General features: G+C 40.6%; 1 long non-coding RNA gene across 1 annotated transcript; it reads left to right on the forward strand.

Annotated features, from left to right (window-relative positions):
- The first annotated feature begins 6,223 nt into the window (after window positions 1-6,223).
- On the forward strand, window positions 6,224-121,679 carry LOC125451127 (uncharacterized). The gene is made up of 6 exons (XR_009445638.1): window positions 6,224-6,314; window positions 43,721-43,791; window positions 44,072-44,148; window positions 63,498-63,579; window positions 93,118-93,260; window positions 121,245-121,679. It is a non-coding gene; the product is annotated as an uncharacterized LOC125451127 (long non-coding RNA).
- The last annotated feature ends 15,433 nt before the right edge of the window (window positions 121,680-137,112 follow it).

Raw genomic sequence — 137,112 nt, forward strand, 5'->3', positions numbered from 1 at the left:
TATTAGGTCCATCTTGCGTGACTGATCTGTAAGCAGAGTAGTTGTTTCAAGAGTCTAAAACTGAATATTTCTTTCTACATACTAGATCCCTTTAGATGGATGACTGATGTAGGTGCCAAGATGATGTCTTCAATGTGAAAACGCCATTTCCTTTTTGACTGAAAGCATTCCTTCCTCCCCCACCTCTAATTCATCAACTGGATGGCCTCTTTACCACTTTCCCTTCTGACTTCAAGAAAATTCATTCTGGACTCAAAAAATTAATCCCATTTCTGTCTCTACCTGCAGAATTTCTCTGACATGTTCTCTGTCTGTTCCTGCCTCTCCCTTCTATATTCAAATCCTTGACATTACACCTGAAAACTAGATGTCTCCAGCCCTCTTCTTGCCAACCTTCCCATTTCTACATTCCATGAAGTCATCCAGGCTGCCAGGGAACAAAACGGCATCCTCGATCATATTAGCATTCTTATCTGTCCTTACTTTTGCCAGTCTCCATTCACTCCCTGTGTATCATAAAATTGTCATTAAGGCACCAATCCTCAACTCAAAACACCCTTGAAGATCTTGTCACCTGCCCTGCCCCACTCGACTGACAAAATATCCTCCAACAGAGTTCCTCTAACACGTACAACTGGTTTACTAGTTCATTTCAAAACACCATTGGCAGCTATTCCCTTGGCTACTGCAGGTTTTATTACTTCCCTCTCTTTCCTCAAAATCTTCCTGAAGTACCTTCGTTTCCTCTGTACTCTTGCTTCTCCTAATCGCTTTCTTTTACCCTCCCTCTCTTTCTGTTATTGTCTTCAGTTGTCTACTCCCTGCAAAATGCAGGAAGATGATTCTAAGTGGATGAAAGAGCTATAAATGTACTTTTAGAAATTCAAATATGTTGTTTTGTCATGCAGAACCTGAGTATTGTGAAAAGTAAAAATACATTTTGCCAAAATTTTTCATCAGGTCAATTGGTAAGATACCCAGTTTATGTTCCGCCAGAGCCACTCAGCACCTGACCTCAAAATAGCCTCAATTCAAATATGGACATAAAAGGTGAATTCCAGCAATGAGGTGACTGTGGGTGCCTCATACAATGAGGCAACATTTGACTGATTGTGGTATCAAGGAAACTTAAAACCGGACTCAGTGGGAATCAGGCAGAAAAACTCTTCACTGTTTGGAGTCACAACTGGCACATAAGAAGATGGATGTGGTTGTTGGAGATCAGTCGTCTCAGCTCCAGGACATCACTGTAGGAGTTCCATAGGATAGTGTCCTAGGTCCAACCATCTTCAGCTGCTTCATCTGACCCTATGTGTGAGGCAAGGTCATTGAAGTAGGGATGTTTGTCAATGACTGCACAATGTTCAGCACCATTTGTTACTCCTCAGATGCTGAAATAGATAATGTCCAAATGCAGCAACACTTAGACAATATCCTGGTTTGGGCCAAAAATTGGCAAAAATAATCACACAATGTAAATAACAGACATTTACCATCTCCAAGAAGAGACAATTTAACCATTTACCTTTGACATTCATTGGCATTCGCAACACTGGATCCCCCACTATCAACATCCTGGGGATTACTATTGACCAGAAACTCAACTGGACTTGCCACATAAACACAATGGCTAGAAGAGCAGATCAGAGGCCAGGAATGCCAAACTGAGTAACTCACCTCCTGACTCCCTAAAGCCTGTTGAACATCGACAAGGCACAAGTCAGGATCTCTTTGAATTCTCCCCACCTCCTTCAATGAGTGCAACTCCAGCAACACTTAAGAACTAGACACCATCCAAGATTAAGCAGCCTTCTTAATTGGCACCATATCCACAAACATCCACTCCCTCCACCACAGATGCTTAGTCACAGTAGTGTGTACCATTTGCAAGACACACTGCAGAAATTCACCAAACTTCCTTAGACAGCATGTTCCAAACTCACGACCACTTCCATTGGGAGGGCAAAGGCAGCAGATTCAAGGGAACACCATTATCTTCATAGATAGTAGGAACTGCAGATGCTGGAGAATCTGAGATAACAAGGTGTAGAGCTGGATGAACACAGCAGGCCAAGCGGCATCGGAGGAGCAGGAAAGCTGACGTTTCAGGAAGGGTCTAGACCTGAAACATCAGCTTTCCTGCTCCTCCGATGCCGCTTGGCCTGCTGTGTTCATCCAGCTCTACACCTTGTTATCACCATTATCTTCATGTTCCCCTCCAAGGCACCGCCACTTTGACTTGGAAATATATTACCTTTCTTTCAGTGTTGTTGGAACAAAATCCTGCAATTCCTGCCCTAATGCTATTGTGAGTTCACCTACTTCACATTGACTGCAGTGGCTCAAAAAGACAATTCCCAGTGACAACTAGGGAGGCCAATAAATGCTAGTCCAAACAATGATACAGATATCCCATTTCTGATTTAAAAAATATAAATCCATGAAGGAAAAAGAACATTTCATACTGTATAAGAAGACAGTGCTGATTGTCTGACAAGTGGAGGGATCACATCAAACTTGAAACATTAATTCTGTTTCTCTCACCACAGAAACTCTTAGACCTGCTGAGTTTATGCAGCATTTTCTGTTTTTAATTCAGATTTCCAGCACCTGCAACATTTTGCTTTTAATTACTGCAGTCATCTGCTTTGTCCAGATCTTGGTTGCAACGTGTATACATTTTCTTTCTTTCTGCAAAGAACAAGGTCCTGTATATTAAATATGTAACTTCTAGAGAGCGCAAGTTTGCCACACTCTAAGATTTACGATATTAAATTGTTTGTCAGAGCACACTGGCGAAGTACCAGTGTTTGTTTTATAATTTATAATTGTATAATATATTGTTTTTCCTTTACAATGGTATTTCTTGCAAAATGTCCTGACAAGAAAAGACAAATAGTTTTAACAAAATGTGTCATGTAAAAATTCGTTACAAAAGGTGGAGGGGAAAACTCTTTATACCACCTTTTATTTGGAAGAGAATTTATTTTAAGCAGAATTTGATGTGATCAGATCATACATAAAATGAATAAATCATCCATTCTGAACATCTTGCCATTTGGAGTTGTTGGCACACATCACAAGTAGTGTTGGAATATGAAAACAGTTTACAGGTGCATAGAATACAGATTAAATTTTGGAATGTTCCACTCATGAAACAGGGCCTCATTCAATCAAACGATCAGACAGTAAATAAATATTCTGAATCCCTATTACCCACCAATTTCCTGCCACTAAAATGAATCAATGTATAATAGGGATAACTGAGTCCAAGGCAAGATAATACTTAGTGCTAGATTTTTCCACTATTGTATTGAGTACTGGGAATGTAATTTTACATTCAACGAGACACCCATGGGGTCACCTAGCTCCAGACTAATGGCAGAAGCTGTGATGTGGAGACTTGAAAGCATGGTCTCCCTGCAAATCCAGCCCAAACTATGGATCCGATACATGGACGACACTTTTAGAATTAGAATTAGAATTAGAATTCCTACAGTGCGGAAACAGGCCCTTCAGCCCAACAAGTCACACCGAATCTCAGAACATCCCACCCAGGCCCACTCCCCTATAACCCACCTAATCTACACCTCCCTGTATAGAATCTATCGGCAATTTAGCATGGCCCGTCCACCTACCCTGCACATCTTTGGACTGTGGGAGGAAACCAGAGTACCCGGAGAAAACCCACGCAGACACAGGGAGAATGTGCAAACTCCACACAGACAGTTGCCCAAGGCTGGAATCGATCCTGGGTCCCTGGTGCCGTGAGGCTGCAGTGCTATCCACTGAGCCACCGTGCCGCCCAAATGGATCAAACTAGAGGAGACACACCAACTAATAAACAACACTCTCACCAGCATCAAATTCGCCAGGGATAAAGAAAAGAACGAGCAGCTCCCATTCTTGGACGTCTTGGTAAAATGCAGGGCCAATGGGAAATTTCAGACAAAGGTTCACAGAAAAGCCACACACAGGGATCAAGTCCTGAATTTCAACCGCAACTACCCTAACCCCCACAAATGGAGTTGCATGAAAACACTATTTAAACAAACAACAACACACTACAGCAACCCAGAACTACACCAAAAAAGAAGACGAGTACCTCCACCAAATATTTAAGGACAATGGCTACCTGAACAACTGCATCCAACAATGTCTATCACATGAAAAACAACAGGAAGGTACTGCACTCCCTAGCACACTCATCATGCTACCATACGTCAAGAACATATCCGAACTGACCACAAGACTCCTATGACCATTGGGCATCAGAGTGGCACACAAACCCATGTCAACCTTACACCAACTGCTAATTCTAACCAAAGACCCCTTATCCACTATGAACAGAACCAACGTGATATACAAGATTCCATGCAAGGAATGTGACAAACATTATATTGGATGGACCACAAGGGTACATGAACACCAACTAGCAACAAAAAGACATGACTAATACTCACATCTCCATTCACACAGATAAGCAGAACCACCAGTTCGACTGGATCCTAGGACAGGCCAAATAGAGACAAGCATGGGAATTCCTAGAGCCCTGGTTCTCCACCAAGAAGGCCATCAACAAAAACATAGAAGTAGACCCTATATGTACACCACGGCAAAGGAAAACTGGAAATGATGTAATCAAATCCAATGGAAACCAGAGTTTAAATACCAGGCTGGAAAACACAACAGCACTCATTGGAGGCTGTGCTGATGATGTTATCCAGCACGGTAATGAAACGTCTATCAACTAACGAACAAGCTCAAAGAGCAAACCAACCACAACAATTTTACAAAATTAACTCAAACTCAATACATTATATTAAATAAATAATATGCAGATACTGCCCTTACTGAATAGTTTGTATCCCTTTAAATTTCCTCAAACTGAAATCCTGGCTCGACTTCTTAATGTACTGCCTGGCGTGTAATTGAGTACAGTAAGGGCTGCAGATGCTGGAAGCTAGAGTTAATAAATGTGGGGCTGGAAAAGCACAGCAGGTGAGAGAGCATCCAAGGAATAGGGTTTTGGCCTGAAACATTGACTTTTCTGCTCCTTGGACCTTGGTGTGCAATTGAATCTGCTGGTCAAGAAAGCTTTCATTTTAATTTCAGCTGTTTTTGCTCATTTAACTGATCTTAACTAGTTCTTCTGCATTGGGAAAGAGAAACCTCAGTTACGATTCTGGCCTTGATTGTTTTCATTTAATGAACAGACGGGCATGTGAACAGCTCTCATTTCTCAACAACTGGACGTGTACCTCAAGATTTTCTTCTCTCTCATGGTTAATTAAATACTGTATAATTTATAATGAAATTTTCCCCAAGTTGATGTAATTTCCACTGTGTGTATACTGTACACAGTAAACATGTTCATCAGTATACTATCGTAAATTCACCATATTTTTGTTGTGAGCTAAAAAGTGATTTCTGTTTCTAAGTTTATGTAGCAATGAAAGCAGCCGTCAGAAGTGGGCCAGCGAGAGCTCCAAGGATATATTTATGTGTGAAGAATATATAATACCTTGAGAACACCAAAGTATTTGCATGCATTATAGATAATGCAGCAAAAGTCCATTATTAGCTGAGCATTACAAACATTTGTTGAAAAATTTTATGTTTTCTTGGAATTTTCATACAATTATAGAATGTCAATATGAGGAAATAAGCTTGCATTCTCATTATATAGAAAATCCAACAACAGATCCTGCACCAGGTCTACGCTAGAAAGGCAGTATTGTCAAGTACTTTTGTCTACGCTCCTGAAAGAATTCAGCATGGTTGAACTAAAGCCATGTTATTTTTAATGAAACCATGACAACGATGTAAAGCAAATCTTGTTAAGAATTAAGCAGCTCTGGAGAATTCTATAGATAGTAGTCTTGGCTGTTTCTCTTAGAAGTAAAGCAAATTAAGAATAAATATATTATTTTACTAATATCAGTCCCAGAAATGTTCTGTTCTGTTAATATTGACATATTGTGAGACTCAGTGTACAAATCCTCCATAGTTTCTGCCAACTATTTGATTAAACTATCACATTAATATTGAAAAACCTGATTACTGTAGTGTCCTTAGTTACAGGGCCTCTCTTCTTTTACACAACCCATCTGTTGTTTATTAAAAATCTCTCTCTCTTGGGAACAGGGCGGGGTACAGAAGGACTTTACCACCTGCCACTTATTTATCAAATTTTCACCTTGTATGGTTAATAAAGACTACTGGGAAATGAACTGAAATGCTGAGGAAAATTGCAGAACTTGGGCTTTATGAGATTGAGTTGAACACAACAAATCCTTAATTCTTATTTGGAGGTATTGTACATCAAATTATACTTGGTATTCCAGAAATAACCATGATGAATGACTTTTACTTTTATACTGTATTCAAAATATCAATTGAAAATGTAATTTTGTGTTGTTGATAAATGATGATTGGTAATTAATTCATAATCAATTAATTAGAATTAAAATTGAAACCTGCAATTAATTTAATCAGAAAATTGTATTGATGCTCATTTTAAAATATAATATTTTGACCACTACAAATAGATTTCCAATATGGAATACAGTAGAAGTAGTTAAAATAGGAACCATATTTGTGTTTACTGCATGTCAGTGGGCAGAACTCTGGTGTGGGCCTTCTTTTCATACAATGTTTGCAGTTTATGACCTGTATTAAATGCAGTGTAGAAATCCTATACAATACTTAAATGTAAACCCACAGGAATAACATTAACAGCTATTGCACTAAAAAGGGTGAATAAAGGTTCCAATTTTGTTCCAAGTAATTGTACAGTTAATTATTTGCTCAGTTACAGAAATGTTTAAAATGATTGCATGAATCAGAATTTTGTCAGCAGAAGGTGTCAGACGTCTAATCTATCTTGATTAATGGTGGTCCTTGATTAACTTGTAGGTGTTTGTGTGTGATTTTTACCTTCCAGATTTCAGTTTGATTTTAAAGCAGTTCAGTGATCCAGTGATACTCTTCTTTCTTTAAGTACAATAGGGCTACTAGTGCTCTTTGGAAAGCTTTCCTGCCTGGGGTAACATATTCTTCAGCTTGACCTCTTTTGTCAAGCCAAATCATATTGTGAATATATTCTAAAATCTTCTTTTCTAACAAATGCTTCAATCAAGTGTAATGTCGGCGCAGGTTTAATTAAGCTTTAGATAGCGAGTTTTGAGAAGATTTGTAGCTCAGGTTGAGGTTCTGGATGTGAGTTTGCTCGCTGAGCTGGAAGGTTCATTTTCAGACGTTTCGTCACCATTCTAGGTAACATAATCAGTGAGCCTCCGACGAAGCACTGGTGTTATGTGCCGCTTTCTATTTATCTGGTTAGGTTTTCTTGGGTTGGTGATGTCATTTCCTGTGTTGGTGATGTCATTTCTTGTTCTTTTTCCTCAGGGGATGGTAGATTGGCTCCAAATCAATGTGTTTGTTGATGGAGTTCCGGTTGGAATGCCATGCTTCTAGGAATTCTCGTGCATGTCTCTGTTCGGCATGTCCTAGGATGGATGTGTTGTCCCAATCAAAGTGGTGTCCTTCCTCATCTGTATGTAAGGATACTAGTGATAGTGGGTCATGTCGTTTTGTGGCTAGTTGATATTCATGTATCCTGGCTAGGTTTCTGCCAGTTTGTCCGGAACTCCATCAACAAACACATTGGCTCCAAATCAATCTACCATCCCCTGAGAAAAAGAACAGGAAATTACATCACCAATCCAAGGAAACCTAACCAGATAAATAGAAAGCGGGACATAACATCAGTGCTTCGTCAGAGGCTCACTGATGATGTTACCTAGAATGGTGACGAAACATCTGAAAATGAACCTTCCAGCTCAGCGAGCAAACTCACATCCAGAAGCTTTAGATAATTTGATCATCTCACTCATAGTTTATGATGTTGTACAAACTCCTGAATGAGTTGTAAGACAAAAAGTACCAGCAGTACCTCTTTTGAGACCTGCTGATAGCACTTCCACACTCCCTTGAGTGCAGGAGATACTTTGAAGACTTCTGAGGGCCACATCCAAGTTACCCATGACTTCCTAGAATATTTTGAATGGGAAAATTGAGATCCAATTCAATTGGACCTCAGTAGGCAGACCCTTTCTCAGTGAAGAATTGGGTCAATTCTCTCAGCAGTACTTTGGCAAGATAAGGTTCTCAAGGGAACAGCCTCTCGGAAATAGATAGTCTTGTCCACGATGCTACAGATATATGGGTAAGGGTCCCACATAGCCCACTCACATATTGCAGAATGGTTCCCCAAAAGTCAACACAGGTATCACAGCTGCAGGTATTATCATAGGTCACCGTTTTCCCACAACTTGGCAGCCTTGGCTGTTCTGCAAAAACTCTCTACATTCTGAAAATGCTGACAGGTGCAGGTTTGGGATTTATGTATACCAACATGCCCTGACATCAGTATTTCATGATTTAACCTCAATATTTCCCTAGACTACCTCAGGGCATCAGTAACTGGTAGATCACAGTCTAGTGTTCATTGGCAGGTCTAGGAAGGAGTCTCCATTTTCTCATCAACACCTGATTATTTTAAATAGTAGTATTGGGATCGCTTCTGCCTCAGCTTCGGTGTGAGCCATCTGAGCTAGTCTTTTTAATGGTTGGTAAGCTTGTTAGGTCACTATCAAGGGAATGCTACTTAGTTCCTCCTTAGCGTCTTCGAGACTATCAAAAAGAAGGTTTTAGATGGCCAGACCGGAGAATCTGCTGTTATCGTGCCACCTAAATCTCCGTTTACTGAGTCTGTCTGGCCATAAACCATATGATTACAGTCAGGGAAAATGCCAGATACTTTCTCCTGTAGCAGTTCAGACTCCCTGAGATGACAGGCTCCTCATGCACCCCTGTGATGTTATTACTTTAGATCTGTCTAGGTCATTGCTGAGGATGGGGTTTATATCACAAACAAGCCAGATGAAGACAACTCCCACGGTCTCTAGTCCCAACACAGTGTTGTGTTCCAGATGCAGTAGGTACGCAGGAATGGGTCTGTAACCTCGTTCAGTCCCAGGCTTGCTCACTTCACCTTGGGTATTGTGGCTACCCTTCCCTAAATACAAAATTCCATTGTTTTCTTTGACATCATCCACACTGTCAGAAGTGGCTTTCCAGTGATTCCGAGTTGTGGTCAGAGACACAGTTTGCTGTACTATGCTTTCTGATGGACTCCACTGAGATAGTGTGCCCTGATAAATGGCAATGGCTTTTCTAGCAGTTGGTAGTTAAACTCAAATGACTTAGTCTAACCTCTCATCTCATCACCATTCTTTATGACCTGAGGATGCTCAGCTTCCTATCACTGTACGCTTCTCTATTCTCTACAATTGGCTGGGGTGACTAGGAAAGAGCTTCTTTCAGCTTTTAGCTTCTATCTTAAGGCCAATACCCACTGATCAAAGGCAAGCTACTGAGGCCTTTCAAATTCTAATCTTAGAATCCATACAGCGTGGAAGCAGGCCATTTGGTCCATTGAGTCCACATGGACCTTCCAATGAGCTTCCCATCCAAATCCATACCCCCATCCTATCCCTGTAACCCCTTATTTCCCATGGCTAATCCATCTAGCCTGCACGTCCCTCGACACTACGGGCCATTTAGCACAGAAAATCCATCCAACCTGCATACCTTTGGACTGTGGTTGGAAACAGGAGCATCTGATGGATATCCATGCAGATATGGGGAGAATGTGCAAGCTCTACAGACAGTTGCCGGAGGGAGGAAACAAACCGTGTCCCTAGTGCTGTGAGACAGCAGTTAACCACTGTGCTGCCCTGCCTAAAGATGAACGGTTTCATGAGCATGGATTAATTGACAATATGTCTCCATCACTAACTGCTCCTCACTTATGATAACCTTTTTTAAATTAGCTTAGAGTCAAAGAGTTATACGGCATGGAAGCAGAACCTTTGGTCCAGCTCGTCCATGCCAACCAGACGTCCCAATCTGACCTAGTACAATTTTCCAACATTTGGCCTGTCTCCCTCTAAACCCTTCCTATTCATGCAGCCATTCAGATGCCTTTTAAATGTTGTAATTGTATCCAGCTTCACCACTTCCTCTGGCAGCTTGTTCCATATACACACCACCCTTTGCGTGAAAATGTTGTCCGTCAGGTTCCTTTTAAATCTTTCCCCTCTCACCTGAATCCTATGTCCTGTAGTTTTGGACTCCCCTTCCCTGGGAAAAAGACTTTGGCTCTTCACCCTATAAACCTCCACAAGGTCACCCCTCAGCCTCCTATGGTCCTGGGAAAAGAGCCTCAGCCCCTATTCAGTCTCTCGCTCTAGCTCAAACCCTTCAATTGTGACACCATCCTTATATAACTTTTCTGAACCCTTTCAAGTTTAGCAACATCCTTACTACAGCAGGGAGACCAGAACTGAACACAGTATTCTAAAAGTGGCCTAAACAACGTCCTATATAACTGCAACTTGACCTCCCAACTCTTATACTCAATGCACTGACTAATAAAGGCAACCGTACCAAATGCCTTCTTCACCTTGTAAATGGCATCTTCTTCAGTCAAGAGGGAAGAAACTTTGTATGTTTTCCCCAAAAGCTTATTCTGCAATTATAAGGACCAGTTCTATTGGACTGGTCACTAAGTGCAATGCTACCCACTCCAAAGAGATGAAGAAAATTTCTACCTCTGCACCCTTAAAAATAGGAAGTAAATTATTAAACTGAGTTGTCTCAAGCCTTAAGCCTGAATGACTTATATCTTCATGAGACACAGGAGGGTTCCTGTTCTCTGCTGGAGCTGTCTTATTTTTATATCCTGCCAATTTTCCCTCTTCTCTCCTTGCACTTTGTTCCCTTTGCCATTTCTGTTTCTCTTTTTCTCTAGGTTAGTCTGTCAATCAGACTTATAGCCTGGCAGTAATCTAAGGAAGGATTTAAAAACAGAATAGGATATTCAGTATCCATATTACCGCCCTGGATCTTCCAACATCACCAGTCCCAAACATGCCCCCAGAAAATATCAGGACCTTGAATTCCACAATAATGAACTGAAATGTTATCAACTACTGGCTCAGTAGGTCATTCCTCACAAAGGTTTATCCATCTGGAGCACAATTTGCCTTAAAATAATACTGGCATTGTGGAGCGGGATAGAATAAATTCTCCCTGGCAGCTGCCACGATAACTGGCATCCACCCATACTATATCATTCTCATGGCAACTATAACATGAGCATTTACAAAGGAGTTAATGTTGGGTTATATTGTTGAGGTCCTGTATGTTTGGGAAAAAAGCTTGAAAAATGTGATGAGCCTCCTCTTTTTAATGGTCGTTATGCTTACGGAAAGTGATGCAATTCTTCATAATGACAAAGAGTATATTACTTTATTACGATCTAGTGTCATTTAGAATTGGCTGGCAGATGCTACTTTGGAATCCTAAAAAGGGACCGGTTTCATAGATGTTCGAGTTGATAGTGACTTTTACCATCACACTGAGAGTTCTCAGAGTTATATCACATAAAACAAATAGTACCTTGGCCTAACCCACAAACTGTCCTCTGCTATGAAAGTAGATCATAGAACACGAACAATGCACTGCATAATTTATCTAACCAAAATGCTGGACAAAGCCTTCATGTAAGAAACAAAGCACAAATGTTTTTCCAAGTACCTTTAGTGAACAACGATGCATATTCATGAACAATTCCACTTTTTACCACCTGCTAATCAATTTGTATAAATTTTTTACAGTTCTCTTATACCTCTTCAGGTCTGCACTACAAACTATTAAAAGTTAAAGGATGGCAGCTTCTGCATAAATCCCTAAAATTAATTTCAAGCTTGTGTAGTAAAGTCACTAATAAGGCAAATAAAATAATTCTGCTTGAGCACAGAACTACTTTCCAGTTGGGTTATTTTCAATTTATACAACTGACCCTGAGCAGACAGACAATAATGGAAAAGCAAGCATTGTCCCTTAAATTGAAAAAAAAAAATTGGATCTCTCTGGTGCAGAGATTCAAAATAGTGTTAAACTAAGATAAAATATAGATGCAGTCCAGAGCAGAGGCTCATCCTAAGTGTACTCAGAGTACAAAGTCTTGCTAAAGTTCATGTAAAGGTTAAACTCAGGAGAAACATCAATCTGAACAACCTCTATCTGACCTGTCTCTCCTTCCAGACACTATCTGCATTTCTTTGTGTTCGTATTAGAGCATGCAATAATTAATTTGTGTTAAATAGCAAATTAAAAAGTCATAAAAAGAACTGGGTTTGAGGTCAGATTGTAAATCTAGGGAATAGCATTTTCAGCAGGCTCTCCATGACACCACCAAGTTTGCAATGATAGGCTGTCACTGAAAAGAACAGACAGGAAATACAAATATAGCCAAAAATGGAGTCAGTAAAGGATTGAGGCTGGGTAATAAGGAGAAATCAAGAGAGAAACAGAAGCAAAGTGATAGAGAAACAAGAGAAAGAAAGCTACATAAGAATAATATCAGTACCCACCAAAGATGGTAGATTAAAGGTTGTCTATGCTTCCCCACATATGCAGGAGATTCGGAAACACTCAAAGAATTGTAATTAATGTTGCTAAGATTTTGACCACTTACGGTACTAGAAAACAAAAAGCATATATTGTTTTTTAAGCATTTGGAAGCATTGTATTCTGTGATAAAATTTCAGCTCCATTCCAATTCCACCTGCTCTAATACTCATGTTCTAGCTTGCCACACACACACACACAAGAATAACATTCCAAACTATTACATACTTCAAAATAGAACCATAACATTGTTAAACAATGTAGATCCTGTTAAATTTTTAGGATGTGTTGCTTTGAACTGTGATAAATTAAAACTGATTTTAAGTGTTTTTCAGGTCAGATCAAGCATGTGAAATAATCTAGAGATATTGTACCCCAGAACTACCTGGAACAACGATCCAGTAGCCAGTGAGTAAACTGTCACCACACTGGAAGCAGTGGTGGACAGCTAATGAGTATAGTCAAGGAAATGGCTCAGGATGGCATCCGCACAAAAAAAATGATAAACAGGAATCCCTGTCAAAGGACAGGTGATATAATGTTCGAAAAATGATGGCGCAAGGCTTCCTAATTCACCATCCAGCAAAAACAAGTCAGGTAGTACCCGAAGTATACAAAAGTGAAATATGCAAACATGGAACAGGAATTAAAAATAAAGACAGCCTAAAGCAAGAAATGAAACATCCTCATGTTATGTGAAGTGTGATGTTCAGTGAAAGTGGTTGTATGAGTGATTAAATGAGAATGATGCATTCAGGAGGAAAAAGAGGAATGAGGATCAGCAGGTTAGAAGGTTCCTTTTCACATTGCAAATGTTTTTAGAAGGTATTTATTTAACATTGCAAATGTTTGCCTTTGAAAAACAAAACAGGTTTTTTTTTTTAAACAAGGAGTTGATTATCCATCCACTCAGTCCAAGAATTCCTCAACTCCATCAAAGACTTATGGATAGAGGATGAAGAGACCATGATATTGTTTGATGTCACCGCCCTATTCACATCAATAGACATAACCACTAGCAAGGGAAACAATGACAACACTACTTGAACAAGAACACAACCCCATTGAAACCATCTCCAAAGACAACATGCTTAAGCTACTGACCAATGCCTGACCATCCACTTCACCTTCAACAGCCAAACATACAAGCAAATCAATGGGACACCCATGGGATCGCCTGTCTCCAGATTCATAGCAGAAGCAGTGAAGCAAAGACTGGAATAGGCTGCCCCGCCGCAAATCCAACCTAAACTATGGATAAGCTGCATAAAGGACACCCTTGTCATCATTAAACAGACCAAATTAGAAGAGAAACAAACTCATAAACAACACTCTCGCTGGAATAGTAGAGTACAAGACAAATGGGGAACTACAAACAAAAGCACACTGAAAAGCCACACACACAGACCAGGTATTAAACTTCAATAGTAACCACCCAAGCACACACAAATGAAGCTGCATGCGAACACTATTTAAAAGGGCAACAACACACTACAACAACATGGAACTACGCCAAGAGAGGAGTAATACCTCTTCCAAGTGTTCAAGGATAATGGATATCCAAAGAACTGGGTCAGGAGATGCCTACAGGAACAGCATCAGAAAGATTCGACACACCCATCACACTGCCCTACATCAGGAACACGTCAGAACTCACCACAAGACTTTTAAGACCGCTGGGCATCAGAGTTGCACACAAACCCACATCAACCCTACAACAAGTGATCACCCGAATTAAAGACCCACTCCCCACCACGGACAGGACCAATGTTATCTACGTGAGCCCCCACAGATACTGCGAGAAACACTACATCCGTCAAACAGGAAGAAAACTAACAACAAGAGTACATGAACACCAGCTGGCTACAAAAAGACACGACCAATACTCACTCATCTCAATCCATATGGACAAGGAGAACCACGACTTTGACTGGGACAAAACCAAGATCCTGGGACAGCTTGGCAGAGACAGGCACGAGAATTCTTGGAAGCATGGAAGCCCATGAAGCAGGCTATTAATAAACACACTGAACTCGACCCCATATACATTCCACTACGGAGGAAACCTTGAAGTGAGGCAATCCATCGCAATGGATCCCAGAGTTTAAAAACCAGGTGGGAAAACACACCGACGTTTCTTCAGAGGCTGTACTGAGGAGATTACCAAGCACAGTAGCGAAACATCTGCGGAACAACAAACCAGCTCAGCGAGCCAACCAACATTAACACCCACAAATTGAGCTACAGATCTACTCCAAAACCTTAGAGTTGATTATCGTTTCAGGGTGCCCTACACATGGTTGGCACTGGGGAAAATTTTTTTCCTTCAAAAGGAATTTATTGAAGAGGAGTAATTTTTTTATTCAGTTAATCAGCTAAGCAGTTGATTTTATTTAAGTTTTGTATGTCTTTAATTTTTTCTGTTTTAACATTATCTTCTGTAGGTAATGAAAAGTAGTTAATTTTATATATAAGCTGTTATTGAAACTTTTTTCAGGCTTAATGTTATTAAGGGCATTTATGAGGTACAGAGTGAGATGGCTAGTAGATTTAGAAAAGTTATTACGCAGCAGGATCAGTCAGATAGTTGGGTGACTTTTGGGAACGGTAAGCAGGTCGTTCAAAAGTCTCTGTGGCTATTCCTATATCAAATAGATATTCAGGTTGTGGAACTATAGAAGGGGATAGTCTCTCTGAAGAAAGTAAAGAGGCAGTCCGTTATTGGACACTTGGAATGATTCTTAAGTTAGGCAGCGTTTGACAAGATTTAATAGAATTATTGTCACAGGATCTCTCCTGTGTGGGGTTTAGACATGAGATTCTGTGGCAGTGAGTGTAAATTTACATCGTTTGTTGCTTTTCTGGTGCTGGGATTAAGGACATCTCTAAATGTTTCAACCATTTTGTTAAAAGGTGATTTTAAGAAGCCAGAAATTATTGTACACATCGGCAGGAATGACATTTTCAGGAAAAGATTAAAAACAGTACAGAGTGAATTTAAGAGGTTAAGTAGATTAAAAAAGAAAGAACCTTGAAAGTAGTAATTTTTGGTTACTCCCAATACAAAAGGTTAAAGGAGATATATCAATGGCTGAAGAGCTCAAGTATTGTCCAGGGATTCAGGTTTTTGGACAATTGGAATATTTTTTGGGATAGAAAAGTCCAGTTCAAAAAGGATGGGTCTCACCTAAACTGGAAAGGGACCAATAACTTAGCAGGGAGATTTGCTCATTCCATTAAGGGAGACGTTATTCTGATAGAGAGGGGGAGTGAAGGAATTCTAAGTAGCAGTGTAAACAGAAGGATTGATGGGGAACGTTCTGAAAGTGAGAAGAACACATCAATTAGAAAAGAAAGACAAGAGACAATCAAACATTTATTTCAACACAAGGGATCTTACAGGTAAGACTGACGAACCATAAAATCCCTACAGTGTAAAAACAGGCCATTTGGCTCAACAGGTCCACACTGACCCTCTGAAGAGCATCCCGCCCAGACCTTTCCCTTACTCTGTCCTTGTAATCCTGCATTTCCCATGGCTAACTCACCTCGCCTGCACATCCCAAATACCATGGGCAATTTAGCATGGCCAATACACCTAACTTGCATATCTTTGGACTGTGGGAGGAATTTGAAGCATCAGGCAGACACAGGGAGATTGTGCAAAGTCCACACACAGTTACCCGAGAATTTGAACCCAGGTGCTTGGCACTTTGAGACAGCAGTGCTAACCACTGAACCACCAATGAACTCAAAGCATGTTTAAGAACATGGGATTGGAATGTCGTTGCTATTACAGAAACTTGGCTGAGGGACGGACAAGACTGGCAGCTCAACATTCTGTGTTTTAGATGCTATAGGAAGGATAGAAAAGGAGGCAAGAAAGGAGGTGGGGTTGCATTTTTGATTAAGGAATATATAACTGCTGTAACTAGGGAAGATATTTTTGAAAAATCAACCAATGAAAATATGTGGCTATAAATTAAGAAAAGAAAGACCACTTTGTTGGGATTGTACTATGGGCTCCCTAATAGAAATGGGGAAATTGAGAAACAAATATCTAGGGAGATCTCAGATATATGTAAGCATAATAAGGTTATAATAATGGGGGATTGATTTTCCAAACATTGACTGGGGCTACCACAGTGCGAAGGGTTTGGATAGTGAAGAATTTATCAAATTTTCTTTATCAATATGTGGATGCTCCTATTAGAGAAGGAGCAAAACAAGACCTTTTGGACAATAAGGTAGGACAGGCGAAGTAAAAGTGGAGTACACTTTGGGTCTGGCGATTATAACTCTGTTAGTTTCAAATTGATTATGGAAAAGGACTTCCACGAAAGTTAAAGTTTTTAATAGTAAGGCAAATTTTAGTGGTATGAGACAAGAATTTTCAAAAGTTGATTGGAATAGTTTGCAGATAAAAGGATGCCTGACAAGTGGGAGGCATTCAAGAGTGACGTGACGAGAGTTCAGAGGTATTATGTTCCCGTTAGAGTGAAGGTAAGGCAGGTAACATTAAGGAACAATAGATGAATAAAGACATTGAGGTTCTTGCAAAGAATAAAAGAGAATCTTATTTTAGACACAGACAACTTGGTTCAATTGAATCTCTTAACCCACAAAGAATGTTGGGCATTCTTAAGAGAGAAATCAGGAAGGCAAAGAGGGGATATGAGATTGAATTATCCTTAACCTTGTCTGCAAATCCTAAGAGATTCTACAAATACATTAAGAGCAAAAGGGTAACTAGGGTAGGTCCTCTTAAAGATCATAGAGATGGGAGAGATGCTAAATGAATATTCCTTGGCAGTTTTTACTAGTTCAGAGAAATAAACTTTTATGTTTTAAAAACAGTTCACATTACAGAAGAGGAAGTTCGGGAGCTCTTAGAAAATATAAAAGGTGGCTAAATCTCCAGGACCTGATCTGACAGTCAAATACATTGTTGTGGATCTGGAGTCAGTTGCTTGCTAGATCTAGTAAGGATGGCAGATTTCCTTTCCTAAAGGACATTAGTGAACCAGATAAATTGTTACAATACTCAGTGTGAGTTATGCTAGTTATAACTGAGACTAATTTTCTTATTATAGATTTAATTAATTGGATTTAGGTGGAAAACTTAGAAGGATCAGCCTTTCATCAAACACCAGCAAGCCGTCTACAATTGTGAAGTGCTGTCAATCCTCAAAATAAGTCTTCATGGCCAACCCACAGGGTCTATGGTTTGACCAACCTTTGGTACAATACTGATGAATGACAACACATTGTTGGTCCTTCACTTGTTCCTGTCAAATTTGATCAAGTCTATTTTAGGTTGCTGGCCATTACAATTGGTCTGCATGGCCTGCATATACAATTCGATCTGAGCAAATTCCTTGCCATTCTTTGTAAGCCAGTCAGCTGCTGCTCTGAAAAGCACATTTGCCATTGTTTGTAGCTACTCCTGCACATATTTATTCTCACAAGTAAACCTCATATTGAAGAATCAAAATATCTTTATCCAGGGAGGCATTCTAGCCATTCTTAAATGTTGATTAGATCACCCTTTAACCTTTTAAATTCTAGAGAAAACTGGCCTCATTTGTATAATCTTTCCTCATACCTTAAACCCTGAAGTCTAGGTATCATTCTTGTAAACCTATATTGTACTCCCTCCGAGGCCAATATATCCTTACTAAACTGTGGTGTCCAGTTCAGCTCACAGTACTCCAAGTGGGATCTAACCAGGGTTTTGTATAGCATCCTTGTACTCTACTCTTATAGACATGAATGTCAGCATTTCATTAGCCTTCCTGATTATTTTCTGCACCTGTTGTGATATTTTAAAAACCTATACATACAGACCCCAAATCACTTAGGAAATCGACAGTATTTAGCTTCATACTCTCTAAAAAGGACATGGATCCATCGTTTCTCAGTCCAAAATGGATAACTTCAGATTTACATAATATTGAAATCCAGCTAATTCTTTCTCATCTAATAAGGTGACCATAGATGTAGTCTGAAAAATTATAATCTGAAATTTCTTACACACCCATTGGACTGGGAAAGCTTTCTCTTTAACTGAGAAGACCTGTAAATACTCTGACTTCCAACCCTCTCTGGTTGTTCCTTCAAGTGTAACGTTCCTGCACCTGTTGCTACAATATCCACAAATATGATAGTTATAAATAATGGATTGTAAAGGGCCAGGATATCAATTGATATCAGATCCTTTGGCAATCATCCTACTGATGTGTGTTGCAGGCCATCCTTGTGTCAGTCATAGTTGCCAAGACGTCAGTTTTAGTTGCCAAGAGAGGCATAAGTTTTATACATGTTTTGACTTATGTACTTGTTTGAACTGATTTCAGAATGGAGAACTCATTAACAACCTTCATTTTCCCATGGGTCTGGCATGATTCCATGCTCATCAATAATATGTCTTAAGAAGTGTAGAAATTTCTTGGAATATTTACAGTTATTGAGGTTAAAGACTCTGGTCTGTCAGCATTTTAAAACTGCATGGATGCTCTTGGCATGCTCCTTGATAATTACCATGTATCAATATGTCATCATGCGGCATATGGCACATTCTAAATATTGTAATGTTTAGAGTCCATAATAAAAGGTCTTGTGCTGAGCAATCCCAAATGAAGTCTGTTGAAGCAAAGTGGAGTAATAAATGCTGCGAGCAGTCCTGATTACTCATTTAATAACATCCACCAGAGCCCACCATTGGTACCAAGTTTAGAGAGAAATTGACATATTCCTGCAAAGCTGCTCCTGTACAGCTATGAGAATTGGATCTACCCAACAAGTGGAAAATTGCCCAGATATGTCTTGTACACACAGGACAGCTTCAACCTCACCAGTTACGACCTCAGCAATCTACTCTTAACCATCAGTAAAGTGATAGAAGCCTTCACTAATAGTGTGATCAAGCAACACTTTCTTAGCAATAACCTGCTCACTGATGGTCAATTCAGGATCCTCTAAACCACCTAGTTCCTGATGTCATTACAGCTTTAGTTCAACGATGGATTAAAGAGCAGAATTCCAGAGGTGAGGTGAGAGTGATTGCCCTTAACAACAAGATCATACTTAGCAGAGTGTGATATCAAGGAGCCTGATCAAAATTGAAGACAATGAGAACTGGGGGAGAACCCTCTGCAGGTTGGTGATACCTGGCACAAAAATTATTTGTGGTTATTTCCCTTTGATTTTTAACCTGAGGCCCACCATACCCCAGGCAACATTGAGAAAGAGAATTCTTCATGGTAACGTCAGCTGGTACGGGAACTGAACCCACACTGTTCTCATCATTCTGCATCATAAACCAGCTGTCCAGCCAACCTAGCTAACCAACCTCCCATTCAAGTATATATGCCCCCAAATAAATATCAAGGAGCAGACATCACTCTTGAGTTCAGGATGCTTCTGATCGTGCATGGAGTGTGGTAGATAGTAAGGGTTAATAATGCCCTTCTGTCAACAGAACAGAACAAGAGACCAGTGCCTAATTAACCAGTGACATGAAGTGGCAAATTAGCTGTCAAGCCTTTGCCTCAGTGTCAGTTCTTTTCTACCTGCTTTGTTAAAATTAATAATTTGTGGAAAACATGTGAAAAACATATTTGTAACTGAAATGAGACTTGTAACTATATTATATTAGATTCCCTACAGTGTGGAAACAGGCCTGTCGATCCAACGAGTCCACACCGCCCCTTGAAACATCCCACCCAGACCCATTCCCCTATAACCCACACACCCCTGAACACTATGGACAACCTAGAATGGCCGATCCACCTAGCCTGCACATCTTTGGACTGTGGGAGGAAATCGGAGCACCTGGAAGAAACCCACGCAGACACAGAGAATGTGCAAACTCCAGACAGACAGTTGCCTGAGGCTGAAATCGAACCTGAATCCCTGGCGCTGTGAGGCTGCAGTGCTAACCACTGAGCCACCGTGCTGCCCCTAACTAATCAGGACAAGTAAGCTCCAGAATCCTAGAGCTGTGCAGCACAGAAACAGAGCCTTCAATGAACTCATCCACGCCGACCAACTGTATATATAAACCTCTATAAGATCACTCGTCAGCCTCCGATGCTGCTGGGAAAATAGCGCCAGTATATTCAGCCTCTCCCTATAGCTCAAAGCCTCCAACCCTGACAACGTCTCTGTAAATCTTTGCTGAACCCTTTCAAGTTCAGCAACATCCTCCCTATAGCAGGAAGACCAGAATTGTATGCAAAATTCCAAGTGGCCGAACCAATGTTCTGTACAGCTGCAACATGACCTCCCAACTCCTATATTCAATGCACTGACCAATAAAGGCAAGCACACCAAATGCCTTCTTCACTATCCTGTCTACTTTGGACTCCATTTTCAAGGAACAACAAACTTGCACTCCAAGATCCCCTTGTTCATCAACACTGCCCAGGACATTACCATGAAGTGTATAATAGTTCGGCTCTCTTTTAGAACTATGACTATAATTATAATTTATATATGTCCTGCAATCAAAGTTAATGTGCATCTTAAAACGTTTTACACAAGGGACAGTGAAAGGTCAGAAAAATAGTCTGTACTAAGGCTACAGTATTGAGGATGTCTCAGAATTTACTGAAAATGGAAAAGAACAAATGTTGTCCTGGGGAACATGCATTGTGTTTTGGGTCATTGAAAGCAGGAAATTCTGAATTTTTCCTCAGGGACAAAGTGGAAAAACTCCATTTTGGTGGCAGAAGGCAGTGAACAAGACAAGAGGTCATCATTTTAATTATTAGAAGAAGTGGGAGTAAAACACAGCAAGCTGTACAGAGATACAACAATATTGCAAAGAAATAGAAATTAAAATTTTGGAAGCTGTTCTTCATTCCAAAATAGTATTTAATGTAATTTAAAATGTATTGAGGAATTAAGTAGAGCTTTGCCATAATACAGCATTTTAAAAGTGTGCATAAGCTTTAAGCAACATATTTAAAATTGCGTTGATGAACACAAGAATACAGGTTTAAAGGACAACAGATTTAAAGCTCATATTCAGCAAAAATTACTAACCATGTTATGCAGCAGTGAAAATATAAATAATACGTCTAAGCAAATTCAAAGCAAGTCAATTCATTGGCTAGCTTGGAGAAGACAGTTATTTAGATACAGATTGCCTTAGAACTAAACATAAAATCAAAAGTTGGACAAGAGTCATGAACACAGCCCAGTCCATCAGGGAAACCAGCCTTCCACCCATTGACTCTATCTATACCTCCTGCTGCCTCAGGAAAGCAACCAACATAATCAAAGATCCATCCCGCCCTGGCTATACTGCCTTCCATCAGGAAGAAGACACATTACATGTACAAACAGATTCAAAAACAGCTTCTTTCCCATTGTTATCAGATTTTTGAATGGACTTCTGAAACATTAATGTTGATCTCTCACTCTGCACCTTCTCTGCAGCTATAACACTGTATTTTGTACTCTGTTCTGCTACCTGATGCACTTTATGTGATACAATCTACCTGTAGAACGCACAAAACAGCACTTTTCACTTTATCTCAGTACATATGACAATAATAAATCAAAGCAAATTAAATCAAAGTTATGATCTCATTGATGGTACTACTGGACAAGTCAGATCCTAGAATCAAACCTGGATTGATAGAACTTAAGTTTTACTTTTCCTTTTGTTTTGGAGGTGAGTTGCTGAACATGTTCACAAGGGTTTTCTAATGTATATTTAACAAAAGAACTTATATATTTTTTATACAAAAAAACTTCCTGAACTATTAGAGTGCTCTTATTACAAACATCAGAAATAACTATTTATCTCCTTTTAGAACAGTTAACTGTTTACTGCAGCATCAGTTAGACTTGCACTTGTCAAAGCACTTGTAGTAAGCATAGGAGAAGAAAGATAAGATAGGTTAGTAACTGCAGGTATGAACTTTGGAATAAAAGTAAGGTTTTGGCAAAACCATCAAGAAATATTTCTATTTTAATTAAAGGAAGAGAACTAGAACAAGTTTAAGTATTCAAATATTTAGTAAGCATAAGATGGAAGGTGCAAAGAAACAAGGACAAAGATAACAATGGGAAATTCATATTTTGTGAAAAGAAACAGTTGCTAGCTGAATAAATAACTCAAGATTGACTTGTAAAGGGTTTAGTATTGAATGTTATTTTGAGAGACATAGATATTACAGAAAGCGGAGACCAACTTGGTTTGAAATGTGGGTTTCAAGGAAAGCAAAGGATCCAATGGATAGAAAAGAAATGGTGTCAAATGTTGAAATGCCGTAGAGAGTGAACAAGCAAAGAAATTTGCTGAAGTTTATGACTTACACACAAACATACAAAATTGGAGGAGCAGTAGACCATTCGGCCCCTTGAGCCTGCTCTGCTGTTCATTTAGTTCACGGCTGATTAATTTACCATTCAAATTCTACATTCTCATCTATTCCTGTACCTAGGTGATAGTGAGGATGGAATTTTATGGAATTCTAAAGAGCATGAATGTGATATGCAGAGAGAATTTTAAAATTATATAAAATTTCAATATCCTGATGGTGGTTTGAGTGGAAAGGTGAAGTCAACAGCTGTGGAACTGTGAATAGATTTGCATCCATGAATAATTATTAACATAAATTAGGTTAAAATCACATCTTACCTTCAAGACAAAATTTTCTGGCACACAGTTCACAATCATTTAAAGGTAGCATGTACCCGTCAGCTTTGTGTAGTCGGTAAGATCAAAAGCTTACTTTGTTTAGCTCTATGGCACAAGGATGGGAATGGACTCTTGCGTGAAGGTTTGGGTAAGTAAATGGTGAAAAGGGGTGTGAAGTGGGATTGGTATCATAGAGAATTGAGGAAATGATCCAGGAAGGACTAAAATTATGGAGCAGTGAAGTGGACAGGGCCTGATATCCCAAAGTGTAGTGAGAATACTGAATCAAACTAAGACAATTAAAGATATAAAAAGCAAAGTCAGTGCTGTTCAAGTATATGCCCATCCCAAGATGATAGCTGATAGTGTCCTTACAGGGGCCTTAAGTTAACCTACAACATTTCAATTCCTACTTTTGTAATTAGGCTCAGGCAATATCCCTTAGGATGCATAGTTGAGCCTGCAAGTTTAGAATGTCCCACAGATTCACAAATACAATATTGGACACTTATATGAGCATTACATTTTTTAAAAAGTGAATTCAAAAACACAACATTACATCAATTGTGGGAGGAACAAGGTCCTTAATGCCCTTGTAATCAAAGCATGGTAATCATGAGGTATGTCAATACATTTAGCTTTCTGATTGAGCTATTCTCAACAAGTAATTATGATGCACACATGAATAACCTGAAATATTTACAAGTGAAATTTAATTTTGAAAAGCACTGGTGCCATCTTTGTACTCTCGAGTCTTATGTTAATGTAATAGGGCAGGAATGTTGCAGTCATGATGTAGAACCTCCCTGTTTGACCAGTAGGCTGAAAAGCTGCTGTAGGTCCAACAATGTCACTGACAATGTGTTTAATCAATAAAACAAATCTTCCTAACCACTAAATCATTGTTTTGAGTGCATACAATCTGTACTTAGAACTTTAATAGTAATTTTGTTGTCAGCAAATGCAATAAGAAGGAACGTTTAAGTGGCTCACAATTCTAGTTATGACATGAAGAATGTCATTCTGTTGACAAAATTCAGCCCAGCATTTTTTTAAGATTTCTTAAGATAAATCGGGCTTGGAGAGATGTTAAAGGGGGAGGATTTTAAGGAAGACAAGGGAGAAGAAAGAGCAAGAGGAAGCCATCAGCTAAGACTTGAAAATTAAAGCCAACTTCACAAATTAAAGCACTAGTACTGGATGAGGAGACATAGAAAATAAATTGAGTCAAGAACCTGTCTTCAGATAGACCACAAATGACGAGTATGATGATTAAATCTTCCACCCATGTGTCATAGTAGACTGTGTTTATTTTTAATGTAAAATTAGCTTTTAATTAAAGTAGATAAGAATGAAAGTATAATCCTTGGCATTGCTGAATAAGGTCCTGAATTCAGTAGTGATAGGTGAACTGCACTGAATATCTTTACTGACTATCTCTAACCATTTTGTGAAAAAGGATTTGCCTTATTCATGCACAGAGTTTTGTGTAATTCAGCAGAATTTTGGATCAGATATTCAATTGTGTCTGGTTCAAAATCCAATCAATATAGTCTGGTTTGCTATATTTAGGGTGGATCAGTTATTGCAGATTCTGCCAAAATCTTACAACACATGCAATTTCCAGGATAGCTTGATGATGATAAGTAGTAACAAATTTTAAGGGAGTTCTAATAAAACAAAAAAAAAAGGGAAATTCTCAAGTTTCAATATCATAGTGGCAAGAAGTAATGAACTCAGTTTAAATTATGGCCTCAGCTGAAATGAATATGCAGATTTACTCTATATGGAGAGGTTTTAATTTCATACAGAAATTTTAGGCAAGATATTGAAGGGATATGGGATTTCAAAATTTAGGCTGATCATAGAAGTAATCTTGGCCTTTCTGTTTTAAGGATATTTCCAAAAAAACAATGAAGCATGCCATGGCTAGACCATTGATGACATTCACACATATCTTGCTCAATTGCTCTGCTCTGAAATTACCAATGATTGAAATTCCAGAAAGAGAACAAGAGAAGCTAGTATTTTAAAAAGGCATATTTAACTGTCAGTTGTTGGTTGAGTAAGTAAAATGATACTAATTGTTATGTGCAAGGCATTGTTAAACAGAACATGGTGATGTATCTTTTCATTATCACGTAGATATATTTTCTGCGTCCCATATGCAATCTGAATATGATTACATCATTTTCACGCTGTAGATTACTATATCTCATTGCCTGGAATTTCTTTCCTTAGAAATTAAATGCATTTTTAAACCATCACATATGACCAAATAGCCTATGGAAGAAAGTTTTTTTTATTATTACCCCTGTTCAAAATCATTCAGCCAGTCACTTGGTTACAGTGGATACTTACATTTCTTCAAAAGTTAAAATTAATAAGTACTATGTTAAACAAAGATAACAAGGTGTTGAGTTGGATGAACACAGCAGGCCAAGCAGCATCAGAGCAGCAGGAAAGCTGACGTTTCGGGTCTACACCCTTCTTCAGAAAGTTCTGAAGAACTTCATTTCTGAAGAAGGGTCTCAACCAGAAACATCAGCTTTCCTGCTGCTCGGCCTGCTGTGTTCATCCAGCTCCACACCTTGTTATTTCAGATTCTCCAGCATTGGCAGTTTCTACTAACTACGTTAAAGAATTATCTTAAAGAACAACAGGCAATTCATAAATCAAAACAATACAAGTGTGACTTTATCTGAAACTAGTGACAATGCAATTGCTTACAGCTCATTCATAGTCATATCATTCAATATTCATATTGAGAGATTGTATATTTTATAAAGTTGGATGGTGATTGCTGAAATAATTCTGTGTTCAATGCTCTAGTCATTTAGTAAAATTTAACAAATACAACAAAGGACACACAGTTAACATGCGGTGCTATCGTGTAGCACTATGCTGTAATGATATGTCCGAATGTGTTAACCTGTAAGATACAAAATAAAAGTGTGAGATTTTGGAACAAATTCACAGAGAAATGTCTGAAAGTATTGAAATATATACAGAAATATGAAAAGTCACACCTTAATGTGAATGGCAATCTCTGAGCCTGACTTTCCATATTAGTGTCTGCTGTCCTGCTTCAGGATGTCCTGTAACCACTTTGAGACATCATTGTCCCAAGTACCATGGAAACAACATATCATCCTGGAGTCCCGTTTGTGTCCACAGGAATGCCAACCTATTCCCATTAGACTATTACAAATAGGACTAGGCTGTCTTCTTCCTCGAGTCTGCTCTGCCATTCAACAGGATCATGGCTAATTACATTCCACATTTCCTATGTTTCCCCCATAACTCTTGGTTCTTCCTTTGATCAAAAATCTATCAATCTCAGCTTTAAAGCACACAAGAGTTCTGCCCTCACACCTCTTTGTGACAAGGGGTTCCAAAGACTAACAACCCTGACAAAGAAAAAATTCCTCCTCATCTCAGTCTTAAATTGGAACCCTTTATTGTGAGACTATGTACTTTGGTCCTAGAATCTCCCATGAGAGGAAACCAAATGTTCTGCTATTACTCAGAGTTGCAGTCATACTGTACAGAAACAGACCCTTCGGCCTACTCGTCCATGCCAACAAAGTTTCCCAAACTAAACTAGCCCCACTTGCCTACGTTTAGCTCAAATTCCTCTCAACCTTTCCAATTCATGTAGCTGTTAGCCTTACCAAAATGCAATACCTTGCATTTATCAAATTAGACTCCATCTGCCACACAGCCCACTTGCCTAGTTTTTGTGTCATCCACAAACTTACTAAGCATACATCTCAAATTCTCATCCAAATTCTCTGCATAAGTGAGAAACAACAGTGAACCCAGCACCAATCCCTGAGGAACATCATTGGTCGTCGGTCTCCAGTCTGAAAAAACAACTGTCCATCACTCCCCTGTCTCGTACAGTCAAGCCAATTTTGCATCCAAGTGGCAAACTCTCTCTGAATCCCATGTGATCGAATTTTGCTAACCAGCCTACCTTGCAGAACCTTGTCAAAGGCTTTATAAAAGTCCATGTCGACAACATCTACTGCTCTGCCCACATCAATCTGTTAGGTCATGTCCACAAAAAACTCAATCAAGTTTATGAGACATGATTTCCCATGTACAATGACAAGCTAACAATTTCTATTCAGTCCTTCCCTCTCCAAATGCAAGGAAATACTATCTCTTAGAATCCCTTCCAAAAACTTACCCACCACTGAGGTCAGACTCACTGGCCTATAATATCCAGGCTTCTCCTTACAGCCTTTTCTTAAATAAAGGCACAACATTAGCCACCCCCCAATTCTCCAGCACTTCTTCTGTGATTGGAGATCATCTCTGCTAGGGGCCCCAGAATTTCTTCTTAGCTTCCCACAAGGTCCTGCAATACACTTGATCAGGTCTCAGAGATTTATCTACCTTAATGTTTTTTTAAGACCTCCAGCACCTCTTCTTCTGTAATGTGGACAGATTTCAAGGCATCAATGTTTATTTCCCTGAGTTCCCTAACATTCATGTCTTTCTCCACAGTAAATACTGATGTGAAATGTTCATTTAGTATCTCTCCCATCTTCAGTGTTTTCACACATAGATGACCTCATTGATCTTTAAGGGGCCATATTCTCTCCCTGGTTGCTGTTTTGCTCCTAATGTACTGGTAGAATCTCTTCAGATTATCCTTAATCTTATTTGCCAAGGCTATCTCAAGTCCCTTTTTTGCCCTCCTGACTTCCCTCTTCAGAATGCCCCTCACAGCTTATACTCTTCAATACCTTCACTTTATCTCAGTTGGCAAAACCTAACATATGCTCCTACTTATTCGTAACCAGTGCCATTATACCCACTGTTCCTGACTTTTACCAGCCTTATCCTTCACTCTAACAGGAACATACTGCCTCTGAACTCTCATTATCTCACTTGCCAGTTGTCTCCAACAGTAAGCTAATTAACTAAAGACAGGCTCATCAGCCTATAGTTACCCATTTGTAGTCTCCCTCCCTGTTTGAATAGGGATTTCAGTTGAGCAGTTTTCTGATCCTCTGGCAATTCTCCAGCAAGGATTTTGGAATACAAAATCAATGTATCCACAATCTCTGTGACTCCTTCTTCTGGGATCCTAGGATGCAATCCAAAACAGTAAGAGGACTTAACTGCCTTTAGGCCCACTAGTTTGTCTAATATTGCTTATTTAGTGATGGTACTTAATCCCACCCCCACCACACCCCAATATTATTAAGTATGAACAGAATATTCAAAGAATCTTCCACCTTATGCACTGATTCAATATATACATGTTTAAAATATCTGTCATTTCCTTGTTCTCCAAAACTGTCTCCCAGAGCCATTTACTAAGGGGCCTATGTTCGCTTTAACCTCTCTCTTCTTTTGTACATATTTAAGGCAGGTCTTATTGTCATTTTTTATATTCATCACTAGTTTACTCTCATAGCTTATTTTCTCTGTCTTTATTACCATTTTAACCCTTATTTGCTGGATACTGAAATAATCCCAATATTTGGGGCTAGTCTTTCAGTTCTGAGGAACGGTCACTCAACCTGAAACATTAATTCTAAATTTTGCCAGACCTGCTGAGTTTTTCCAGTAATTTCTATTTTTGTTTCTGAATTACAGTATCTGCAGTTCTTTCAGTTTTTACACTCTTTAACATACTTGGTTAGCCATGGAGGATATCTTTTTCCTCAATTTTTTTTCTTCCTCATTGTAATGTAGTTTTGCTGAAAGTCATGAGTTATTTCCTTAAGTGTCTGCCACTGCTTGATGACTGTCATTCCTGCAAGTCCATCCACCTAGTTTACTTTAGCTATCTTTTCTACCATCTTTCTCATCCTTCCTGAAAATCTGAAAGTTCAAATACTCCTGAAATTCCCAGTTTTGATTTTCTTGTAAGCATGTTTCAGTAATGGCTATTAAATCATATCATTTACCTTGATTTACACTATCTGTTTGTTGAAGCTGCCTTAGCCCTAATGCTTAGTTCATTGAGACACTATGCCTTTAATTTGTTTTATTATCAAATTTCCCAACAGTTTTATGGTTCCTTGGTGTGATATGACATTCACATATATTCCCTTCCTTTTATTTTCTGGTAATAATCAGCCCATCACTAAACTGCAATCCTACCTTCTCCTGCACCCTTGCTTTTATAACTTTCCATGAAACTGAACCCATCCCCTAATATTTGGTATAAAGCTCTATCCACTACCCGAGTTATGCAACTTGCCAGGACACTGGTAACAGCTCCCTTCTTCCCCAGTTCTGGTGCCAATGCCCCATCAGTTCAAAACCATTTCTCCTAAACCAATATTTGAGCCACATATTTGTCCCTGTTGCAAAATGCTCATGGCTCAGATAGTAAGCTGAAGATTATGATCTTTCGGTTCGGCCTTTTCAATTTAACCTTTAACTGCTCATTCTCCCTTGGCAGAATCTCTTTCATCTTTCTACCCATGTCACTGGTCCCTATGCAGACAACAACAACTGGATCTTTCCCCTCCCACTCCAAGTTTCACTGCAGCCCAGATGAGATATCACACATACAGGCACTATACAGGCAACACAACCTTCAGGACTCTCAATCCTGGTCACAGAGAACAGTGTCTATTCCCCTTGGTATACTATCACCAATTACAACTGTATTTCTTTTTTCTACTCGCCTCTTTAATGTACTGTGGTGCTATGATCAGTTTGCTCAGCCCACTCTCTCATCCTCAGAGAGACTAAGAATCTCAAGCAAGCTCATGGGCTGATGGTACTTCAATAATGCCTCCTGGATCTCTCTACTTCCCTCTCACAACTTCCCCTCCCTCGTCACTGACAGAATTCGAGGTAGTTAATCCAACTGCCTTGTTAATAGCGAGTTTTCAGAAGATTTGTAGCTCAGGTTGAGGTTCTGGATGTAAGTTTGCTCGCTGAGCTGGAAGTTTCGCTTTCAGACATTTCGCCACCATACTAGGTAACGTCATCAGTGAGCCTCCGGTGAAGCGGGACATAACACCAACGCTTCACCGGAGGCTCACTGGTGATGTTACCTAGAATGGTGCCTTGTTAATGCAACTGCCTCCTGAAACACAGCACCCAGGCTCGCTCCTGATGTGGTCGCTATGAACCACAATGGGGTCTACTAGCTCCCATTTCTGCTACTATTCAGAATTACAGTCATACAGTATAGTAACAGACCCTTCGGCCTACTCGTACATGCCAAAGTTGCCCAGCATCTCTATTTTACTAAGAGTTCTTAACTTGTTTTTCTTTAATTTTCTACAGCTATTTTAGCTAGTAATCTGTAAATATTTCTCCTATTTACCTTCAGTCTGGAAGTAACGTATAATAGATTGTCAAATTAGCAACTATCAATCAATGACTTATGGTTTTCCTGTGATGCCACTTTTTGTTATGTGCTGGGCCCCATTCCCGGGCCTCACCTTATCCTGTTAAAAAGACTTTACTAACTGTTGTTGTGGACGAGACCAAAACCTCTTCTAAAATATCAAACAGATAGCCTAGACCCTAACTTTTACCTTATTCAAAAGCAAGTGTAAGATGCTGTGTTCCAGATGTAATTCGGTTGGTCACACTACTTGGCTTTACGCAAAACACTATTCCTAACCCAGTTAAAATACAGAAAAAAAGCAGAATTTAATGCCATTGGAAAATTTAATTGAATAATATATTATTTAACTACTAAACAGCAACAGTTTCAATATAATAACATCCCATAAACACTCTCTTGGCAAAGGCAAATTCAGTAAGACACATTGTCTCACATGTGATGTTTCTCTAGCCCAGGGGGAAACGAAGACCAAGAGAAAATTCTGGCAGAGATAGAGAGACCTCAAGCTTTTTGCTGTAGCCAAGAGAAATGTATGGCAGGTTTCATAGCCAGCTTCAAAACCTCAATAAGTCCTAAAAGCTAAACTAAAACCCTGGTTCTATGAGAGCCTGAGTCCAACCATTCATGCTGCTTCTGTTGTTCTAACTTTTAAAGAAGATCCTAGAGCTTCACAAGCTGTATTTTATTTTAGTTTCTTGGCTTGGAAGAAATATCACACTACCTCTGTCTCAAAATGCTTCTTCAAATAAAACCAAGACTCAATACATCTTAAAGCAACATTATCACCACACTTTGGCCCTAAAAAGCAAGCAAAATGCGCCTCTTCCCCTCTGTACAAATTCCTACACTGCTCCATAATCCCCAAACTATATACTCACTTGGGCTGTGTGTCACTGCAGAAGTGATCTCTTTCCTGACTATGCATGGCTTACTGATCCCCTTATAATTGAGTCCCCTGTGACTATTGCATTTCCACACATTTTGCTGCTCCCATTGCAGCAGAACCAACTATGGTGCAAGGAATTTGACTGTTGCTATTTTTCTCTGAGAGGCCATTCCTCTGAACAGTCTATAAAGTGGTATATCAGTTTTTCTGGGGAATGGCTACAGGGGATTCCTGCACTGCCTGCCTAGACATCTTACTCTGCCTGTTGGTCCCCCATTTCCTTTCTTCCCATGGAGCTCTTAACCTGCTGTGTGGTTACCTTTCCATAGGTGCTATCAAGATTTTCTTAGCTTCACTAATGCTCCAATATGTCCTGAGCCACTGCTCCAGCTCTGAAATCTGGGCTTTCAGGAGCTGCAGTGGAGACAATTCCTGTGTGCATGCTGACCTGGGCGCTGGAAATGTCCCCGGTTTCCCAAATAGAACAGGAGAAGAACACCACTGCTTCGAGCTCTCCTGCCATGACTTAGCTCTTTAAATTAAACCTGTTAGAAGATGCTTATATCAAATAATATCAATTTCTCTCAGGCTCTTCTTTCCAGTTCTTTGTTACCAGAGAATATAGCCCTTAGAAATTGTTAACCACAAAAGGACCTTATAAAAGTTATAAATATTTACCGAACCTTACCTACTCATTATCAATCAGCTCTCCGCCTCTTGCAGCACCTCTTCCTGCAGTAGGAAGAGACCACTTGGGTTTTGTGTGGTAGCATTCTTTGTTTCTTCCCGATAAGCAGGATACCATTCCCAGACTGCTTATTTACTGTGAGACTGGGTATGTGGATCCCCTCCCGGACTGCCTTACTGTGACACTGATTACAAAGACACCCTTCCCAGGCTCTTCCATAGTGTCACCAACTGCAAGTACACTCTCAGGAGTTAATAGTACGTAATAAATAAATAAATAATAAAGAATAGTAGGTAATAAAGATACGGCAGTTTTATGGAAAAGATATTTTGGCTCTTTTCACAAAAGTAGATTAAAAATTTTTACAAATTTATAAGGGGATCATGGATGGGCCACTATATATTTCTCTTGGTGAATTCCTTCTTGAACTATTGCTGTCAATTTGTTAAATATACACCCACAATACTGTAGAAAGGGAAATTCCCTCAGTAACATCTCGGTAATAGTTGTAAACCAAGATGTTGAAGGAAGCGAGAAACTTGGTGAAGTTATAATCACTAGGGACACAAAACTGAACAAACTGAAGGAGCTGCAGCTTGGTAAGTCTTTGTTGCAGATAGATTTCATCCTAGGGTTTTAAAGGAGGTTCCTACTGAGGTAGGGTTGGAAAATAAATGCTGGCACAGCAAGTGATGCGTACATCCCATGAACAAAAAATGAAAAAGTAGTAGATCCATTAGTTTAAGTTTCCAAGATTCATTAGATTCTGGAAAGGTCCCATTAACCCGAAAAATAGCAAATATCATCCCTCTGATCAATAAGGGAGAGAGGTAGAAAACAAGAATCTAAAAAACAGTTAGCTTGAAATCTGCCATGGGCAAAGTGTTGGGATCGATCATTAAGGAGGTTATAACTGGGAACAAAAACAAAATAATCAGGAAATGCAGGTGGTTGTGTAATGGTAATATCATTGGACTAATAGTCCAGAACCTCAGGTTAATGTTCTGGAGACATGGGTTTGATTCAAAGATGGGGAAGTTTGCAATCAATGGAAAAAGAATTGGAAATAATAACAGTTTAATGGTGATCAGTATTGATTGTCAGATAGGAAATTTGCTATACTTACTTGGGCTGGTTTATGTGTGATTGCAGACCTACAGCAATGTGCTTGACTTAAATTGCCCTTTGGGTATTCAGGAATAGGCAATAATGCTGCCCTAGCCAATGTCCAATAAGCAAACAAAAAACACACAGTGTGTGGTTTTATGAAATGGTAATACTTTTTAACGAATCTATAATTCTTTGAAGAACTAACATTTGCTGTGGATAAAGGTGAGAATGTTGATGTGCTGTTTTTTGATTTCAGAAGTTTCTACATCATGATTATTACACAACTTAGAAACTAATGAACATCTTACCATATATAAAAACTTGACAAGCAGAAAATAGCACAATGCCTAAATGGGTCGTTTTTCATATTGGCAGGATGTAATGAGTGGGGTTCCTCAGTGGTCTATGCTGGGTCCTCAACATTTTACAATTTCGATGAGAGAATGGAAAGCATCCTGGATTAATTTGGAAATGTAAGTGGGAAAGTAACACAGAAATCAGGATCAGGAATAGGACACTCAGCTCTTCAAGCCTGTTCCACCATTCAATAGGATCATGGTTGATCCTCTATCTTATAGCTAGATTCTCGCGTTCTCCCTATATCACTTGTTGCCTTTAAAAAGTCATACTTTATCTGTCTCTTTTCTGAATATGTTCAGTGACTTGGCCTCCATAGCCTTCTGAGGAAGAGAATGCCACATTTTTACTACACTTTGAGTGAAGAAATGATTCCTCATCTTAGTTTTAAGTGGTCTACCCATATCCTGAGACAGTGTCACTTGGTCCTATGCTTCTCAACTACTGAAAACATCCTCCCCTCATCTAGTTTGTCCAGTTTTGTTGGAATTTTGTATTTCTGAATCAGATCCCCTCTCATCCTCATAAACTCTAGTGAATACAGGCCTAGTCAAAGCAATCTCTCCTCAGAGAACAGTCCTACTATTCCCACTGCCAGCCTAATGATATTCATTGCCTTCTCTCTGTAGCAAATATATCCTTTCATAGGTAGCGAGACCTAAACTGTATGTAATAGACCATGTGTCATCTCAGTGAGCCCAGTATAACAGTGGTAATATGTCCTAACTACTGATCTCAAATCCTCTTGCAATGAAGGCCAATATACCATTTGCCTTCCTAATTGCTTGCTGCACCTGCCTGTTACTTTCATTGAGTAGTGTAAAAGGAGACCCAGATCCATTTATACATTTACACTTGCCAATAAATCACCGTTTAAATAATTCTCTTCCTTGCTGCCTTTCCAAACTGTATAACTTCGCATTTTGTCATGTTGTACTGCTTCTGTCATGTATTTGTCCACTCACTCAAATTGTCACACTCACTTTGAAGCCTCCTTGCCTCCTTCTCTTCACAACTTAAAATTCCATCCATTGTATAATCATCAAACTTGAAAACGTTGCATTTTGTTCCTACATCATTATATATAGTGTGAATAGTTGGGGCCGAAGCACTGGTCATTGTGGTGCCCTGCTAGTCACTGCTTGCCACCCAGAAAAAGGCTCATTTATTCCCACTCTTTGACAGACAGGAAACAATCAATTCTCAATCCATGCCAGTATGTCATGCCCCCATCCCACATGCTTTTGCTTTGCTCGCAAAACTGTTACGAGGGATCGTATCAAAAACCTGAAAACTCAAAAATACCACATCCTCTGGTTCTCCTTTATCTGTTCTACTTGTTACTGCCCCAAGGGAAACCTCAACTAGAATTGTTAAGCATGACTTGCCTTTCATAAGCCCATGCAGGCTTTTTTCAACCCTGTTGATACTTTCCAAGTGTTTTATCATTACATCTTTTACAATAGACTCCGCATATCCAACATTGCTGATATCAAGTTAACCAGCCTGTAATTCTGTTTTTTCTCTCCCTCCCTTTCTAAATAGTGGGGTTACTCTGCAGTCTGTAGGAACTGCTTCAGACTCTGTAGAACTTTGGAAGATGACCACCAATGCATCCAATATTTCAAGAGCCACTTCCTTTAATACCCTGAAATGTTGGCAATCAGACCCTGATGAATTGCCAGCCTTTAACTCCTCAAAATTACCTCATTTCCTACTAATATTGATGTCCTTCAATTCAACCCTCTCATGTGTCCCTTGGCTCCCTCATGTTTCTGAGATGTTGTTTGTCCCCTCCTCTGTGGAGACAGAAACAGAGGAAGTGCTCATTGTTTCTGCCAATACTTTGTTTCCCATCATCATTTTCTTAGCTTCTGACTGTAAGGAACTTCCATTTGTCTTCACTAACCATTTTACTCTCCACATGTAAAAGAAGCTTTTATGGTCAGTTTCTATGTTGCCTGCAATTTTATTCTCATACGCTATGCTTGTCCTCTAGATCAAACTTTTTGTTCTCTTTTTGCTGAATTCTAAAACGTTCACAATTCTCAGGCTTGCTTCTTCTGGCAATTTTACAGGCCTCCTCTTCAGATCGAGTACTATCCCAAATTTATCTTCTAAGCATGGTTGAACCACCTTTCCATTTTTTTTATTTCTGTGCCAAACTGGAATGAATATTATTGCAATTCATGCAGAAGTTTTTTAAATATGAACCAATGGCAATCCTCCATCAACCGCTTTAGTAAGGATCAACAATCTAGCCTTGCCAACTTGTGTCTCAGAACCTCATAGTTCCCTTTATTTAGATTCAGAACTTTCATTTCAGGTTTGACTACTTAATCACCGTCTTAGTACAGAATTATATCATATTATAGTTTTTCTTCCTCAAAGGATCACGCACAATATGATTGTTAATTAATCCTTTCTCATTGTGCAAGGCCTGGTCCAGAATGACCTATTCTCTAGTTGTTTCCTCAACACATTGGTCCAAAACAAAAATCATATACAAATGCCAGGAAATTCTCCTCTATACCATTGCAAGTTTGGTTTGTCCAATTTTTATGAAAATTAATGTCACTCATGATTACAGTTGTATGCATATTACATGTATCTCTAATTTCTTGTTTACTGTCTTCCCTTGCGTCTTAGCTATTCTTTGGGGGACAATAGACAACTTCCAGTTACATGTTATGACCCTTGGTGTTTCTTATCTCCACCCATACAGGTTCCAATTACTGATTGATTCAGCCAATTTCCTTCCTCATATTGAATTGACATACTTCTTTACTAGCAATGCTAACCCACCTCCTTTCCCTTTTGGTGTGTCCTTCCGAAATAATGAAGATGTTCAGTTACCCATGTTGATAACCCCCAGTTCATGTCATGTGTAATTGTAACTATATCACAACATTCATATCTATTTGTTCTTAATCCAGCTTCCTTATTGCAACACTCCATGCATTGTGACGCAAAGCCTTTAGGCTAGTCTTTTTGACCTTGTCAGTCAACTTAGCTACGTTTGAATTTTTGCCTTGTTTTTTCTGCCTTCCACTTTTGCAACATACCTATCTATCTTTTATTTGTTTTTTTTAATTTCTCCTTCCTGTGTCTCCCTGCTTAGGTTCCCATTCCCTTGCCATTATAGCTTAAATACTCCCTGACCCCACTTGCAAACTACGTTGTGAAACTGACATAATAAGGATGCAGACAAATGAAGATAGTTTAAGTGAGTGGGTGAAAATCTGGCAGTTGTGGTATAATGTGGGAAATGTAAAGTTGTTCACTATGGCAGGAAGAACAAAAGAGTTTTAGTAGAGAATAACCCGAATTCCAAGATACAGAAACATCTAGTTATTCTTATGCATGAGTCACAAAAGGTTAGCAGGTATAGCATGTTATCAGAAAAGCTAATGGGATGCTAGTCTTTATTACAAGAGTAATGAAAGTAAGAATGTTGTGAGTCAGTTTTACAGCGTATTAGTGAGTCCACATCCCAAACACTATTTAGCATTTTGGTCTCCTGATTTAAGGAAATAAATAAATATGTCAGAAGTGATTCAGAGTTGGTTTACTAGATTGATTGTAATAAGCAAGTTGTCCTCTGAGGAAAGATGATGAGATGTGTCAGGTTGTAATGAAAGGCAAAAGAGAAGAAGTCAAGGGCCTCAACAATAATCTTCAGGCCACAGGTGAGATTCCGGTGAACTGAAAGATTGCTAATGCCCAATTATTTAAAAAAAAAGAAGAAAGGGAAGGAGTGGACCAACATATTACAGAACAGTCAATTTAACCCTGATGATGAGGAGTTGTCAGAAAGAATTGTGTGGGAAGGAATAGGCCAGAAATGTCAACTTTCCTGCTCCTATGATGCTGCTTGGCCTACTGTGTTCATCCAGCTCTATACCTTGTTATCCCAGAATCTCCAGCATCTGCAGTTCCTACTAACTCTGAAACCAGGTTAGGAGAAGAGTGGAGGAGAAATCTTTTTACCCAGATGATTTGATATTGGAACTAACTGCTGTAAGGATGGTTGAATGAAAATTCATCGTAACATTTAAGCAGGATTTCGATATTCAGTTTCATTAGCATGGCCTCCAGCTGTATGGGCCAAAAGCTAGAAATTGGAATTAGTGAAGTCAAATCTTTGATGGCTGGCATGGGCACGATAGTCCAAATGACTTCCTTAGCCCTAAACATCTGACAGTCTATCGACTTATGAGAAAATTTAGACATGCTGGGCTTATTTTCTCTATTGTTCAAAAGAATGAGGCAAGGCAGTCAAAGATTAACAGAGATTGATGGCAAAGTTGAATTCTAAACACGAACAGATCAGGCATGAGCTTATTGAATGATGGAGCAGCTTACATTGCACTGATCTGGGGAAGAATCACAGCTTACAACCATCCATACACAGTACTGATTGTCAGCTGTTATTCTGGAAGCAGATACATTTGATGTGTCAGGAGGTTGCCACCTAAAGTGTTTTGCACCGGCAAGTCGGGAAACTGATGCTTGACATAGGATCTCAATGCAAAATCCATGAGTGGAGTCTGTTTAATACAAGCTCGATCTTGTTGTGCCAGATCTGAAGCTACCAATCCTGAAATAGATATTTGGGGAGGTAACTCAAGTTATGGCCACATTCTTTTTTAAAAGACGTAATTTCTGTGGAGAAATCCTTCACCTGATTCAAAAGCAAATTTCTGAGGCAGCTGCCAGCTCAGACTCATCTCCCTCAGTTCTATCCCCTGGTCTTCCTGTAGACTAGCTCAGCGATGGATTCAGACAGACTTTATCTGGTTCCAACTGGCAAACTGCACTGGGTTGTCTCATTGAGTGAAATTGTTGAGACAAAAAAGGGACCCAATACCAAATTTGTTCCAATTCTGTTGCTGACATACTCAGTGCATATTCTGGCTCTGCAATAGTTTCTGGCATGAGTTGAAAATATCCCACTCAGCTCCTATGAAACGACATTGTAAAATAATCAAATTGGACCACAGGTTTTCAAAGAAAAACACCAAAAATGTCAGAAATCTGCCCCAAGGTTATATTGCATCTCATCAAATTATTCGGTTATTACGACAGATAAATCAAGGCCAAGAGGATGGCAGAGAAAGTATTATCTGTCTTACCTTTGAATCATATTTTGGACATTAGTGTTCCTCCATCCTCCAAAAAAAAACATGATTTTTTCATGACCATTTTTTCACTGCAATTCAGAACATGGTTTTTAAACACACAGTAACTTATTATGCAGTTTTTAGGAATGACAGCCTATGAACACGAGAAACAGGCTGAGCTAGCAGAAGTCTAACAATGAATGTATAATTAATGTTTGGGAGATAATGTTATGCCAGTAATATGCAAAATGGTTGTATTTACTTTATTTTTCCCCACAGGAATATAATTAAAGTTTTAGCATTCACCATTAGTTAACACTGTATCAATGCCATTTCATAGGATGTTTTGAAGGTCTGGCCATTATCTGTAAATTTTCTGTAAATCAAATAACAGCTCCAACAGGATGTACCAATTTTCTGAGTCATCTCAGCATTTATATTCATTTATATTATTAGTGGCAAAATAATTTCAATGTTTCCAAAAGAAAATCAATATGTCACATAACTTGTGGCCACAATTTTTAAACAGTCTTTTTTTTGATGTTTTGCTTCTCAGTTTTAAAAATATTGTCGTCTCGTTTTCTTTGTCTTTCTATGCATCTTCCAATTTTTTTGGACTACCCTGCTTCTTCATGCGTCTAATAATTTTATTATCACCTTTGTTTCTTGCTGTGTATAATTCTATTTCTTATTCTGCTTTCCTTTTTCCATAATTTTCTCCTTCACATTGTATGGTGCAGAAATACAATGGACAGGATTTTTTCTCCTTCGCTACTACTTTAGTGGTGATAGTTGGATTGGAGGCTATAAATCTGAGCAAAGAGCCATAATTCTGGATCTTATCCACTTTTAAGCTGAATACATTTTCTGCCAGAAGTAGTAGTGAGTGTCAGATACGCCTGCTCAATTACGGTAGGCACATTCAAATTAGGTAGGTAATGACAGAGTGAGATCATACCTTATATTTTCCATCATCGTTACCTTAGCAACGATTGGTACCAACAACGTCAGCATTCAGCAGAACACCAAGAATTCTGTCAATACTCAAAGTACTGCAGGGCAATGCAATGGCAGTTTTCACATGAATGAAATTTTGTCAGTTCATCAAAACCAGTCCTTTTAAACTTCAAAAGGTAAAAAAATGTGAGGCTGGATGAACAGGTCAAGGAGGTGGGAAGAGGTTAGTAGGAGATGGAGGTGCGGCTTGGGGTGGGAGGAAGGGATGGGTGAGAGGAAGAACAGGTTAGGGAGGCAGAGACAGGTTGGACTGGTTTTGGGATGCAGTGGGTGGAGGGGAAGAGCTGGGCTGGTTGTGTGGTGCAGTGGGGGGAGGGGATGAACTGGGCTGGTTTTGGGATGCGGTGGGGGAAGGGGAGATTTTGAAGCTGGTGAAGTCCACATTGATACCATTGGGCTGCAGGGTTCCCAAGCGCAATATGAGTTGCTGTTCCTGCAACCTTCGGGTGGCATCATTGTGGCACTGCAGGAGGCCCATGATGGACATGTCATCTAAAGAATGGGAGGGGGAGTGGAAATAGTTTGCGACTGCTAAAGAATGGGAGGGGGAGTGGAAATGGTTTGCGACTTTGCAAATGGTTTGCTCCACACTGCCCTCCAACCCCACCACACCCAGCACCTTCCCCTGCAACTGCAGGAAATGCTACACTTGCCCCCACACCTCCTCCCTCACCCCTATCCCAGGACCCAAGATGACTTTCCATATTAAGCGGAGGTTCACCTGCACATGTGCCAATGTGGTATACTGCATCCACTGTACCCAGTGTGGCTTCCTGTACATTGGGGAAAACAAGCGGAGGCTTGGGGACCACTTTGCAGAACACCTCTGCTCCGTTCGCAATAAACAACTGCACCTCCCAGTCGCAAACCATTTCCACTCCCCCTCCCATTCTTTAGATGACATGTCCATCATGGGCCTCCTGCACTGCCACAATGATGCCACCCGAAGGTTGCAGGAAAAGCAACTCATATTCCGCTTGGGAACCCTGCAGCCCAATGGTATCAATGTGGACTTCACCAGCTTCAAAATCTCCCCTTCCCCCACCGCATCCCAAAACCAGCCCAGTTCATCCCCTCCCCCCACTGCACCACACAACCAGCCCAGCTCTTCCCCTCCACCCACTGCATCCCAAAACCAGTCCAACCTGTCTCTGCCTCCCTAACCTGTTCTTCCTCTCACCCATCCCTTCCTCCCACCCCAAGCCGCACCTCCATCTCCTACCTACTAACCTCTTCCCACCTCCTTGACCTGTTCGTCTTCCCTGGACTGACCTATCCCCTCCCTACCTCCCCACCTATACTCTCCTCCCCACCTATCTTCTTTTCTCTCCATCTTCGGTCCGCCTCCCCCTCTCTCCCTATTTATTCCAGTTCCCTCTCCCCATCCCCCTCTCTGATGAAGGGTCTAGGCCCGAAACGTCAGCTTTTGTGCTCCTGAGTTGCTGCTGGGCCTGCTGTGTTCATCCAGCCTCACATTTTGTTGTCTTGGATTCTCCAGCATCTGCAGTTCCCATTATCACTTTTAAACTTCTATTGGTGTTTGACTTTTGCAGTAATTATGTTTATATTACTGGACTAAAAATCTGGAGACATGAATTCAGCCACCACCACGGCAGCTGAAGAATTTAAATTCTATTGGTTAAATAAATCTGGAATTAAAAAGAAGTGTCAGTAATGGTGACCATGCGATTATCAGATTGTCATTAAAAAATCAGCTGCTGCACAAATATCTTTACCACATCCTAAGTTTTGTTAGGTTTCCTTGTTGTTCTGCACCTAAATATGTGTGCATAGGGTAGAAGCTTACCAGCTCTGAATGACATGTGCTGTGGCAAGAGGCAGCGCGTGTGTGGAATAAACTGCCAGGGAAAGCAGTAGGGACAAGTACAATTACACTATGTAAAAGACATTTGACAGGTACGTGAATAGGAAGGTTTAGAGGGTTATGGGCCAAACACAGACAAATGGAGCTAGTTTAGTTTGGGATACCTGGTTGGCATGATGTGTTAGATCGAAGGGTCTGTTTCTGTGCTGTGTGACTCAATGACTCTACAAGTGGGGGCTGTGTTGAGTTTAACCACTTGTACACGGGTTGGGAGATGACCTGGGGGAGACTGAAGGCTGTGGAATGAACAGAACGGGCACCAAGAAAGGACAGCATGACATTGAGGGGCTCAGCAACACATTAACACTGAGGCCAAAAGCCACTCAGAGGAAGACTCATTGTCAAGCTGGTTCTGAAGCACACAGATCATGCAATTTTAAAGGGAATAGTTGTGAAGGGACTCATATTGAGGGAGGCTAAAGGTGGGGGGTAACTAAACTGACATGAGGGGGAGGAAGGGGGCTGCATCAGCAGCTACTCGCTGATCCTTCACGCGGAAGCAACATTGTCCTCCAACACATGGTAAGTTGGTCAGCACAGACTGCTGTGGGGCTAGCCCTGGCCATTTTGTACTGTGGACTGTCTCAGTCACACCTCCTTGTCACTGTCACTGCTGGGGAATTTTCACACAGCCAGCCAAACAGCAGGCAAACATGGTAGGGGGGCTCCTAGGGTGTGCCAATGCTATTTGCATGCAATGTCATCCTTGCTCTGACATTTTGATTTGTTGCACCAAGAAGTTATACTGCAGGTTACCATGTAACATTTACAGCCACAGCAGAGACAGGATAACCACATGAATGACAAAATGTGAGGGTTTATGAAATGTTAAAACTACTGACATAGCATTGCTTGTGAAAGAAGCTTTAAACATTAATTTGTTTTCTTATGATCAGTAACATGACATAGGATGGTAAACAAACTATTGAGCCAAAGGTATTTCTCTCTCACCCATGTGTGGAGCTGCAGGTGTGCGAAACTCAATGGGCAACCTCATAGAATGCAGTGAGATATTATTGTGTGCGCTGCTTGTGGGGAGCCAGGAGAAAAGCAATCAATGGTCCATCTCATACTTCCCCACGATGTGGGGGGGGGGGGGGGGGGGGGGGAATCCAAGGAACTCTTTTCTGTGGGTGATGGGCTGGTCCCTGGGAGAATGGATCCACTTGAGACATGAGGCAGAAGGCATTGCAGCCACTGGTTAGTAGTGGTATCCAATGCCTGGTTAATTGACTGTTGCAGTGGAATAACAAGTGCTATATAGCAGGATATGGATGCCTCCGCATCCTGGAAGGTGTAGTCCTTGTGTTCTCCTGCCAACTTACCCATGTAAATTGGATTGCCAATAATTAATCATATATTTGTGGTTGTAGAAACCATGCCCACCTCTGCATAAGTTTCCACTACTAGAGAAGATATCCCTGTTTGCAGTCCAAATAGTGGTCAATACTCTGTGGCTGGCTAATTGGGCTGCACAGGTATAGCTGGAGGAACCATATTGGTTCTGATGAAGGGTCAATCAACTTGAAACCTTATCCATGATTTCTCTCCACAGATGCTGTCAGGCCTCCTGAGCTTTTCCAGAAATTTCTGTTTTTGTTTCAGTTGAATAATCTAATATGAAAAATGATTCCAAGGGCTTCTTTCTGTATCTATGCATTGTTAATTTCTGCTATTGCCTTCTCTTCACCATTGGGTAATACATGCGAAATGACTGGTCCCACTCCATATGGTGACATTCTATTAATAACTTTGCAGTGAAAACATGAGGTCATAATGGATTAGGACTTCAGACTTAAAATAAAGCCGCTTTGGCTCATGTAAAGTATTTTTCATATTGATCTTCCCATTTGAATCCATGCTTTGGCATAATAAATTGTCCAACAGCTTGAGAATGGTTGCAAGATTTGGAACAAACATGCCATAGCAACCTAGCAAGCCCAGAAACAAGCATAATTGGTTTAAACTTTTAGATGCTAGAGCCTCAGTTATGGCTTTTATTTTTGAAGGTAATTTCTGAAGTCACTTGTCATTACTGACATGTCCTAAATACTTGATTAAAGATTTAATAAAATTACATTTATCTTTCCTCACTACTCTTTCCTCTACATTCATCTGGAGCTGGGCTTGATGAAGACCAATTCTACTGAAAATCTGACCTTCAGCTAGTCCAGCAAGTGGGTGCTTTAAAGGTAAAAGATACTGCTCAGCACAAAGTACCGGATAAGTAAAGACTTTAAACTCACTGCAGATATGTACTGATCTAGCTTGCTTTATCCTGGTATGAAAGGCCTGACTCAATTAGTCACATTTATGGTTTCAAGGGCTCCCATTTTGATCATCCTTTCTAATTCTGTCCCCACCTTTGATCTGACTGCATAAGGCACTGATCTAGCCTTCAAAATTTTCTTGATTCTCATTCTTGATTTTCAATCTGACTGAGATCTTTTCCATCTTTTCCATGCTTCACAGATTCCTATTGAAAACAAGATATATTTCGTTGCACTATATCAGTCTCAAGATCAAACATGTGATTTAATTCAGCCCAGGTGAGATAATTTTCTGCTTGTAAACCTTTTCTGAAAGCTTTCAAGTTTAACAACATCTTTCCTATAGCAGGGTGACAAGAATTGAATGCAGTATTCCAAAATCGGCCTAACCGATGTGCTGTACAGCCAAAACATGATATCCCAACTCCTATACTCAATGCACTGACCAATAAAGGCAAGAGTACCAAGCCTGGTCTACCTGCAATTCCACTTTCAAGGAATTATGAAACCAAGGTTTCTTTGTTTGACAATACTCCCTAGGACCCTGTCATTTATTTTATAAGTCCTGCCCTGATTTGGGCTACCAAAATGCAACACCTCCATTTCTCTAAAATAAACTCCACCTGCCACTCATCAGCCCATATGCTCTTTCAATTTAGCCTACCAAATTCACTGCTGACACTGTATCCCCTCTGCACAGGCTTGACCAAAACCAGACAGGGTGATTGTTTTGCAGAACATCTCTGCTCTGACTGTAAGAATTACCCCAACCTTGCAGTTGCTCAACATTTCAACATATCCTTTCTCCCATGCTAACATTTCCCACCTAGGCCTGTTGTGCTGTTCCAGTAAAGCCCAACACATGCTGAAGGAATAGTGTCTCATTTTCTGCTTGGGCACTTTACAGCACTCAAGACACTCAATACTGAGTTCCTCTTCGAACATGAATACTGTCCTGCATTTTGATTACATCACTTCCGCATACCCTACCTAGTGTCTTGTTTAAGTGGGTTTGTTCTCAGCAAGTATCCCCAACTATCATTTACATTTATTTTGCATCAATATCATTATTTTACTACCATCACCTCTTTTGTCTTTGTTTCTTCTTTGGTGGGGTGGGAAGGTCATTCAAATATATTCAAGTCACATTTTCTTTTCCTTTGCCAACAACATAAATCCTGTCTTTTTCCGGTTTCTTGCAGGAAAGAAGAACGTCTTGGGCCAGAGTCTGTCATAACAGATACTGCCAGGCTGAGTTTCTCTACCACTTCCTACTTTAATTTCATGTCTCCTGATCTCTTTGCTTTGGGGAATCTTGCTGTCTTCAAGTTCACATATTCTGCAATTCAGACAACCTGCTCTGTCATATCTCAGACTAGCCTTATTTTGTTTATTTGTTTGGTAGTATAGAATTCAAGTATTGCTGAGAAAGGATATATTTTGTTGAGGCATTTTATTTTGCACTCATCAGGATAATTTACAGAGAAAAGAGGAAAACAATATTTGTACTATTTAAGTGGACATAGCTTCCAGTACATGCAAGTATGCCACACTGTGAACCTGTCTGATAATCCTTTAATACTCAGGATATTGTTCTTTGCAGACAGAAAGAACATGAACACATGCTGTGTCTGTTTAAACTCAACAAAACAGGTGACAGCCATTTTGTGGACCACTGGTCAAGGCATTGCCTTGAAAACTCAAAGTCAATGTGTTCGTCTAAAACTTTAAGCTTGGTGGATAACTTTCAGTCATCATTAATTGATCCGTTCTTCATGGCAGCACATTTGTCAAAGTCTATTTAGCAATCTGTAACTTCCTCCCATACGGTGTAAATGTTGGTTTCTCCTTTACTTTGGATACTTTTGTGAGCCTAATGGTATTTTCAGTAGACTATTAATCCGGAGACCGAGATAATGTTGTGGGAACCTGGGTTTGAATCCTAGCAAATGGTAGAATTTGAACCCACTTTTTAAAAATATGCAATTAAGAGTCCAATCATAACTGAGTATCCATTGCTGATTGTTGGAAAAACCCATCTGGTTCACTAAAGTCCTTTAGGGAAGGAAACTGTCATCCCTACCTAGTCTTGCCTACATGTGACTCCAGACCCACTTCAATGTGGTTGATTCTTAAACTGCCCTCTGAGCAATTAGGAATGGCAATAAATGCTGGCCTAGCCACTGATGCCCATGTTTCACGAGCAAATGAAAATAAATCTTTATTCAAATATTATAGTAGCTATATCAAGTAGTTTAACTAGCTAACATAAGAGTTTAACACAATACTATTGCTTGTCCCAGTTTAAAAATTCCCTCATTTAGAGAGGCCAATAAACCTCAAAATGTGCCATGTAATCACCTACCTGTTTGCCTAATTAATGTTTCTAGACTTCAGCTGTCAGAACTTACAGTCTTTTTCTTCTTCCTTTAGTTCACACTGAGATCTGCCAAAGAGCAGAACAGCAACTCTTCCCTGGCTAAATCAAATTTCTTTGGTCACCAAATTTCCTGAGTTAAATAAATCTCAGCTTCATTGAATATTAGACTAATCAAGTAAATGCAAATTCAATCTTGTAGATAAAGGGTTTTGAATAGATCACAGATTCTGTATATATTAAACTCATCCCCTTCACTACTTAGTGCAAAGACAACAATCTCTCCATCAATGTCAACAGAACAAAGGAGCTGGTCATTGACTTCAGGAAGTGGAGTGGAGGGCATATCCCTGTCTGCAATGGGGCAGAGGTGGAGATGGTCAAAAATATCAAGTTCCCGGTAGCGATGATCACCAACAATCTGTCCTGGTCCACCAATGTCGATGCAATGGTTAAGAAAGGCCAACAATGACTCTACTTCCTCAGGAGACTAAGGAAATTTGGCATGTTTGCAAAGACTCTTACCAATTTTCATAGAAGCACCACAGAAAGCCGCCTGTCTGGATCACAGCATGGTATGGCAACCACTCTTCCAAAGACCACAAGAAACTACACAGGGTTGTGAACACAGCCCACTCCATCACACAAACCAGCCTTCCACCCACTGACTTCATGTATACTTGCCACTGTCTTAGGAAAGCAACCAATATAATCAAAGACCCTTCCCACCCTGATTATACTGTCTTCCAATGGGCAGAAGATAAATAAGTTTAAATACACAGAACAGATTCATGAACAGCTTCTTCCCTGCTGTTATCAGAGTTTTCAAGGACCTCTCAAATGTTAATGTTGATCTCTCTCTCACAGTACCTTCCTGCACCAGTAACATTGTATTCTGCATTCTGTTCTGATACCTGATCTACTTTTTAATGAAATGATCTGCCTCTAGAGTCTGCAAAAGAACACTTTCCCCGTATCTCTGTACATATGACAATAATAAATCAAGTCCAGTCACTTTCAGTCATTGCTGAAACAAAACCATATTTTGTCTCACAAAATGTGTTATTTTTTTAACTCAGCAATACTCAAATAGTGTAGAGCCAAAGAAATGTTTTCAGTCATAACAAGGTGTAGATCTGGATGAACACAGCAAGCCAAGCAGCATCAGAGGAGCAGGAAGGGTGACGTTTTGGACCTCGACCCTTTCTCAGAAATGTTGCTTGGCCTGCTATGTTCATCCAGCTCTACACCTTGTTATCTCAGATTTTCCAGCTTCTGCAGTTCCTGCTATCTCTGAATATTTTCAGTCATTCATTTTATGTTGGCAGAGTTGATCTCCTAAAGTATTGGGCACAAGCAGCTACAGCCTCTATTTTTCAAAAACTCTATCTCAATGTCCTCAAAAGGATATACAAAAATATGTGCCTGGAAACAAAAGGAGTTGTACTTATAACTTCAAGTAGAAGAGATGAAGAATATAATGCAGAACATGTGTTTTTGTCATTGATAATACTTTGCAGTTTTAAGAGACAAACTACATGCTTTCTGATGGTCCTGAAACAATATTGATGAATATTGCAGTAGAAATAAACAGGCAGCTGTGAATTTGTAAAACACTGTAAGTGACTGAATTCATAAATTAAACAACAGTGAACAAATTAGTGCAGTAACACATTAGTATAGTGGGCACCAACAAGTTAATGGATACAAAGCAGCAGTGAATTAATAAATTCATAAACCAGTGGGCACACCGATGAATCAATGAATTAATGAAGAAGCAGATGCCAGTGAATTAATAAATTCATGATGCTGTGGGCACCAGCAAATTAATTGGGTAGCAAATTCACAAGCAATTCAGAAACCAACAAGCAACTCACAAATCAATAAATTAATGGAGCAACAGGCACTGCAGAATTAATAAATTAATTGAGCAGTGAACATATTTTACAAATCAATAGGGATACTCCAACAATCAATCAAATTACATGAGCAGCCAGTCATCCATAAAGTAATTCCACTTCTTACCTTTGCACCACTGAGCACTCAATCCATGGCTTTTGACTAGATTTTATTGGTTTCACCTGCGACTTCCTTTGGAAAACAGTATGAAGGTTTGTGGGGTACAATTTTCAATGGTTCAGATGCTAAGGAGCTGCCAGGTGACAAAAATTGGGTCATAAACTGAAATAGTCTGCAATTAGCATTGGACACCATTTTGATAGAGGAATTAATTTTATTTTCTCCTTTTAATCAAATCACTCAGATATTTTTGGTGATGCCACTCAGGAGGCAGGTTGGACTTAAACCTGGCCCCTCTGGTTTGGACATAGGGACCGTACTACTCCACCATTAGACCTTTTGCAAGAAAGGAATTAAAGCTTGCACTTACAACATTCACACGGAGTTTTATAAGGGGCTGATCACTACTCAAATAGCTAGTTAATGCTTATAAACTAGCACACACTGTAATTTGGTGGCTAACATTTGATCTAACACATTCTATCAACAACAACCAACTAATTGGAGTAAAGATGCTTTACCAAGCATTTTGAATGCTACTGAAATGAACATTGCCTTTTACTGTTCACTTGCTGTTGAAAATTTGAAAATGATTTTAACATAACACACGGCTTTCTCTGACATTTTGTCAAGATTTCATAGATCAACATTTATTCCAGAGATTATGTGCTATGCTGCCTTATAAGAACATGTTAGGACACACCAGGATGAAGGAAATGAAGGATGAAAGGGCATTTTGTTGGGGATCAGTGCCTTGTATGAGAATCTATGCATCCACTCAGTTTGGCTCATGAATCCTGTGTGTCACCCAGCCCACAACACACCTTCAGCCCATGTGTATTGTTCCATGAAAATTATAGACAAACAGCCCTCGAGTGCAAAACCTGTCAGGTGTTTTCTTTTGTTAGGCACCTCCAGGCAACTTCAAATCAGGGGATTTGCAATCGGATCAAAACTGTGTATTGAAAACAGACCTCTAAACAGGAAGATTTTATTGGTGCAGCACCAATTGCTCCTTGTTTTCACCCAATCAAGAGTCAAAGTGTTAGATTTTACAGGGGGTCAATGTCAATGCCACCACTTCCCTTAAGTTAAAACATCAGTTCCTCATCTGTCTGTGATCCTGTTGGCTGACCTACAGCAACTTAACACTACAAGCATCTGGACAAGCTGATAGAATGGCAACATATTGAACAATTGCAGAGGCTGAGACCCAATTGCTCTTACATTGGGAGTCCTCTTACCTGCGTCAGTTGCAGCTTCCCATTCCTGACCAGTGACCAAATCAGAACATACAAACAAGGGACAAGATTAAGCCAAGATAATAAAATGTGAGGCTGGATGAACACAGCAGGCCAAGCAGCATCTCAGGAGCACAAAAGCTGACGTTTCGGGCCTAGACCCTTCATCAGAGAGGGGGATGGGGGGAGGGAACTGGAATAAATAGGGAGAGAGGGGGAGGCGGACCGAAGATGGAGAGTAAAGAAGATAGGTGGAGAAGGTGTAGGTGGGGAGGTAGGGAGGGGATAGGTCAGTCCAGGGAAGACGGACAGGTCAAGGAGGTGGGATGAGGTTAGTAGGTAGCTGGGGGTGCGGCTTGGGGTGGGAGGAAGGGATGGGTGAGAGGAAGAACCGGTTAGGGAGGCAGAGACAGGTTGGACTGGTTTTGGGATGCAGTGGGTGGGGGGGAAGAGCTGGGCTGGTTGTGTGGTGCAGTGGGGGGAGGGGATGAACTGGGCTGGTTGAGGGATGCAGTGGGGGAAGGGGAGATTTTGAAACTGGTGAAGTCCACATTGATACCATATGGCTGCAGGGTTCCCAGGCGGAATATGAGTTGCTGTTCCTGCAACCTTCGGGTGGCATCATTGTGGCAGTGCAGGAGGCCCATGATGGACATGTCATCAAGAGAATGGGAGGGGGAGTGGAAATGGTTTGCGACTGGGAGGTGCAGTTGTTTGTTGCGAACTGAGCGGAGGTGTTCTGCAAAGCGGTCCCCAAGCCTCCGCTTGGTTTCCCCAATGTAGAGAAAGCCGCACCGGGTACAGTGGATGCAGTATACCACATTGGCAGATGTGCAGGTGAACCTCTGCTTAATGTGGAATGTCATCTTGGGGCCTGGGATGGGGGTGAGGGAGGAGGTGTGGGGACAAGTGTAGCATTTCCTGCGGTTGCAGGGGAAGGTGCCGGGTGTGGTGGGGTTGGAGGGCAGTGTGGAGCGAACAAGGGAGTCACGGAGAGAGTGGTCTCTCCGGAAAGCAGACAGGGGTGGGGATGGAAAAATGTCTTGGGTGGTGGGGTCGGATTGTAAATGGCGGAAGTGTCGGAGGATAATGCGTTGTATCCGGAGGTTGGTAGGGTGGTGTGTGAGAACGAGGGGGATCCTCTTGGGGCGGTTGTGGCGGGGGCGGGGTGTGAGGGATGTGTCGCGGGAAATGCGGGAGACGCGGTCAAGGGCGTTCTCAATCACCGTGGGGGGGAAGTTGCGGTCCTTAAAGAACTTGGACATCTGGGATGTGCGGGAGTGGAATGTCTTATCGTGGGAGCAGATGCGGCGGAGGCGGAGGAATTGGGAATAGGGGATGGAATTTTTGCAGGAGGGTGGGTGGGAGGAGGTGTATTCTAGAATACACCTCCTCCCACCCACCCTCCTGCAAAAATTCCATCCCCTATTCCCAATTCCTCCGCCTCCGCCGCATCTGCTCCCACGATAAGACATTCCACTCCCGCACATCCCAGATGTCCAAGTTCTTTAAGGACCGCAACTTCCCCCCCACGGTGATTGAGAACGCCCTTGACCGCGTCTCCCGCATTTCCCGCGACACATCCCTCACACCCCGCCCCCGCCACAACCGCCCCAAGAGGATCCCCCTCGTTCTCACACACCACCCTACCAACCTCCGGATACAACGCATTATCCTCCGACACTTCCGCCATTTACAATCCGACCCCACCACCCAAGACATTTTTCCATCCCCACCCCTGTCTGCTTTCCGGAGAGACCACTCTCTCCGTGACTCCCTTGTTCGCTCCACACTGCCCTCCAACCCCACCACACCCGGCACCTTCCCCTGCAACCGCAGGAAATGCTACACTTGTCCCCACACCTCCTCCCTCACCCCCATCCCAGGCCCCAAGATGACATTCCACATTAAGCAGAGGTTCACCTGCACATCTGCCAATGTGGTATACTGCATCCACTGTACCCGGTGCGGCTTTCTCTACATTGGGGAAACCAAGCGGAGGCTTGGGGACCGCTTTGCAGAACACCTCCGCTCAGTTCGCAACAAACAACTGCACCTCCCAGTCGCAAACCATTTCCACTCCCCCTCCCATTCTCTTGATGACATGTCCATCATGGGCCTCCTGCACTGCCACAATGATGCCACCCGAAGGTTGCAGGAACAGCAACTCATATTCCGCCTGGGAACCCTGCAGCCATATGGTATCAATGTGGACTTCACCAGTTTCAAAATCTCCCCTTCCCCCACTGCATCCCTCAACCAGCCCAGTTCATCCCCTCCCCCCACTGCACCACACAACCAGCCCAGCTCTTCCCCCCCACCCACTGCATCCCAAAACCAGTCCAACCTGTCTCTGCCTCCCTAACCGGTTCTTCCTCTCACCCATCCCTTCCTCCCACCCCAAGCCGCACCCCCAGCTACCTACTAACCTCATCCCACCTCCTTGACCTGTCCGTCTTCCCTGGACTGACCTATCCCCTCCCTACCTCCCCACCTACACCTTCTCCACCTATCTTCTTTACTCTCCATCTTCGGTCCGCCTCCCCCTCTCTCCCTATTTATTCCAGTTCCCTCCCCCCATCCCCCTCTCTGATGAAGGGTCTAGGCCCGAAACGTCAGCTTTTGTGCTCCTGAGATGCTGCTTGGCCTGCTGTGTTCATCCAGCCTCACATTTTATTATCTTGGAATCTCCAGCATCTGCAGTTCCCATTATCACAAGATTAAGCCACATTATTCTATCTTTCAATAAAATTATGGCTGATCTAACCTCAACTCTACAGTACTGCATTTCCCAATAATCTTACATCCCCTAGGTATGCAAAAATTTATCTGTCTCTGCCTTGAAGGTAGTTAAAGATTCTGCATTCATTGTTTGTTTGTGGAAGGGAATTCCAAAGACTCAACCCCCTGAAAAAAAAATCCTCATCTCTGTCTGAAATGAGTTACTCCTCATTTTTAATCAATGAACCCCACTTCTCCCACAAAAAGTGATCAACCTGGTTAAGTTACCTCTGGATCATATTTGCTTCGGTAAACTCACATCTGACTTTTATAAACTCCAGAGGCTACAGGCCTAATTCACCAGGTCTTTCTTCATAAGGCAATCACTCATTCTGCGTATTAGTTCAGTAAACTTCTTCTGAACTATTTCCATATAATAACATCCTTCTGCAGGTACAGGGGCGGGATGGTGGCTCAGTGGTTAGCACTGCAGCCTCAGAGCGCCAGGGACCCGGGTTCGATTCCAGCCTCGGTAACTGTCTGTGCGGGGTTTGCACATTCTCCCCGTGTCTGCGTTGGTTTCCTCCGGGTGCTCCGGTTTCTTCTCACAGTCCAAAGATGTGCAGGTTAGGTGGATTGGCCATGCTAAATTGCCTATAGTGTTCAGGGGTGTGTGGGTTATAGGGGGATGGGTCTGGGTGGGACGGTCCAAGGGATGGTGTGGACTTGTTGGGCCAAAGGGCCTGTTTCCACACTGTAGGGAATCTAATCTAATCTAATCAAACAATAATCCAGAAGTGATCCTATCAATGCTCAGTATGACTACAGTCTAACCTCCTCACTCTTGCATTCAATTCCTCTCACAATAAAAGAAAATGTTCAGTTAGCTTTCCTGATTACTTGCTGTGCTTCCATGCTAACCTTCTGTGATTCATGCACTAAGACTATCTGCATCTTAGAGCTCTGCAATATCTCCTCTGATTCACTTTATCCAAAGCACACACTTCTTCTTCAAAGGACATAAATAAATCAGATAAGCATGATTTTTGATAAAACCATGTTGGCTCTGCCTGATTAGGTTGAACTCCAAATGCCCTTTTATAACATATTTAATAATAGCTTCTGTTTTCCCTATGACAGATGTTAAGATAGTGGCCTACAGTTTTCTCCTTTCTGCCTCCCTCCCTTTTTAAATAAAGGTGATTTTTACATTAGCTTTAGCTATTATCTAATCAAAAGTCCCCTTTCCCAAATCTAATGTATTTTGGAAAATTAAAACCAATAAATCAATTATCTCAATAGTTAACTCTTCTAAGATATGAGGGTGAATTCCATCAGAACCTTGGGACTTGTCAATTAGCCGATCCAAAAATTACTCAATGCTGCTTTCCTGGTGTTTGCAATTTTCATAGATTCCTCTTCCTTTCAATTCTTCATTTACAGATGATACAGGAATGTTTCTTGTACCATACGGCCACAAGAAATAGGAACAGGAGTAAGCCGTTCAATTCCTCGAGCCTGTTCTGCCATTTAAAAGAACCATTGCTGATCCAACAACATTCTTCAGGACCACTTGCCTGTCTTTCCCTGGTAACTCTTGATTCCTCTGCTGATCAAGAACCTATCTATCTTAGTCTAAACCATACACAGGGATACTGCCCTCACAGCTGTCTGTGGCAATGAGTTCCAATATTTCTCAACCCTCTGAGAGAAGAAATTCCTTCTTAACCTACTCTTAAATTGGTGTCTCTTTATTCTGAGAGTGTGCCGTCTGGTCCTGGACTCTCCTCACTGGAAATCATCCTCTCAGCATTTACCCTACCCACTTAATAATCTCATATGTTTCAACATGAAACACCCTCTCTCGATGATGATGATGCAAAATATCTGCTAAACTCATCTGCCATTTCTTAATCCTCCATTATTAATTCTCAAAATTAATTTTCTATAGGACCAAAACTTACATTCAAACTCTTTTTTAAATATCTGAAGAAACTTTTATTTGGTTTTATATTTTTGGCTAACTTTTTCTCATGCTTTAATTTTTTCCTCCTTATTAATCTTTTCATAATTTTTGCTTTCTTTCATATTCTGCCCAATCTTCTGATCTGCCACCCATCTTTGCACAATTCTATGTCTTTTCTTTGAGTTTTATTTGATTATTTTAGTTAATAACAGATGTTGGGTCTACCACTTAGAATTTATCTTATTTGTTGGAATGTAACAATTCTGTACTTTCTGGAACATCCCTTTAAATGCCTGTACTGCATCTCTATCAACCTATTCCTTAATCTAAAGTGTTCACTTTCACCAACTCTGCTTTTATGCAATTATTATTGCCTTCTTAAAAATTCAAAATACTAGTCTTGCACCCATATTTTTTGCCATTAGACTATATAAGCATATTCTAAGTATTGTAACTGCCACTGGTACAAAACATTCAAGCAAAAACTCCCTCTCGCTGAAGTGTCACAGAAACTGCAGTGCAAAAAGAGGCCATTCATCTCATTGACCGCACGCAAACCCTCTGAACTGCATCTTAACCAGACCACCATTACCTAATATAAGCAGTCAACAACTCATAAGAAATTTTCAGATAGGCCATTAAGTTTGTTAAGAAACATCAGTTTAAATATGACATTAGTTAATTAACAAAGAAAAGAGACTTGTCACAATTCAGGATGATTCTCGGACACCAAAAGATGAACAAACAGCTGTACAGACTCTCATTAAAGTTGTGAAAGCAGCACCTAACTCTCTACCCTAAGTGTTAGGGAACTCTTTCCTGTGCCATTCTCTTCCTCTTTTGGTCCATCTTTCACCTGAAAAAGGCAGCCTCCTCGAGCATCCCTACCTGCTGAGGATGGCCCTCTGACAGTGAACATTTGCAGACAAGCATAAATTGTTGCCATAATGCTGTAGGTGTGACATTGATGGAATAAGTTATTGTACGCAACATGTACATCCTCTTGATTGTTCAGCACTGGCAATCATGACAATCTGCCTGGTTTTCTGCCTGCGCTAAAAGTCAAGACAGAGCAGAGATGCTGTGAGCATCCACATAATTACAAAGTGAGGGAGCACTGAGGAAGCTAAGAGCCCTGAGATGTGCTATGTTCCAACGCATGAGATGGGTGCCTGGTGCAGGCTAGCAATGTAAGGTGATGGTGAGGTACAAAATACAGTAGGAAAGTGCTTAACTCTATTGAAGATCAGTCCGAAATCTTCCAAGATGATATTGTGAGTCTGGTGTTTTTCAGATGCCAACTTCCATTGACAGATAGGTGGTTGCTGTCCATGATACATTGAGGGTGCTGTTTGTAGTTTAGTGACTCAGTCAAGATTAGTGAAGACATGAAAAAATAGATCAGGAGCAATGACAGAAAAAGAACAATCACCCTCATCAATTGTGCACAGTTTCAGTCTTCTTATCTATGGAAGGATGTTCTGGCTATGGAGGAAGTTCAACAAAAATTTGCCAGACTGATTCAGGAGATCAGAAAATTGATGTATGAAGAGAGATTAGATCAATTAGGACTGTATTCACTGGAGTTTAGAAGAATGATGGGTGAATCTAATAGAACACTGTAACATTTTAACTGGACTAAACAGGGCAAAAGCAGGAAGGAAGTTCCTGATGACTGGGAAGTCAAGAATCTGGAGTCACAATCTAAAGATACAGAGTACACCAGTTAGGACTAAGATGAGGAGAAACTCTTCACCCAGCAAGTCATGAGTCTGTGGCATTCTCTGCCACAGAAATCAATTGAAGCCAAAACATTGACTTTTTTTTCAAGAAGGAGTTTGAGATTGTTCTTAGGGCTAAAAGAGTACGAGAAGGAAGGCAGATCTGAAATGAATGATCAGCCATGATCACATTGAATTGTGACGCAGTCTCGAAGAGTTAAATGGCCTACTCCTGCTACTATTTTCTGTATTTCTGGTCTTTTAACACCATTTTGTCATGAAGTGTACATCCTTACGCGTGTATGTGACATCAGTAGGAACGACCTTTGAAGTATTCTTTACTCAACATTTTCCACTCTCCAATCCTCTGGCACCTCATCCGTAACTAGGGGACATAGAAGATTAAGACAAGTACTTCTGTAAATTCCAAACCCACTTCATTTTGCAGTCTGAAATGTAACCCAAGTGGACCACATGAGTTAGACACTCTAAACATGATAAGCCTTACTAGTACATACAGCCTAACAATTTTCTCCCTGCTCTTCGCCCCTCATTCTTTTAAACTCCAGTGAATACAGTCCCAACCAATCCAATCTCTCTTCATACATCAATACCTACCAACACTTTGTTAACATCCTCTTCCTTAGTAAACATGAATATTATGTGGTGGTTAGCACTGCTGCCTCACAGTGGCAGTGGCAGGGACAGGATTCGATTCCAGCCTCGGGTGACTGTGTGCGGAGTTTGCACCTTGTAACATTCAGTAGCCATCTGTGAATATCCCCACTTTTGACCTTATGCTGGAAGGAAGAACGATGATGAGCAACTGAGATGGTTGGGCCTGAGACATTCCACTGAGGAACTCTTGCAGAGATGATCAGATGATGAAATAACTGACTTTTGACAAACACCTGCATTACTCTAGCCAATGGGAGGTTTTGCCCATATTACCATTGACTCTGGATTTGCTAGAGCTCCTTAATTTCACAGTCAGTCAAATGTGACCTAATATCAAGTGCAGTCACTCTCATCTCACCTCTGGAATTCAACTCTTCTATCCATGTTTGAAAGAAGAATATAATGGTATCAGGAGCTGACTGACTCTGGCAGAATCCAAACTGACTGTCAGAAAGGAGGTTCTTGCGAGCATATCCTTGAGAACTCTGGTGTTCCTGCTGCATTTCAAGGATGGTTACTGAGAGACAAAGGCCACCATCTGTGACAATGGTTGATGAATCTATTACACACCCTCTTGGCTGATGCTGTGCATCAATAGAATGCAGCCCATTTTTTGACTAAGTTGGAGCACACTACAGACTACTTAAGATAAGGTTCCAATGCTTGGATCATTCAAGGGGTCCTTTGCAGTATATTCCAGATAAGGTGTACCGCATAATCCTAGCATGTTGTGTTCTGCACAACTAAAGATGGCAAACGAGGGATATGATAGATGCTGATGAGCTGGGAAAGTGGCAGTACTGTTCTAAAGAAGAAAATGAGGGTATTAAGCAGGAAGAACATCGCTTTCTGCATGAGCAGCAGCTTCAGTTGCAACAAGCCAGACAGGAATTAATTGACATCAAATTCCAATAGATGAGGGTTGGGTGCAATGATCATTCATTAACTGTAAAATTGTTGTTTGCCCAAAAGGCAAGCAATCAATGTGTGTACCCAGAGGCAAACACAGATCCTGTTTAGATAATAAAATGTGAGGCTGGATGAACACAGCAGGCCAAGCAGCATCTCAGGAGCACAAAAGCTGACGTTTCGGGCCTAGACCCTTCATCATCCTGTTTAGATGTTTGTTTGTTGCTTTTGCTATTGAATTAAAATGACTGGTTTCAAGGCTGTCCTTTTACTGATGGCAGTAGAGTGTGAGGAATAGGCAGGAAATTGGAGTTGAGGTCAGGATGAAATCAGCCATTTTTAATGAAATCCACCATTAAATAGAAGAGCACTGGCAGGTCATTGACATCCTTCCTCCATTGCTGGGCACTCCTCCTGATGGGTGAGACTGTTTTAACCCAGGTGGAAACCTTGAACCAGGCTGGATTAATCTTGTGCCTTGGCCTCTTCTGCTGGTCCTGAGGGTAGATAAAGTATACATTTGCATCCATCTGTCAGCAAAGGGGTGGATCTGCCATATCTGGCACATATGTAAGGAACTGTGCAGGGCAACTTTGAACTCACAGTGTTTGTCTGGGTGTTACCATAGATTTTAAAAGATGGTGCAGGTGTAAGACGTGATGGTGAATTTTGGAATATCTACTGAGTGTTGAGTTTTCCAGGGAATGGCAGGTGGTAAAATGATAGGATTAGGGAGGGTTAGGTGATATTCTGGGACATATTGACATTAAGAAGAACAGGCGTTGGGTGTTTTGAAAAACTATAAGGTAGATAGGTCCTCAGGATTTGAATGAATCTATCCCTGGATATTGAGGGGGGGTGGGGGCAGTGAAGGAGATTGCTGGAGCTTTGGCAGATCTTTATATTCTCTTTAGCCATTAGCAAGGTCTAGAAGACTGCTTTGTTTAAGAAAAGCAACAGGGCTAATCCAGGAAATTAAAGGCCAGTGAACCTTAAATAAATGATAGGCAAATTATTGGAGAAGATTTTCAGTGACAGGCAAAGAATTGACTTATTAAGGATAATCAGCATAGCCTTATTAGGAGAGGACTTGTGTCACAATCTTGATTGAGTTTTTGAGGAACTGACAAAAATAGTTGTTGATTTAGGGTAGTGGATGTTGTCTACATGGACTTTACTAAAGCATTCAACAAGGTCCCTCATGGTAGGCTGGTCCAGAATATTAAGTAATATAGTATCCATGATAAGTTGGCTGATTGGATACAAAACTGGCTTAGTCGTAGGTAGTTGCAGAGAGGTGTTTTTCAGACTGGAGGTCTGTGATCAGTGGTTGTCTGCAAGGATCGATGCTGGGACATCTGTTGTTTTCAGTAAAAATATAAATGACTTAGATGAAAATGTAGATGGCCTGATTAGTAAGTTTGGAGATGACATGGGCATTGCTGGAGTTGTAGACAGTGAAGATTATCAGAGGATGCAGGAAGATATAGATCAGTTATGAAATTGAGCAGAAAAATGGCAGATGGAGTTTATTCTGGACAAGTGTGAGGTGATGCAGTTTGGGAGGTCAAGAGGCAAAAAGAAATTATACAGTTAATAGCAGGACCCTTAGGACCACCTTAGTGGCAACATAAGTGAGCAATTTGATAAAGAAGGCATAGGGTATTGCTTGCCTTCATCAGTTAGGGCATTGAGTATAAAAGTTGGCAAGTCATGTTGCAGCTGCATAAGACTTTAATTAGGCCACATTGTGTGCTGTTTTTGTCCCCACATTGTAGGAAGGTAAGGTAACAAGGTAACAATAGTCGCCCTAGCCAAAGATAGACACTCACGGGAATTCCTAGAGGCATGGTTCTCCACCTGTAATGCAATCAACAAACACATAGAAGTGGGCCCCATATACAAACCCACACAAATCAAAACCAGAAATAACTTTACTAACCATGACAGACCAAATAGTATAAACTCCAAGCAGAGTAGAATAACATCATATCATTGGAGGCTCCATTGATGATGTCACCTAGCATGGAGATGAAACATCTGAACGAGAACAAGACAGCTTGGCGAGCAAGTCAACCTCACCTATCAGCTTATTTAAATTTAATTTTCATTGTAGTGATTGGGGCATATTTTCATTTGAATGTCCAATTTCTATATGCAAGGAGTACATTTTTTTCTTGTATATACATGAACATATATTACTATATATTATGCACATACACACTCACACACACACACACACACACACACATATATATAGAGGTTTCAAGAAGTAGATAATATGTAATTATAACACTAGTCAAAATTTTACAGTCCCTTGCTAACGACTTACACAGGGAGGTGCCCATAAATTCCAAGGTTGCCTTTCCCAGTGCTCTCCCCAGATTTGTCAACAAGTTTTGAGCAGACATGCAAGGCTTAGGGAAGCATACCCATCTTCACCTCACATTTCACCACAACTCCACTTTCTTGTCTGCTCCCTCATAACCCTTGACTTCTCCCTCATTAATCAAAAACCTACCAAACTCTACCTGGAATAAATCCAATGATCTAGTCTCCTCTGCTTTCCAGGGAAGAGAATTCCAAATATGAATAATCCTTGGAGAGAAAAAAAACCTCCTCAACTTCAGCTTAATGGGTAATCTCTTATTTTGTTTTAAGTTATTTTCCTAGTTCTAGTCTGTACTAGGAGAAACATACTCTTGGTGCATATCTACTTAAACAGATTATTAACTATTTGCTGTCAAATTTGACATACAGTTCAGGATGACCCCAAAATCAGAATTCCCAATTAAAGGAACCCTCATGGTTCTTCTTGGATTAGAAAATCATCCTTTCATGAGGTTCGGCTGAAATAACACATCCATTCAGCTGGTGGCCTCTCCCGTCCTAGCTGATCAGCCATAGCAAAATGCCAATGGCCTGTTACCATAGCGTTATTCTTTACATTTTAAAATTAATTTCCTGCCTGCTTGTAGTGGTAATTTTACCAACAACGGGGCAAGGAAACAATCTGCCGCAGCTCCTGATGGTTTTACTAAGCCCCATATCTCGCTGTAGTTCTCCATCTTGTTACCACGTTTTGCAAGCCAGTAAAATTTTCCCCTACATAACTCAAAGAATAACATCATTCACATTTTTTGAAGAAATTTCCAAAAATGTGTAACAGGGAATGAAACATCAAGCATCAAAAATATTGTAAACATTTTCAGTTGGAAAAAAAAACACAATTTGCTATGTAGATATTAATTTCTTTTATTATAAATGATGTATATTTGGTCATTTATGCCTTGCATTTTAAAACACATAAAATCTTCAGTTTAAATCAACACTTGTGTTCAAGATATTAAAAGCGCTGAGAAAGCATCTGATAATCACAAACATATCAGACTAATGATGTCAAAGTGTAGGCAATAAGCAATTAATTTGCATATGTTTATTTGTTTGTGATAAATTTTGCTGAGTAAATGACTTCCACATTTTTGCTGAGCAGTTTAGCTAAGTAGTATTATATCTGCTTTCATGATGATAATGACTTTACGTGTAAAGACTTATATATTACAAATAGCTATAATATAATTACCAACATAAGTATTTGCTGTTTCAATTGGATGTAATTTATTATTACTCAAATGTGTAACACACCAGAATTGAATTTGAATTGATGCAATATCAAAACAAACTTGATTCTTTAAAGTTGTCCATAATTCTACATACATAATAAACACTTCTAGTATCAAAGCTGTTAATGTTTTTGAAAGAACTGGCCTATAAATAGATTTCACTTGGAAGACTGAAATGCACAAAGCCATCTTCCAAATAGACTCCAAACAATTACATATTAATAGACAGGCAAATCTTTACATGATAAGAATTGGAGCTGTTAATCAACTTTGACATACATTGAGTGTGTATAATGTAAAGCTATCAGTTTCAGTAAAATTTATCCCTATAATGCAATTAACAAAAAGACCCTAGAAACTAATAGGGATGCATATGGCTTCATTAAAAAAATCTTAAGTACGTATGGCGCATGTAAATATGGTAAAACTATGTTGTTAAAATGGCTAAACAAAAGAATATCAATTGTGAAACCACAGGGACAGAGCCTTGCATTTGCAAGCTGCAATTACTGATAAAACTTGTTGGATCATACCAACTTGGGGAACGTGAGGACATGAGGGTTCTGAAAAATCACTGGTTAACTTCGAACAAGTATTTGGCTCCATCTGTCAAGCTGTGTGCAATGACATCATCAGGTATTCTGCACTTGTTTGCAGCTATTCAGGCTGAGCCACCCTCAGTCTGGGCCTTGTGTTCAAGCACTCTGTACAGGGTCATCGGGCTGGAAAATTACCACATGCTGTCACAGTTAGCTCAGGCAGGGCTTGTTATCGTTGTTTCCAGGGACCTATTCATTCAGTTACTTTACATACTGGGCAGACGCCCTGCTACTGAGACTTGGTCCAGAGTAACTTAAAGGGCCAAACGTTAATGGCTGGTATTGTTAGGAGAATGGCAGTGTAGTACGTGGGAAAAAATACCCAGACAGCTCCCTGACACCAGCAAAGAAGAGGAAGACATAGGGGGTATACTGCAAAGATCTTTTATGTAAACATTCATCGACTGACATCGCGAAATGAAACACATCTTTATTATCAATATTCATAGCCCATAAATTTAAAAAGAGCTTCCCTTTAGGCAGGAATTGGGAAGAGGTTGAAGTATGTTTTGTAGCTGTGATTTAGATAAAAACATTCTATTGAAATATTATTTTGACTAGTAAGTTTAGTCCTTCAGCTTTTAACTCTTTCAACACCTCAAAATAATCAAACACAGTATTTCAGAAGATAATTAGAATGCTTCTATATAGTTTTGACACATTCTACAGCATAGCAAAGACTGATGTTTAATAACAAAATTATTGAAGTACAACAGGTTTTTTAAAAATGTTACTAATTTGTTTTTTTCTTACACTTCTGGCTTAATCAATTGCTAAATGTTCTAATGCTTAATGCACATAAATATTTTTTGCATTTCAAATGCCTGATTTTTGTCACTATTATCACTCTTATTATTTGGACAAAATAACTCAAATCTAATCATATCCTTCATGAAGCAGAGGCAGAGTCTCAAGCAGGTTCCTGTAAAGACTCGACCAACATTGAGGACTCAATGATTCAGACGAAATGCTAATCTCTCCATCCTAGGGTAATGCATTGACTTCTTTTTCAATATCAGTAAGTTATGATACTTCAACTCTTCTCATGTCGCCACTCATCTGTTTATCACTGTAGGTCAATGCATTGTGGTCTCAGTTTCAACCAGTTTAATGGATAACAGCTTCCACCTGATCTAAGCTGCAGGTTTTTGGCCTCTCCAGGTATTTTCTCTATGGCAGCATAATGCATCAAGGGAAATAAAAGTGTATTCCATCGAACTATTAAAGTTTGTAGCACAAATGAAGGAGGCCATATAGATCAGTGTTTCCGAGCCAGCCATTTTGCCAGAACAACCTGATGCAAATCCCATTGGCTTACTCTCTCTGATAAACTGATCTCTTCTTCTACTTCAAATATTTACCCAATTTCGCTCCAAAAGATACAATCATCCCTTCTCAACCATGCTCTGTTTGATGCATTCTAAGTTACAACAAACCTCTATGTGGAAAAAAAATCAACATCTTTCTTTATTCCCTTAGTGATAATGTAAAATTGATAATCCTTCATCACTAACTCTCTAAAAAACAAGGGTATTGCCTTTTGTTTTTCAGATAATCAAATTTCTCGAAAATTTCTTCTCTTCTGCAGTATGAATAGTCCTAACATCTCAACTGTCTTCTTGGACCCGAAGTACTGGAAATTAACTCAGAGATGGAGAGTACGCAGGGGACTGCTTTGAAATCAAGAGACCTAAAAGAATGGGTTTCTTTCAGATCTGGCTGAATTTAAGTGTAGGACCTGATTAACCATTTTTTTATGGTTTGTTTCCTGCAGCCATCCAGATTGAAAGATTTACTGATTGTCAAGTGGGTTTGCCTTCAGCATCAGGCATCGGGAACAGAGACGCTGCGAAGAGGTACAGGCTAGTTAAGTGAGTGAATGACAATGTGGCAGATTACTTAAATGTGGGAAAATGTGAAACTATTCACAATTAGCAATAAGTGGAGAAAAGCAAAACTTCTTTTAAAGATGTGAAGTTTTAAAATGTGGATGTGCAGAGCAACTCGAGTGTGATTGTACAATGAACATAGAAAGTTCACAGGCAAGTGGGAAAATGGTATGTTAGCCTTTATTGCAAGGGAATTGGAGGACGGCTTGATGCAACCATATTGACACGAGGAGAAAGCTCTTCACTCAAATGCTTGTGAATCTTTGAAATTCTGCACCATACAGTATTGTGGATGCTCCATCATTGAATACATTTAAGGCTGGGATGGAAAGATTTTTGTTTCCTCCAGAAAATAATGATTATGGGGAGCAGATGAGAAAGTATAGTCGAGCCAGTTGATCAACAAAAGAAAATCAAATGATACAGATTCAAAGGGCTATATGGTCTACCTCTGTTCCTAGTTCTTATATATTCCTTAGGCTCTTACCTAGAGAACAGAGAGAGATGTCAAAATAATTTAGCGCCTCCTGCAGAGATTGAAAGAGTCATGAGTGAAGAGATTCAGGGGAGTTTGGGAGCAGGAAAGTTAAAGGGGTGATGAGAATATTCCAGGAGAGAATCAGAAAGGTCAGTGTCAAGAGATTTGAAAGGTCAGTGAGGTGGTATGATCACAGGGTGGTAGAAATGCAATAAACTTGATTTGATTGGGAAAAGGAATGGGATGCAGCTCTTGGACCCAGCAATTCCCACATCCTGTTGGCCACCAGGTTTCTTGAGGCCTGGAAAGTTTGGCTGGCAAGGGCTAAGTTTAAAATGAGACAAACAAGAACATTATAGTACTTAAATTACCAGCCCATCTCCTGAAAATGCATTGATAGCCAAGATTGATGCCTATACAATTTCTAGCCTTTGTTACATCTCAGCATCTTTCAATTACAATAATCTTTTGTTTCCTCCACATTAGACAAATATACAAACATACAAACAAAATGAACAATGAACACCAGTAGGCCATTCAGCCTTTCTTGCCTGCTCTGTCATATAATAAGATCATGACTGATCTGATTACTCCACATTTCCACCTGTGGAAATATTTTTCAGCCACTTGCTTATTAAGAATCTATCTCTACCTTAAAAAGGTTTAAACACTCTACTTTCACATTTTGAAGAAGAGCGTTCCACAAACATGCAACCTCTGTGAAAGAAACTTTTTCCTCATCTCTTAGATTGGCCAACCTTTATTTTTAAACACTGACTTTTAGTTCTATATTCTCCCACAAGAGGAAACATCCTTTCCACATTTGCCCTGTCAAGACTCTTCAGGACCTTACATGTTCAACCAAGTCACCTATTCGTCTTCTAAACCCCAGTTGATACAAGTTTGACTTGTCCAAACTTTACTCATTAGTGAACCCATCCATTCCACATATTAATGTAGTAAACTTTTTCTGAACTGCTTCTAATGCATTTATATCCTTCTCTACATAGGGAGACCAATTTTGTATACAGTGCTCCAGCTATGCTTCATCAATGTCATATATAACTGAAGCATAGCCTCTCCATTTTTGTATTCAATTCCCCTTGTGACAACATTCTATTACTTTTCCTAATTACTTGCTGTGAGTGCATACCAACCTTTTGCAATTTATGCACGAGGAGACCCAGGTTCCTCTGCATCTCAGAACCCTGCAATCTCTCACCATTTAGTTAATATGTTTCTATTATATTCTTCCTTCCAAAATGGTGAATTTCATACTTGCACTATTATATTACATTTCCCAATTCATGTTGCTAATTTTCTTCAATATGCACATTTACCTATCTTACCATCTTCTTGCATGACATTTCATGATATTACTTCTGCAAACCAATTTAAACCAATATACTGCATTCCCTATATCTAACCTCAGGGAGTACTCTAGATTTTCTCAAATGTAACTTCTTTGCCAATGCAGTTTTAAATGGCCACTAGTTTTATGTCAAAGTATGGATTGTTAGGTTTGCCTGCACTTGATTTTTAAAAAAAAGTCACAATTAATTGACTTACTCTTCTCACCTCTCAAACATGGGTCAACTCCATAGCACACATACCTACAAAAAGAACTAGAAAATTATGGTCAATGTTTCTACTAATTCCTTTCCAACTTTGTAAAACACTCTAGGATGTAAGCAATCAGAGCCTAATCAAATGTCCACTTGGAATTTTGATATTATTTTCAACCATTTGTTTTTGTTCTAGTTACTTGTTCCATACTGTCTTCTTTTTGAACAAATATTCTGACTTTCACCATCCATTTAGCATCATAGTGACATTTCTACACGCACTTAAACAGTTAGAATCATAACTCAAAGTCTATCTATTAAATAACAATGTATATTTACATTTTGTATGATTTCTTAAGTTATTAATTTTTGGCCAAAATAATTTATCTTCAGCAATCCACATGAACCTCACATTGATCTGAACTTGTTGTTTAATGTTTATAAAGGAAAAAAATCAATTTAATATCATTTGTGTAGTGTGGAGATTTACTCTATACACACATATGCATGTTTCTTGTTACTGCAAGCTAAGTAAACATTTTATATTGCTAAATTTAGTGCAAGGTCACTACCTTGAAAATATTCAGGAAATGAACAAGAGGAAATCCTATTGGCATAAAAACCTAATCAGCAGTTGGAACAGTCATTGCATCTTTAAAGTTAAAGTTGCTTTACAAGCAGAGATTGAAGGAATATATAATATATACAGAGGAATGTTTAAAAAAATAACAAACTGAAATTCAGGATGAATTCAATAGAGTAGTCAAGTTAACAGAAAGATGCGAATCAATGTCAATCTATTCAATTCATCCATGAACTATCAACTTTTACCATGTCACAAAATGTGCCTACATATATTTAAATAAGATTATAATCTTACAACCTGGAGCTCCACATTTCACATCTGAACTGGATTAATTCCAGAGATGTAGCTTCACTAGCTTAATTCCAGAAATGCAGGTTTACTACAATAATTCCAGAATTGAAAGGTTTGTCTTATGGGAAGAGATTGAATAGCTTAGATCCGTACTTGCTTAGTTTAGAAGAATGGGACAAGATCTAATCGGTGTGTATAAGATGCTAAAGGAGACTGACAAAGCTGACATAGAGCAGATATTTCCTCTTGTGGGACAATCTAGAATGAGGGGTCAATAGTTTTAGGTTGAGGGGTGGCAGACTTAAAACAGGGGTAAGGAAGAATTACTACTGTCAAAGGGTTGTTAATCTGTGGAATGCATGATGTCAGAGTGTGGAGGATGCTGAGACATTGGATAAAGTAAAGCGAGAGATAGTCAAATTTCTAATTAGTCATGGGCTAAGGGTTTTGGGACTGGGCCAGGAAAATGGAGTTGAGGCCAAGATGAGGTCAGCCTTGATTGTATATCATGGCAAAGTAGGCTCAAGGGGCAGAATTGCCTGCATCCGCTCCTAGTTCATATGTTCTTATGAACCTCTGAATTGTTCCTCTTAAGGAGTATACCTGATCCGCGAGCCTTCCAGATTAAGGGGGCAGATCAGAGAGGATGTTGGGCAGTAGGAGGTCATGTGAGGGGGAAAAAGGTCAAATCAGATGTGCACTGGGATGCACCACAAACCGAAATTGCTGCAGGTCTGGTTGCATCTATGGAGAGAAAACAGAGTTAACATTTTGAGATCAGTGAGTTTAGTTTTTTTTGGTTAGCGTGTTGGGATGAATTTGGGTCAGATTGAGTAAATTGGTGTCAGAAGCAATTCAGATCGGGGGTCAGGTTGGGAAATGTTGGACCGGTGACTGATGGGACCAATGTGGGGTTAGAGGGGATCAGATTAGTGGTGGGGAAATCAAGTCACATTGGGTTGGGGTCATCTTTATAGTTACCCAGGAGTTAGACCAGGTTTCAATACTTGAGTAAATATTCTGATAAGTAAGTCGGAACTGTGAAACATTATCTCAAAGTTGTACACATTTTCACAGGGCTCCAGGTACAGGATAATTGCCAATGAGTTGGCAAATATTAAACTTTGTGAGTAATTCCTGGCTAGTGCATAGACCTCTGAGCACTGTGGTGCATCTTTCAGGATATGAAGCTGTAACAGCTATCTTCCAATTGGCATATATTTTAGTGCCTGTAAGCTAATACAGGCAAGTATAATTTTCAGGTGATAAATTCAGTTTCAATGGTGCTTGTATAAGTAAATAGTTAGAGAAAGGAAATACAATTGCAAAAATGTCCAAGGAACATTGTAAATAGAACATATAATGAAATGCAGTTCAATATTTGCAAGCTATCGCAATCTCACATAGCACAATTAATTAAATCTAAGTTTATCTTCATGAAGATAGACAAGATTGGATTGATTAAAATTTACTGTCTGTTGTTGTGTATCATAAGACGTCTAGCAATGAAAAAGCAAAATGGAAATAGTAAGCAGTGTAAATGTTTGAACATGTTTCCTTCTAAGAAATATACAATCCTAACTTGGATGTCTCTTGTGTTGTCCAAGAATATAAAGGTCTAAAAGAGTTAATGCTGAGGAGTGCAATAGGCAGCACCCAATATGATGATTGGCAGAGTCTTGCCAGCTCCTGGATGGCTGGAGCAGCGACAAGTCAGTTGGGAAAAGATGGCAAGAACAGCAAAAATCTGATTCTCAATGTTGAGAAAAATAACAACCAAGTTTTGAATGGTGAGATGAGAATTTCACTGGTGAGCAGTGAGAAACCTACTTGCACATGTTAGTATACAATTAATACCTAATCTCACCTCTTGCATTTTCCTATTCTCTCAGTCACCAGTGGGATACTAAATGATGACAATTCCTAACTTGAAAGTTACAGTGACTACCTGCAGCTTGTCACTTCATTCACTGGCCTTACATGTTGGGCAGCAGTCATCAACACTCCTTGGCAGTGACCTCAAAACTACTGGGATAACAAAGTGTGGAGCTGGATGAACACAGCAGGCCAAGAACATCTCAGGAGCACAAAGGCCGATGTTTCGGGCCTAGACCCTTCATCAGAGCCTTTTTTCCGGTTGGTTTTGAATCCCTATCTAGCAGTATTGTATGAGTAACATTATCACAACAGTTCAAGAAGGGTCTAGGCCCAAAACGTCAGCTTTTGTGCTCCTGAGATGCTGCTTGGCCTGCTGTGTTCATCCAGCCTCACATTTTATTATCTTGGAATTCTCCAGCATCTGCAGTTCCCATTATCTCAGTTCAAGAAGTATACTTAGCACCACAATCTGAAGAACAGGTCGAAACGGGCTATAAATAATGGCCTTGCTAGTGATGCCCAAATCCTAGGAATGAATAAAAAGTAAAATATTTACTGGAATATATTCCAAGGCAGCAACCTGCATTGAGATGATGTTGGTAGGCTGTTCAAATTTAATTCATGTGGCTTGCAGCATCATTCTAATTTCACTTTAAGTTATAACCCTGCTCCACCCTGCAAGCTGAGGGCTATCCTATCTGTGGCATATATTACCACGAAAAGCTTCTATTTTTGGTTGTAAATATGATTTAACTTGAAAGGATTTATATTTATTGAAACATGGACAAAAAGAAAAACACCTTGACATCATACTTAAGCAGCAGGTTGCAAGTTTCTGTAGTGCTATTAATAATGATATTGAACTAATTACACTAAGGTTTAAATCACCAATTCTGTTCTCCCGATTTTAATACACAAATATTAATCAAGTCATAAATATTTCTGTCCTTGTGATTAAATTAATTATAAATGTTTAATTGTATCATCATTAGCTACACATAAAGCTGCAGCCAAGGTACTCTATTAATAAAAAATGTCCAAACACAGTATTCTACATGTTTGCAGGGTTCTCTAGACAAACATTTCAGTTATTTAGTCACTATATCAACTTGACAGTCCTTGCAATTGACTGCCAAGACTACTAAAGCTAAGACTTTGCTCAGCAGAGTCATAGGTTGGAAAGGGCAACTTGTCATGCCACTTTATTTGTGATAAATGCATGATAATTCATGCTGGAATAGCAACAGAGAGGTCTGTCTCTGTAGGTTCCAATTATCATCTCTCTTACTCTTTCACTGTATCTCTCTCTCTCTCTCTCTCTCTGTTTCTCCCCTCCCCTACCATCCCCCCTCCCCCTCCCCCCCCCCCCCCCCCCCAACACACACACACACACACACACACACATCTATATTGTCTGGTCTATTTCTCAAATATGTTACTTTCACTTCACTGGATGCCCATTTCTGATTACATGTTTGTTTCCCACTTCATTTTTAATCCACTTAGTGACACCCTTATGAATTGTTAACATTCATGTTCATGTGTTTCTATAACCATTCATGTTTCTTAATCATATCACTGACTGGAAAATGTGCTTCTAGGCAAATACTCCCAATGTGCAACACAGTGTTTTATGAAGTTGAACTTCATAAAACTCCATTTTACAAGGAATGGATTCTTGCTGATATATTATGGACAATTTGTTTGAAAGATGTAATGAAATGCAGATATGTTACAGTATAATATCAAGAAAAAAATGCAAAATCAGTTAAATTGAAGATTTCTTTAATTACCTTTGTGAAATCTAAATATTATTGTTATAGTTCTCCTCTTAGTGGACACTGTCAAAGACATGATGACCTTTTCACTGTGATACTCAATCGATTCTGAAAAGGTTGTGGTGAGCGGGATGCCAAGTCATGAGCCATAAAATATACAACCAAAAATTCTGACAGTTCCAATTCACTACAACAGAGAGAAAGGGCTAATAAAATGAATTTACTAAGTGATAGAGAGCGTTATTTTCCTTCACAGTTTTAGGTGTAGATGTTCCATGTTATACATCTTTTAAAAAGAATACAACCGAAAAGGAAATGTATAAAGACAAATCTGAACTAAAAGCTGGAGGTCTAAAAACAAAATATTTTAAACAGCATCCAAAAACAAATGGTTTGTCATACAAACAGAATTTGGAAAAATATTACACACTCGACGCTGAAAGATTAAAATTATGCTCAAATAGCCAAAAAAACAAATTTTCATAAAAATGTGTTAGCATTCATACAATTGTATCTCAAGATGTAATTATGAAATTAAACCTGGTCTGAATATTACAGATGAATTTTGATATCCAGGTTGCAGATTCATTAACGTGGGATGAGTTTTAATATAGGTGAATGTGAATTTTTTTCTTTTCATTCATTCGTTCACAGGATGTGAGTGCCACTGGCTATGACAATATTTATTGCCCGACCGTAATGGGCCTTGAGAAGGTAAAAGTGGGCTGCCTTTTTGAACCACGGCAGTCTATCCAGTGTCTGTGTGGGGATAGAGAAATCAGAGAAAAATGGGAGCGTGTGAAGAAGCTGATTCCAATCCATCAACTTCTGTATTTTAACATAACATGCCACTGTATGCAGGAAACCCTATCAAAAGGAGGGGGAGGAGTTTGGGGCACGGAGGGGGGAATATTGTCATTTGAAATCTGAATCATTAATATCGGGTTTGTCTGCACAGTATTCCCAGGGATTTTGCAACTTTCTTGTGAATGTAAGACAAGAAAATAGCATTTGCAGATCATGATGCTGTAGGGAAAATTGGCAATAATTACTGAGTACTTGCAGCCTCTTTTTTTAAAATTCCCTTGCATGCAGAGCTTTGTTTACTGAACTGTGCTGACAGGTTGGTTTTCAGATTTGGAGCTTACTTTCTACATCTTGCAGGCATCATCTGTGCCTTAGGTTGAAGGTGACCAGGTTTTGCTAAGCTCATGAAATCAGTGTAAGATCAATGGAAGATAACAAAGGTGTAGAGCTGAATGATTACACCAGGCCAAGCAGCATCAGAGGAGCAGGAAGGCTGATGTTTCAGGCCTAGACCTTTCTGAAGAAGTGTCTAGGCCCGAAACATCAGCCTTCTCACTCATCTGATGCTGCTTGGCCTGCTGTGTTCATCCAGCTCTACACTTTGTAATGTCAGACTCTCCAGCATCTGCAGTTCCTACTATTTCTAAGATCAATGGAATGTGGGCCACTGCAGGTACTAATGGAATAAAGGAACTAAAATAAGCTGAATTATTGTGCTGCCAGAGGCTAATGGCAAGTTCGTAGTCCAAATATGCAGTCCTGTGAGGGACACACTGCTTTTTCAGCTAATACATGAGACAAAGTGTAGAAATATCTGACAGGATATGGCATTACATATCGATGTGCTAAGCCTTCTGGTTCCCATAAGGTATAAATGATTACACTTTAGACTCAAAATGCTGATGCTTCATCAAATGAATTTGTTGTTCTCCATGTGGCTAGTGGACTGATAAACTAATAGGTACTTGCACCTGCAGTGCAACAGTGAATGTGTCAACTCTGGATATATATATACATATTCACACAAATATGGTCGCTAGGTCTTTACAATAAGATAACAATATAATGTATCTCTTTCTTTGAAGACAAACTGCTATGTCAGTACAAAAGTTCCAATTATTAACTTTTTTTAAAAACAGTAGCTGTCACAGTTTATTACTGAAGCAAACTATTTATTGGTCTTTTATGGCATCTGTTCTTTTCGCAGATAAATGCTTTCCAGTATTTAGAGTTAGAGTCATAGAGATACATAGCATGGAAACAGACCATTCAGTCCAGCTCATCGTGACAACCAGATATCCTACTTAAATGAAGGCCCATTTTCCAGCATGTACCTCTAAATCCTTCCTATTCATATAGCCATCCGGATGCCTTTTAAATATTGTAATCGTACCAGCCTATACCACTTTGTCTGGCACCTCATTCATTGATGCAACACTCTCGGTACGAAAAAGTTACCCCTTAATTCCCCTTCATATCTTGCCCCCTTCATCTTAAACCTATGCGCTCTAGTTTTGGACTTGCCCACCCCAGGGAAAAGACCTTGCCTGCCGACCCTATTTATGCCCCTCATGATTTTATAAACCCCTATAAGGCCATACCTTAGCTTCCAACACGCCAGGGAAAATAGTCCCAGCTTATTCAGCTTCTCCCTGTAGCTCAAACCCTCCAATCCTGGCAACATTCTCACAAATCTTTTTCACTTTGGTTTCACAACATCCTCCCTATGGGAGGGAGACCAGAATTGCATTCAGTATTCCAAAAGTGGCCGAATGAATGTCCTACAGAGCTACAACATGACCACCTAACTCCTATACTCCATGCACTGACCAATAAAGGCAAGCATACCAAACACCTTCTTCACTATCCTGTCTACCTAAGACTCCACTTTCAAGGAACTATGAACCTGCACTCCAAGGTCTCTTTGTTCGGCAACACTCCTCAGGACTGTACCATTAATTGTACAAGTCCTGCCGTGTTTTGTCTTTCCATAATGCAGCACCTCACATTTATCTAAATTAAAATCCATCTGGCACTCCTCGGCCCATTGGCCCATCTGATCAAGATCCTGTTCTACTCTGAGGTAATCTTGTTCACTGTCCACTGCACCTTCAATTTTGGTATCATCTGAAAACTTTCTAACCATATCTCCAATGTTCACATCCAAATCACTTATATAAACAAAACAAAAAGCAGTGATCCCAGCGACAATCCTTGTGGCACACTGCTGGTCACAGTCTAAAAAGCAACGTCCACCACCATCCTCTGACTTCTACTTTTGAGCCAGTTCTGTATCCAAATAGCTAGTTCTCCCTGTACTCCACATGATCTAACTTTGCTAACCAGTCCACAATGAGGAACCTGGTCAAACACATCACTGTTCTTCAATGGTAGGAAGTTGTACCTCCATATTGTAGATTTGGCCTTTGCTGCTGTCCGTGGTGAGTTGGCTTATTGTATAGGCAATGTTACACTTGTGTCTCCTGATGTTGTAGGAGTCATATTTGATGTTGCTAATATTGTATCATTTGCTGGATATGGACTTTGTTCTTTCTCATTTGCTCAAAGCATTCAGTCTCAATCATGTATGACCTTGATGTCTCAGCTTAGTAGGAGTTTTGCTGGATCACCTGTATGTACAATTTGCCCTTTCAACATTTCAGGCAGGGATTTAACATGCTGTTGACCTGTTAAACATCTTTTACCTGTGCATTAGTGAGTTGTTGTCTTACTTCCTCTAATTGACAAGGAGAAAATATCTTCCTTGGCAGGGTTGTTTTGTATTTGCTTCCATTTAAAGCACTTCTTGTCAATCTTAAGAGTTGTAAATCTCTCAAGATCTGGGGTAATGTATTACCATGGACTAAGGTATTGATTAAAGCGTAGAAGACAGTCAAGATTTGTGGACGTTTTTCAGGCTGGAAGTATGTAACCAGTGGAGTGCCACAGGGTCAGCCTTAGGCCTTCAATTATTTACTATCCATCACAATGACTTGGAGGAGGGAACAAAGTGCAATATATCCAAAAACAGATAAGAGGGCATTGTTTTGGATAGGAACCTGCAAAGGGATCTAATTGGTTTGAGGGAGTGAGCAAAAACTTGGCAGATGCAGTTTGATGGAGGAAAATATGAGGTTGTGTAATTTGTAGGAAGAATCAAAAGGCTGACCATTATTTAAATGGACAGAGACTTTAAAAAATGCAGCACAGTGGGATCTGCACATTTTTGTGCATGAAACAAAACTTTAGCATGCAGGTGCTGAAAATAATTCTGCGGGCAAATGGAATATTGGCCTTCATTGGAATTTAAAAATGGGGAAGTCATGTTACAACCATTAGGGGTGTTGTTGAGACCATACATGGAATACTCTGTATTGTTTAAGAAAGGATATAGTGCTATTGGAAATAATAAGATCCATTAAGTTAATTTCTGGGATAAAGGGGTTGATTTATCAAGAACAATTAAACAACTGAGATGTGGGTAACTTTTTTACTCAGAAAGTTGTTAGTATTTGGAATGCACTGCCACGGACAATGGTGGAAATGGATTCCATTGGTGGTCTCAAGAGACAGCTGGATATATATTTCTAAATGATTAATTTAGAGTGCTATAGAGATAGAGCTGGAGAATGGGACTAGCTGGGCAGCTGTCTCAGGAACCAGATCAGATATGATGAGCCAAATGCCTTCCTTCTCTACTGTACTATGATTCTAAGTTAGACCTTTCTTCCTTATAGTTTTGGATGGCAGGTCATCTTATTGATGCATATTAGATTTTGAGAGAGCCTGAAAGGGTAGATGTTGACAAATTCCCACAAGTGGGAGAATCTCAAACATTGTCACAGAAAAGTGAACATCAGTTTAAAACAGAGATGCAAATGAATTCTTTTCTATGAGAGTAGTGAATGCCCAGGATTCTCTACCTCAGGTAGTTGTGGAGACTAGATCACTGAATGTATTTAAAGAGAAAATAGGCAGATTTTTAGAATAAAGAAGTTGAGGGCCATGAAGGGTGGCACAAAAAGACTTGAGGCCTAGGAAGGGTTCGCCATGATCTTATAGAATTGCAGGTTAGGCTTGAGATGGTGAATGTCCTACTTCTTCTCCTATTTGTTATGTTTTTGAGTTAGGCTGGAAATAAAGCAATCTTTGAGTCTTCCTCTGTCACAAGGATTTCATAAGGGTTCTCTTGATGATCTGTACAGGTCATTCAATAAGCTCATGAACTCTTGGGTAATGTGATAATGAGATAATATTCTCTGAAGGAAAATTTAACTGGATTTGGAATTGGGTTACACTGTGACATGTTCCTCTTTAACAAATCTATTGCATAGTGAACAGATCTCAAATCTTTGAATTTTCAAATAAGGAGGTACCTTTAGAAATAGTCTAAAACAACATTTTTTTCACGTTTTTATAGATGCCTATCCAGTACATAGCAAATCGAGCTGTAAGCTTACACATCTGCTTTCTAATATGGCCTTCACATAGTTTCTGGAAATGACCTTCCTGCATTATTTTTGGATTCATTATTTTGGATCCAGATACAAAATACCTTTTCCTAGTAGATCTCATCTAATGCACCAGCATTGACTTATTGCTGATTGCACTTGCTGCATCTTACCAAAACACTTCTGCATCGGGGTTCAACTCTACCCGGTTGTCACCCATTCCCAGTCTGCCTGTGCAATGACCACCCTGTCATACATGCCGCCCATGAAGATCTCAGTATTGCAAATACACCACAGTGACTCTTCAGACCTGAAACACAGATTTCCAGTAACTGCATTGTCACCCTGGACACTGGAAATGTTCACAACTTACTGCATCAAACAGAAGGGGCATTCCATGAGTTAACTTAAATTATTCTCTCTCTATTTACTTCCTTTAGTTTAAAGTGTATTGGAATGGATTTTTCAATGGCCAGATTATTATTCCAGCGTAGAGTGGAATTGTGGATGGAGACCCTATCATTAAAGCTTTAAAGAAACTGCCCAGGAAATTGAACTTTCTGTTGAGCAATTCCCCAAAGCCAGGAAACTTCTGAAGTCTCCATTTAAAATCAGACACTTTGGACAGTTTTGATGAAATTAAGTAAAATAATTAGTCAGGAAAGGTTAAACTATGAAATACTTTGCCTAACTCCTTAGTAACTATTCAACTGACCAAATATTTGCCTCATACAACACTGCTCCCTGACCACTTACACTCCCAGGCCCACATCTGACAGCACTCCAGAATCTAACGCTTTATGACCCACCATTGGACTGACTCATTCACTCTCCAGGCCTAGACTAAGCACATCCCCCAACCCTTACACCTCTATCAGAGCAGACCCAACCCAAATTCCCCTGCTGCCCCTACGTAAACCAACTCCCACTGCTGTTTGACCAGAACACCCTCAGACCCAAACATAGAACATTCCATGTGCCCCCATCCCTTGTCTCAATTTCTCCTGCCCATCCTAACCTACACCAAACATTGCAATAGTTGTCTTTCCACCTTGCATTCTACCCATTTGGCACCATAGCCCTTTCCTATTTAGTACCCTGTCCAGCTGGTACCCTGCTTACCTGACACTCTACCCTTCCAGCACCCCAACATCACAGTCACCTTATGTATCTACAATTTGACAGCAGCTGTCAAAGTGTTTGCTGGGACCTCTAAATTTCAGAGTAAAGCACAGACTGATCTAAAAAGGGGGAATTATCTTTCTTCCCCTAACAATTCTGCACAATGAAAGAACTGTCAGGATGGAAATATGGCTTTGCATTTCCAAGGGAGTCCTGGATTTTCCAAGGACTGGTGATCTCATACAAATTGCCACTCCAGCCCTTAGTTTTTGTTTCAGAAGAAGTGTGCTCTGCGTTTCTGAGAGGAAATGTCCTCTCAGAAATGCAGACCTCACTTCTTCTGAAAAAAAAGGGGCAAGGATGGCAATTTATGTGAGATCACCAGTCCTTGCAAAATTCTGCCCATTAAATATAAAACAGGCATCTTACTATATTTGTTCAATTTTAAGCACGTTTCAGACTAACTAAAGGCCAAATTTAACTTTGAAGGCCAGACAATGCTCACCTTGTCTTACTTGCCAAGGGCACCACTCTTCTCACACTGCCTCCCAGTCTCACATGATGGGCTTATGTTTTCCCTGTGATGTCTGGAAATTTCTGGTCTGCTTAATAAAGAAAGAAAAGGGAAAAGAACACCTCCTTCAAATTCTCAAAAACAGGTAAATGTTTCCACGCTGCATTAGAATGCTTCAACTCTCTTAGATGTTTTCAAACCAACCTGTTCAAAGAAGTTATCACAAACCGCTGGAGCAGGGGGTCTCACAATCAGGCCCATATGACTCAGAGATAGGGTCATTACTACTGCATCAAGTGAGCCCACTTAGCTGACGGCAGTAAGATCACTTTTCTATCAGGCAGTTACAAATATGAGTTAAGCCATTTACTTAATTGGCTGATGACAGCTGCTCTGCAGCAGAGGCTTTGGTTTGCTTGCCTGTTCCTGCCCCCATTGCCTCTAAGAGACTTTGGACTTAAAGACGGTAACTTTAAGTAAAATGCTGAATTGCAGGCAAGCAGTTTTAGACTTTGGGCAAGATTTATCCTTAAATCTACAAGTCTTATCCTACTTGCCACTAACTCACAGTCTTTCCATTCTGCATTTGAATACCATTCTTCAACCTACTGCTTCGACCTGCATGTGCTGGACTTTTTAAGAAGCTTAAATATTCCTACAGTACTTCTACTTGCATATTTCAGACTATGTGTTTGTCAGCCGTGGATCTTTGCTGAATAAGTGCTCTTAACATAAAAAATCATTAACAGTTGCTGATTAAAGAGCCTGGGCTGATGGGTCTCTTATTCTAAAGCTATTAGACATAAAGCAGATAATTGGCCACATCAGGAACTGGATAAAATATTTAAACATGTGTTGTGATCAGTGGACCTGTGGGACTAGAAACAAACTGTGTACTCCTTCAACCTTGGTCATAATAATAGACATGGAAAGGAAACTTGCTTTGCCCAGGAAAGTTCCTCCTGTTAATGCTGTTTCTCTCTCCACAGTTGCTGCCTTACCTGGTCATTATTTCTAGCATTTCGTGTTTTTATTTTAGATTCCAGATATCCACAGTATTATGTATTTTAAAACTAAAAAGCACTATTTTTCCACACAAAAAGTAGGAGAAATCTGAATGATTGCCCTTGCAATGCTAGGGATATTAGAATAAACACAATTTACAAAGCTGAGATCAGTCGACTTTTGTCATAATATGTGGAGTGAAGTAAGTGAGCTAAAGGTCATGCATGATCTAACAGATTGGTACAATGTATTGGAAGGGCTAAATAGCCAAATCCTGTTGATGTACATCCACCTCAATATTAAACCCACATTAATATTTTCAAATGTTAAAAGGAAGTAAGAATGGATTTTGAAATTATACAATGTATCTATTAGCATATGAGTGTTTAATGAATTAAATTATATTTTAACAGAGGTTTTTATCTATTTACTTTAAATTTCATTTTAACAAATCAGCACTTCATTTGGAATAGCAAAATCAAATGTCAAACAGGCACATTAAATGTTCATGTGTTAATATTCATACAATGCAAATGTGAAATAATTGATTTTTTAATTCTCTATCAACAGTCTAATGAACATTATTACACTGAATAACAGAGAATCCAAGGAAACACATGTTTATTCCCTTATATTAGCTAGAGTTGAAATGAATCTGCTGTCCCTGTGGACACTTCCATGTGCCAAAGGGAAGCACTTCTGTCTCAGCACAGAAAAATAGTAAATAATCTTTTAAAATTGGCTTTTAACTGAACATTTTTGTGTCAAATTTTATTTATAATAACAACACTGTTAGGTTGTACTTTTTCAATAACGAGTTCTATATTAAGATTTAATCAAAATGAAAATGTCAGCTGTTAACCGATATCATTGTTACTTTTTATGCCGATGTACATAACAATGCTTGATCCTCTTGTATCATTTGATTAGCATGGATTAGCAAATCTATACAAATCACTTCAGTGCACAACACATTCATTGAGATTTACATTCATCCTGTGCAATAACACAAAACAATGCTAGGCAATCAGCAGCTTGTTTCAAGTGGAGTGTAAAATAGGTTACCAATGTACTATCACCTGTTTGTCCATTCCAGTCAAAGTAAGTTTCTTTCCTACTGAGTATGGGGACATTCAATCATATTTGAAATATTATTATCAGTAATTATTGTGCTAAAATTCGAAGAGTTAAATGAGGGTCGAATAATATGAAATGAATAGTTGGAACTGCATGAGCTGTGTTATGAACATCACAGACATTGACAAGATTCTTTTTGTTAACAAAGCTCATTATTCTTCATTGAAAGGTTATCACATAATGCTACATACAAGCTCACTAATTAGTCTCCATGACTTCACTTAAAATAAGTAAGGCTTCACCAATAATGACACTATAAAAGAATAAGAGAAACGAAGATACTTGATCAATTTTTGTGGCCTGTACCAAATAATACAAGAGCAACTTTTTTGGCTATTGTTCTTTAAAATATATTACTGTTAGTTTACCTAATTTTTGGCCATATAACTCTCTAGACATAAGTAACAGCAAGATCACAGGTTAAAGGTCAGAAGCCACATGATTTGGTATCTTTGTTGAAAAAAAAGACTAAAAGCGCTTGTTAACCTGCATGAGTTTACCATAATTCCACCAGATGCACAATTTCATATTGATTTAAGGCTGATACTTTCGGGTATCAATTTTAGGTCAAAAGTACACTGATCACTTCATTACTATAATAATAAATATACAATGTAAGGATTATTTGCAGCTTGTAATTTCAGCATTAAAAACTACGCAAATTTGTGATTGAACATGAAGGATTTTCGTGCTGTAAGAGTTTATTGCAGAATACTTTAAATCACAAACTGAGTAGCTTAATCCAATACAGCAATGTTACTATTTAAATATGTTTCAACAATCAGAGAATCTGAGTTTACAATATGTAGAGTGCAAAGCAATGTGTAAACCTTTAAAAGGCCTCTAATAGTCCTAACTGTCAGTCACTTCCAACTTTGCCCGTTAGGAAATGTTTCAAGGCTTATAACAACTATAATGTTCACAAATTTATCAGTCTTGCATAAAACCCAATTTCAACCGTGTTTTCATACCAGCGACTAACAGGTGTGGAGTCACTTAGATGGGAGATTTTAATACCTGAAGAGGTATTAGCTTTTTTGTCAGATTCTACAATACTATTAAATATACTTCTAAAATCTGTCACTGTCCCATTGTGAAAATTGTTCTTTTGTGGGCATAATTAATACATTGACTGGTTCTACTTTCCCTTACGACATTGTCAATGGGGTGTTGTCAAGCCAGCAGGAATATGTTACCATATAAAGATATTATATAAATTCCAGGACATGTCAGAAAAGACAACATCAGAGAAACAGAGAATCCCTACAGTGTGGAAGCAGGCATTTTGGCCCATCAACTCTACACCCTTCTCCACAGAACATTCGTACTCCATCGCTGTAACCCTACATGTGCCATGGCTAATCCACCTAGCCTGCACATCCCTGGATATTATCGACAACTTAGAATGACCAATCCAGCTACCTGCTCACCTTTGGACTGTGGAAGGAAACCGGAACACCTGGAAGAAACCCACAGAGACAGAGGGAAAATGTGCAAAGTCCACACAGACAGTCATCCAAGGCTGGAAACAAATTCCAGAAGAACTTTGAACTATCCTACAAAGCAAAGTGAAACTTGTAAAAAAAATCAGGGACAAAGCATCTTGAAATAAATTGAATAGTTCCAGAGTATCCTCTGCCCCACGAGCCCTAGACACATCTGTTCCCTCCATCACCACTGCAGATGTCAGATTGGTCTTCCTAGGAGCTAAGCCAAGGAAAGCAATGAGCCACGACAGAGGCCCCAGCCATGCACTTAGATCCTGTGTGGACCAGCTGTTGGAGGTATTCATGGGCGTCATCAACTTCTTCCCTCCTACAAGCCAAAATCCCTACCTGTTTCAAAAAGGCCACCATCGTCCCCATACCTATGAAAACACATGCAACATGCCTTAATGACTACCATCCAGTGGCTCTGACCTCCATAATCATGAAGTTCTTCGAGAGGCTGGTCATGGCCCACATCAGCTGGAGCTTCCCAGCCTGCCTTGATCCCCTGCAATTCACATCAAATGTAAGGAGTTCACAGCGAATGCAATTTCCCTAGCCCTGCACTCATCCTTGGAACATCCAGTCAATAAAAATACCTATGTTAGACTCCTGGTCATTGAAGGCAGAGCTGTATTCAACACCATAATCATCTTCAGGCTTGTCTCAAAACTCTGAGACCTAGGTCTTGGCTCTGCCCTCTGCACCTGGATCCTCAGCTTCTTACCCACAGACCACAATCAGTGAAGATAGATGACTGCACCACCTCCACAATAACCCTCAACACTAAAGCCCCCCAAGGATGTGTTCTTGGCCCCCTACTGTACTCCCGGCACATCCTCAACTGTGCAGCCAAATTTGAATGAATGACATCTACAAGTTTTCTGACGACAGTACCGTAGTAGAACGGATATCACACAATGGTGAGTCAGAATACAGAAAAGCAATAGAGGGTTTGGTGTCCTGGTGCAATTGTAACAATCTGTCTCTTTTTGCTGGCAAAACAAAAGAACTGAACATCGACTTCGGAAGAAAGGAGAAGAACATGCCCCCATCTATATCAACAGAGTGGAGGTTCAGAGTGTTAAGAGCATCAAGTTGGAATGACAATAAGTGACAACCTGTCCCAGACTCACTGTGGATGCTTTGGTCAAGAAGGCACAACAATGCCTCTTCTTCCTTTTCTTCAGCATGTCCATAAGGACACTTACTGACTTTTACAGATACACCATAGAAGGCACACAATCTAGGTGTATTACAGCCTGATATTTTAACTACACTGCTCAAGGCTGTAAGAAACTACAGAAGAGTGTGTGCACAGCCCAGACCATCACTGAAGTGAGCCTTCCATCCATGGACCCATTTACAATTCTTGTTGCTGCAGAAAGGCTGCCAACATCAACAAACGCCCCTCCTATGCTGGAAATGCCCTCCTGCAACCTCTTTTGTCAAGCAGAAGATACAGATGCTGAAAACATGCACCAATAGGTTCAAGAACAGCTCCTTCCCTGCCATTATTAGACCAATGAATTGACTCCCTAACTTCAAATAATATTGATCTTGTTAATGTTGATCATGCTTTGCCGATCTTCTGTGCGGTGAACCCTATGACCTATATGTCCTTGCTCCTGTGATCTACCTGTACTGCTCATGAACAAAGCTTTTCACTGTACTTAGGTACATGTGACTACAATAAAGCATATCAAGAATAGGCAGGTACTCATGATGTACAACTGTTCAATGCAGTGCAACCAGCACATTATTATAATGGCTGTAAATTTTCTACAGAGTTCCATGCAGCAAAGAGCAATGGCTGACTGTGGGAGAGAGAGAGCATCCATTTTTTTCTGAAGCTGCAATTAAATTTTCAGTGGATGTGTTGGCATGCAATAGACCAATCTGATATCTGTTGCAGTGATAGTTGGATGGCTATGGGTAGTGGGAGTAGCTGCTCCTAGAAGTCAATGCCATAATTTTTGGCCTAAGGATCTTGCTCAATGCCACACCGGTGGTCAATATTACCACACTCCACCTTCGCTCACCCACCTTAGATAGATCACATATGCAGTGAGGTAAATAAAATTAACAGTCAGTATTAAGTTTAACCATATACAAGGAACGGTAAGAGAGGACATCTTTAGTACCCTACAGATTAGGGTACCATGTGATGTGATATCTGACATGACATAGCTCCTTACTCACAGGGCCAGAAGAGTAAGGAGATAGTTAACCATTTATGGCACATTGACCCGCTTCCCCTGCCAACCAGCAGCTTTCCCTCCACAAACAAACCTTGATCACCATTGACTATTAATCCTATTCATACTTCTTTCTGAAACTCCTCCCTCCAATGTATGGATAGTCTGTCATATGGTTTCGCCAATATGTCTGAAATAGTAGTGAGTTCTTTTTGAGGTTGTAAAGGGTTTGTGCATGCCAAATTCCCACTTAGGGCCTCCCTCCCTTGCCTCTGTTGTAATTTGCTGCATTGATGTGGGGTCTTCTGAGAATTAGAGCACACACCCCATTCAGCTATTGGCTTCAGTGAAACCAAGACACTGATTTATTTGAATGATGTGATTCCATGTTCAGGTAAGGTTCAATCTCAGTTGGTGGAACCTTGCAATCATGTTGCCCTCTGATGCCATGCCTGGGCTGTATTTTCCAACTTGGACTAGTTGTAAGCCCTGTGCCTCTGGTTGGAGTTCAGTCTAGGTCTGCTCTATAATGCTTTCTTTATACTGTGCTTCTTTATCATTCTGCTCTGTGAAGCTTGGTGCTTTGCCTGGGAAGGGGAAGGAAGTTGAGTTTAGGGCCGGTAGCCCATCAGAAGTTGGCATAAGGGCGCAGTCATTCTGTAAAGGTCAAAACTGAGAATTCAACAAGGCTAGATGAAAATCTTCATTCTTTCTCAAGAGACTTTTTTTATGGTGTATATTCGTGTCTTTGCTTTGCTGTTGGCTTGAGGCTACCTTGGGGAATTTAGAATATGGACAAATCCATATGAGGTTGCAAAGAATTGGGATAACTCCATGGTAATCCTGGCTGATTGTCCAGGATGTCTACATTTACAATTCCATGTGTGGAGAATCAGTTGAACTTCTCGGCATCAATCCATCTGGAATAGTCGTTGCTAGTGTGAAAAAAAATCCCCTTAATCTCAAATAGATCAGTGTGAAGGTATTACAATGGCCTCCCTGGAAAGGAGAAAGGTAGAAATGTTTTTTTCCTGCTCTTGGCTGTGCCACAGGTGGTGCAGTAGAGGACCATGTCTATAAAAGAATTTTAGGTACCAGTCTAATAATACAGATTGCTGCACCCTGGACTTTTGCATTAAAATATCCAGATATCCTCAGTGGATTTTCTGAATGATGTTCAAATAGAGAGCTGATAGGACCACCAACATCTTGTAGACCAAAATATCATGAATAGAATGATGTGAAAACTTTGTTCAAAAATTGTTTCAGGATAGGGTTATTCGAGATATATTCCCACCAGCCATCAAGTAAGAACAAGCAACTCTGTATGCGTTCTTCATCACACAACTGAGTCTCATGAAACTCCTGCAATTCCTTGCCATGGTTGGCAATTGTTTCGTCTATGATGGCCTCAATTTCTTGGGTACATTTTTTTTACTTCTTTCCCTGGGCAGTTGATGAATATTGCACTTTAGTCTCAAAGACATTCCATAAACAAATAATGCTACGTCATCCACAATCAAATTTTCTGGATTCTGGGAGGCGTCTTTGTGATTTTCTTTATGTTCAATAAAGTTTCTAATTATTTTCATCAGTTCAGTCTTACCTTGTAAGTCTGAAATGTATTCAAAGAATTTCTCTCACACCAATGTAACTATGAACAATCTTTTTCGCAATATAGCATACCTTTCTTCCATGTCAGTAAGCTCTTGAAGTTTTTTAGAAGTCTGATCCAGTCACAGATATTCTGAAATGGTATTGTTCCCAAATTATGGATAAGGGAAATACCAACATTATAGTTGGAAACTCAGAATCAAAATGAGTGAGAGCTGTGGATGAAATGTACATCTCTTTAAATCAGTCAAAAGATTGCTATTGATGCTCCATCTAACATCATTCCTAGTTTTGTTTCAAAAAGTAGCCTGAGAAATTCATTAAGTTGAGCTCGTGGCGTGAGAATTTTCCCACGAAGTTGACCATTCCCATAAACCAATTGAGTTCTGTTACATTTCTAGGTGGTAGAAATGTCCTGGTGTCTTAAATGGGTCCATGGGTCTGCTGAGGCCTCTGTTGCTAGACTATTATTGACTTTGAGAATTCATGCTCATCATTAAGTCAAACTTGCATTCCATAACTTTGTATTATCCTTACCCTCAAATTGCCCTTACCTTTTTTTAAATTATGCCTTGTGAGATTCATCCATGTTGATATATGATACCTTCCATATCTTTTGGATGTTGTCTGTTGAAAAATCTTGGTGGTGACATGATGTCAAAGGTCAGACAGCTAAAATGGTAATGAGTACAGGATGTTATAAATGTAGCTAGCAGGCTTAGTCCACCTCTCAGGAAGTTGCAAGAAGCAACTATTTGTATCTAGCTTGCCAAAGATCATGCTATTCACCAGTTTAACTTGGCTTTCACCTAGAATTTCATTTGATGAAGCTCTTATTTTACTCCTTATTCAGTTATTAAGTTGGCATAAATTCTAATGGATCCACTCGATTTGGGAACAGACACCAAAGAAGAACACTACATCATCGGCTGCATGACTTTTGAAATAATTCTTACAGGTTCTTGGTCTTAATCTAAGTCTTTACCTTTGGTTTTGAAGGGATGTGGGGCCTTACTTGGTCTGAACAAGTAGATGGATTTGGCACCTGCATTCAGTGTGTCATGATATGCAATGTTCAGCTTCTCTGGGCCTTTAAAGAGTTTTGGAAATTGATGTTTTCAGTCAGAGTGTGAAAAGGAGCATTACAGACTGTCAACATCATCTTTACTGTGAGTTGGACCTTTAAGGGTGCAACTTGGAGAAGAAGCTATAAATAGTGGATGAGTCTTGAACCCTACATCACTTAACTGAAAGTTGAAGAAATATCAGACCTTCATAAATCATGGGCAAGTTACAAAATCAAACCACTTATCTGGGAGTTGGAGAGGCACACCATGCAGCTGTTAACAACCAGCCCAAATTATCAAAACGGGAGTGAAGCAGACAAAATTACCATCACAGAAATTCTGCAAAGTCATTGCTTGGTAAGGAACTGCCAATAGGGACTGTCTTTAAATTAATGTAAGCTAGAAAACGTCTTTTTAAATAAGTAGCTATACTTGGATTTAACTGAGAAACAAAAAGAATATGGGAAAATCCAAAGAACTATAATATGATAACAAATACAAAGTAGATAAAACTAACATAAGGCAAATGGTTTCAAGATATAGAGCTCAGCTTAGCTGAGGTTTTAAATGAATACTTTGCTTTTATTATGACCAAAGCAGTAGATAGCACCCAGGCCATGGTGATGAAGCTTAATCCCTAGCAGGGTTCAAAGTTGATAGTGTTGGATGGAGTATCAACACCCAACGGTTGTAAGGATAAACCAAGGAATTAGAGACTAGTCAGTTTAATTTCAGTGATGGGGATGATTCTAGAGACAATTATTTGGGATTGCATTAGTAGTCACAAGAAAAATGGTGAGCTGTTTAGGAAAAGCCAGCATGGATTTTTAAAGGGGAAATCACATTTGACAAACTTGCTGGATATTTTTGAAGAGATGACACAAAGGGTCAATGAGGCATTGCTGTTGATGTGGTGTTATTGGGCTTACAGAAGGCTTTCAATCCCAATGTCTTACAACAAACTCATAAGAAAAGTAATAGTGCATGGAATGAAGTTGACAATGGCAACATAGATACAAAATTGGTTATGTAACAGAAACAGCATGTAATAGTTAATTTTTGGGACTGAAAGTAGTTTGTAGTGGAGTTTCCTGGATCTAGTATTAGGGCTCCTGCTTTCTCTGATATAAATTAATGATCTAGGTTATGGTGTGCAGTAAACAATTTCAAAGATTGCAAATTTGGTAATTGAAATTTGGTAGTATTGTGAACTGTGAGAGGGACGGTACAGGACAGCAAAAGGACATGAACAAGTTTGTGGAGTGGAAAGATTCTGAAATTGAAATTTTCACTTCCAAAACAGTACTCAATTCCTATATTGAATGTCGGAAGATGATTTACCTGTCAATCAATCCCTCAACAATCTGCTTGTCACCAATTTGTAATGCCCATTTGAATTGCATTACTAAAATGGCATATTGCACATAAAGCATGGTAAACTGGCAGGACAACTTACAGCACTATCTTAACCACCTGCCTTTCAGCTCCAAAAATATCTGGGGAAGATCATTCCTTTAGTTTCTTTGGGAAAATGTTGAAGCTGCAATAAATACTATTTTAAACAAATCCCTCCATCTTCTTTCCTTAGTGTGTTTGCATTATAGTATCAAGGCGAAGAAAGCTGTAATGGAATTAGATTAACAAAAATTTACTACCGTACTATTTGAAGGTGAAGATAATTACAACCACAGCTATAGATCACTTCATATTACAGGCCCACCTACTGGCAGTTTTCAATCAATGTCCACACTATCCAAAGGAGAAAGCCTCAGGGTGAAGGAAAGCAGCCTGCCCGCTGATAGCAGCCTTTGATGCTCCCAAATGGGTGGAAATGATTAAAAATGATTAGTTGACAATTATATGCTCTGAGATAATCAATTCACTCAATACACTGTGAGTGTAGGTTGATCCCTTTTAACAAAGACCGTGACTAGTGGGGAAGTACCTGAGAATCTGGCATGCTGATATAAGTACTGTTGTACTCACTGTTGTGTGGAATTGGCTTGCGCCATATGGTGCTGCTATGAACTGATTAGCTGGTGGATTAAAAGGTCCTTGCATTCCCGATGCTGAGTTTCCAACTGTGAGAGTGATTGACAGACTAACTCATACTAGATTTTAGCCATGCTTCTCCATTTAATGAAGGAAAGAAAGATAGACAATCTCCCCCTTGCAAATACTAATCACACCACATCCTCCATTTACCAATATGTAGAAGCAATTTACTCAAAGCTTGAGGTTTTCAAACCTACACATAACACACCATTATTATTAATCTCTTTTGAAGTTTTGTCTTACTTACTAGGGACCCTGATTTACATACAGTGGAAGCCAGTCCTACTTGGAACAAAGGAACAAATAGCAAAAGACGATTTTAGTCACAATTCATGCTCAAATATCCAATATAATAATTTATGACTTTTTCCCTGCCACAATTCAGAGAAGATAATGATAAAACTAACATGACAGCTGTTTGTTTACTCTTCCCTTTCTCTTCATGTATTTTACGTTTGGAAGATTCTGAATTTTGAAATTATTAATCACATGCCATTTTGAATTGGAACTATTGAAAAATACAAAATAAACAAAAAATTGCTGAACTCCGAATGCTGGAAATCAGAAACAAAATCAGAAATTGTTGGAAAAAGTCATCAACTCTGGCAGCAGAGTTGTCTGCTCTCTGTCAAGGGCTTGCAACAGTGCTCCAGTGAACCTCAGTGCAGAACAATACTTCATTTTCTTCTTGGGAACTATGCAGCCTTCTGGTCTCAATATTAAGTTCAACAGTTTTAGGGTTTAAGCATCTTCTCCCATCTCCTTACCCAAACCCCATATGCCAAGCATTGTGTTCATTTGGGCCAGTACTACAAAATAATCCAATGTCATCCACTAACTATCACCATTAGCAGACATTTGTTCTCCCTGGCCAACCTTTACCCATTCTTTTGTCTGCCCAACTGTTTTTCTCCCTCTATAGGCCCCATATCCACTTATCTTTACTCTTTCCTCCTCCCCAAACTGTTCCTCTACCATATGCACCACCCTTTCCGAAGAAGGGTCAACTCTGCATTCTCTTCACAGACACTACAGACGTGCACAGTTTTTACAGCAATTTCTGATTTTTGTAATAAGAATTAAACCGTATATACAATTCATTTTAAGCAATTGTCATGAACAAAAGATCATAATCAGCAATTTCTGCTATTATTTTAGGCTAGCAGCTCAAAAAGGACTAGAAATGTCAACAGTTTGTCTGTAGCAACACTTAGCACAGATGTCACCTGTGGCTAGCAAGACCAAAGACATTTCTGGACCTGTAAGTGAAGTATTGTTAGAACAATAACAATACCTCATACATCACTGGTAATGGGAACTTCAGATGCTGGAGAATCCAAGATAACAAAGTGTGGAGCTGGATGAACACAGCAGGCCAAGCAGCATCTCAGGAGAACAAAAGCTGACGTTTCGGGCCTAGACCCTTCATCAGAGAGGGGGATGGGGAGAGGGAACTGAAATAAATAGGGAGAGGGGGAGGCGGACCGAAGACAGAGAGAAAACAAGATAGGTGGAGAGGAGAGTATAGGTGGGGAGGTAGGGAGAGGATAGGTCAGTCCAGGGAAGACGGACAGGTCAAGGAGGTGGGATGAGGTGGTAGGTAGGAAATGGAGGTGCAGCTTGAGGTGGGAGGAAGGGATGGGTGAGAGGAAGAACAGGTTAGGGAAGCAGGGACAGGCTGGGCTGGTTTTGGGGCACAGTGGGGGGAGGGGACGAGCTGGACTGGCTTTGTGATGCAGTGGGGGGAGGGGAAGAACTGGGCTGGTTTTGGGATGCAGTAGGGGAAGGGAGATTTTGAAGCTTGTGAAGTCCACGTTGATACCATTGGGCTGCAGGGTTCCCAAGCGGAATATAAGTTGCTGTTCCTGCAACCTTCGGGTGGCATCAGTGTGGCACTGCAGGAGGCCCATGATGGACATGTTGTCTGAGGAATGGGAGGGGGGGTTGAAATGGTTCGCGACTGGGAGGTGCAGTTGTTTGTTGCGAACCGAGCGGAGGTGTTCTGGAAAGCGGTCCCCAAGCCTTCACTTGGTTTCCCCAATGTAGAGGAAGCCACACCAGGTGCAATGGATACCATATACCACATTGGCAGATGTGCAGGTGAACATCTGTTTGATATGCAAGGTCATCCTGGGGCCTGGGATGGGTGTAAGGTAAGAGGTGTGGGGGCAAGTGTAGCACTTCCTGCGGTTGCAGGGGAAGGTGCCGGGTGTGGTGGGGTTGGAGGGGAGTGTGGAGCGGACAAGGAAGTCCTGGAGAGAGTGGTCTCTCCGGAAGGCAGACAAGGGTGGGGATGGAAAAATGGCTTGGGTGGTGGGGTCGGATTGTAGATGGCAGAAGTGTCGGAGGACGATATGTTGTATCCGGAGGTTGGTGGGGTGGTATGTGAGGATGAGGGGGATCCAACGTGGACTTCACAAGGTTCAAAATCTCCCCTTCCCCTACTGCATCCCAAAACCAGCCCAGTTCTTCCCCTTCCCCCACTGCATCACAAAGCCAGCCCAGCTCGTCCCCTCCCCCCACTGCATCCCAAAACCAGCCCAGCCTGTCTCTGCTTCTCTAACCTGTTCTTCCTCACACCCATCCCTTCCTCCCACCTCAAGCAGCACCTCCATTTCCTACCTACCACCTCATCCCACCTCCTTGACCTGTTCATCTTCCCTGGACTGACCTATCCCCTCCCTACCTCCCCACCTATACTCTCGTCTCTACCTATCTTGTTTTCTCTCCATCTTCGGTCCGCCTCCCCCTCTCTCCTTATTTATTCCAGTTCCCTCTCCCCAACCCCTCTCTGATGAAGGGTCTATGCCCGAAACATCAGCTTTTGTGCTCCTGAGATGCTGCTTGGCCTGCTGTGTTCATCTAGCTCCACACTTTGTTACCTCATGCATCACATCTGTTTTTCTCTTGATCAAGGCTTTTGAGATGAATTACTTCATTGAAAGGTTTAAATGCCTAATTCTGTAAATTAAGCTGCATATATCTGTTCATCATGGTTGCCCACCTGTGCCATAATAAACACAATTTGAAAGGTGTATCAGAGATAATGGAAACTGCAGATGCTGGAGAATCCGAGATAACAAAGTGTGAAGCTGGATGAACACAGCAGGCCAAGCAGCATCTAAGGAGCACAAAAGCTGACGTTTCGGGCCTAGACCCTTCATCAGAAAAGGGGGAAGGGGAGAGGGTTCTGAAATAAATAGGGAGAGAAGGGGAGGTGGATCGAAGATGGATAGAGGAGACGATAGGTGGAGAGGAGACAGACAAGTTAAAGGGGCGGGAATGGAGCCTGTAGAGGCGAGTGTAGGTCGGGAGGTAGGGAGGGGATAGGTCAGTCCGGGGAGGAAGGACAGGTAAAGGGGGTGGGGTGAGGTTAGTAGGTAGGAAATGGAGGCGTGGCTTGAGGTGGGTGGAGGGGATAGGTGAGAGGAAGAACAGGTTAGGCAGGCGGGGACGAGCTGGGCTAGCTTGGGGATGCACTGGGGGGAGGGGAATTTTTGAAGCTTGTGAAATCCACAACAATACTATTGGGCTGCGGGGTTCCCAAGCGGAATATGAGTTACTGTTCCTGCAACCTTCGGGTGGCATCATTGTGGCACTGCAGGAGGCCCATGATGGACATGTCTTCTGAGGAATGGGAGGGGGAGTTGAAATCGTTCGTAACTGGGAGGTGCAGTTGTTTATTGCGAACCGAGCGGAGGTGTTCTGCAAAGCAGTCCCCAATCCTCTGTTTGATTTCCCGAATGTAGAGGTAGCCACAACGGGTACAGCGGATGCAGTATATCACATTGGTAGATGTGCAGGTGAACATCTGCTTGATGCGGAAAGTCTTCTTGGGGCCTGGGATTCGGGTGAGGGAGGAGGTGTGGGGGCAAGTGTAGCACTTCCTGCGGTTGCAGGGAAGGTGCCGGGTGTGGTGGGGTTGGAGGGGAGTGTGGAGCGGACAAGGGAATCCCGGAGAGAGTGGTCCCTCCAGAAAGCAGACGAGGGTGGGTATGGAAAAATGTCTTTGGTGGTGGGGCCGGATTGTAGATGGCGCAAGTGTTGGAGGATGATGCGTTGGTTCCAGAGGTTGGTGGGGTTGTATGTGAGGACGAGGGAGATTCTCTTTTGGTGGTTATTGCAGGGACAGGGTGTGAGGGATGAGTTGCAGAAAATGCGGGAGACACGGTCGAGGGCATTCTCGACCACTGCGGGGGAGAAGTCACGGTCCTTGAAGAACGAGGACATCTGAGATGTATGGGAGTGGAATGCCTCATCCTGGGAGCAGATGCGGTGGAGGCAAAGGAATTTGAAAGGTGCTTTGTTTGTAAAATCTCCCCTTTTCTGGTCATCCAGGCCAAATATGTTTCTACGAAATCGCTAAGAGCATGAGAAGCAGCTGTAAGACTGTCTTTACTTCATAAATACACTTACCTCACAGAAAGAAAACTCTTCAATTTAAAAGCTCCCATGTGAGCAATAAAACAAATTGGTCTGACAAAAGGGCTTCTCAGTGCCTGTACTTTATATATGACTAATATGGTCCACTACATAAAAGCAGACAGTAAAATAGATTCTAATGCTTAACCCTGTGTCCTCAATGGTGTTGAAATACAAATCTAAAGCAGATTACGTGAATTTTTCGTTTTCAATGGATTTCAGATTTGTAGGAAATAAATAGCTCAACCAATGAGGTTGTATGAAAAGTGAGTTGTAGATTTTTTTTGAAAATCAACATTATTTAAAATTATCAATGAAACTTCAGTTTTGTAGTAAAATACTTTTAAGTAAATCAACATTATTTAAAATTGCATTGTCGACAAACAGTTATAGTTTTTAATTTGCTGTATCCTAACTTCATAATGCAAAAATATCAGACATAGGTGCAGGGATTGGCTGTTTGGATTTGAGCCTTCTCTGCCATTCAATAAATTTAAGGCTAATCATATTATGGACAAAATTCAACTTTTCTGGATGTCCTATAACCCTGAACTGTATTAGATCATAAACCTGAGTCAGCCTTGAATATATTCAATAATCAGGCCATTGTTGTTCTTTGGGTTTGAGAATTCCAAATATCAGTGACTCAGTGAGCAAAGAAATCTTTCTTCCTAAATGGAAGAGCCCTTATTTTGGAATTATAAGTATATACAGAGTTTACTGAGTATATATCATTTTACACGTGGGTTGCTTATGTAAATGAGTGAGAAACGTCAGATGGATTTCAAAGTATAGATTTGTCTGCACCAGTTTATGTATAAGAAACATTTTACCTAAGTGCTCTTGTTGGTGAAGGGGTCAATGGGACACAGAACTTGGTTAGCAGTTCAACTCAATTTTATTAACAAAATATTCCTTGTTAAACACTCTGTGAATATTTCCCAAATTCACACATCATTTACTCTCTACCTAGCTCCATCTGTATGAGAAAAGATGTTAACGGCAATTTGTTTGAGCTAGGCCTTGAAATCTCTTTCCTCTCTCACGCAGGGCTGGCTTTCTTCCACAAAGGTGGATCTCATAGATCAGGGCAAGATCACCCGCTGGGTCTTCTCGGGTTGCTGCATGATGTTCTAACACAAATCTTGCTGCAAGTTCGCCCCGGGAGTCTTCACTGATGGGCTGGCTCTCAGGTGTGTGTGTTTCTTTCCCATCCTTACGCCACATCTTCCAGAATGTTCTGTAACCTTTGACCAATGAGGTCATGAGCTGGGTTCAAATCATCCAGTAGGGTCATGACAACAGCCTTCATTGGGAGGAAGGTACACACACTCAGGCAGGGAAGATGCTAAAATCTCTGACACTTTTCCCATTCGCAACGCGTGAGCTTGTTGTAGCTGGTTCCACTTGAAACTTTATGACCTCTTCCATCTTGGTTTCCACTGCAGTCAATAGTTGCTGGCTGCTGTTTAATTTAGTTGGGCCAATTTTTTTCAGGTCAGATGTCTCTGGCTATGGGTCATTTCGAAATGTCCATTTTTGGGCAAATGGTTCCTTGACAATAATAGTGATAATCTGCTCAAAATGTGCATGATGTCAAAACTATCCTATTTTAAATAGGGATGTACTAAAATTGGGACACTGGGACACAGCTGTTGCCTCCCATTAATAGAGCAAAGCCAATAAAATTAGGCATGGTGGCTCAGTGGTTAGCACCGCTGCCTCACAACGCCAGGGACACAGGCTTGACGCCACCCTTGGGCTTCTGTGTGGAGTTTGCACATTCTCCTTGTGTCTGTGTGCACTTCCTCTGGATGTTCCGGTGTCCTCCCACAGTCCAAAGAAGTGCAGGCTAGGTGGATTGGCCATGCTAAATTGCCCGTAGTGTTCAGGGATGTGTGGGCTAGGTGGGTTATAGGGTCATGGGTCTGGGTGGGATGTTCAGAGGGATGGGATGGACTTGTTGGGCTAAAGGACCTGTTTCCACACTGTAGGGATTCTGTGATCTATGATTACAAAGAGATATGGCTAGTTTCTAACAAAGCTGAAGAAATATAACACCAAAAATGGTAAAGTCACCATTTCCTATCAGATCAGAGTGTTGCTCTCTCATTAGAGAGTGATGACTGGTGGTGATTTAACCACACTTTGGGTAAGAAGAGAGTTTATGAAGGACAGTACACAGAACAAAAACAGAAATTGCTGAAGCAACTCAGCAAATCCAGTTGCATCTGTGAAGAGAAAGCAGAGTTAATATTTCATGGGGACAATAGGAATATTTTAGGGATGTTCTCAAAGCATACCTGGGGCGATGGTATTTGACAAAATTTCATTGACAAAATTTGAAATTGGCTGGTAAGGTATTAGATCAATCATGTGATGTTTTGGCAAAGAGAACTAAATAATTAAAATGTAGAATCAAAGTAGAAAATAATATGACCAATTTCAAAAGCTTTGCATGTGACTTATATTTTTCCAGCCTTGCTAATGTTTATTGATGTCACTAAATGGCCTGTTACTTCATAAAGTAGTGAATGAATTAGCTTGAATAAGTTGGGATCTGGACAGAAAATGTGCTTATGGCAGAAAACTTATCTTTATTAATTCATTTAGAACAGTGGTTCTCAAAACTATGATCTGTGAAATGATGTGAACGCTCTTACCAAGCCAGAGACGACATGGACAATGCCATAGGACAATGTGGCCAGGGATGCCATGTTAAGAAGATTCAAATAACCAGCAGCTGGAGGAAGATTTGGTATGAATCTTGAAGCAGATATAGAGTTCAGCAAACATTGCATCAAGGGTAACCTGATGCACCAAGTGCACTTCTGTCTCACTGAAATATGTAAAAAAAATTGACTCTTAAAACATTAATAAAATAATCATTATATGCAGCACTTTCATATTAGAAGTATTATGTAGTACCATAACAGCTGTTGGCTCTGATTATTAAACCATTTGACAAGGGGATACTTCAACCAAAAATGTTTATGCACCACTGTTCTATAGAATTCTGCAGATTATTTAATATTAATGAAATGTGCATTTTCCTGAAATATTTCTCCTGCTAACAACATCGTACCGAACAGTTAATTATGATGGACTTTTACACCTACCTGTGGAAGGATTTTAAAGCTAAATAGGAAAGCTCAAAATGGGTCAAGTGCATTTGCTGTGTTCATATATTTAAGATTAGATACTTTGACCCCTGCTGTTGTACTGATTTAACTGTGGCTCTCACAACCAGCAATCTCCTTGATGTTACTTAATCATTTAAAAAGAAAGTGAGAGGGAGATCAGGAGTGTCATCTGTCATATGGCTGCATTTGGCTTCCTTTCGTTTCACTCTGCTGGAAGGCTTTTGGCCTCTTTCAAATTGTATGTGTGAGCTAAATGAGAAAGTGACACTAAGATAAGAGTTTTACAATTTAACTCACTAATAAATTTAGTAGGTTCTAGTAATCCTCTTCATTTGTCACTGAAGTACACAACAATTCTTTAACAACCTATTCTGTTTTTATTCTGGCACATAAATCCACAGAAGTAAGAAGTTAGTACTAATTTTCATGCTTGTGAAATATTGTATCTCAAACCGTATCTTTTGTGGGGCGAGCAGTTGTTGGTGAAGAGGTTGAAAAATACAGGAAAATATTATGTAAGAAAATATATACCACCTCAAACACATGATGAAGGCAGAGAGATTGCAATATCTACATTCTGAACTAACAGGCCAAATTGAAGTTAATTGTTGCCATTGTCTCCTCCAGCTGCTGGTTATTTGAATCTTCTTAACATGGCATCCCTGACTACAGTGTCCTATGGCATTGTCCATGTTGCCTCTGGCGTGTTAAATGTCAAATGTTGGCGTCTCCTCTTCTAGATGTTTTCTGTTATTGTGTATTGCTTGCTCCTCTGAGAGGAACAGTGTCATAAATTGTTGCAGTCTCAATATTCACCAACATTCATCAAATCGGTGATAGTCTAAGGATTCAACTCTTTCAAGTGATTAAAGGATGTGAGACACTAGATATGATGGATGCAAACTGACTATGTTAATCCAAGAAGGATCAGGATGGTATATGATACCCTAGGTGATAAGGCTTGAATGCTATTCTAGAAAATGCAAGCCTTTCTACAATCCAATATTTTTTTTCTTCGTTCATTCATGGGATGAGGGCATCACTGGCCAGGCAACCCATCCCTAATTGCCCTGAGGGCAGTTAAGAGCCAACCAGACAGCATCTTTCCAGTTATTCATTTGAAAACATTTTGACATTTGCTAACCAGTTGAGCTCAGTAAAGTTCTTCCAGCTTTGCACAGAGATCCTCAGACTTGAAGTCATTCTGCTGGCAAACATATTCTTTCAAATGGCTTATACTGCTTTATAAAAAGACTTCTTTCTTCTTTTCTTAACTCAGGCCAACATTACTTCAAAATTAGCCTCATTGGACTTCATCTATTATCAAACAGCATTTCACAAAATGCCACAAAAAGAAAAATTCCAAGAGATAACCATACGTTTGTCAAAATGATAGGTTTAAAGCAGAGTTCTAATTGAGCAAGGTAGAGAAACATAGAGATTGACGGAGGTTAGTTTGAAGCTTAGGCTCTAAGTGGGGCAATGGAAATCAAACATGTACAAGATCACTTAAACCATAAATTTCAAAATCCACAACATTGCAGTAAGAAAAATATTTATACAGAGCATCCTTAAGCCATCTGCAGATACCTCTCAATCAATGAAAATTAGTTTTAAATGTAGTTAATATTATGTGAGTAAAGATAGTTAGATAATACTGATTGTAAAGGAGCCTTGGGTGAATTGTAACTTAATGTAAAAACTTCCCTTTATTGTACAAGAAGATGACCCTGCAGTGCTGGAGAATACAATAAGCTCAAAGCAATACAATGGTGTTATAAGGACTTGAAGTGGAAGAAGGTAAAAATTCTCGGGATTCTGGAGAGTGAAAATCTGCAGGACTCCTCAATCTTCATCACAATGTCTGACTTATTAATGTAGTTTGTTCTTGATAGCTATGATGCAATAAAATTATAAATTATATGAGACAGGGCCTTCACCTTGTTAAGACTCGTTGGTAGTTTTCCACTATTACTGTAAACCAAGCAAGTACTTAGATTTAGCTAAGGTAGGGGGAGAGTGGCAACAATACATTGATATAAGAACTGAAACCCGGTGAGGAGGATGACTGCACTTACCATCAAGGCCACAATTGATCAAATTGTAGTATCAAGGAAAATTAAAGTCAATGGGAATCCGGAGAAAAACTTCACACTGCTTGCAGTCATACTGGCACAAGGAAGATGGTTTTGGTTTTTAAAGATCAATCATCTCAGCTCCAGCACATCTTCGCAGGAATTCTTTAGGTAGTATCCGAGACCCAAAAATTTTCAGCTGCGCTGCAATGACCTATCCACCTATCATAAGGTAGATGTTTGCTAATGGCTGCACAATTTTCAGTATCATTCATAAATCTCAAGTTCTGAAGTAGCCAATGTCCAAATGCAGCAAGTCCTGGATGCTATCCATTCTCTGTTGTCTAATGGCAAATAACTAGGCATGTCATGCAAGGTCCACAAAAGAGACTCTAACTATTATCCTTTGGCATTCAATAGCATTACCATAATTGAATCCCACACTATCAAATTGCTGGGATTACCATTTGAGCAAAAACTAAACTGGACTAACCATACATAACATAATATATATCTGCTATAGCTACAAAAGCAGGTTAGAGGCTAAGTATCCTGCAGCAAGTACCTCATCACCTCATTCTACAAATCCTCATCCACAGTTGAGAAGGAATCAGTCAGAAATTTAATTGAATATTCTGCACTTGCCTATGTGAGTAGATTTCTAACAATACACAAGAAGTTGGACACCTTGAACTTTGAAGCTGGACAAAGCAATCTACTTGATTGGCATCACATCCACAAGCATTTACTTCCTTCACCATCATGTTCAGTAGCACCAGTGTGTACTATCTTCAAGATGTATTGTAGAAATTCACCAAGACTCCTCAGGCAGCATCTCCTAAACTCTTGCCCATGATTGCCAGGAAGGTCAGGTTCATCAGACCCATGGGAGCACCACCAATTGCAAGTTGCCCCCAAGCCACTCACTATCCTGGCTTAGAAATATATCATTATTCTTTCAGCGTCGCTGAGTCAAAATCCTAGAATTCCCGCCCTAATGGCATTCTGGGTGTACTACAGCACATGGACTGCTGCAATTCAAGAAGGCAGCTCACCACCACCTTTTCAGGGTAAGGGGATGGGGCATAAATTCTGACTCAGCCAGCAAAGTCCAAAACACATTAATGAAAATTGAAAATTGCTTTCCTCAACCCCCTAACCAAAAGGAGACTGCCATAATCAAACACAACTGTCTTCAAATGATACATTATTGACAAAGTAGTCAGTTAACGCTGATGGCAGCAAAATTACAGTTATCTGGATAATAACATTTATTTTATTAATGATACTGAAATTTTGGCAAAATACATAGCTAAGACCAAGAAAAGAAACTCAAAGTCATTTAAATATGAATTTTGAAAAACATTGAATGCATCCAATGAGGTTTTCTGTAATTACATATGTATTTAAATCTTTTTGAATTTGCTTCATGTCCTGTGAATTTAAAATGATGAACTGGCCGCCCCAGTATCATCTCTTGCTACGTGTATTGCATTTAGCCGAATAAGATGTCTATGCTCTGCCAGACTCAGAATGGATCAACCCTGGGTTAGTTCTATAGAAAAGGAAATCGTAAAAGATCCACACTAACAATTCAGATCAATTGAAATTTACGACATTACCACTCACAGCTAACGATGGAATATGTATCCTCTCAAAATGTGGGAAACTACTCAGTGTTAGTGAACTTCAAGAGTTAATTTTTTTTTCTACATATCTGATGGCCTAGTTAGGTTGTTACGTGACATCAGTAGTCAGCAGTTCAATAGGAATCGCAAAGGAAAAGACTTGTGGAAACATCTTTACTGTGTAGTGCTTCACTGCCATCTAGTGGCCAGAACAGTCAGCCACTTCTTTTTGGCCTGGCATTTGTTCCAAATAATTTTGTTTCAGAAGGTGAATTCAGGAGATTGAGATCGCACCGAGTTCCTCAGTGCTTCAGAGGGCCCTATTGCTGGTCAACTTATTTCCTTGCCTTGATTGTCCTGTCCAAGTACCTCACCTCACATTTATCTAGATTGAATTCCATTTGCCATTGATCAGCATATCTGAGCGGCTCATTTATATCCCCTGGTATTCAAAGGCTATCCTCCTCACTATTTACCAGCCCACCACATTTTGTCTCATTTATGAATATACTGATCAACTCTCTTATATTCAAGCTGATAAACCACAAGCGGATTGCCATTTTTCTTCATTTAAATAATACTGTTCTTTTGTTCTTCCTTCCAAACTGAACAACTTCACATTTCTCACATTATACTCCATCTGCTGACTTTTTGCCCAATAACTTAACCTATTAATAAACCTCAGTAATCTGCTTGCATCCCCTTCACAACTTGCTTCTCTACTTATGTTTGCATCATCTGCGAATTTGGCAACAGTACATTCATTTCAATCCTCCAAGTCATTAATATATATTGTACACAGTTGTGATTCCAGCACTGTTCCCTGTGGAACCCACTAGTCGTGGGTTGCCAGCTTGTAAAATGTCCCCTTATTCCCACTTGCTGTTTCCTGCCCATTAACCCATTCTCTATCCATGCTCAAATGCTACCTCCAACACCAAGTGCTTTTATCTAATGACTTAACTTGTTGTGAGATACATTGTTGAATGCCTTCTCAAAGTCCAAATGCAACACATCTACTGGTTTCCCCCCTATCCAATCTAGTTCAAGCTCCTTGAAAAACTCAATTAAACTAGTCAGATATGTTTTCCCTTTCAGGAACTGACTCTACTTGATTAGATTATGATTTTCCAAATGTTCTACAATTACTTCCACTATCTCTGTAATTACTTACTTTAGGATCCTCCAATGCAAATTATCCGGGGACTTATCTGCCTTTAGCCCCATTAGTTTGTCTAATGGTACCTCTCTGGTGATAATGATGGTACTTAGGAACATAGAAACATTGAAGATAGGAGCAGGAGGAGACCATTTGGCCCTTTGAGCTTGCTCCGCCATTCTTCACGATCATTCCTGATCATCCAACTCAATAGCTTAATCCTTCTTTCATCTTATAACCTTTAGAACATAGAACATAGAACATTACAGCACAGTACAGACCCTTTGGCCCTCGATGTTGTGCCAACCTGTCATACCGATCTCAAGCCCATCTAACCTACACTACTCCATGTACGTCCATATGCTTATCCAATGACGACTTAAATGTACCTAACGTTGGCGAATCTACTACCGTTGCAGGCAAAGCGTTCCATTCCCTTACTACTCTCTGAGTAAAGAAACTACCTCTGACATCTGTCCTATATCTTTCACCTCGCAATTTAAAGCTATGCCCCCTCGTGCTCGCCGTCACCATCCTAGGAAAAAGGCTCTCCCTATCCACCCTATCTAACCCTCTGATTATTTATTATGTTTTAATTAAGTCACCTCTCAACCTTCTTCTCTCTAATGAAAACAGCCTCAAGTCCCTCAGCCTTTCCTCATAAGACCTTCCCTCCATACCAGGCAACATCCTAGTAAATCTCCTCTGCACCCTTTCCAAAGCTTCCACATCCTTCTTATAATGTGGTGACCAGAACTGTACGCAATACTCCAAGTGCCGCCGCACCAGAGTTTTGTACAGCTTCACCATAACCTCTTGGTTCCAGAACTCGATCCCTCTATTAATAAAAGCTAAAACACTGTATGCCTTCTTAACAGTTCTGTCAACCTGGGTGGCAGCTTTCACCCCATTCACCCATTCACCCCAAGTGCCAAATCTAGTCGCCTCTTGAATACATTTGATGTTTTGGCATTAACTACTTCCTGTGGGTGAAGAAATGTCTCCTCATTTCCATCCGAAATTGTCTACCCTGAATCCTCGTACTGTGACCCTTGGTTCTAGACATACCCACCATCGGAAACATCCTCCCTGAATCTACTCTGTCCAGTCCTGATAGAATTTTTAAAGTCTCTATGAGATCCCCCCTCATGCGTCTGAACTCCAGCAAAAACAATCCCAAACTAATCAATCTGTCCTCGTACATCAGACCCTCCATGCCTGGAATCAGTCTGGTAAACCTTCACTGCATTCCCTCGAGAGCAAGGGGATCCTTCCTCAGAAAAGGAGACCAAAACTGCACACAATATTCTAGGTGTGGTCTCACCAAGGCCTTGTATAACTGCAACAACACATCCCTGCTCCTGTACTTGAAACCTCTTGCAATGAAGGCTAACATACCATTTGCCTTCTTTACCGCCTATTGCACATGCATGCTTACCTTCAGCGACTGGTGCACCATTCCTTCCGTGTATTCTTTTGTGTTAATGGGAACTCCAAAGTATCATCCATTGTCCAGACTGATGCAAAATATCTATTTAACTTCCCTACCAGTTCCTTGTTCCCCAAGTTGTCCAGATGATATATGTATGCAGTGTTGTAATGAGAGGAATTGCAGGATTTTAAAAGAGCAGCAGTCAAGGAACAGTGATAAAGTTCTAAGTTAGGATGGTGACTGTTGGATGGCAAGTGTTATAGTGTCAGAGCTAGTAATACATGACATCCCAGTGCAAGGAGAAATACATAGAAAATGGAAATTGTGTAATCTGTGGCTAGGACAAAATGTTAACCCAAAAATTAATGGAGTGTCATACCTCATGACAAACACCAGAAGTTCAATTTTTCTTCTCACTTTATAAGACATGTTATTTATGCTCCTAGTGTTAGAAGTATGAATTGCCTACTTTTGGCATGTACAGAATTATTCTTGCAAAACTGGTGAAATAGCCTTCCTTCACAATCCCATTTGTATTAATTAATATATCTAATCTTGTTCACATTTGACCTCAGATAAGCTTCCAACGTCATATTCAAACCACCACTCAATTTTCACCTTTGTAACATCATCTGAATTCACCCACCTCTACTGATATGTTAATAAATCTTCAATCATACCTTCAATATGACTAGCTTAGACCACTCCAGTTCATTCCTGCCTGATGGGCTATTCAGTTCTCCTTAAACTTGAGGTCATCCAAAATACATGTCTTAACATGCATCAAATCTGATTCTCCTATCCCGGCTACACTCACTAACAGATATTGGATCCCAGTAAAACAATGTCTAAATTTTAGAACTCTCACTCTTGTTTGCAAAGGCCTCCATGGCCCTTTCCTTCTTCCAGCCCTACAACCCTCTGAGATATCTACTCTCCTCATTTCTTATCCCTTCAGCACTTCCAATTGTGTTATCTTTGGTGACTATGCCTTTGTTTGCTCAGCCCAAAATCTGGAAAATCCCCTTTATATTTTTCGATCTCTCGAACTTGCTTTCCTCCTTTAGCCTCCTTCACCAAGAGGTTTGTCATCTGCTTTGATATCTCCTTTTGTGGCTCTGTGTCACACTTTAATTTTATAATACTCCTGAAGGGTGGCGAGTTTAACTATTGCATTATCCTAATTACGTTGTTGGTCAATGGTAATTTATGACTTTGAAAGACTCAAATTTTCCTTGGATTATGGTGTAATATGTGCATTAAACCAAATGCTGTTTTTAACTCAGATGCAAGAAATCATTCCCTTCCCTTGAAAGCTTGGACTTTGTTGTCTGTTTATTCCTCTAAATAATGAGATTCTGCACAACATGAGGTAACATAAATGGTGTTCATTCACAAGTCAAATGCAGAATGATAGATTAATACTGTTTTGTTGGAAAATACTTCCCTTGACTTCTATATGTAAATTACTCTCAAAATCCAAGCTTTAAACGAAATATAGTCTTTTTTTAAAATAAACCTGAGATGTAAAGAATAACTGGAAACTATGCTGTCATTGCCTTGAGGTGACATCATGAATTTCAGCCTTGTCATTCAGATACAATAATAACCGCCCATGTCATAAAATACTTTTTCTCACCTCTGATAGGGATAGATCTAACAATGAAAATGGAACATGCTCAAGTAATACACTACTCAACCAGTTGTATATATACGTCTATTTTCTGTAACAGGTCTCACAATTCATATAGGTACAAACATGGCACCTTGATAAAAAGGGTCATTTAAAAGACTTCACAGATGCTGTGTACTGTGAAGGATTGAATTTTCAGTTGAATGCTTGCACTTTCACATCTTTCTGTCTGCAGGAATTTACTTTTCAATGGCACATGGTAATCGATGTTTCTTCCCTTGCTGATCAGGAACACATTTGTTATTATACAGTGCTTCATACTCATTCTGGCATACAAAACAACAAAATTTGTCATTATATTGATTATTTTAATAGAATATCTAGATATTTTAAAATGAAAACAAACAAACACACTGCAGCACAATTCATTTTTTAATAGATTGTAAAATATGAATAGTCTATAGATGTTTCACCTACATCCCCAAATTTCTCGTCACCTCATCCAGTAACATGATGAGACAACCAGATAAGCCTATTTTTTCAACACAAAGCATCTGGCCAAGGGAGACAATTTATTCATTATCTGTGGCGATAGCCAAGATCAAATTTCTGTAGGACGAAATTGGGATCTAGCTTTTCGCCAGCATTTTGCATCACCAAGATTTAAACAGTTGTACCTGTAAATATTTTTAATTCATTTGTTCAGATGTATTATGACACAGTTCTGGAGCAGGTGGGACTTGAACCCAAGCGTTCTAAAAGGGCACTTCCTCTGTTTCTTCAAAGACCTGTTTACGTTTAGCATGGTGCATAAAATGCTGTTTATCAACCATTTGAATGCATTTGTTCCCATACTTGATCAATTAAATCCGTATGTAATTATTCATGTTGATGGTTAATAGGAAGGAACTTTATCAACGTACCAGCAGGAGAAGAATTCAATTTTCAAGGCGGGGTTAATGTTCATCTTATGGAAAACTGATGGGGACCCCATTTTGAACATTTTAGGGAAGTTTGGTTCAAGTATTTGGGAATCTGTCTGGGAAGTGTTGCAGTCTCCATCTCAACACTCCAATCAGAACAAAAACACCACTTTTTGAATTAGTGACAATGGGAACTGCAGACGCTGGAGAATCCAAGATAACAAAGTGTGAAACTGGATGAACACAGCAGGCCAAGCAGCATCTCAGGAGAACAAAAGCTGACGTTTCGGGCCTAGACCCTTCATCAGAGAGGGGGATGGGGAGAGGGAACTGGAATAAATAGGGAGAGAGGGGCAGGCGGACCGAAGATGGAGAGAAAAGAAGATAGGTAGAGAGGAGAGTATAGGTGGGGAGGTGGGGAGGGGATAAGTCAGTCCAGGGAAGACGGACAGTTCAAGAAGGTGGCATGAGGTAGTAGGTAGGAAATGGAGGTGCGGCTTGGGGTCGGAGGAAGAATGGGTGAGAGGAAGAACAGGTTAGGGAAGCGGAGACAGGCTGGGCTGGTTTTGGGATGCAGTGGGGGGAGGGGAAGAACTGGGCTGGTTTAGGGATGCATTGGGGGAAAGGGAGATTTTGAAGCTGGTGAAGTCCACATTGATACCATTGGGCTACAGGGTTCCCAAGCGGAATATGAGTTGCTGTTCCTGCAACCTTCGGGTGGCATCATTGTGGCACTGCAGGAGGCCCATGATAGACATGTCGTCTGAGGAATGGGAGGGGGAGTTAAAATGGTTTGCGACTGGGAGGTGCAGTTGTTTATTGCGAACGGAGCAGAGGTGCTCTGCAAAGCAGTCCCCAAGCCTCCGCTTGGTTTCCCCAATGTAGAGGAAGCCACACCGAGTACAATGGATACTGTGTACCACATTGGCAGATGTGCAGGTGAACATCTGCGTAATGTGGAAGGTCATCTTGGGGCCTGGGATGGGGGTGAGGGAAGAGGTGTGGGGACAAGTGTAGCACTTCCTGCGGTTGCAGGGGAAGGTGCCGGGTGTGGTGGGGTTGGAGGGGAGTATGGAGCAGACAAGGGAGTCACGGAGAGAGTGGTCTCTCCGGAAAGCAGAAAAGGCTGGGGATGGAAAAATGGCTTGGGTGGTGGGGTCGCATTGTAGATGGCGGAAGTGTTGGAGGATGATGCGTTGTATCCGGAGGTTGGTGGGGTGGTATGTGAGAACGAGGGGGATCCTCTTGGGGCGGTTGTGGCAGGGGCGGGGTGTGAGGGATGTGTTGTGGGAAATGCGGGAGACGCAGTCAAGGGTGTTCTCGACCACTGCGGGGGGAAAGTTGCGGTCCTTGAAGAACGTGGACATCTGGGATGTGCGGGAATGGAATGCCTCATCCTGGGAGCGGAGGCGGAGGAATTGGGAATAGAGGATGGAATTTTTGCAGGAGGGTGGGTGGGAGGTGGTGTATTCTAGGTAGCTGTGGGAGTCAGTGGGCTTGAAATGGACATCAGTTTCTAGCTGGTTACCTGAGATGGAGACTGAGAGGTCCAGGAAGGTGAGGGATGTGTTGGAGATGGCCCAAGTGAACTTGAGGTTGGGGTGGAAGTTGTTGGTGAAGTGGATGAACTGTTCGAGCTCCTTTGGGGAGCAAGAGGCGGTGCCGATACAGTCATCAATGTAACGGAGGAAGAGATGGGGTTGGGGCCTGTGTAGGTGCAGAGGAGGGACTGTTCCATGTAACCTACAAAGAGGCAGGCATAGCTTGGGCCCATGCAGGTACCCATGGCCATCTCCTTTGACTGTAGGAAGTGGGAGGAATCGAAAGAGAAGTTCTTGAGGGTGAGGACGAGTTCGGCTCGGCGGATAAGGGTGTCGATGGAGGTGGATTGGTCGGGCCTGCGGGACAGGAAGAAGCAGAGGGGCTTGAGGCCATCTGCATGAGGAATACAGGTGTATAGGGACAGGACGTCCATGGGAAAATGTGGTGTTGGGGGCTAGGGAATTGGAAGTTCTGGAGGAGGTGGAGGGCGTGGGTGGTGTCACGGACGTAGGTAGGGAGTTCCTGGACCAAAGGGGAGAAAACGGAGTCCAGATGTGTGGAGATGAGTTTGGTTGGGCAGAACAGGCTGAGACAATGGGTCGACCAGGGCAGGCAGGGTTTGTGGATTTTGGGAAAGAGATAGAAATGGGCCGTGCGAGGTTGGGGAACAATGAGGTTGGAGGTTGTGGGTGGGAGGTCGCCAATTTGTATCTTAATGGACATAAAAATTCTTTCGTAAGTCTCTCGCAGAATTGGTGGTGAGCTATTTGGAACATTTTCCAAGGTCCATAACAGTGAGATCTGAAAGGAAGAGCAGGACTGTCAATAGAGCAATCAAACAGTGAACAATGGACACAAAACAAAAATTCATGATTTTTTTTGATTTTGATTTTATTGCTGCATATACTGAAATACAGTGAAAAGCTTTGTTTATCAGTGGCATAGGCAGACACAGTAAGCAAAGGAAGTACAAATCTAAAAGACATAGCAACCTGCAGGTTACATTATTTGAGGCTGGAGTCCACTCAACAGTCTGATAATGGCCAGAAAGAAGCTGTTCCTGAACCTGCTTGTGCATGTGTTCAAGCTTCTGTATCTTCTGCTGATAGAGGAGGTTGTAAGAGATCAAGGTGCAATGGGTCTTTGATGATTTTGGCCAACATTCCACAACAGCGAGCCATGTAAGTAGAATCTTTGGATGGGAGGTTGGTTTCCATGATGGTCTGGGCCACGTGCACCACCTTCTGTAGTTTCTTATGGTCCTGGACAGAGCAGTTGCTACACCAGGCTGTAATACACCTAGACATTATGCTTTCAATGGTGCATCTGATGAAGTTGGTGATGGACCTAATGAACATGCCTAATTTCCTGAACTGCCTGAGGAAAAAGAGGTGTTGTACCTTCTTGACTGTCGCAGATACATGCAGAGTCGAGGACAGGTCATTGGCTATCATCATTCCAAAGAACTTAATTGTCTTTGCTCTCTCAACCTCAGTTCTGTTGATATAGATGAGGGTGCGTTTTCTTCTGGTCTTTCTGAAGTCAAAGTTTTTGTTATATTAACAACAGAAAATATTGACAATCTTTGGCAGATCTGGCAATAACTGGGGAGAATAAAACAGAGTCAAAGGTCTGAATTTTAGCCGACCTCAAAGAAGGTATTGAAGGAAGGACTAAGAGTGAAATTACAAAGGGGAACATTGGTTTGGTGGACCACCATGTTGTTTTCTCCAGGCAATCTTGCTGCAGGGAGGGAGGTGATCAAATCCACTGGCCACTTAACAGTAGCTTCATGTTACAATGAGAAGCACAAGGTCAAACCTGAATGAGTTCTGTTAGATAGAATGATATCCCAACTCAGGGAATTTAGTTATTGAGGGAATTTTAAAGATTGATCTCTTCATAAAACCTCTTCAAGTTTTCATTTAAAATATAATTTAATTTTTAGTATTCAATTATAGTCTCTTTCAGTCATAGTCAGTGGTCGATAAACTGCCTTTTGGCAAAAGCTACACTGTGCCTAAGTTGCAATTTTGAATGGATTCCATAGCCAGCAGGGCCTGACTCAATAAAGATTATTATGGTAATCATAAATAATGTTAAACTACATTGTAGACTGGGCACAAAAACAAAGTTGCTCAGAAAGCTCAGCAGGTCTGGCAGCATCTGTGAAGGAGAAAACAGAGTTAATGTTTTGGGTCCGGTGACCCTACCTCAGGACAGATGCTGCCAGACCTGCCAAGCTTTTCCAGCAACTTTGTTTTTGGCCCTGATTTACGGAATCCGCAGTTCTTTTGGTTTTTAATTTGTAGATTTGGTAAACAGGACTAGCAATAAAACTGCAGCAGATGAATTCATGACGTGTACAAGATTTTTTTTTAGACCAGTACAACGTGGAACCAATTCGGAAATAGGCCATCCTAGATTTGGTTTTGTACAACGAGAAGGGTTCAATTAATAATCTTCTTGTGAGAGGTCCTTTAGGAAAAAATGGTCATAACATGATAGAATTCTTCATTGAGATGGAAAATAAAATAGTTCAATCCAAAATTACTTTAAACAAAGTAAAGTAAGAGGGCTAAGGGGTGCATTGACTGTGATAGACTGGGTGGCACTTTAAAATGCATGACTAGGACAGGCAATAACAAATACCTAAAAGAAAAAAAAATCCATGTGTTGCTACAGTCCTTTCCCTTTGGTCAAAGAGCACAACAGGAAAAGAAGTGTAACTATCACTAGCAAAATAAATTAAGGATAATATTACATGTAAGAAGAGTCATATAAAGTTGTTTCTAAAAGTAGCATACCTAAGGACTGGGAGTAGTTTATAATTCAACAGAAGAAGACCAAGAGATTGATTAAAAAGAAAAATACAGTGTGCGAGTACATTTGCAAGCAACAATGGAGCTGACAGTAAGACGTTCTGTAATTATGTAAAAAGGAAAAGACTGGTGATGACAAATATAGGCCCTCTTACAGTCTGAAGATGGAAATTTGATGTTGGAGAATAAGTAAATGGTAGAGAAATTAATCAGCCATTTTATTTCTTTATTTGCAGAAGACACAAAAGCTTCCTAGAAATGTTAGAGAAGCAAGACTCACTTGGGAAGGAGAGTTTGAATAAAATTCATTAAAAAATGTGCTGATGAAATGAATGAGGGTAAAAGTTGATCAATTCACATGTCTGACAATTTATATCCCAGGATAACAATGGATGTGGCCATTGGTGTATTGGATGCTTTGATTGACATCTTCCAAACTTGCATGGATTCTGGAAAATTCTTGATAGTTTGAAATGTAACTCTATAATTTAAAATAAAAGAGAGAGGAAGAAAACGGGAATCACAGACTGGTTAGATTAATATCAGGAGTAGGGAAATGCTGGAGTTTATTATCAAGGAAGTGGTCTCAGGACTCTTGGAAAAGGCCTACTGAACTAAGCAAAATCAACATGGATTCATGAACTGAAGTCCTATTTGAAAAACTTAATGGCATCTTTTGAGGTTGTAACTAATAGTAAACATAAGAGAGACAAATGGATGTGATGTATGTGAACTATCAAAAAGCTTTTGATAAAGCGGTGCATAAGAGGATATTGTACAAGATCAAAGTGTAAGGAATTGAGGGTGATATATTTCCAATGGACTGAGTATTAGTTATCATACAGGAAACACAGAATAGGGTCTTTATTGGAGGGAAAGGAAAACTCAAGTTTTATATTACTGGGATTTGGTCAGGTTGTAACTATTCGCAATGTAATGATTTGGATGAGGTAATTAAATATAATACTTTCATGGTGTTAATGACACGAGGTGGCATTGTGAATGATAAGAAGGATGTCTTTTTTTTCCATTCATTCAGTGGATGTGGGGCTCCCAGCTGCTCGAGTATTCTTGATTATCTTTGAGAAAGTGATAGTAAGCTTCCTTCTTAAACCACTGCAGTCATTTGGTGTAGATAGACTCACAATGCTAATAGGAAGGGAGTACCAGGATTTTGACCCAGCAACACTTAAATAATAATGATATATTTCCAAGTCAAAATGGTAAGTCTTCACATTATGTACAAAACGGCAGTACCAACAAAGTCAGTGGCGTTTGGGTGCCTGAGCCCATCCTCTCCAGGCTGACAGAATCCTTTTCTCACTCTCATTTTTGGTGTGGTATCAGGGGGACAGTGGCTGCAGTGTTAGCAGCCTAGATGGGATTCCTGGAGGCAGCTTCCAGGACTCTTGGCTGTGGTAGGCCTGGAGCCTGGAGTCTTGGCGGTAGCAGTGCTTGGAGCAGGGACTCTTGGCAGTGTTGGTGAGCAGCAGAACTGGGGTCTCCTGTGATATCAGCATTGTTGTTGCTGCACCCAGAGTGGGGACTTCTTGAGGCCCGCAACACCTTATAGAGACCTTGCAGAAGTCCTGGAAGTATGCTTCAAACACAATTTAGCAGAAGATTAAGTCTATTCAAGTAATTTCCTTTTATTCTTTGCACAACTCAAAATGGTGCCAAATTGGGGTGACAAAACACCTTACACTCTATCTTAGATAATAAAATGTGAGGCTGGATGAACACGGCAAGCTCAGCAGCATCTCAGGAGCACAAAAGCTGACGTTTCGGGCCTAAATCCTTCACTCTATCTTCCTGGATAAATACGGAAATAAAAGTTATTCATTCATTCATTACATAGCTTGGAGAGGAACTTGCAGGTGGTGGTGTTCCCAGGTAGCTGCTGCCCTTGTCCTTCTGGATGGCCATGGGTTTGGAAGGTGATGACTAAGGAAGTTTGGTGAATTTCTGCAGTTCATCTTGTAGACAGTGCTTACTGTTTGCACTGTGCGTCAGTGACGGAGGAAGTGAATATTTGTGTATGTGGTGACATTCAAGTGTATTGCTTTATCCTGCACGATATCAGGCTTCTTGAGTGTTGTTGGAGCTGGACTCATTCAGGCAAGAAGGGAGTATTCCATCACATTCCTGTCATTTGATGATTTAAGGCTTTGGGGAATCACAAAATGAGTCACTCACTGAAATATTACTACCCTCTGATCCGCTCTTGTAGCCATTATATTTATGTGGCTAGTGCAGCTCATTTTTTAGCAATCGTTAGCCTCATATTGTATTGGGAGGTTCAGTGATGGCAGCACAGATGAATATGAAGAGTTGATGGTTAGATTATTTCTTGTCATTGTCAAAGATGATTACTGTCCGGTACTTGTACAGAGCAAATATCACTTGCCACTCATCAGCGCAAGCTAGGATATTATCCAGATCTTCTGCTTTTTAACCCTGCTTCAGCATTTAAGGAGTCAAAAAGTGAGGTGAGGAATAGGGAGAGAGAGGAGTTGAACATGTGGCTACAGGGATAGTGCAGAAGGGAGGGTTTTGGATTCTTGGATAATTGGGGCTCTTTCCAGGGTAGGTGGGACCACTACAAGCAAGATGGTCTTCACCTGAACCAGACGGGTACCGATATCCTGGGGGGAATGTTTGCTAAGGCTATTCGGGTGGGTTTAAACTAATTCAGCAGGGGGATGGGCACCAAAATTATAGTTCGACTATAGAAAAGGTTGAGAGTAGGGTGGTCCAAAATAAAGTTTCAGGGAAGCAAGATGGCACCGGCAAACAAGAAGTTGGTTTGAAGTGTGTCTACTTCAATGCCAGGAACGTCTGGAATAAGGTGGGTGAACTTGCAGCATGGGTTGGTACCTGGGATTTCGATGTTGTGGCCATTTCGGAGACATGGATAGAGCAGGGACAGGAATGGTTGTTGCAGGTTCCAGGATTTAGATGTTTCAGTAAGAACAGAGAAGACGGTTAAAGAGGGGGAGGTGTGGCATTGTTGGTCAAGGACGGTATTACAGTTGCAGAAAAGATGTTTGGGGACTCGTCAACTGAAGTAGTATGGGCTGAGGTTAGAAACAGAAAAGGCGAGATCACCCTGTTGGGAGTTTTCTATAGGTGTCCAAATAGTCCCAGATGTGCAGAGGAAAGGATAGCAAAGATGATTCTCAACAGGAGTGAGAGAGACAGGGTAGTTGTCATGGGGGACTTCAACTTTCCAAATATTGACTGGGAACACTATAGTTCAAGTACTATATTTGGGTCAGTTTTTGCCCAGTGTGTGCAGGAGGGCTTCCTGACACAGTATATAGACAGGCCAACAAGGGGCGAAGCCACATTAGCTTTGGTACTGGGTAATGAGCCCGGCCAGGTGTTAGATTTGGAAGTAGGTGAGCACTTTGGTGATAGCGATCACAATTCTGTTATGTTTACTTTAGTGATGGAAAGGGATAGGTGTATACCACTGGGCAAGAGTTATAGCTGGGGGAAAGGCAATTACAATGAGATTAGGCAAGATTTAGGGAGCATAGGATGGGGAAGGAAACTGCAGGGGATGGGCACAGTAGAAATGTGGAGCTTATTCAAGGAACAGCTCCTGTGTGTCCAAGATAAGCATGTACCTGTCAGGCAGGGAGGAACCTGCAGAGTGCGGGAGCCATGGTTTACGAAGGAAGTGGAATCTCTGCTCAAGAGGAAGAAGAAGGCTTATGTTAGGATGAGATGTGAAGGCTCAGTTAGAGCACTTGAGGGCTACAAGGTAGCCAGGAAAGACCTAAAGAGAGAGCTCAGAAGAGCCAGGAGGAGACATGAGAAGTCGTTGGCGGACAGGATCAGGATAAACCCTAAGGCTTTCTATAGGTATTTAAGGAATAAAAGAATGAGGAAAGTAAGATTAGGCCCAATCAAGGATTGTAGTGGTAAGTTGTGTGTGGAGTCAGATGAGATAGGGGAAGCACTAAATGAATATTTTTCGACATTATTCACTCTAGAAAACGACAATGTTGTCAAGGAGAATACTGAGATACAGGCTAATAGACTAGGTGGGATTGAGGTTCACAAGGAAGAGGTATTAGAAATCCTTCAGAGGGTGAAGATAGATAAGTCCCCTGGGCCGGATGGGATTTATCCTCGGATCCTCTGGGAAGCCAGGGAGGAGATTGCCGAGCCTTTGGCATTGATCTTTAACTCGTCGTTGCCTACGGGAATAGTGCCAGATGCCTGGAGGATAGCAAATGTGGTTCCCCTGTTCAAGAAGGGGAGTAGAGACAACCCTGGTAATTATCGACCAGTGAGCCTTACTTCAGTTGTTGGTAAAGTGTTGGAAAAGGTTATAAGGGATAGGATTTATAATCATCTAGAAAAGAATAAATTGATTAGAGATAGTCAGCACGGTTTTGTGAAGGGAAGGTCGTGCCTCACAAACCTTATTGAGTTCTTTGAGAAGGTGACCAAACAGGTAGATGAGAGTAAACCGGTTGATGTGGTGTATATGGATTTCAGCAAGGTGTTCGATAAGGTTCCCCACAATAGGCTATTGTACAAAATGCGGAGGAATGGAATTGTGGGAGATATAGCAGTTTGGATCGGAAATTGGCTTGCTGAAAGAAGACAGAGGGTGGTAGTTGATGGGAAATGTTCATCCTGGAGACCAGTTACTAGTGGTGTACCACACGGGTTGGTGTTGGGTCCACTGCTGTTTGTCATATTTATAAATGACCTGGATGAGGGCATAGAAGGATGGGTTAGTAAATTTTCAGACGACACTAAGGTCGGTGGAGTTGTGGATAGTGACGAAGGAAGCTGTAGGTTGCAGTGAGACATAGATAAGCTGCAGAGCTGGGCTGAGAGGTGGCAAATGGAGTTTAATGCAGACAAGTGTGAGGTGATGCACTTTGGTAGGAGTAACCAGAAGGCAAAGTACAGGGCTAATGGTAAGATTCTTAGCAGTGTAGATAAGCAGAGAGATCTCGGTGTCCATGTACACAGATCCTTGAAAGTTGCCACCCAGGTTGACAGGGCTGTTAAGAAGGCATACAGTGTTTTACCTTCTATTAATAGAGGGATCGAGTTCCGGAACGAAGAGGTTATGGTGAAGCTGTACAAAACTCTAGTGCGGCCGCACTTGGAGTATTGTGTACATTTCTGGTCACCGCATTATAAGAAGGATGTGGAAGCTTTGGAAAGGGTGCAGAGGAGATTTACTAGGATGTTGCCTGGTATGGAGGGAAGGTCTTACGAGGAAAGGCTGAGGGACTTGAGGCTGTTTTCATTAGAGAGAAGAAGGTTGAGAGGTGACTTAATTGAAACATATAAAATAATCAGAGGGTTCGATAGGGTGGATAGGGAGAGCCTTTTTCCTAGGATGGTGATGGCGAGCACGAGGGGGTATAGCTTTAAATTTGAGGGGTGAAAGATATAGGACAGATGTCAGAGGTAGTTTCTTTACTCAGAGAATAGTAAGACAATGGAACACTTTGCCTGCAACGGTAGTAGATTCGCCAACTTTAGGTACATTTAAGTCGTCATTGGATAAGCATATGGACGTACATAGAATAGTGTATGTTAGATGGGCTTGAGATCGGTATGACAGGTCGGCACAACATCGAGGGCCGAAGGGCCTGTACTGTGCTGTAATGTTCTATGTTCCATGTTCTAAAAATGGCGCTGAGCAGTGTGCAATCATAAGGCCACGCAAAATAGCAACAGGAGTAGGGCGTTCAGCCTCTTGAGATTGCTTCGCCATTGAATGCGATCAGGGCTGATCCAATGATAATCCTTCTGTCCACTTTCCCGTTTTTTCCCCAAAACACTTGGTCTGTCTGTCCATCCATATCTAGCAAACATTCCCATTTCTGACCTTATGGTGAAAAAAAATCATTGATTAAGCAACTAAAGATGGGCCTATGAGACTACCCTAAGGAACTCCTGTAGAGATGTGCTGGAGCTGAGGTAACTGACCTCCAGCAACCAAAAGACCTTCCTTTCTGCTAAATGTAATTCCAACCAGCAGAGAGATTTTCCTTTGATTCCTATTGATTCTAGTTTTGCCAGAGCTCATTGCTGCCTCTCCGTCAAATGTTGCCTTGATGTCAAAGCCAGTGACTCATACCTGGAGTTCAGCTATTTTGTCCATGTTTGGTCTAAAGCTGCAATGAGGTCAGGAGCTGAATGACTCTATCAGAACTCAAACTGAGTAGTTATTGCTAACCAAGTAGTGCTGTTGATGACCACTTCTATCACTTTATTGATAATTGACAGTAGACCGAAGGGCAGCTTTTGAATATTTTTAAATTTTAATTTTAATTTGAACTTGTAAAGGGGACTCAGGGTGGCTTAGACAAGTTGGATAAGTTGGCAAATGTATGGCAGATGCAGTACAACGTGCATGTGTGATGTTATCCATTTTGTTTGGAGAAACAGACAGAATTTTGTTTAAATGTGATTGATGGGAAATTGTTGATGCTCAACGTAGCCCGGGTCTTTATATACCAATCATGAAGACAAGAATGCAGGTACAGCGAGCTGTTTTGAAGGCAAATGGTATGTTAGCCTTAATTTGAAAAGAAACCCTACAGCCAGGACCAAGGCTAAATTGTGGGTGGGTCTTCAGACTCACATCATTTACCTGGAGATGGAACGGCAACGGACCTGCAAGTGAGCAGTTCAGAGCAACTTATAAATCATGGTTAAATCTCGAGGCCTATGTATCTCATCTACGTGTTAGACAGACGCACCATTTGGCTATTCAGAACCAGCCAAAGATGAGTTCAAAAGGAGACTGAAAGAAACACTGACAGCATCATAAAAAATCTGCAAAGTCAATGTAGGCAAGAATCCTTTATTAGGCACTGTCGTTAAAGTGCAGTAAGTTTGTTCAGTATGCTATTTTTAAATAAGTAACTATACATGAAGTAAGGAAAGGTCAGGGCACTTTCATTAAGCAACATAATCAATCCACAGTAATGTAAAGTCAATATAAAGGAAATAATCTTAGGAGATGGCAACTCAATTTGGTCAAGTAGAATGTGTAGCCTGTAATATGTGCATAGCGATGGGCAATATTCCTATCTCAAATGACCACATGTGCAGGAATACTACCAGCTGTAGGGCCTTGAGATTTGGGTTTCAGTGGTTGAGTGATTGCTGGAGTCACTGTGGCTGAGGCTCGGTCTGTGAGACTGTGAGTTACCTGAATAGCATGTTTATAGAAATATTCACACACAGCTTCAGGGCACAGAGGTAGAAAGGAAATGGGTGAGACTATGAACATTTTTACAGTAAAATTTAGGCAACACAGAAACTGGCCATATAAATAAATACATGAAGAGAGAAAGATTAGTAAAGACAAATGTAGATTCGTGACAGTCAGAAGTTGGAGAAAGTATAATTCAAACAAAGGAATGGCAGAAGAGTTGAACACATACTTTGGTTATTTTCTTCACAAAAGTGGCCAAAGACTATCCCTCAGAAATGTCAGTAACCAAGGGTTTAGTCAGAGGATAAAACATCAATATAGTCAGAAAATAGTGTTGGGGAAATTAACAGGTTAAAGAATAATAAATCAACAGGGCCTGATAATGTCTATCCCAATCACTAAAGGAAGTAGCCCAGGAGATATTGAATGAGTCGTTGGTCATTTTCCAAAACTCCATCTTGGAGCAGTCGCTACAAATTGGAGGGTGGCAAATGTAATCACACTGTTCAAAAGATGGGGATGAAACGAAAAAAGAGAATTGCAGTTTAGTTAGCCTAACATCAGTAGTTACATTAATAAGATTGGACAAAACCAGCATGGGTTTATGAAGGACAAAGCATTCTTAGCAAACCTACTGACAGTTTTTAAGGATGTAACTAGTAGAACAGATGATAAACTTTTAGGAGGCGGTATATTTGGTTTTACAGAAGGCATTCGATGAGGCTTCTCATAAGAGGTTAGTTGGCAAAGGTGAAGCACATGGGATGGGGGTAATATATCAGCATAGATCAAGAATTGTTTGACAGAGAAGAAACAGAGGGAGGAAATAAATGAGAGATAATGGGAACTGCAGATGCTGGAGAATCCAAGACAACAAAATGTGAGGCTGGATGAACACAGCAGGCCAAGCAGCATCTCAGGAGCACAAAAGCTGACGTTTTGGGCCTAGACCCTTCATCAGAGAGGGGGATGGGGTGAGGGTTCTGGAATAAATAGGGAGAGAGGGGGAGGCGGACCGAAGATGGAGAGAAAAGAAGATAGGTGGAGAGAGTTTAGGTGGGGAGGTAGGGAGGGGATAGGTCAGTCCAGGGAAGACCTTCCCCTCCCTACCTCCCCACCTATACTCTCTCCACCTATCTTCTTTTCTCTCCATCTTCGGAGGAAATAAATGGATCTTTTTACAAGTGGCTGGCAGTGACTAATTGAATATTGGAAGAAACAGTTCTTGGGTCCAAACTATTCATGATGTTTACAAATAACCTGGATGAGAGAACCAACTGCAATATTTCCAGGTTGCCAATAACATCTAGTTATGCAGGACAGTGAGTTGCAAGGGGAGTGGAAGGAGAATTCAAGGTGATTTGGACAAGTTGAGTGAGTGGGTGAACAAATGGCATGGCTGACTGTGAAGTTATACACTTCGTGGTGAATACAAGAAGGAAATTTACATAGTACTAGGTAGTGTAGATGTACACAGGATCACAACTGAGGTATGATGTGCTGTTCTAATATGCTTATCTAAGAAAGAGAGGCACTATGCTGATACCAGGGATAGTAGGACCGTCCTTTTGAACAGAAATTTGTTCAGCTCGAGCCTGTATTTACTAGCATTTAGAAGAGTGAGAGGTGATCTGATTGAAAACCATAAAATTCTAATACTGGGCAGATAGATGCAGAGAAGATGCTTTCACTGGGCTGGGGGTTCTAGAATCAGGGGACAGAGTCTCAGGGCACTAGGTACACCATTAAGGACACTGAGGAAAAGGTTCTTCACTCGAACAGCAGTGAATTATTTACCACAGGAGACTCTGGAGGCCAAGTTACTGAACATTATTCAAGAAAGAGATAGATTTTTTTTAGATTTTAAAGGCATCAAGACAGATTTGTGGAAAAAGCAAGAATTGAGACAGAAGGTCAGCCATGATCAAACTGAATAGCAGGGCAGGTTCGAGGAGCCAAATAGTCTATTCTTCTGTAATTATGTTGTTGATCACCAGGCAATCAAAGAGAAATAGGTAGATAGTGCAAGAACCCCTGAAGTCCCCCTCACAAATGGGTTTCTGCTTTTGGGCACTGGTGAAGGTGTTAGTTCCTCAATGTAATGTAGTCAGAGCCAGGTTTGCAGTATCACAAATGGATCTGCTAAATAGGATGGGAGGAAAAAGAAAGGAAAATTTGTTATTTGTTTGTTTAAGGAAGAGACAGACATTTCTGTGGACATAGACATGACTCTTGGATGGTGGATTGCCTCCAAAATGCCAGGGTCAATGATATTACAGAGTGTTTGCAGGCTACTCTGGGAGAGGGTGAATAGTTAGAAGTTGTGGTGCACATTGGTATCAATGACTTGAGTGGGAAGACAAATGTTCTCCTGAAATCAGAACTCAGGGAGCTAAGTAGAAAATTAGTAAGCAGGAGCTTGAATGTAGTAATTTTCAGATTACTTCTGATGCCAAGTGCAAGTGATTAAAGAACTAGAAAGATAAGGCATATAAATGCATGGCATGAAAGGCTTTAGATTCCTGCAACATTGGGACCAGCTGCGGGGGACATAGCATTAGCACAAGCCAGGCAGGTTGCACTTGAATAGAACTGAGTATAGGAATAGTAGAAAAGAATGTCAGGGTGCACAAAATACTAGGAGAGACATGTAACACTAGCAGGTGAATAGTCAATAGGTGAGGTCAGAGTAAGGGAGAACTATTATGAAGACTTAATCAGGTTTAGTGCACATATACCTGAATGCACTAAGTAAATAAGAGTGTGGGGTTACAGAAAAGATAGCAAAGGAAGACAAGAAGGGGTGGCAGTATTTGTTTAATGAGGTTATTACAAAACTGGAGAATAAAGATGTCCCAGAGGGTTCAAGGACAGAATCAATCTGGCTGGAAATAAAGAATGAAAAGGGTGCAATTACATTTCGCAGTATAGAACCTGGATATGGCATAATACACAAACAGGTATTAGATGTTTTAGTGAGCATAAAGGTGCAATAATGCCCAGTGCCTGATGAGAGGTATCCCAGGGTGCTATGAGAGCCAAGGTAAGAGATTTCTGAGGCCTTGATCAAGATATTTAATAAAGTGCCAGTTGATTGGAGAATAGGTAATGTTCCTTTATCAAGAAGGGCATCAGGAAAAGGCCAGGTAATTCCAAACCAGTTCTGAAGTCAGTGGCAGGAAAATTATTGGAAGAAACTCTGAGGAACTGCAGAACTAACACACAGAAATGTAGGATTGATCATGGCTTTGTTAAAGAGAGATCCAGTCTGACTAATTTAATTGATGTTTTTGAAAAGGTGACTAAATAAATTGATGAGGGTAGCACTGTTGATGTAGTTTACATGGTCTTTAGTTAGGCATTTGACAAGGTCCCATACTGGAGGCTGGTCCAAAAGGTAAGAGTTCAAAGGATCCAAGACAAGTTGACAGATTTAGATCCAAAACTATCTTGCAAACAGGAGGTAAAGTAAGATTGTGGAGGGTTGTTTTTATAATTGGAAACCTGTGAACAACAGTGTACCTCAGGGATTGGTTCTGGAGGTCTTACAGTTTGTTATGTACAATTGTTAATGATTTGAATGCACATACAGATAACACAAAAAATGGTGTGTTATTGATAGCGATGAGGATGGACTGATATTGACCAAGCGGTGAACTGAGCAGAGCAATGACAGATGGAATTTAATCCTGATAAGTGTGAGGTGATGCATTTTGGGAGATCTAATAAGGGAAGAATATCCACAATGAATAGTGGGTCTTTAGGAAGTGCTGAGGAACAAGGGGACTTTAGTGTACAAGCTCATAGATCCTTGAAGGTTTTAGCACAGACAAACAGGACAGTGAAGAAAGTATATGGGATCTTTCATTAGGATTTATAAGGTTTAGTAATGACAAGGGTATATCACCAAGAATGGTATACACTCTAAAAACATGCAGTGATGCATTATCGTTCATTATATTGTTGTGATACATGTAATTTATTTTCAGCCAAGAATGTTCCTATTTGATAGGGATAATGATTACCCTTATCAGGGATAATGGGAACTGCACATGCTGGAGAATCCAAGACAACAAAGTGTGAAGCTGGATGAGCACAGCAGGCCAAGCAGCATCTCAGGAGCACAAAAGCTGACGTTTCGGGCCTAGACCCTTCATTCTGGGTGAAGGGTCTTGGCCCGAAATGTCAGCTTTTGTGCTCCTGAGATGCTGCTTGGCCTGCCATGATTACCCTTATTATTAGCCACTGACCATCAGACAGAAACGCTAGATAACAAGTTTCAATTAACCCCAACTCTCCCTAATAAAGTCTGTTAATTTTACAGCCAAAAGGTAAACTTGGTAGACTAATTCAAAGCCTCTGTCCACATGGTTTCGGTAATAAATTGTCAGTCTTAAGTCAGTGGTACCACTCTTACTTCTGAGCTCAAAAGCTATGGATTCAGACTGCTCTCCAAGAACTTAGAATCATAGATACAGTCAGAGAGCTGTACAGTGTGGAAACAGACCCTTCGGTTCAATTCGTCCATGTGAGCAGATATCCTAAATTAATTTAGATCCATTCACCAGCATTTGGCCCATATCCCTCTAAACCTTTCCTATTCATATATCCATCCGGATGCCTGTTAAAAGTTGTAATTGTATCAGTCTCCAACTCCTCTGGCATCTCATTTCATACACGCACCACCCCCTGCTTGAAAAAGTTGCCCTTTAGATCCCTTTTAATTCTTTCCCCTCTCATTTTAAAGGAACGCCCTCTAATTTTGGACTCCACAACCCGAGAGAAAAGACCTTGTCTCTTCACCCTATCCACGTCCCTCATGATTTTATAAACCTCTATCAGGTCAGCCCTCAGCCTCTGATGCACCTGGGAATATAGCCCCAGCCTATTCAGCCTCTCCCTATAGCTCAAACCCTCTAACCTTGGCAACTTCCTTGTAAATCTTTTCTAAACCCTTTCAAGTTTCACAATATCCTACTTACAGCAGGGAGATCAGAATTGCAAAAGTGGCCTAACCAATGTCCTGTAAAGTCACAACATGACCACCCAACTTCTATACTTAATGCACTGGCCAATAAAGGCAAGCATACCAAATGCCTTCTTCACTGGCCTGTCTATCTGGGACTCCACTTTTAATGAGCTTTGAACCTGCATTCCAAGGTCTCTTTGTTTAGTAACACTCCCCAGGGCCTTACCATTAAGGGTTCAAGTCCGGCTGTGATTTGCCCTACCAAAACGCAGCACCTCACATTTATCTAAATTAAACTCCACCTGCCATTTCTTTGCCCAGCTGATCAAGGTCCCATTGAACTTTGAGGTAACCTTGTTTGCTGTCCACTACATCTCCAAATTTGGTGTCATCTGCAAACTTACTAACCATACCTCCTATGTTCACATCTAAGTCATTTACATAAATGATGAAAAGCAGTGGACCCAGCACTGATCCTTGTGGCACACTGTTCGTCTTTGTCCTCCAGTGTGAAAAGCAACCCTCCACTACCATCCTGTGTCTTCCACCTTCAAAAGCAGATTTAAGCACATAGTACTAAAGACCATACGATGTGCTATTTTCCACATGAGAGTATTAAACCAAGATCTTGTCTGTCCTTTTAGGTGGCTCAAATACCTCACATTACAACTCAAAAAGGAGCAAGAAATGTCTGCCAGTCCTAGGCTAAGACTTATCTCTCAATAAACATCTGAAAAACAACTTCTGTGGGGGATAACACAGCGTGGAGCTGGAGGAACACAGCAGACCAGGCAACATCAGAGGAGCAGGAAAGTTGACATTTTGTGGTGCCCTTCTTCAGAAATGGGCAAACGGGGCTTTATTGAATTCAAATTCACTGCTGCATTTGCTACACTACAAATGTTCACCTTGCTAAAAGCTTCTTTTGACTGTATCAATGATTCAGCACTGCAGGCGGTGTTGGTTATGGTAGTGGTGTCCCAAGGCACTGTGCAAATTCAAGTTCTTTCATTATTTAAATCATCAATCCAGAGTGATTTCCAAAGATGTACTACCTCTGTTGTAATAAATTACCTTGTACTGCAACCTTGTTTATTAAATAAATGAAATTAACAACACTTTAGGAATCAAAGAACAAATAACAAAGAAGAACAATGAAAATTACAGCACAGGCTCAGGACCTTCGGCCCTCCAAGCCTGCGCCGATCCAGATCCTCATCTAAACCTGTCACCTGTTTTCCAAGGATCTGTATTCCTCTGCTCCCTGCCCATTCATGTATCTGTCTAGATACATCTTAAATGACGCTATCGTGCCCGCCTCCACCACCTCCGCCGGCAACGCGTTCCAGGCACCCACCACCCTCTGTGTAAAGAATTTTCCATGCATATCTCCCTTAAACTTTTCCCCTCTCACCTTGAAATTGTGATCCCTAGTAATTGAGTCCCCATTTTGGGAAAAAGCTTCTTGCTATCCACCCTGTCTGTATCTCTCATGATTCTGTAGACCTCAATCAGGTGCCCCCATCCTCCGTCTTTTGAATGTCAATAATCCTAATCTACTCAACCTCTTTTCAGCTAGTACCCTCCATACAAGGCAACATCCTGGAGAACCTCCTCTACACCCTCTCAAAAGCATCCACATCCTATTCGTAAAGTGGTGACCAGAACTGTACGCAGTATTTCAAATGTGGTCAAACCAAAGTTCTATACAACTGTAACATGATCTGCCAACTCTTGTACTCAATACCCCGATGAATGAAAGCATGCCATATGCCTTCCTGACCACTCTATCCACCTGAGTTGCCATCTGAAATGGACCTGAACAGCCAGATCTCTCTGTGCATCAATTTTCCCTAGGGCTTTTCCACTTACCACATAGTTCGCTCTTGAATTGGATCTCCCAAAATGCGTCACCTCGCATTTGCCTGGATTGAACTCCACCTGCCATTTCTCCACACAACTCTCGAATCTATCTATATTTTGCTGAATTCTCTGACAGTCCGCTTCACTATCTGCTACTCCACCAATCTAAGTGTCATCTGCAAACTTGCTAACCAGACCACCTATACCTTCCTCCAAATCATTTATGTACATCACAAACAACAGTGGTCCCAACACGAATCCCTATGGAATACCACTGGTCACAGTTCTCCATTATGAGAAACTCCCTTCCACTACAACCCTCTGTCTCCTGTTGCCCAGACAGTTCTCTATCCATCTAGCTAGTACACCCTGGACCCCATATGGCTTCACTTTCTCCATGAGCCTACCATGGGGAACATTATCAAATGCCTTACTGAAGTCCATGTATATGACATCTACAGCCCTCCCTCTTTATCACTTCCTCAAAGAATTCTATCAGGTTGGTAAGACATGACCTTCCCTGCACAAAACCATGTTGCCTATCACTAATATGCCCATTTTCTTCCAAATGGGAATAGATCCAATCCCTCAGTATCTTCCCCAGCAGCTTCCCCACGACTGACATCAGGCTCACCGGTCTATAATTACCTGGATTACCCTTGCTACCCTTCTTAAACAAGGGGACAACATTAGCAATTCTCCAGTCCTGCAGGACCTCACCCGTGTTCAAGGATGCTGTGAAGATATCTGTTAAGGCCCCAGCTATTTCCTCTCTCACTTCCCTTAATTAACCCAGGATAGATCCCATCCAGACCTGGGGACTTATCTACCCTAATGCCTTTTAGAATACCCAACACTTCCCCCCTCCTTATGCCGACTTGACCTCGAGTAATCAAACATCTATCCCTAACCTCAACATCCTTCATGGCTCTCTCCTCGGTGAATACCGACACAAGGTATTCATTAAGAATCTCACTCATTTTCTCTGACTCCTCGCATAACTTCCCTCCTTTGTCGTTGAGTGGGCCAACCCGTTCCGTACTGACCCTCTTGCTCCTTATGTACAAATAAAAGGCGTTGGGATTTTCCTCAACCCGGTTTGCTAAAGATACTTAATGACCCCTTTTAATTCCTCATTTCAGATTGGTCCTACTTTCCCGATATATTTCCAAAGCTTCATCCGTTTTCAGTCACCTAGACCTTACGTATGCTTCCTTTTACCTCTTTGCTCGTCTCACAATTTCACCTGTCATCCATGGTTCCTTAATCTCGCCCTTTCTATTCCTTATTTTAACACAGGGACATGTCTGTCCTGCACTCTAATCAATCACTCTTTAAAAGCCTCCCACATATCACATGTAGATTTCCCCTCAAATAGCTGCTCCCAAACCACATTCCCCAGCTCCTGCCGAATCATGCTATGCTGCAATTCTTTGTATTCATTCACATCACAAAGGCATCTCTAGCTAGGCCAGAATTTATTGTCCATTCTTATCCCTAAGTGACCAGAGGCAATTAAGTGTCAACACATTGCTGTGGGTCTGGAATCACATGTAGGCCAGACCAGGTAAGAATGGCAGTTCCTTCTCTCAACATCATTAGCAAACCAGATGGTACTTTTTCCTGACAACCGACATTGGTTTCAAGTTATCTAGATTTGAACCCAGGTCCCCAGATCCTTCTTGGGGTCTCTGGATTAATAGTTTAGTGATAATACCACTAGGCCATTTCCGCCCTGTATGTAAGTAAAAAATAAACACTGCAGCACAATCCTGGATTTTCGGACAATGTAAGTACTATTAAAATGGGACAGGTTGGTTTCCTTTGTACTATGGCACATGAATTTGGAATTACAGAGGTCTTGATATTGGGAGGTACGGTTGGCAATCTAAAATAAATATATGATAAGCACACTACTTAAATAAGCTCAAACTGCTGTAAATCAATAAAATATTTCTTCATTTTCAAATAATATAAAGCAATTGAAAAAATGAATCTTTACTTGCGTTAAATTATATCATTTTTTAAATCGTTGTGATAAATAAATGGTAAATTGAACCATAATTCTCTAGTGGAGATAACTGAGTAGAGTTCTGCCTGCCAGCACACAACTCTGCCAATCTCATACCCAATAGGGAAAACATATCCATGGCAACAGTGTGTAAGGCTTTAACCAGCAGAGACAATTCTCTCAGATTTTACACCTCAAGTATTCAATGCATGGCATAGCATGTTAAAAAGGTATTTTATTAATACATGGTTTTAACAATGCTATATTTTGTAACTGTGGATTTATTCAGATAAAATTATTTAGACTTCAGTGAGTTATCCCTAAATTCCTTTGACACCTCACAACAAGATTCACTTTGACTGCTGTCCTGGTCTACCACTTTTTAAAAAAAATTATCATCAAGATAGCGTCAAAGAATCAGTCTCCTGAAATTAGCACTAGTGAGCCCTCTATTTGTCTTTGGTTAACATAATAACTTATATTTGGGGAAAGCATATATTCATGAGAAACCAATTAAAAATAAACTGTAATTGATTCTCTTGAGAATACATTTGGATTTTCTATAATCAATTGCCAGAAATATATCCAAATCAGAGAAAAAAAAATGAACATCTACATCCATTGTCAGAGTCAAGTTAAACACGAGTGTCTCAACATCAATCATTCAAGTAGAACAAAGAACAAAGAAAATTATAGCACAGGAGCAGGCCTTTCGGCCCTCTAAGCCTGCACCGATTCAGATCCTCATCTAAACCTGTCACCTGTTTTCCAAGGATCTGTATTCCTCTGCTCCCTGTCCATTCATGTATCTGTCTAGATACATCTTAAATGATGCTTTCGTGCCCGCCTCCACCACATCCGCTGGCAACGTGTTCCAGGCACCCACCACCCTCTGTGTAAAGAATTTTCCATGCATATCTCCCTTAAACTTTTCCCCTCTCACCTTGAAATTGTGATCCCTAGTAATTGAGTCCCCATTTTGGGAAAAAGCTTCTTGCTATCCACCCTGTCTATATCTCTCATGATTCTGTAGACCTCAATCAGGTGCCCCCATCCTCCGTCTTTTGAATGTCAATAATCCTAATCTACTCAACCTCTTTTCAGCTAGTACCCTCCATACAAGGCAACATCCTGGAGAACCTCCTCTACACCCTCTCAAAAGCATCCACATCCTATTCGTAAAGTGGTGACCAGAACTGTACGCAGTATTTCAAATGTGGTCAAACCAAAGTTCTATACAACTGTAACATGATCTGCCAACTCTTGTACTCAATACCCCGATGAATGAAAGCATGCCATATGCCTTCCTGACCACTCTATCCACCTGAGTTGCCATCTGAAATGGACCTGAACAGCCAGATCTCTCTGTGCATCAATTTTCCCCAGGGCTTTTCCACTTACCACATAGTTCGCTCTTGAATTGGATCTCCCAAAATGCGTCACCTCGCATTTGCCTGGATTGAACTCCACCTGCCATTTCTCCACACAACTCTCGAATCTATCTATATTTTGCTGAATTCTCTGACAGTCCGCTTCACTATCTGCTACTCCACCAATCTTAGTGTCATCTGCAAACTTGCTAATCAGACCACCTATACCTTCCTCCAAATCATTTATGTATATCACAAACAACAGTGGTCCCAACATGGATCCCTGTGAACACCACTGATTACAGTTCTCTGTTTTGAGAAATTCTCTTCCACTGCAACTCTCTGTCTCCTGTTGCCCAGTCAATTTTCTATCTATCTAGCTCGTACACCCTGGACTCCACGCAACCTCCTTTTCTCCATGAGCCTACCATGGGGAACCTTATTAAACACCTTACTGATTTCATAATATCAAATATAATGATAGTTAAACTATATGAATATTGTACATTATATTAATTGTGTTTACAAATATTAACAAATTTTTGTTAAACACTTCGTAGCTAACATTTCCATGCATTAATTTACATTCATGCAATGCATGTCATTATAAAATATACATGTTTAGAAATCAATGCTCAGTTATGTAAAAATAAAAATATAATAGTTTACCATAATGAAGAATCAGATGTACAAACTTATACTTTAACCATGCGTACGAAAACTGTACAATTCATTCATTATTAGATGTCTTAAGAAGGCCTCAGTCAAAATTGCAAGATGTGGGATCTCCTTCAGAACATTGCTGTCTTCTGCATTTCTTCATATTAAGGAAAATTGAAAGAGCCCTCTATTTTTCTATGACTCTATTCAGTGGTTCACAATAGTGGGTAAATAAATAATATGCCAAAATGTGCAACAACGGGGTAATTTTTTTAATGTTGCATGGCTTCATATCTTTGCACATATAGTGTATTTAATGTTTGAATGTATGTACTATGACAAGAATAATAAATCATTATGTCCATCACACTATTCCAACTACCATGAGGGTATGTAGAAAATTATGTAAGTTCATAATACTTTAACGTATCTTAAAAAGAGCATAACTTTCACCAATATTGGGAAAAGTTAACAGGATGAGACCTGACAAATAGACTAGTCCTCTACCACTGATCCTCATTCATTCAAAATATCTCAGCAATCTTTTGACTTATCTGGCAGTTTTTTTACATCACTACTAAGTGGGTGTTTACTCTGGAAAAGATAAAAAGCCATGACAAAAAAAATCTGGTTTTCTCCTTTTCTCCAAAGCTTCACAACTATCGGCACGTGACAGAGAAAAGACGGTATTATGGATTTTGGAGAGTAAAAGAAAGGACATAGAAATTCAAAGAATAGGAAATTCTATAGTGAAATCAGTAATTTTACAGTAGAACAGGATTAGATTCTGTTGTCCCTTTTTAGTGTACTTATTATTACAGTATCTCTATATGACCTGACCTTTAGCTTGGTTCTGCTATTTCTGACTGATGAAATATATTATGAAACATAACAACCAGGAGCAGGAGCACTTTCTCCAAATACCCCTTGATGTCTTTGAAATCTAAATAATGTATCTGTCTCTTTCTTGAATATATTCAAAGACTTGATCTCCACAGCCTTCAGTGGTAGAGAATTCCACAGGTTCACTACCTTTACTAATGCTTTAGAACATCAGCATGACGGCAGCAGAATAGGATGCTCCAGTTGGAGCTCCTTTGCTTGGCAGGCCCTTTTCTTTTCTTCTTGTCGTAGGTTTTCTTTTCTTTCCCCACCCTCCACCTTCTGCCCTACCAGGAGACTGGAGTCGAAGAGTGAATCAAGCATGGCCGAGTCCCGTAGCAAGGCAAGCGCAGGCCAAGTCTTGCAGCACAGCAGTGCAAACATGCCGAGTCCTGTTGCGACAGCGGAGCGAACATTCCAGGTCCAGCGGCAGAGCGATCGGGCCGATTCCCAGAGCAATGGTGCAGCGAGTCCTGGATGGAGGCCGGCAAATGGAGGCAGCATAGCCTCATGCTCTGGGGCCAATAGGCTCAGACTGGAATTTAAGAACTATCATTTTGGACTTTTTCAGATGTACCCGTGCTAATCTATATTTTTATTTACTCTGTAACAACATCATACTTGTTCTACTCTGTAAATACACTTAACAGTATCTGTACCTAGGTCCTTTGTTCCTAAGATGGTGCTGAAAGGTGACATTACAAACTTTTCACTGCACTCGAGTGCACATGACAATAAAGGCTATTCTGATTTTATTCTACTCCTTTGAATGAAAAATGTTTTCCTCATCTCAGGTTATAAATGGCCCACACTATAACCTGAGATTGTGTCTCTTTGTTCTAGAGTTTTGAACCAGGGAAAACATCCTCCCTGCATCTAGTCTGTGCAGTCCCATCAGCCTAGTGAATCTCTGCTGCATTCCCTCTATGGCAGTATATCCTTTCTTAGTGAGGGAAACCAGAACGGCACGCAATGCTCCAGGTATGATCTGAACAAGGCCCTGTGTATCTTTACTAAGACATCCCTCCTCTAAACTCAAATCCTCTTGCAATGAAGGCTACATTAACATTTGTCATCCTAATGTACTTGCTGAACTTGCCTGACTACTTTCATTGACAGAAATAAAGGGTCACCCAGACTCCTTTCTACATTGACAGTTCTTAATGTAATCTCACTTAAATAATACACGCACTTTCTGTTTTTCATATCATGTACATAACTTGATATTTTGCAACATTGTACTGCATTAGCCATGCGGTCATTATCCCATTCTAGAATTTTAAGGAAAGATCTACAGTAAGAAAAAGCAAAAAAGATAGGCATATACGGTTAATTTTTTGGATTGTCAAGATATAATAAGTACAGTTTCACAGGTAGCAATGATGGTACATCAAATATTTATAATCCATTTCAACGACTTAGATGAAGGGAACCAAATACGGGGCTGCAAAATTTTCAGATCACACATAGATGGCTTGGAAGATAAGTTGGAAACAGGTCATGAAGACACTCCAAAATAATATAGATAGTTTGAGTGGAGGGAAAAATTGTCAAATAGATTATAATGTAGGAAAATGTAAGCTTGGAAACCTGAACAGAAATAATCAAAAAGCACCATACCAAATCATTGGAGACAAATTACAGAAGTTTGAGCGACAGTGGCATATGGTTATCCTACAACCAGTGTAGATTTTAGTATGGTAAGTACCATATAATTTCATTTTCTAAGTTTTTAATGGTGAACTAAAATGGTAAAAGAACTATTTTAAATAAAGATTGTGTGTGGACTTGCTGCACTTTTAAAAGCAAGTTATGGAAACTCATTGTGGGTGATGTTTACCCTATCTTTGTTCAAGTGGTAAAGGAAACTGTAGATAGTCTGGCATTAGATTGTGTGTGCATGGTGTAACTTGGCTGGCAACAACTAACAGATTGGTTTGTGCAATTTGACCAATTGGCTTCCAATAGTCATCAGTGTTATAAATTGAGGTCCCCTTTAAAACTGTGTGCTGTTAATATTTCATATTTAGTACTTTCTGTTTTGTGACTCCTACAAGCTTCACAGATAGTGAAAATTTCGCCTGCTTCCACTTTGAATCTGCATGTATTTGCGTTTCCCAAAAAAATGGCAAACAAGAGTCATGAGGGAGAATAATCTTCTAACAAAAGTACATAATGTTACAATATGACATCACTTGTGAATATTTTGCTCCACCCCTCCTCAAATCAGCAGAAAGTTAACCCTTTCTGCTGGCAGCTTTTAAATCACAGTTTATTCGATGAGAAGCAATTAAATTTGGCTAGTTGTCTTCTTTATATTAGAAGTTAACATCTATAACAGTATTTGTTTAAGTTTGCAAATATATGATCTTTTAGAATGCTATTAGTTAAGACTATGTATTGACTGAATGGTTAGGAATATCTCAATAGCCCACTTTAATACACATGTGTAATTAAGTATTAGCAACATCTATAGCTTATTCCTGATCCCACTAATAGATGGCAGTGGGAGAAATCCTACCTAGAGATTACTAACTTTGAATTGTGATTTTTAATTTATTTCCTAGCTCTTTTTATGATGTTTGCAGGATCTCATCTCTCACTTTACCTGAGCCATTAGTATCAAATGGATCATGATCTCTGGCTATTGTCCTTTCACTTTAAGAATGTCCTGCAGTGACTCAGTGACATATTTGATTCTGGCATTAGCCAGGCAACATTCCATCCTGATATTCTGTCTGCAACCATAGAAATATCCAACATTATGCCTTTATGATAGAATTCCCTACCAATAATGATCTTACACGCTTTCCCCCCCTACCTGTGCAGCTGAGCCATTCCTCATATCACAGACTTAGCTCTTGCTGCATTCCTCTGAGAAGTCATTTACCCACTGTCCAAAACAGAAAATCTGTTCAGAGGTAGCCCCAGGGGACTCCTGCAGTACCTACCTGCTGCCTTTATTCTGTCTGGTGGTCAGCCATTCCCTTCCTGCCTGTGCACTCTTTACCTGCAGTATAAGTATCTCACTGAAAATGCTGTCCACAAAGTCTTGAGATATTCCACAGTGATTCAGGTAGTGTTTCAGATCTAAAATGTGGATTTATACTAGTTGCAACTGAATAACCCTTCGGCACAAGTAGCCATCCTGGACACTACAAGTATCCATGACTTCCCACATTGCACAGGAGGAGCATTCCACCAGGCCAAGCTGCTTAGCTATGATTCACCTTTCATTAATCCCTTTCTGTTTACTTATTTCCTTTTTTTATTTCAAAAGTGCCTTATTCATAAATTGTTTATAAATAACTATAAAAGGCACAAAACACTTTCGTACTGATTGCAGAAAATAGTCAAATTTTGACATTCCTCATTAGAGCTTCAATCTAGTTGTAACAAAAAAGGGCATTTTCTAAATAAGGCAAGAACATAGGGATATTCCAACTAAAGCTATGTGAGGATCTTGAACTTAACAAATCCTTGTTATATTCAGGCAGAAATACTTTAGATGGTCGCCTTTCCCCACTTTGCCACCATGGAAGCTGCACCAGGGAAGTCCTCAGCATGCAGACCTGGAACTTGGACTGTGCTAGTCTGCAACACTAGCTTGAGGTCAACTCTTCGCACTGGAAGACCCACAAGTATCAGGCAAAAAAAGGAGAAGGTCCTCCTCAGTTTGTTCATCTCAGTATGAGTTCCGAGGAACAGACTGTAGAGCACAGTCCTACATTATGGAGGCTGCTCGGGATTTACCTCAATGAAAAAGACTGTATCGCTCTCCAGACTTTCTTTGCAAAGGAACATTCTAGGAGGCATATAAACAGTCCCTTCAACAATGCAGATTTTCTGTTTACTTCTGTACTTTAAAGAATATGAAATGTGTACCTGGGAACTTGCTTTGCCTAACTTGCTGTCACGAGATCCACACCTCATCTGCTCCTCTTGATGATGGTGATTGCTTGTCCTGGAATTCCAGGATTTTGACCCTGTTACTATGAAGGAATAGTAATATAATTTCATCAGCATAATATGTGCCTTGCAGGGGAATTTGCGGGTGGTAGTGTTCGCAAATATCTGCTGCCCTTATCCTTCATAGTGGGAGAGGTTGCATGTTTGGAAGCTGCTCTCAAAGGATTCTTGGTAATTTTCTGCAGGCTTTGAGGAGTCGTAACCGAATTGCCAAATTTTGACTTGCTTTTGTGGCTGTAGTATTTATATGGATGAACTAGTCAATTTTCTGATCAACGAGAACTCTCAGAATGTTGACCATGGGGCATTCAGCAATGGTAATGCCACTGAATATCAAGGAGAGATGGTTTGGTTGTGTCTTGTTGAGGTTGCCGTTATTTGACACCTGTGTGGCATACATCATTTACCAGTTGTCTGCTTCCATGTCTGAATGAGAATGTTTCAAATCCAATAACTCTTCTTTAAAGATGATGAGTCACCAGATTTGAAACCTTAACTCTTTTTTCTCCCCACAGTTGCTGCCATACTTGCTGAGTTTCTCCAGTAATTTCTGTTTTTGTTTCAATTCTCCAGCATCCACAGTTCTTTGTTTTATTATATCTGTTCTTTGGATCACAGATACTTTTCTTCAAAATGGTGCTTTAGGATTACTGACATCTTCCTGAGAGAGCAGACAAGATCTTATGTCTCATCTGAAAGGCAGCATCTTCAGCAGTGCACTTACCCTCAGTACTGAAATGGAATGTCAGCCTAAAGTTTTGTACTTGGGTCTCTGAATGGGATTTGAGCCTACAACCTTTCAACACAGAGACAAGCTATCCAATGAGACATCCATTACTGCAGGGGACTCAAATTTCAGAATGCCACCTTGCAACAATGTTCAGAGGCTTGGCAACTGCCGCTAAAGTTGTGAAAATGTGCTTTAAAAATGTTAAAGCTGATTGTTGTGAAACTGATATCTGATACATTTGAAGCTTCACTGCCTTCAGTAGCTAGTCCTGGTACACTATTATGTATGGTCATTTAGCGTTGGAATAATTATGCCAAACCTGTTGGGAATTTTAGCTGATGAAATTATCTGCCACTCCCATTCTTTTCTGGTGATTTTTTTCACTGGGTGCACAGATCAAATGAGCATCTACACCAGTCAGTGAGGGATTGTCAGGGCGCAAGGCACGTAAAGTATCAAGGAGCGTGTAATTGGGGCTGTCAGTCAAGTGCTGTGATACAGTTGGCCTCAGGTTTGTAGAGGATAGTTTCACGTCTCAGGAATTCAGACTGGTGGCAAAGGAAGGGATGGTTGGGTATCAGGGCAGGCAGGCAAGTGGGACTTTGGAGTTGGAAGAAGAGTAGGGTGACAGGCCCAGCAATACAGGCAAGATGCTAGGGCTGGCAGATGAAGAGTGTATGTTCTAGATGGAGGAATGGTCATGTTTCTAGGTAGTAGAATCATGAGAATCTCACCCAGAGAGTTGTGAGTGCATGGAATAGTTTACCAATGGTAGTCGTGGAAGCGGAGTCATTGGTGACATTTAAGCGATTGCTGGACATGCACATGGACAGCAGTGAATTGAGGGGAATGTAGGTTAGGTTATTTTATTTTTGGATTAGGAATATTCCACGGCACAACATTGTGGGCCGAAGGGCCTGTACTGTGCTGTACCTTTCTATGTTCTATGATGGTCTGGTTGCAGGGGTTGCACAAAGTCAAGAGATCAGTGGTGTCGTTCGGGACAGGATGATAAATTAGGATGTCAGATTTATAGTTTCCAGGAGATAGGCTCTATGCCGATCTTTTCCCAGATAATTTGTAGCTTGAAAAGAGCAAAGTTTAAGGAATTTTTCTGAGGGTTTCAAATACAGGGGATTTACCTTTTGGAATCTTCAATTTCCCAGGCAATTCCAAACAAGACTGCTACATCAGTGTCCTGTACTCTACTCCAGTTTGATCCAATGACTGTCACGACATTGGAATATCTGTGCCATAATTCCTAATCAGTGGGTAAACAGAGAACACACCTTACAAAATTGGGAAGGCCCAGGGAAATAAATAGATGAGGATGCTCTCAGGCCATCTCGAAATTAATTGTCACTCTGACTAATATTGTTTGTTGGAGGTTTATGAACATGTTAATTCTCGGAAGAGGCTTACTTTTTAAGGTAAATTTAAGCCCCACTTGCAATCCCGTGAGAGGATTCTGAAGTCTTGAAATAGACATGTCCTTTTTGAGGGCCTAAGTCCTGTTTCTCCTCTGGATAGAACATTGTATGCACAAAGCAAAACTAGTGAGTGAGAAACTTAATGGCACATGTCGGTTATTCTTTTGGAACAGGAATGAAACTTAAAATTAAGCATAAAGTTACATTTCTGCACAATAAACATTGCAGAATAGTGGTAACTGTACCTGTATATTTCATAGCAAACCATTCATTACCTTGGATTTACTTCATTTCTTAAATAGTGTCATCTGGCATAAGCCTTGGCAAAGCAGAGCAAGTTCATTTGCCAGTAGTAGACCGGTTATTGAACCACATTACAAGGAAATTAATTTTCTAGTTCTGGCAACTAGGTTTGGTCTTTTTCTTTGCACTATTCCTTTCCACTGGTCAGCATTTTGTTTAAGCTTTCTGATATTTAGAAATGGTCTAAGATACAGGACTGCAAAATATGCAACTTTGGTCGATCTGGCTGAGTCCAGTTTTGCGTTGCTACTTAATTTCTACAGTATAATGTTCAGATTTATTTTCATTGTACTGTTATTCATGTTTTTGAATTTTGTTCTTGTGAACAAAAGATAATAATTGAGACAAAAGATTTTCCTAACCGCCAAGATGATTTTTATTTGTAGATTCAAAATACTTCAGTGCAGAAACATGCAATTTGACTGCTCATTTTTTTATTTGTTAAGTTGGCCCACCAACATCTGTTCAAAAGATGAGTTACATGTAGAAAGTATATTTATGTGGAAAAGAACTCAAGTGATGTTAGGAAACGATAATTGGGAGGGCGTAAGTTGGATTCTACTATTCTGAGCTGAAATCCTCCTTACGTCTCAAGAGGTTCCCCCCAACTTTTTTCAACCAACCCTTTCAGCGTATTCTGGAATATATTGTGTGAAAGGGTGGTTGAAACAGGTTCAAAAGTAACTTTCAAAAGAGAATTAGATAAATCCTTGAAAAAGAAATCTACAGGGAAAATGTGGGTACGGGTGACTAATTGGATAGCTTGCTAAAAGAGCAGGTATGGGTTCTGTGATTTATATCTTTACTCTGGTGAAAAGTTCGATCCTTTAATATGCGTGGAGATTAGAGGTGGAATTCTAAGAATTTTCAGATACAATTTTTTTTGTTATTTCTATAAATGCTTTGGATGTGAACAAAGGCAGTATGGTCAGTAAGTTGAGAGATAATGGGAACTGCAGATGCTGGAGATTCCAAGATAATAAAATGTGAGGCTGGATGAACACAGCAGGCCAAGCAGCATCTCAGGAGCACAAAAGCTGACGTTTCGGGCCTAGACCCTTCATCAGAGAGGGGGATGGGGGGAGGGAACTGGAATAAATAGGGAGAGAGGGGGAGGCGGACCGAAGATGGAGAGTAAAGAAGATAGGTGGAGAAGGTGTGGGTGGGGAGGTAGGGAGGGGATAGGTCAGTCCAGGGAAGACGGACAGGTCAAGGAGGTGGGATGAGGTTAGTAGGTAGCTGGGGGTGCGGCTTGGGGTGGGAGGAAGGGATGGGTGAGAGGAAGAACCGGTTAGGGAGGCAGAGACAGGTTGGACTGGTTTTGGGATGCAGTGGGTGGGGGGGAAGAGCTGGGCTGGTTGTGTGGTGCAGTGGGGGGAGGGGATGAACTGGGCTGGTTTAGGGATGCAGTGGGGGAAGGGGAGATTTTGAAACTGGTGAAGTCCACATTGATACCATATGGCTGCAGGGTTCCCAGGCGGAATATGAGTTGCTGTTCCTGCAACCTTCGGGTGGCATCATTGTGGCAGTGCAGGAGGCCCATGATGGACATGTCATCAAGAGAATGGGAGGGGGAGTGGAAATGGTTTGCGACTGGGAGGTGCAGTTGTTTGTTGCGAACTGAGCGGAGGTTCGCAACAAACAACTGCACCTCCCAGTCGCAAACCATTTCCACTCCCCCTCCCATTCTCTTGATGACATGTCCATCATGGGCCTCCTGCACTGCCACAATGATGCCACCCGAAGGTTGCAGGAACAGCAACTCATATTCCGCCTGGGAACCCTGCAGCCATATGGTATCAATGTGGACTTCACCAGTTTCAAAATCTCCCCTTCCCCCACTGCATCCCTAAACCAGCCCAGTTCATCCCCTCCCCCCACTGCACCACACAACCAGCCCAGCTCTTCCCCCCCACCCACTGCATCCCAAAACCAGTCTAACCTGTCTCTGCCTCCCTAACCGGTTCTTCCTCTCACCCATCCCTTCCTCCCACCCCAAGCCGCACCCCCAGCTACCTACTAACCTCATCCCACCTCCTTGACCTGTCCGTCTTCCCTGGACTGACCTATCCCCTCCCTACCTCCCCACCCACACCTTCTCCACCTATCTTCTTTACTCTCCATCTTCGGTCCGCCTCCCCCTCTCTCCCTATTTATTCCAGTTCCCTCCCCCATCCCCCTCTCTGATGAAGGGTCTAGGCCCGAAACGTCAGCTTTTGTGCTCCTGAGATGCTGCTTGGCCTGCTGTGTTCATCCAGCCTCACATTTTATTATCATGGTCAGTAAGTTTGCAGATGACACCAAAATTGGAGGTGTAGTGGACAACAAAGAAAATTGTCTCAGAGTACAATGGGATCTTGATCAGATGAGCTGATGACTGGTTCATGAAGTTTGATTCAGATAAATGTGACGTGCCGCATTTTGGAAAGGTAAACCAGGGCAGGGCTTATACACTCAATGCTAGGGTCCTGGGGAGACTTGTTGGGATATTTCTATTATTGACAGCCACAGGTAAGATGCTGGAGACTGGAGGTTGGCTGACATGGTGTCACTATTTAAGAAAGATGGTAAGGAAAAGCCAGGAAACTATAGACCGGTGAAGCTGACATCAGTGGTGGGCAAGTTGTTGGAGGGAATCCTGTGGCACAGGATTTACATGTATTTGGAAAGGCAAGGACTGATTGGGGTTAGTCAACATGGCTGTGTGTGTGAGAAATAGTGTCTCACAAATCTGATTGAGTTTTTTGAAGTAACAAAGAGGCTTGATTATAGCAGAGCGATGGATATGATCTATATGGACTTCAGTAAGGCATTTGGCAATGTTCCTCATGGTACACTGGTTAGCAAGGTTAGACCACATGGAATAGAGGGAGATCAAGTTATTTGGATTAGAAATGGCTTGAAGATAGAAGACCGAAAGCGGTGGTGAGGGTTGCTTTTCAGACTGGAGGACTGCAACCAGCAGTGTGCCATGAGGATTGGTGCTGGGTCCACTACTTTTCATCATTTATATAAATGATTTGGATGTGAGCACAGGAGGTATGGTTAGTAGGTTTGCAGAGGATGCCAAAATTCGAGGTGTGGTGCAGTGAACAAGGTTACCTCAGAGTACAAGAGAAGTTAATCATTGGGCCAATGGGGCGAGGAGTAGCAGATGCAGTTTAATTTAAATACATGTGAGGTACTGCATTTTGGAAAGGCAAATCAGGGCAGGACTTGTACACTTAATGACAAGGTTCTGGGGAGTGTCGTTGAACAAAGAGACCTTGGAATGCAGGTTCATAGATCCTTAAA

The sequence above is a fragment of the Stegostoma tigrinum genome, chromosome 3 (assembly GCF_030684315.1).
Source record: "Stegostoma tigrinum isolate sSteTig4 chromosome 3, sSteTig4.hap1, whole genome shotgun sequence".
In the NCBI taxonomy this organism is placed as follows: Eukaryota; Metazoa; Chordata; class Chondrichthyes; order Orectolobiformes; family Stegostomatidae; genus Stegostoma; species Stegostoma tigrinum.